Genomic DNA, 137,723 nt, shown 5'->3' with positions numbered 1-137,723 from the left:
GCGTTATAAAAATGGACCATGTTTGGAACGAACAAATTAGGGGGAATGTGAAGGTGGTACAAACGATAGAAAAGCTGAGGGGATCCAAGCTTCGGTGGTTGTGGCATGTAAAAAGAATATTGGAAGAATATATAGGAAACGGGGTGTTACATTTAGGCCTGGTCTACTTTACAAAGTTAGGTTGACGTAAGTTGCCTTGAATTGACCTATTTGTGCATGTGTCTATACTCAAATGCCTCCAACTGACATAAGTGCCCTGTTATGGCAACACAGTAAAACCACCACCTCAATGTGGAGCCATGGTCGACCTACTGGGGCAGGTATACACTGCGTGACCTGTGCTGACCCTAACAGTCCTCCTGCAGCTGTCCCACAATGCTTGACAGCAACTGCTCTGGGCACCATTATGAATTCCACTGCCCAGGGGTCACGGAGACTGGAAGCCACTCCCCCCCCCAGCTAAAGCCCCCCCCCCCATGCATTTTTGAAATGTCTTTTCCTGATTGTCCACCTTGGGGAGCACAGCTAGCAGCACTCCTTTGGTGTGTGCAACTTCCAACTGATCATGCTAGCTCCACGCACTAGGTGCGGTACAGTCTGGAATAGACAGGAGGTATTAGATCTCCTTCACCTGTGAGGAGAAGAGGCTGTGGAAGCACAGCTTTGGACCAGCCACAGAAATGTGGACACTTATGAACAGATTGCAGGCAAAGGAGCGTGACAGAGATCTGCAGCAGTGCAATGTGAAAGTGAAGGAATTGCACCAGTCACACCACAAGACCCAGGAACACAACAATCGATCTGGTGCTGAGGTGCAGACCTGCTGCTTTTACAAGTTGCATTTGCATGCCATACTTGGCAGAAACCCCACCAGCATCCTGCAGACAATTGTGGACTCGATACCTCAAAGGAGCCCAAGACAGAGACCCTTGCTGTCAACAGCAAGGAGATGGAAGAAGAGGAGGGAGATGCAGCAGGGGGCTCCAGCGGTACCACAAGCCAGGACCTGTTCAAGACTACACTACAGTCTAGCCAGTTCTGTCAGCCAAGCATGGATGAGCCCAATGAAGGGGAAGGGGCCTCGGGTATGTGTGTACATGTGTTTTTCCTTCCAATGATTAAATTTAAAGATGTTGCCTGGCCCATCCCCAAGCTACCAAGACATAGGTTTTGACTTTTCATTGTTTTATTCATATGAGGAGAGGTAGTGGTACAACAAACAGAGGTAGAGATCGCATCTGCTTTTCATTCCCCTGTTGGGTTGGGCAGCGGGTGAGGAGGTGAAGGGGAGCATGCGGAGCACTTTGTTTATGTTCATAGGGATGTTTCTTGTATCCTCTTGAGAAATTTGTATAAAACTTTCACGGAGGTACTCTGCAATCCTCTCCTAAAGGTTTCTAGGGATGGCTGTCTTTTCTTCCTTCGCAGTAGGACACTTTCCCACACTACTACGGGATGAATTTGGCTGGCACCATTGCAGTAAACAGGCTGGCAGCATTTGGGCATGAGCTGCTTTAGGATGCCAGTAGCAGCTATGCTCTCTTTGGCTCAGAACATTTGCCCACAGCTGTGAGAACTCCTGTGCCTGCTTGTTCCTGTCTTGCTCCTGCATTGGCCCCAGTCCTGCTCCTGCCTTGCCTCTCTCCAGGTAACCTGGTTCTGACTCTTGGCTCCAATTTCTGACCTCTGACATTGGTTCTGACTCTTGGCTCTAGTATTTGGTCTCTAACTCCAGTTCTGACCCTGGCCACCAACTCCTGGCTCTGGCTGTGACTCTGGCATCTGGCCTTTGACTCTGGCTCTCACCCTAGGCGTCAACTCCTGCTCTGACCATTAGGCCTGATTCCTGCTTTGACCACTAGGTATGGCCATCCACCTCCCTGTCTCTGACACACAGTACTTGTAAATGTACAGGGGACATCACATGACTCATGTTCAGGAACACACACACAGTCATATTTATAAGTGTACAGTAAGCACTACACAATTCCTCCCTGCACCCAAGCTCCAGAACCAGAGAACAGTCCAGCACAGAACACTCTGTGGCTAAGCATTAAGGTGCTCTTTCAAAGCCTCTCTCAACTGCACAGCTCCATGCTGAGCTCCTGTAATGGCCCTTGTGTCTGGCAGCCAGCTACTCCACCTCTAACCCTGGCAGCAGCTTTCCCCCCTTTACCTCACAGATATTATAGAATATCAGAGTTAAAAGGGACCTCAGGAGGTCATCTAGTCCAACCCCCTGCTCAAAGGAGGACCAATCCCCAGACAGATTTTTGCTCCAGATCCCTAAATGGCCCCCTCAAGGATTAAACTCACAACCCAAAGCCAATGCTCAAACCACTGAGGACACAACAGGCAGCTATAACCATTGGGATGTTTTTCACACTGAGATCCAATCCCGTGAGTAAACACCATCAGCATCCCTTTAGTCTACCAATTGCACATTCAGCAGTCATTCTGCACCTGCTGAGCTGGTAGTTGAATCTTTCCTTGTTGCTGTCAGTGTGGCCAGTGTATGGGTTCATGAGGCAGGGGACCACGGCATAGGCTGGGTGCCCCAGAATGACTATTTGCATTTCCACATTACCAGTGGTAAACTGCCAGTTGGGAAAGAACGTCCCTGCTTGTTGCTTTCTGAACAGTACTGTGTTCTTAAAGATGCAAGTGTCATGCACCTTTCCTGACCAGCCCCCACTGATATTGGTGAAGTACCCTTGGTAATCCACCAACTCTTGCATAACCATAGAAAAGTAGCCCTGTCTGTTGATGTACTCTCTGACAAGGTGGACTGGTGCTCAAATAGGGATATGCATGTGAGACCCAAGAACCTCTTAATGCCAACTGGCAAGAGAGTGCAGAAGGGTTACAGGGATCTTGTGAGTCTGGCATGCATATTCTACTTCGCCAAAAAGTGTCATGTAAGGTTTCAAATAAAAGCCAGTGTCAGATTGTTCACCAGTATAATTGCAATATGCATGCATGGATGTTGTGTGAGGAATTATGTAAACATACTGACAATTATGTTCTTAAGGGTCTGTGTCTATGGACTGGTCATGAGAAAAGGTGAAAAATAGGTTTTCGTCAGATATAAATGTTTATCTAGCTGTCTGTTTACATCTAAATTAAGTCTTGTGTAGTTCACAATGGTCTCCTCTCACCAGTTTGAACTGAATGTTAATGAAGGAGTGCAAAAACTTCAAAAGGAGAAAAATAACAGGAAGAAACAAACAGCAGGTGGGAGACCCTATCTTGGAGTGCAAATCAAAGGCTTGCTCTACTATATTTGGGGGACAAATAATACACCTTGTCGTCCTTCACCTAGGAAGTAAATGGGCAGAGAGTTTACTTAATGAAAGAGGGGTCAAAACCAGGCTTAGTTGAAAATGAGATGAATGCTTTAGGTGAGATGAATGTCTTTAGACAAGAGAGTAACTAGCTAGTTAAGTTTAGTCTCTAGAAACCGTGTTATGATTTTGTTTTATACATAACCATTTGTTTTTGATATTCTTACCCATTATCACTTGAATCTCTGTTCTTTAATAACAAACTTATTCTTGTTTTCCCTATAACTGTACCCAACTACTGGGGTGTGAAGCAAAGTGGTGGTCTTGAGTTGAATCTTACAAGTTGGTGTGTACTGTTCCTTTGGGAACAGCAGGCTTGGTAATGCTGTGTGTTCAGTGGATAAGGGGCTGGACACTACAGGGAATGCTCTGAGGATTCAGGGTTTGGTGTGTGGCTATCACTACCTGTACAGAGAGAGCAAGGCCTGGAATGCAGTGCTTGTACTGCTAGAGGCTGGTGGTTTCAGGGAGCTGATGCACAGCAGGCACAGACAGGACTTCCTCATGCTAAAGGCAGGTAGGTGGTGGTGAGATACCCCTGGGGAGAGTCACAGCATGCTGTCTATTGCATCACCACAAATCCATCCACTATGTCTTGCACATTGCTGAGAGACACAGTCCTGCATAGCAGGAGATGATTAATGGCCTGGCACACTTGCAAACCCACAGGAAGTGCTGCAGCTATGTGTCCTGTATCAGCAACGTCATGAACAGTGCAGAGCTCAGTGTGCTCCATGCTTCTCTCAGAGATGACAGACACCAAAAGGTGCTGAATGGGTTTGTGGGATTAAAAAAAATAAAAATAAACAAAACACAAAAATTATGGGACAGTGATGGCATTATGGGATGGAGAAAATTGCATGCTGGGAACTTGACTCCTAGCTCCCAGGGATCCCTGTGTGAGTCATTTCCATCTCACAATACATTGTGAAAAGTTCCTGAAAAGCATCGTGCTGGACGGCAGTGCGTGTATCACTGGGATACCTACCTCTGGTGCCCTGCAGACACAGGCTTTCCCGTTGAGTACCTGCAGTGTTAACGCAAGCAGTGATACACTGACTTTGGTGGATGTACAATAACCATTATTATTAGTAGTAAATTTTTCTCTTATGGTAGCAGCCAAAGGCCCCAGTCAGGATGGAAGCCTTGTTATGTTGGGTGTTGTATAAACACAGAGAAGAGACAATCCCTGCCCTGAAAGCCTTGCAATTTCATGACACTGAGGGTTTATCTACATGTAAAAGATGTGCCACTTCAACTATACCAGTATAGTGGGTGCAATTATTCCTGTATAAAAGGATTATACCAATATAGCTTATTCTTATACAGAAAGGGAATAATTATTCCACCATAAGGCACCTTTATCCATTGGCATGTACACTAGATACAACAATTTTGGTAAAAATTTGTAGTCCTAACTAAAAAGTTATACCAGTAAAACTTTTAAGGGTAGTCCCGGCAAAACAGATGAAGAACAGGGGAATGGAGATATAGCAGCATACAAGCAAATGAAATTGGTGAAGAATTGGCACAGTTTTGTTAGTTACAGGGTTTTAAGTTAATTAATTTTATTGGCCATACAAGTACAGAGGAAGGGAGTAGGAAAGGGTAGAAAGGGGAAGAAAAATAGTCACATCTTAGCTCTGCCTAGCTGTGGTCAGCAGGCTGGGGATTGTAGATATGATGGCAGAGTTGAGTCTTAAGGAGGGATTTGAGGAAAGATAAGGTAGTGGCTGATTGGATTTTATCAGAGCATCTTCCCCACATGCAATGGGCAGTGTGGGAGAAAGCACAGAGGTATTTAAGGGAAAAGCTGACCAATAGGTGGTAAAGGCTGGGGATTCTGGTGGAGTGGAGGTCGGGGGGGGGAGGTTAGCATCATGATACAGGCTGGATACTGGATACAGGCCTAATTTTGGGCTGCTTTCCAGTCTCTTCATGCTACTTGGGTGGCCTAAAGGGGACAAAATCCTGGCAGATTCCTCTGGCAGCAAAGGGCTAGCACCGTGCCCTTCTGCTTCTCCTAGTGTAGGAGCTTGCCAAGAGCAGGAAGATGTGTGGCCAGAACACTTTGCACTTTGGCTAATCTGGGATGCTTGATAGCTACATACAAAATTATTGACAGCTTCTGTAAATTAAAAAAAAAAACAGTAGGGGCCAACCTAGCTCCTAGCTACCTCTAGAATTCTAGAGGCATTAGTTTGATACCCTGTTTTCCTTAGATTGTGTCACACCAGAGACATGGCTCAGAATCAGAACCATAGTTCTTGATAGCTCCATGCATCTCATGGATGATATAGATCAGCTAACTTCCAGTCCTGTGCAGTAAGCATGCCTCCAGAGAGAAGTGGCTTTTGATATAAAAGAAATAAAGATTCTGAGATTACATTAGGTACCTTAGATATCTTACCAACTCACACTCTGTTTGTTTCAAAAGAGAGTTAACAGTCTTTTCTTCTTAACTCTCATGTTTTATCCCAGTTGTGGGTATGATTAGACCCCAATCCCAGATGAAACTCAAATTTCTTCCAAAATATTCACTGAAGTATGGCCCTTTATAAACCCTAGTCTACAGAACACTGAAGTTGATAAATACAGTAAACAATGGTGAAGACAACACATGGGAGAGAACTTGGGTAGGGAGCCAGTGTCTATGCTTGCATAAAACCAAATTTTTATAACTAAAATAATATATTTTAAAAGTCAGCTATTTCTCAAGAGAAAAACAAAACAAAAAGTAAAGAAAAAATAGAGCTTTGTGATTAAAGTACAAAATGAGAACATAACATGTCTGGGGTTTATTGCCAGCTTTCCCACAACTTCCGCTGTAACCTTGGGTAAGTCAGCTAATCTTTCTGTACAGAGAAACCAGGTGGGTGAGATAATATCTTTTATTGGACCAATTTCTGTTGGTGAGAAAGACAAGCTTAAGCTGGTGAAATAAAGGATATTACCTCACCCACCTGGTCTCTCTAATATCCTGGGACCGAGACGGCTCCAATAACAACATTTCTATACATCAGTTTTTCTTTATGTAAAATAGAAATAAGATTTAACTATTGCATAAGGGGGTGAAAAGGCTCAGCATGTTAATGTTGATAAAGTGCCTTGTAATCCTTCAAAAATGATGCTATACGAGTATAAAATATTATCATTAAAGGTAACTGTGGCGCTTGGGGTTTCACTCAGACCAGTGAGGGGTTGTGTTGCTGCCTGCCCTGTAACCCTGGGTGCTTCTGTGCTGTGCAGCTTTGGCCCAGAGCTCTGACAGCAGCATGCAGCTCACAGCACAATCGCCTCACCCTGGCTTCCACCAGCCTGGTTACTCCTTGCAGAATGACACCATCAGCCCCTCTTACTGGACCCTCACAGAACTTAATACATTTACTGCCTCCAAGCGGACAGAGCACACACACCAGCCTGATAGATTGGCTGAAGGCCCATTCTTCAGTTTAATACACAACTTTGAGATGGTTTTGTAATAAAATAAAAATAAATTTATTAACAAGGAACATAGGTTTCAGTGATTACACGTAGGCGTGAAAGAGATAGGAAAGGTTACAAGTAAAACAAACATGCTTTCTAAGGACTAAAACTTGATTCTAGCAAGTTACAATCTTTCCTGAGTAGTTTCCTTACTTACCTCAACTTATCATCAGTTTCCTTGCTTACCTCAAGTTATCCCCCTCCAGACTAGCAGACCCAAATTTCATAGGCTCAAAGGATCCTGTATCCGATCGTCCCTCCAATGATGGATGACAAAATGGCTTTTTGCCTCTGTTTTTATTGTCCCAAAGTTCATTGACCCTGTTTCAAGAGGCAGAAAGGCTTCCTGAGGGGTGCAATCTCCATCCCCTGTTAGATGGCTAAGGGGTCATCTTCCCTCATTTGCTTGCCTGATGGCTTTGTTTACCTTGCATGCAAATGTGCTTTTTATTGTCTTAGCTCACACCTTGCCTAATTTACATTGGAGACACAGTCAAGTCTGTGAAACAGCCTTTGTCTAAGACAGGCGAGGCTTAGGCACTGTCTGCCAAACACATTTTAAGAACAAATTTCCAGCACAGATCTGTTTCTTTATGCACCACCATACATAAATCACACAGTAATATTAATTACCAATATGTTACCAATTTGCATATGACACCTTACACAACACCTTCTAGACAGAGCTTATGACAAGAGTAGTTGGTGCAATGAGTGTGTCAGGCATGATATGAGTTATGGTTTGGTGGGCCCTCTGCCTGGGTCACAGCAACCGACAACAGATTGTAGCAACAAAATAGCATAGTCATAGATCTCCACAGACAGCTTTTCAGCATTAAGTGCCCATAATAAAATGGGCTGTACTGATAACCCTTTTAAAACTACTTGGCAGGAAGTGGACTTTTTTCCCCCCAGGAGATAAACTTAATTATTTGTAGCCAGTTTCCTACTAATAGCTATCCTTTGGAGTTATTTTTTGTTGGCTTTTGATCCTTTTACTGTAACTATATGGACTATCTGTATCAAAACAATCTCTAGGATTCTCCAGAACTGCTGTCTCCTTAATACGAAAACCAAACTAAGGAAAGATATTAATATAGTTATACTAGAAGGTGTTATACAAGTAGGTGTTAATGGCTGGATAGCCATCTGTTTTGGATGGTTTAGGCACAACAAATCATGAATTTTGGCAGGGGGTTAGACTATATGACCCCTGTGGTCCCTTCTAATCAGGGCCAGCTCCAGGGTTTTTGCCGCCCCAAGCAGCCACCCCCCCCCCCGCAAAACTAAAAACAAACAAACAAAAAAGCCGCGATCGTGATCTGCGGCACTTCGGCAGGAGGTCCTTCGCTCCGAGTGGGAGTGAGGGACCCACTGCTGAATTGCCGCCGAAGAGCCGGACATGCCGCCCCTCTCTGGTGTGGCCGCCCCAAGCACCTGCTTGGTAACCTGGTGCCTGGAGCCGGCCCTGCTTCTAATCCTACGATTCTAAGAATGGCTGCTGTCAAGTAGGTCTTTGATCTACAGACAATCACAAGCCCGGTTAAAGCCAATGATTGTGCTAAGCAACTTTCTTTCAGGCTCAGTGAAAGGAGCAATTAAGCCCTTCTGTGTAGTGAGATAGCTGGAAACTATAGAAACCATTGCCCAAGGCAAAGGGCTACATGGCAAGACCTGATCTGAAGCTAAACCATGTTGTTTCAGGGATTCCCTTACTGCAAACTCAGGGATTAGGGTATCAGTTGCAGCTGTGTGTATGTGCTTGGGGAAAAAGCATGCAGACAGAAGGAGAAGCACTTGTTCCACTGGAACTCTGCCTGTGGTTTGTTGAAAGTTTGTTGAACCCGACAGGTTTCTGTGAAACATTTCCGGTTCAGTGAATTGGCATTTTCATCCTCTGTTTCACTGGTAAATTCACAGCCATCTCTCCTCCCACTTCCTCATAAGACAAAATTGAAGAAGAATCTTAAACTTGGCAACTGAATTCTCTGCCGCGGACTGAGACCCCCTGAGAAGTGATCTCTTCTTTTCCATGAAGATATCCTGAAAACAAATACTGCAGGAGACTTTCTTTCCTCCAGCACAAAGTTTGTTTGGGAGTAAATAAACCAGTGACGACTTCTTTATTTGAGATGAGCCGTCAGTCTGTTAGGCAGTTTGGAATCTAGCACACATATGTGGGTTTAGGTTATGTAGCTGTGGGGAGGTGGCATACCTCAGCAAACCTTGGTGAGTTTCAGTTCCATCGTGAAATGTGAAATCAGTTGAGTTCTGCCTACTTACAGGGGATTTGCTATGAAGTTTTCACACAGGTCTTCGTCCTACAGCTATTGGAGATTTTCCTTTAACTAAACTAGCAGGGGCCTGGCTTTTTGTAGGAGAAATTCCTGCATTGCATTTTTGCTGATTACTGTGATAATCCCCTGTGCAGACACTGTGCAGAACTGTCGTTTAGGAGTTCGCTCGGTGCCTCATTGACACTATGCTATCGCATGGCAACATCTGTGAGTGACACTTTCTAACATCTCTGGTTGGCTAGGAGACTCTGTCTCCTTCTGGCAGATGGTGACCTTGCCTGAGTTATCCATTCCTTTGTCATCTTTCATCATTGCTATAGTACAGTATAGGTCTACTGTGAGCACGTCAAATGCGTCCTTCACTCTCTAGTCTCACTTCCCTTAGAATACTGAGTCTAGATCAGGGGTCGGCAATGTTTGGCACGCGGCTCGCCAGGGTAAGCACCCTGGTGGGCTGGGCCAGTTTTATTAACCTGCTGACGCAGCAGGTTCGGCCGTCCCGGGCCAATGGGGGCGGCAAGAAGCCGCAGCCAGCACATCGCTCGCCCGCGCCGCTTCCCGCTGCCCCCATTGGCCTGGGATGGCGAACTGCGGCCAGTGGGGGCCGCGATCGGCCAAACCTGCCGCGTCAGCAGGTAAATAAAACTGGCCCGGCCCGCCAGGGTGCTTACCCTGGCAAGCCGCGTGCCAAACGTTGCCAACTCCTGCATTATCTTATGCTCTTTCTCTGCATTTGTCTTTTGATGTCCCACTGCACCAGTACCGGGGGAAATGGCTATTTCTGATCTATTCCTAGTACATGCAGTTTTGAAAGCTGGATAATTATTAGGGCCAACATTTCCAATGAGGGTACAGTGGGTATGCCCACAAAAATACCTGCATCCCCACCAGGACTGCAAAAACCCTGCATTTGCACATGAAGGCCCCATTTCTACATTTGGTAGTGTGTGGGTAGACTGCTGTGTTCAGAGAGAGCCCAAGTGATTTCACAAAAGAGCACTTTTATCCTTGCATAGGAAGTGGCATGGACTCGAGTCAAGTTGTAGTTCAGACATAAATCTAATCAACTAGGAGTTCTTAACTTACTGAGTTTGATCCTCAAGACATGTCAGGTATTCTTAGCATTTGGGGGATGTGCCCTTTCTCTGCAAGGAGCACTTCAGAAGTCATTGTGCTGGTTCACCTTGGAAGAGCCCTGACTGAGAGATGTCACAAAGGATCCTGGAATACCACCGAGTAGTGGTTTGAATGCTGGGGGTGGGGTTCATGAGAGGCGAAAGGCTGAAAACACCTGTCAAAAGCACATCTTGAAAAGAAATCAGGCCTAGATCCTCCGAGATATTTGGACAGCTAACTCCAATGAAATCAATGGGAGTTAGGTTCCTAAATACCATTGAGGAGCTGGGCCTTGCTGCATCATTGCTGGTGCTGGCTTTTGAAAGGAACTTTGCTCCCAGTGTCGCAGAAGGCAGCTACAAAATGGGGGTTTGTTTCCTCTTTCACTTAGAACTATTTTTTTCTACACACCGTCCTACGTTTTGATGGGACACTGTCAGTGTTAGAAGCCTGTACTGCCGACAAACGCAGTTCTTTACCTGTGTCACTAAAACCTTACTAGCATAGCTAAACAAAAAGATTTTTAAAAAATCCAAATTTCACACTTTATGCTGTTTCATATTTTGCATTATCTCCACTTGGACAATGAAAAGCACTGAAGTCAGTTTCCCCTTCAGATTCTAAATCCTGCAATGTTTGCGTTGCAGACACTACAGCCGGAGTGCTTATTTGTTTTAAAAGTGGTTTCCACTGATATTCAAATATACGAATAATGGAAAGGTTTCTATTTGGGTTTGCATTTAATCAGAATCTGACCCAGAGATTAAGTCACTTCTCCAAAGCCACAGAGTCAGGTGCCCAACTCAGAACCCTGTTCTCTAGCCTCTAGAACATACTGTCTTAAAAAGCCATGAAATAGGTTTGTGATAGATGAAGGGTACATAGTGTCAATTTGTGCCATATTTTCTTACATAGGATATGTCTACACTGTACTCAAAGGTGTGATTGCAGACTGGGTAGGCCTAGCCACACTAGCTTTAATCTAGTTAGCATGCTAAAAATACCAATGAAGATGTAGCAATGCAGGCTTCAGCACAGGTTAGGAATGTGAGTGCGTATCCAGGGGGACCAGGTGGGCTTGGACAGCCTGCGCTGATGCCATGGTCTTCACTGCTGTTTTTATCCATGTTAGCTAGATTAAAGCTAGTGTGGGTATGCCTGCCCGAGCTGCAATCACACCTCTGATTGCAGTGTAGCCGTACCCATAAACAACAGCAAATAGAAAGTCAATATGATACAGATTTAACTGCAAACAACCATAGGAACTGAGGATGCACAGAATATTAGAGTAGCTTGACTATCATATAGGGGCAGTTGGATGATTGAGACTATTTTTCCATCTTTAATGAGAATCAGTTTTATAGTACTGTATTCTCACTGCAGGTGCAGAGACACCCATATCTTTTTAAAGATCCTGAGGCTTTTCTGGTCAATTGCAATGAAAACTTGCCACTGAGAACAATTCTTACAAAACCAATGGTATCCCTTCCCCTTTCACTCGATTGCCATACATATGTGTTGCATGGTTGTTCCACAGGTGGTATCTGCACATCTTTAGTCTTCACTTTACCTTGCCTTTCATTTGCTTTGTGAACTGTGTTTATCAGTCTGCAGAAGTGAGAAGGGAGAACTGAGCAGGCTCAGTGCAGCAGAAGCCTGGCTTATGCTTTTAGTATCCATTTCAGCATTGGGGATGATTCATAGATTCTAGGACTGGAAGGGACCTCGAGAGGTCATCGAGTCCAGTCCCCTGCCCGCATGGCAGGACCAAATACTGTCTAGACCATTCCTGATAGACATTTATCTAACCTACTCTTAAATATCTCCAGAGATGGAGATTCCACAACCTCCCTAGGCAATCTATTCCAGTGTTTAACCACCCTGACAGTTAGGAACTTTTTCCTAATGTCCAACCTAGACCTCCCTTGCTGCAGTTTAAACCCATTGCTTCTTGTTCTATCCTTAGAGGCTAAGGTGAACAAGTTTTCTCCCTCCTCCTTATGACACCCTTTTAAATACCTGAAAACTGCTATCATGTCCCCTCTCAGTCTTCTCTTTTCCAAACTAAACAAACCCAATTCTTTCAGCCTTCCTTCATAGGTCATGTTCTCAAGACCTTTAATCATTCTTGTTGCTCTTCTCTGGACCCTTTCCAATTTCTCCACATCTTTTTTGAAATGCGGTGCCCAGAACTGGACACAATACTCCAGCTGAGGCCTAACCAGAGCAGAGTAGAGCGGAAGAATGACTTCTTGTGTCTTGCTCACAACACACCTGTTAATACATCCCAGAATCATGTTTGCTTTTTTTGCAACAGCATCACACTGTTGACTCATATTTAGCTTGTGGTCCACTATAACCCCTAGATCCCTTTCTGCCGTACTCCTTCCTAGACAGTCTCTTCCCATTCTGTATGTGTGAAACTGATTTTTTCTTCCTAAGTGGAGCACTTTGCATTTGTCTATGTTAAACTTCATCCTGTTTAACTCAGACCATTTCTCCAATTTGTCCAGATTATTTTGAATTATGACCCTGTCCTCCAAAGCAGTTGCAATCTCTCCCAGTTTGGTATCATCCGCAAACTTAATAAGCGTACTTTCTATGCCAATATCTAAGTCGTTGATGAAGATATTGAACAGAACCGGTCCCAAAACAGACCCCTGCGGTACCCCACTCGTTATGCCTTTCCAGCAGGATTGGGAACCATTAATAACAACTCTCTGAGTACGGTTATCCAGCCAGTTATGCACCCACCTTATAGTAGCCCCATCTAAATTGTATTTGCCTAGTTTATCGATAAGAATATCATGCGAGACCGTATCAAATGCCTTACTAAAGTCTAGGTATACCACATCCACAGCTTCACCCTTATCCACAAGGCTCGTTATCCTATCAAAGAAAGCTATCAGATTGGTTTGACATGATTTGTTCTTTACAAATCCATGCTGGCTGTTCCCTATCACCTTACCTCCTTCCAAGTGTTTGCAGATGATTTCCTTAATTACTTGCTCCATTATCTTCCCTGGCACAGAAGTTAAACTAACTGGTCTGTAGTTTCCTGGGATGTTTTTATTTCCCTTTTTATAGATGGGCACTATATTTGCCCTTTTCCAGTCTTCTGGAATCTCTCCCATCTCCCATGATTTTCCAAAGATAATAGCTAGAGGCTCAGATACCTCCTCTATTAGCTCCTTGAGTATTCTAGGATGCACTTCATCAGGCCCTGGTGACTTGCAGGCATCTAACTTTTCTAAGTGATTTTTAACTTGTTCTTTTTTTATTTTATCTGCTAAACCTACCCCCTTCCCATTAGCATTCACTATGTTAGGCATTCCTTCAGACTTCTCGGTGAAGACCGAAACAAAGAAGTCATTAAGCATCTCTGCCATTTCCAAGTTTCCTGTTACTGTTTCTCCCTCTTCACTAAGCAGTGATTGAGGTGGTGGTGGTAGGGCCTCATATTTCCTGCACCAGCATTGCACTCTGACACTTTGCCATTGACTTCAGTGGGGCCAGGATATCACCCATCGTATCTAAGTTGTCTTTTTGATATTATTATTAGTAATTATTTGTGTTACTGTAGTGCCTAGAAGCCCAAGTCAAGGACTAGAACCCCATTGTGCCAGAAGCTGTAAAAACATGGGGAAAAGCCGGTCCCTGCCCCAAAATCATACAATCTAAGTATGGCACAACATTGTCATTTCATACAGACGTTCCTCTGCCGTAATCTCTTCTGAGTATACCAAATCATTTAGAAATTTCCTCTTTTCTACAAGAGGTCATTTTATTAGGAAGTGTAACTAAGAAACTTTCAGTGTAGTGTCTGTGGGTTATCATCTGAGCTGGTAGAATACTTACAGTAGTTTTTGAGGGAAAATTTGCTAAATTTTAACTTCCTTCAGTCTGCTAAAGAGCAGAAGTAAGGAAGGAAGTCGACTTGCATATACATTTCATATCGCTCACTTGACATAAGCCATGACTAAAGGAAAATTAAATTTTCCCAAGTAAGCATGATTTTGTACAAGTTGCATACGGAAAGCATGAGGAATCTAACAGCTCAGATTCAGTTCTCAATACAGGACATTTCTTGTCTCCAGACTAATGAAAAACCTTCAGTTTTGGGGGTATTCTTTTATATGCAGAGCTTTAGCCTTACAGCTGCTCAGTGCTAATGATATTTGGGCCACTGTAAGAGGTTCGCGCTGGGGCTCGACCCTCCTGGGCAGGAGGGGAGCCACACCGACTCACCACTGGTGGAACAACAACCAGTTAGTTCAGGGACTCAGGCCCTCGGGTGCAGGGGCTGAGCAAACAAACAATTAGTTCTGGGCTCAGGCCCTCAGCTGCAGGGGCTGAGCAAACAGACAGTTAGTCCTGAGGCCCAGGCCCTGGATCAGGGCGGGGCACAAACAGTCACGGCTCAGGCCCTTTGGGGCAGGGAAGTAGAAGCGGAGGGCATCGCAGGCCCATTTCACGGCGAGGGCCTCTTTTTCCACGACTGCGTAGTTCCTCTCTCGGGGGAATAGCTTCTGGCTGAGGTACAGCACGGGGTGGTCTTTTCCATCCACTTCTTGGGACAAGACCGCCCACAACCCCACCTCGGAGGCGTCGGTCTGAAGGATGAATCGGCGATTAAAGTCCGGGCTGTACAGAACCGGCTCCTGGCAGAGGCACTTCTGAAGCGTCCGGAAGGCGGCCTCACACTCCGGGGACCATTGCACCTGCCGGGGGCTGTCTTTAGTCAGGAGCCCCGTTAGGGGCGCGGCTATGGACGCCAACTGGGGGACGAACCGTTGATAATATCCAACGAAGCCCAGGAACTGCCGAACGTGTCATTTGGTCGTCGGGGTGGGACAGTCCACAAGGGCCTGGACCTTTCCCAGGAGGGGTTTGACGCACCCGCCCCCAACCGTATAGCCGAGGTAGGTGGTTTCTTGCCAGGCAATACGGCACTTTTTGGGGTTGGCGGTCAGACCCGCCTGTCGCAGGGACCTCAGGACCCCCGCGACCCGGGGCAGATGGTCTTCCCAGCAGCGGCTATAGATGACCACGTCGTCGAGGTAGGCGGCCGCATAGTCGTGATGGGACTGTAGGAGGTGATCCATCAGTTGCTGGAAGGTGGCAGGGGCCCCATGGAGACCAAACGGCATCCGAGTGAACTGGTATAGCCCAGTCGGGGTGGCAAAGGCGGTTTTCTCCTTCGAGGTCTCATCGAGGGGAATCTGCCAATAGCCCTTGCTGAGGTCGAGGGTGGTAATAAACTGGGCCTCCCCCAGGCGGCCCAGTAACTCGTCTACGCGGGGCATCGGGTAGGCGTCAAAGCGGCAGATGGCGTTTACCCTCCGGAAATCGATGCAGAAGTGGCGGGTGCCATCTGGCTTGGGCACCAGGACCACCGGGCTGCGCCACTCGCTCTGGGACGGCTCAATGACGCCCAGAGCCAGCATGGCCCTTACCTCCTCTTCGACCTCATCGCGCATCCGATACGGCAGGGGCCGGGTTGTCTCTCGGACCACTTTCCCGGGCTCGGTCTGGATCGAGTGCTTGACCAGGGTCTTGTAGCCCGGTACTGCCGTGAAGGTCTTTTTGAAGGCCTGCAGGAGACAGTTGGCCTGTTTGTGTTGTTCCTCGGTAAGCGATTCGCCTAGCAGGGGTGCTGGGGTGTCTGTCGAGGGCACACGGGGTCCCAGTTCCGGCTCGGGCGGGTACGGGTTAATTAAGAGGCCCTCCCGGTCACGCCACCGTTTCAGCAGGTTCACATGGTATCGTTGGGTCCCCTTGCGTTTATCCGGTTGCCGCACCTCGTAGGTGACAGGACCCACCTTGCGCACTACGTCGTAAGGTCCCTGCCAGCGGGCTAACAGTTTTGATTCACTGGATGGCAGGAAGAGTAGGACTCGGTCCCCGGGTTGAAACTCCCGGACTTGGGCCCCCTGGTTATAAGTCTGCTCCTGTCGCTCCTGCGCCGTCCTCAAATTCTCGCGTGCCAGGGCCCCGGCCTGGGTAAGGTACTCCTGCAACTGGAGGACGTATTTTAAGAGGCCCTGGGCTGGGGAGGCCGACTGTTCCCAGGTTTCTCGCATCAGATCCAAGAGGCCCCGCGGTCTCCGCCCATATAGCAGTTCGAACGGGGAAAATTTCATCGAGGTTTGCGGAACCTCTCGGACGGCTAACAGCAAAGGCGGAAGGAACTGGTCCCAGTGGCGGAGGTCCTCTGCTGGGAATTTCTGCAACATTCCCTTAAGAGTGCGGTTAAACCGCTCCACTAACCCGTCCGTCTGCGGGTGGTAGACTGAAGTGCGGAGTTGTTTGACGCCTAAGAGGGTACAGACCTGCCGTAACAGTCGGGAAGTAAAGTTCGTCCCCTGGTCAGTTAGGATTTCCCTAGGCAGCCCTACCCTCGCGAAGATCTTCATCAGCTCCCCCGCGATAGTCCGGGCGGTAATACTCCGCAGAGGGATGGCCTCCGGAAATCGGGAGGCATAGTCCACCAGGACCAAAATGTATTGAAAACCCGCAGCGCTTTTCGGGAGCGGGCCCACAAGGTCCATGGCGACCCATTCGAAGGGCGTCTCCATCAAAGGCATGGGGACCAGGGGCGCCTTGGGTATCCCTGGCGGAGCGACCAACTGACACTCCGGGCAGGAGGCGCAATACTCCTTCACCTCCTGGTAGACTCCCGGCCAGAAGAAGCACGCTAGGATCCGGGCGAGGGTCTTCTCCTGCCCCAGGTGCCCGGCGGCCGGCACATCATGGGCTAGTTTCATTATGGCCCGCCGGTGACCCAGGGGCACCAACAGTTGCATCTGTGGTTCCCGGGTGCGGGGGTCGCAGTCCACGCGGTAGAGCCGGTCTCGGCGCAGCTCGAAGTGGGGCCATTGGGTGGCTTGCTGGGGGTCCGTGATACTCCCGTCCACTGCCGCGAGCTGCTCGTAGAAGCAGCTGAGGGTAGGGTCTGCTCGCTGGTCCCGACAGAAGTCGGTGTCGAAGCGGGGTTGCAGGGCGGGCTCCGGCTGCCGCCCCGCCTCATCTGTGCCGTCTACCTTGGTCGCCGTGACCTGCTCGGTGGTCTCGGGTGAGGACCCCGGCCGGTCGGCCTCCAGGGCCGGCGTGGGATGGAGGACTTCCTCGAAGGCTGGCCAGTCCCGACCCAGGATCACGGGGTACGCGAGGTGGGGAGCTACACCGACCACCAGATTCCGGGTGACACCCGCGATCGTTAGGGGAACCCGGGCACTGGGGTAGGGTCGGACGTCCCCGTGGATACACTGTAAATGGATCAACCCCAGGCGTGTATCGGTCTGGGGTACCAGCTCCTTACGGACCAACGTCTGGCCACAGCCAGAGTCGATCAAAGCCTGGGTAGTCCGCCCCCCAACGGTTGCTGGGACTGTCAGCTTGGGATTCAGGGCTGGCCGGGCTCGATTGTGGCCCGCCCACACTTGTCCGTAACTACAATCCATCTCTGGACAGTCTCGCTGGAGGTGCCCCATCTTCCCACAGCCGAAACAGGGACCGAGTTCAGGCCGCCTGCTCCGGGGGCCCACTCGGCTCGGGCTCCGGGGGGGGGGCTCCGCCGGGCCCCGGGCCCGGGGCTGTTGGCCCTGTCCGAGGGGCTGATTCCGTGCTCCGGACTCGGGGCTCTGTGTGGGGGTCGGGTCTGCGGTCCGGGTGCCGAGGTTCGCTCGGGGTGCTCCCCTTCCTTTCACTGCGGGCTGGTTCGGGTCCGGCGTTAGGGCGTCGAAAGGTGGGGCCCACTGCACTTTCGGCGGCGAGGAAATCTTCCAGCAGTGAAACAGCCGCGGACAGCGTCGCCGGCCGGTGGCGGAGCACCCACGCCCGCCCTCGGGAGGGCAGGGAGTGGATGAACTGTTCCAGGACAACCTGTTCGGTCACCTCCTCCGCCGTCGGGGCATCCGGCTGTAACCACCGCTGGCAAGCCTCCTTTAAAGTCTGGGCCACCAACCTCGGCCTGGCCCCAGGAGGATAGGTCTGGCTCCGGAACCATTGACGAAAGGTCTTGGGGCTGACGTCCGGAGCGTCCAGTATTGCGGCTTTCAGTCGGTCGTAATCCCGGGCTTCCTCAGTCGCCAACCCGCGGTAGGCCATCTGGGCCGCCCCAGTCAAGTATGGGGCTAAGAGGGTAGCCCACTGGTCTCGGGCCCACCCGGCAACGAGGGCCACACGCTCAAAAGTGACCAAGAAGGCCTCAGGGTCATCGTCCGGGCCCATCTTGGTCAGTCGCAAGGGAGCAGCTAAATGTGGCATCCCCGCATTTTCCCCCGCTGACCCCACAGCGGGGCGAGGGAGCGTAACCAGCAGCTGCTGCAACTGGGTTCCCAATTGCTGCACCAACTGCTGCTGGTGCTCCAGCTGCGCCGCATGCTGCTCCTGCTGTAGCTGGCGGTGGGCGACATCTCGTTGCTGTTGCTGCTAGAGTTGAGCGGCCCGCTGTTGCTGCTGCTGCTGCTGCTGCAATTGGGCCGCCTGTTGCCGCTCCTGACTCTCCGCCAGCAGCTGGAACAACCGCTCCATGTCCATTTTCTCTTACTGCAAAACTGGGGGAGGGCAGTGGCCACTCCCCCTTCTAGCCCCTTCTCACAGGGGTCGGGGCTCGAGGATCCCCACTTCTGGTACCACGTGTAAGAGGTTCGCGCCGGGGCTCGACCCTCCTGGGCAGGAGGGGAGCCACACCGACTCACCACTGGTGGAACAACAACCAGTTAGTTCAGGGGCTCAGGCCCTCGGGTGCAGGGGCTGAGCAAACAAACAATTAGTTCTGGGCTCAGGCCCTCGGCTGCAGGGGCTGAGCAAACAGACAGTTAGTCCTGAGGCCCAGGCCCTGGATCAGGGCGGGGCACAAACAGTCAGAGCTCAGGCCCTTGGATGCAGGGGCTGAGCAACAATGCAACAGTTAGGTAGCTCAGGCCCTCTGGTGCAGGGGCTGAGCAACAATATCACAGTTAGGGAGCTCAGGCCCTCTGGTGCAGGGGCTGAGCAACGGTATAACAGTTGGGGTAAGCCCAGGCTCCTACACCTGAGTGTTGGGTGAGGGGGAAGCCTGCCATCCGTGAGCTGGGGTGGCAGGGGGGGACGCAGGCCCACCCACTCCACTGCGTCCCAGCCCGGGGCCCTAGCAGCGGCCGCTGCGGGTCAGTGGGGTGTCCTGACCGAAACACACTGACATTGGCTCACACGCGTCTGCAGCCTGACCGGGGTCGGCTACCCCCGGGCTGCTTCCTGGTTCCCCCTCAGGGCCTACCTCGTTGGTGCCGCCGGGTCCGGGCCAGTCCACCAGCATCGGTTCCTCTCGTCCAGGGCTTGGGGGCAGGTCCGGCAGCTCCTCGGGGAAATCCGGCCACTGGGGCTCCGGCGGCTCCTCTGGGTAACAACAGGGGCGGAGGGGCTCTGGGGGCTCCTCGCCTTCGTAGTTGGCGCGGGGCAGGTCCGACGGCTCCTCCCAATACCGGGTGCGGGGGGGGCTCCGGCGGCTCCTCCTCGTAGTGGGCTCGGGGGAGCTCCGGCCAGTTAGGGCAACGGTCTTGGGTCTCAGCGGTCTCCCGGCCGCGAGCTCCCGGCGGTACGTCCGCTCCCTGCGGTGGCCGGGCCCTGACTGAGCTCCAGCGGCCGGCCTTTATACTTCCTGTCCTGCCCCTTGACTTCCAGGGGACGGGAACAGGCGGCGGTGGCTCCGCCCACTCGGGTGCCTGCAAGGGTGCTCCCTCTTCTGGGCAGGAGGGGAGCCACACCGACTCACTACAGCCACTGAATCCCTAGGCATAAAATTGAGACTATCCCATTTTAATGTATTTTCAGTGACCACACAAGAGCTTTGTCCTTTAGCTCTCCAAATTTACGGTGAGGTATTATCTCAAACTTAAATGAGAGCTACATAAGGGGCTTTGAGATGCAAATTATTGTTGTCTTTTTAGTCCAAGGCTACATTCTGGGGTCGAAATGGGCTGGGTTTCATATCTGGCAAAGGAAGAGGGGATAATTTCCCAGATAGGGAAATATCTTGTCCAAATGAACAAGTTAAATGCATTCTCCTCTCCACCAGCAGCCATTAAAACACAGTCCTTTCCCTCTGCCCCCCATCAATAGAACTGCCTGAGGTTAGCTGAGCTCTAAGGGCTTGTCTTCACAGCACAGTCAGCTCAACGGAGCACACTGGTTACAGCACTCCAGCTAGCCTCGCTCTAGCGAAAGCGGCCATACTTCAGAACAACACTGAAGTTACACCGAGAGATTCGGTGAGCAGCATACAGTGACTAGACTCGCTGCTGCTGAGTAGTTGTAAGTCACGCTGTTGCATCCCCACTGCATTACTGACTGGAGCATCAGAATCATGGGAGCTTCAAACCCTCCCCCAGCCCCACTACGAGATAGCATTTAGTTGCATTTAAAGCACCACCTAAGTCGAGCTACAGATTTTTGTGTGTGAACAGGAGTCAAGTTAGGGATAACAGTTGAGTTATAACTTGAGCTCACTGTGCTGTGAAGATACACCCTAATTTAGCATACATACAGCCTTAGGCCTCACCGGTTCCCCACCTCCTCAATACATGCCATCTATCTATAGTACATATAATGTTCCTCTTTACCATAATATCTGAGCCCCTCACAAACTTGTCCTCAGAGCACCCCTGTGAGGCAGCGCAGTGCTATTATCCCTATTTTACAGATGGGAACTGAGGCCCGGACTAGCTAAGTGACTTGGCCCAAGGTCCCACGGCTGTGTTGGCGCATTAGTCATTCATCCCCCAAATCTGAAATCACTATTTAATGCTGCTCCGGAATTACCTTTTAAACAATAACAGAAATACTGCTTTGTTCAAGTGCACTGACACAAGTGTGAATAAACAGATAGTAGAGAGTCAAAGGAAGAAATCCCTTTTATGTTAAAAGGACACCCTCAGTTCAAACGTGGCCCAAAATGCAATAAGAGATCAGATTCTTGGGAGCATGAGGAGGGATCCACCTTTAGATTCCTCAGTTAATTTACAAGGGGCCAGATCCTGGACCCTGCTGCAGGCTATTTGAGGATTCCTTTGATTTATAGCAATTGCCAGTCAGCAAAGTGCCAGCACAGCTGGCTCTGTGTCATCCTCTTTTGGCCACACCACCTTAGGGGGTGCGTGCATTGTGTCCAGAGTGCTGCTGTTCTCTGGCAATCTGCAGCACCCAGAAAAGACATTTGGAAGATGTTGCAGCTGGGCTTAATTTAGCATAACCCTGAAGGTGCCCTAACTTGCACTGTGGGTTGAAACATCTTTGCTCCCTCCCCACCTTACTGGTCCTGCTTGGCCAGACCCAAGGATTGGGAGCTAGATCTTCTCCCTAACACATTACATTGGGAATTATGCACTCATTTAATTATGGGATGAAATCATGTTATTGCTTGGAAGTGGAAATGTCTGTCATCCTAACAAGCAGGTGAAGCATTAGGACACTGTAGTTTTAGGAAAATGGATAGAGAGTGCCAAAGACTGATTTACAGTTTGTTATGCCATTAAGCATCCTTTCTTTGAAGTAATAGAAGAGGAGATTTGTTATATATGATCTCCTTTAACTTTGAATATTTATGAAATGCTTAGGGTGAGAATGGTATGTCAAAAAGAAGAATAGCATATCTATAAGGACCTGCAGTTGTACTTGTGAGCAAAATAAGGAGTAACACGTTCAGATTTAGTTTTATATTTTTGGTATTTGTATAGTGAATAAGCATCTATGCTGAGTAAGTTGGTAGGGTTATAAAATATACTTGAAGGGAAGAGCTGAGATCTGTGACTGTGGGCTGGGAATGTGACAGTTTCTTGGAGACAGAAAGTTTACTTCATATTTCTGCAGTTTTGGAATGAGAGATGATTTTGGAAATTCTGACAACAGCCCAAGTGTCTCTGCAGGGCTGAATAACTAATTGCTAAGATCTTCAGTACCTTTTCTGAAAACAAAGCCTAGGAAATCCAATAGAACATTTGGTGTTCTCTCTTGAGCTAAATGCTAATAAGAATACTTGTACATAAGGCAATATCTATTACTGTAGATAATGGTCTGTTTCTTTTATTGTATGTTCAAGAAAATAACAATTATATGCTATTGGCCCCAACTTGAGGTTATGTAAAAATAAGCATTTACAAAATGTAATAAGATTGATAGAGAATTTCTTATGCATCTTTATATGTCATTGGAAAGGTTTAAACAAACATTCCCCCTCATTATTTGCAAATTAAACATTGTATCATCGTGCTAGAAAAATGTTTCGACTGGTGTGTTATGTCCCTTGGGGTGGGTGTGTCTGAGGGTAGGGAGAATCACAAAAGGCCATGAGGGGGATAACCAGGTGCTGAAAATTTTATTACAATCGAAACAAAGAAACTCTTACTTCCCCTATTCCCTGCACAATTTAACTCTTCAAGGTCAAGTATTCTCTGTCAAACTCTTGAAATATACACACACAAATTAATTATGCAGATTTAGCATAATCACTGATGCTTATACAGTTAATGTAAGGAGGTTACAACAATTTTGACTTCAAATAAGGGATTGCCAACCTGAAAAAGTTGGAGAAACGCTGTGGTAGAATGCAATACCCTAGCTATTAAATATCCATTCCACAGATGGGTATTGTACTTCCATTAGTATAAAGCATGTGCTCATATACTTGACTTTTAAAAAAATGTGGTAATCTATATTGAACCTGAAATTGTTATAGTATTAACAGCCTAATCTGGGTTAGTAATTCTTTAGGAGGGCTCTCTTTAAAGAGTATCATCCATAGGCAAATTGCTGTAGACTTAAGGCTTTTAATGAATGTTGCTTTGCTGAAGATGAAGCCATGTGGAGGATACAGTACACAGGTTTTGCTGTGGCCACATAACATGGAATGTTTTCACCAGTGCTCATTTTTGGAATTAGAGTTAAACCTTTCTAGACACAGTTCTGCACAGCCATGCATTTTCAATGTTGCTAGACAAGTGTCCAGCAGAATACAAACATCAGCTGAGTAAAACTTCAGTACAACCCTGTAAACTTATATTCTTAGGAGTTAGAGTTATTAAATAGCTTATATGCTACATGGGAACCATCACTGCTTCTCTGCGTTACCTCTTTCTCCATCATATACCTGATAATATAACTATTGGCCTTTAGGTAAAGAATTAGAATTATGACTAGCTTGGAGAATCTGTAAGGTTAATAAAAACAGGGGACCTTCAGCTTGTCTTTGTTCTTTCTATTTTGACAGTTAAACAAATGTTGTGGTTGCATGTCTGTGGGCTTCTATAAATTTGTCAAACAAGGTAGACAGTTTTCTAGTATAATCCTTCTGCATTCGATTTCCTTGATTTAAATTAACGACTAATTATTAGCTGGGCTACTGCATGTGAGAAATGAAATGGAGCATTTTACAGGCAATTCTTCTCGCTCTAAACATCAGTTTATTTAAAGGATGAGGTCGTCCTGAGATTACTCTGACAACACCAGCAATTCCAAACAATCTGAAAGCTTAACATTTTTCAGAGGGTTAGAACTAAACTGGAGGGGTATGCCAAGATCTGTTAGTATTCTGTAGGTTTCTCCAATCTTGTTTCCTACCTGAACAGTGTGGTGATCTGGCAAGATGATTAAAGCTGGCTAATTCATTTCTATCTCTGGCTATACCACACTGCAAAGGGCATCTTTGCATCACGTTATATTGTGTTGCTTCTTTGCCTTTTCATTTTGGAGCACCATATGTACTTGGTAACTGACTTTTGATGCTCATGTAGGAGGTAGTTTAAATGGTCTCAATGTAGTTTAGAAGAAAATCTTTATATGCCTTTAAAAACAGAGATGTCTTATGCCAAGAAAAGATTATGGCAGTACAGTAATCTCCACAAATGGAGCAACAGACAACACATTTCTCTAAAGTAGTTGAAAAAGTAATGTCCAGAGACCTCGCTTCCTCTTTCTCTCATGTGATACTGCGGCAGTTGAAATCAGCTGAGATGGGAGAGCTAAAAGTTCCCCTGTTTAAATGGGAGGGGTTGGCATCTGAAAGTTCAGTGAAGAGTCCTTGTCACCCAGTGCTCCTGGCTTTGCCTTGCACAGACTGCTCAGAGATCTTCTCTTATGTAGCTACCACCTTAGTGTTTTACTCAAACAACTTCTACATACTAGTGCAGTCACAATATTTTACAATGTTATCCAGTTTTACTACCCCTTCTCCAAAGGGGGGGAGGTGTGTCTACCCCAAGAATTCCCTTTTGCCAGGCCCTACTAACCCACCTGTCGACCCATCAGCCTACTCTCCTGTCCACCCCGCCCCCCCCCACATTCCCCAGTGTTCTTTTATCCAGTGTCCTTGTTAATGTGGAGTAGTAGTATTTTATGTTTGTATTTTGTATGATTTAGAATGAAGGATAAAGAATAATAAGATAATAATGTAGCATGTATTAAATGTATTGATGAATGATTTGACCATATCCTGCCAGACACCCTTTATGAATAGCAGAAAGGAATGGCCTAATGCGCCATTGGTAGAGATGCATCAGCTAGAATTTCTTTGTGTCTGAACTGATTTCAAGGCAGTAACAGACCTTTGAGGGTCACCACTTTGTTGTGGGCTTAGCATTTTAAAATAAGTAAAAGAATGCCATGATTGGTTTTTTTTGCATTGCAACTTGATGTTCCTGTCCAAAATATTCTGTGTAAATTAATTCTGTTTTGTGTGTGAATGAGGAATGTGTGTTACGAGATAAGTGTGAAGGCCATAGCTGAACCGGATGTGCTAGGGAGGAACTGGAGACAGACACAAAGGCGCCAGGAAGCTGCAACATGCCCCTATTGAAATGTCAGAGGAGGGCAGATTGATGACTCTAAAGATGAGACAGGCACCTATCAATGGGGACAAGATAGCTGTGATCAAAACCAGCCTGGGGTAACTCCCTGAGAGACTCGATGAAAGAACAAGATAAAGGATGAGAAGGACAATTTAAGAAAACAAGCACTCGTCAAACAACAATTGATTACAGCATGACGGTGCAAAACTCATTGGTCCCAGTGAAGGAAAATCACTATATAAACAGGGTGCCTTGCCATGAAACTTTGGGTTCGTCCTGCCAAGACTTCCCCAGAGCATCGTCGTGACCGACGGAACCCGGCTCCTACCTACCCGTGATCAACCTAGCAGGCCACTAGATTGATCTGGACTCTGGACTGGTAACTATAACATCGACTGGCAGGACAGTGTGTGTGTGTGTGGTGTGGTTGAATGCATATGCTAATTGATGTATCTTGAATAAATGCGGTGTATTGCCTTTTCCCCTGAAAAAGATCCTGTGAGCTTCTTATAAGCATAACAAATGTGCTAGTTAGCTCATTAGCTACCCAGCCCCAATCTGATCTGGTAATCATAGAATCAAAGACATGGAGGACTGGAAGGGACCTTGAGATAAGGTGACCATATGTCCCATTTTGGCTGGGACAGTCCCTTTTTAAGCCCTGTCCTGGCTGTCCTAGCTTTTTTGGCAAAAGGGGGCATTTATCCCATTTGCTCTTGCCAACTTGATCAGTTGGCAAGAGCAAATGGGACAAATGCCCACCTTTAGAGGAACGTGCAGGGAGAGGGTGAGTGGCGATGCCAGCCCCACACAGGGGGAGGGGAGGAGGGCTAGCCCCACGTGGTGTCTGCTTTTCTGTTTGGGAACAATGGTCACCCTACCTCAAGAGGTCATCTAGTCCAGTCCCCTGCACTCAAGGCAAGACTATGCAATAACTAGACCGTCCTTGACAGGTGTCTGTCTAACCTATTAAAAATCTCCAGTGACGGAGATTCCACATCCTCCCTAGGCCATTTGTTCCAGTGCTTAACCACCCTGTCAGTTAGAAAGGTTTCCTAATGTCCAACCTAAACCTCCCTTGCTGCAATTTAAGCCCATTACTTCTTGTCCTGTTCTCAGACGTTAAGGACAACAATTTTTCTCCCTCCTCCTTGTACTTTTATGTACTTGAAAACTTTTATCATGGCCCCTCTCAGTCTTCTGTTCTCCAGACTAAACAAACACATTTTTTTCAATCTTTCTTCATAGGTCATGTTTTCTAGACCTTTAATCATTTTTGTTGCTCTTCTCTGGACTTTCTCCAATTTGTCCAGATCTTTCCTGAAATGTGGCACCCAGAACAGGCCACAATACTTCAGCTGAGACCGTATCGGCACAGATCCTCCCCAGATCCCTTTCTGCTGTATTCCTTCCTATGCAGTCATTTTCCATTTTGTGTGTGTGCAACTGATTGTTCCTTCCTAAATGGAGTACTTTGCATTTGTCCTTATTGAGTTTAATCCTATTTATTTTAGACCATTTCTCCAGTTTGTCCAATCATTTTGAATTTTAATCCTATCCTCCAAAGCACTTGCTACCCCTCCTCCCCCAGCTTGGTATTATCTGCAAACTTTGTAAGTGAACTCTGTATGCCATTATCTAAATCATTGATGAAGATATGGAACAGAACCAGACCCAGAACTGATTCCTGCAGAACCCCACTCGTTATGCCCTTCCAGCTTGACTGTGAACCACTGATAACTACTCTCTGGGAACGGTTTTCCAACCAGTTATGCACCCACCTTATAGTAGCTCCATCTAGATTGAATTTCCCTAGTTTGTTTATGAGAAAGTCATGCGAGATAGTGTCAAAAGTCTTACTAAAAACCAAGATATACCACATCTAATACTTCCTCTCTATCCACAAGGCTTGTTATCCTGTCAAAGAAAGCTATCAGGTTGGTTTGACATGTTTTGTTCTTGACAAATCCATGCCGACTGTTACGACATATTATCTTCTAGGTGTTTGCAAATTGATTGCTTAATTATTTACTCCATTATCTTTCCAGGTATTGAAGATAAGCTGACTGATCCGTAATTCCCCGGGTAGCCCTTATTCCCTTTTAATAGATTGGCACTATATTTGCCTTTTTCCAGTCTTCTGGAATCTCTCCTGTCTTCCATGACTTTTTGAAGATAATCACTAATGGCTCAGATATCTCTTCAGTCAGCTTCTTGAGAAGTCTAGGATGTATTTCATCAGGCCCAGCTGACTTGAAGACATCTAACTTGTCTAAGTAATTTTTAATTTGTTCTTTCCCTATTTTAGCCTCTGATCCTAATTCACTTTCACTGGCATTCACTATGTTAGATGTCCAATCATTACTAACTTTTTTGGTGAAAACTGAAACAAAAAAGTCATTTAACACTTTTGCCATGTCCACATTTTTTGTTATTGTTTTCTCCCCTCATTGAGTAATGAGCCTATCCTGTCTGTGGTCTTCCTATTGCTTCTAATGTATTTGTAGAATGTTTTCTTGTTACCCTTTATGTCTCTAGTTAGTTCAATCTCATTTTGTGCCCTGGCCTTTCTAATTTTGTCCCTACATACTTATGTTGTTTATATTCATCCTCTGTAATTTCACCTAGTTTCCACTTTTTTGGGACTCTCTTTTGAGTATCAGATCATTGAAGATCTCCTGGTGAAGACAGGGTGATCTCTTGCCATACTTCCTATCTTTCCTACGCAGTAGGATAGCTGGGAACTTTCCTATGCAATGGGATAATCAGGAACTCCTCTCCTTAATCAGCCCCCTCGCCCAGCATAATTGATTAAACAGTGACCAGAATGCTAGTTCTGTTGCTTCCCAGCATTTTGTCACAGTCCTCCACTATACAATTTACTGCTTCCTGTGGTCTAAAGCTCAGGTTATCAACCTTTTTCTTTCTTAGCCCCACCCTCCCCCCAAACATGCTATAAAAACTCCATGGCCCACCTGTGTCACAACTGGTTTTCTGCATATAAAAACCAGGGCTGGCATTAGGGGATAGCAAGCTGGACAATTGCCTGGGGCCTCACGCCACAGAGACCCCTGCAAAGCTACATTGCTCAGGCTTCAGCCCCGAGTGGCGGGGCTCAGGGCTGTGGGCTTCAGCCCCATGCAAGGGGCTTCAGCTTTCTACCCTTGGCCTCAGCAAGTATAATGCTGGTCCTGCTTGGCAGCCCCCCTGAAACCTGTTCACGGTCCCCTAGAGGGCCCCAGACCCCTGGTTGAGAACCACTGGTCTAAAGAATGGCTTTAGATTTCTTATCCTCCAGGGATTGTTGCAAGACCTGTCTATTTTTCTGGGCCTTTCCTGGCTAGGCTGGGCTGTGAGTGTGGTGTTCAAAGTATTATTATTTTTTAATAAATATTGCACGGCTCCTTTTTATATACTGAAAAGTAAATAGTGAAAATAGATCTCTCTTCCTTTTAAATTACTGCTGCACGTAGGCACCAGTCAACAGAACTAAAAAACTGCTGCCATTGGAGACAACGTCAAACAAATCATGTCTATCAACAAGCTATCTCCCTCCAACCTCCTGAAATCAGGTTAGCTGAAGGAGTAGTGTGAAAGCAGGGAAAAAAGAGAGGGGCTACAACAGTGCGTAATAGTTCCGTGTGACTTTCTTCCTTGCTAGCTGTAGAAAGTTGACTCTTTCATAATGAGTACAGTGAATATTGCATGAATATTGCAGACACTTTTGTAACTATAGATTTGATGCAAAAGTGTTCCTGCAACAAAATGCCTTTCTTTAATGAAAATGTTTTTCTTACCTTCCTCCATTTTCTCAATATTTTGTCCATTAATATTTTAAAAAGAGACAAAGAAAAAAATTTCCAATAATACATTTGTATATTAAGCATACTATCATGTGATATGTTGAAGAAATATCAATTTCCTTTATTTTTTGTGTATTCTTTCTGAATTGGTTCTCTAAAAGATGCAAATTTATCCTATCCCTATAATAAAAACAAAAATTAGGGCAATGAATTTCGCCACCCAAATAACAAATTATGTTTTATACATAATATTCTCATTGCAATCCACTTTTGCCGAGGAAAAATTTGACATTTTGCAGAAATATAATACAGTATGTTCAGATAACTTTGCAGCACTTGAAGGATTTGTTTCTATTAAAGTAAGAGCAAACTATATGCCAAATATTATTTTTCTTAGCCCATGCAGCAACTATCCTCTTTTTATGTACACAGCAATATAGCCTAGCTGCTGACCATTTCTGAACTGACTATTAATTAAGGTATATGGTCTAGCAGATTCATGGAGGTGAGTTTCATATTTAACCCCATTTCCTGGAAAGTCTTTCCATTGACTTCAGTGATTTTGGATTAGGCTCAATGTGACTTGCTATAAGAACTAGGGGCAGATCCTTAAAGGGTGTAAACTGTCACAGCTCCATTGCCCCACTGTAAGCCTATGATGAAGTATGTCCCATAAGTAATTTCTCACATTTAAAACATACGGAAATTGTTTGCTACCATTTTATTAAAGTGGTACCTATCAAGAAAAACTTCATAATTTTAGTGTCATGTATAAATCAAATATAAAATATTATTCTACTCACTATTAGTCAGATTTTAAGCCAACCACCGAAACAAAATACAAAGATTTTCATACTAAAATCAGTTAAATCTCAAAGTTTTCTTGGAAAGGAAAAGTTTCCTTTGAAAACTATGCTGTGCTGTTCATAATTCTGATTAACTTTAATAATATTCAATAAAATAAAAATAAAGAATTATATATTTAATACTTACTTTACAAGAAGCACCATATTATAGTGCAATATAATTAGTGCCACAGGTTATAAATAAGTCATTAAAAATGAGTGGCTAAAAATTGCATCCCACTTCAGGACTCATTTATAATAATGTTTCTCAGAGTTGAAAAATAAATATGATTGACGAAATTCTCTTTAGACATTTTAAATCTGGAATTTTACCAAGTGCTTGCTGCTGCATTCTCAATATAAAGTCGTATTTAATTGTCTATTTGGGTATTTGTTTTCAGCCTGAATCAGGTATAAGACTGAACTTGATCCCTTTTCAAAAGCTGAAACTTTTTCTGCAATAGAAATCTCTTCTTGGGAGTCCTGAAGTTGCTCCTTTCTGTTGCTTGTCTCATTGCTACAGTTTTCAGATTCTTCTGAAATGACAGTTAACTTGTCAAAGGAGTGATCCTCTTCCGGCGAGCGTGGCGAAAGAAATTGTGAACTGTAGGAAGGCTTGCTCAAAAACTGGAAGAAAAGAGGGGAAATAAGAATCAAACTCTGCTTGTTCCTCTTTTCCAGCATCAGCATCAGTTAGTTTTCTCAGCAGTCTTTAAAGACCTTGCACTGGTGACTCACTGTCTTAGGCCTCATCTACACTAGAAAAGGTCTAGCTATGCTGGCAAACCCTCCTAGACACAGCTTATACTGGTAAAAGCGTGCTTTCATCTATATGGCTTATACCAGTTCCCCGAATGAAATATGCTATACCAGCAAAAGGACTTTTTTGCAAGTATAACTGCATCTGTGCTAGAGCTTTTGCTGGTATAACTTTGGTGTTGGGGATAGAGGCAAATAATCGCACCCCTGACCATAAGAGCTATGCCACCAAAAATTTTACGTGTAGACCACTTTAAAGTGTATCTGTTAATTTTTACTCGCTATTCAACATGCATTGGACAACCTCTCCTCCAATGTGACCTAATCAGATTCTCTTTAATCTTGCTATTGATACACAACAATGCTCATTCAAGAAGCAATGGGTACTCCAATGCACTGAAAGAATTCTCTCTGGATTAACACCACAGTAACAAAATATAGAAATGATTATTACCACTTTTAATATATCCTCGTAAAAAATTCTGACGGAATCTATTTCAAAACGAATCACATTAATTCTGAATTATTACTCACATGAGGGTTAAATGCAGTGCAGAGCCATACCAACATTTTTCCTTTAAGTAATTTTTTAACATTTGTGAGAACTGTACAATGATAACAAAAGAAAAATGTTGTCTGTCCTATTAACCTCTCTGGAGTTTCCAGCACAAATTTATTTGACTTTTAAATCATGGGCATAGTTGGGGGCTAAGAGGGGGGTGCTGCCCCCCAAAATTGTAAGCCTCAGGCAGGCGTGGAATCCCCCCGCCCTGCCCCATGCGTGGCCCCATTGGCCTGACTGGAGCTACCCCCCCACATATAGGCCTATATTTTAAATTCACATAATCTAGGCAACTACTATTTTGATGATCTCTCAAACTGTTGCTCAAACAGTTTGCAAAAACAAATACCATCTACAGAAATGTGGTTGATTAGAATAAAATAATTAAGACAAATAGAACTATTTACTGTGTGTATTAGGCTATTGTGACAGAATGTACCTGTGTTCATACCCTACACACTATTGTAATGATCTTTGTGCAAACTATGCCTTGTGAGGTATAATTTAAAAACTCATAGTTTGCTGATCAAAAATATCACAGCAAAATGCATGTAGCAACATTATATGTGAAGTTATAAACATAAGATGAGAGATCATGACTAAAATGTATGTTTTCCAGAGAAGTCTGAGGAGTGGCCAAACGAGTTCCTCAGAGACAAAGGGCAAGTAGACGCCTCAGTCAGGTGTAAACAAAGCTGATGGACCATTACTTGCTAAGTGGCCATTCTTTGGCAGGAAAGGGGACAGGAGCAAAAAAATCTACATCTTAGCAAAGAAACAACATGGAGTTCCCTTTCACGCAGACTACCTGTCTCCTTACTCCCAGCTGGAAATGCTTCTCAAAGGGGGGATAGGACTATAAAAAGAAGGGGCAGATACCCCAAATGGCCCCCTTCCTCTCCCTCTTTCTGACCATCGATTCACTGCACCAGGGGGGACAAAGGAAGCAGCCATTGAACTGGAGAAGGGTCCTGACCTAAGAGGTTTGCGCAAGAGAATTACTGAAAGCAGGTGATGAGAAAACCTTGCTTTGAATTTAAGAGTTAAGTTAGGCACCAGTTGCATTTTATCTTTATTTTTCTTGTAACCATTTCTGACTTTCATGCCTCATTACTTGTACTCACTTAAAATCTCTCTTTGTAGTTAACAAACTTGTTTTGTTTTATCTAATCCAGTGTGTTTAAACTGAAGTGTCTGGGGAACTCCATTTCGGGTAACAAGATGTGTGCATATCATTTCTAGTAATAAAATGATGGACTTTATATAAACTTGCATTGTCCAGGAGAGGGCTGGGCGGTACAGGACATACATTTCTGAGTGAGAATCTAATACTGGGGATATTTTGGGGTACCCTTCAGTATAGCCAAGGCTGGTAAGAGCCAAGGTGTGTCTGGCTGGCTGCAGCACACACACACACACACACAGCTGGGAGTGACTTTCATGCTGGCGGCTGTTTGTGAGCAGTCCAGGCTAGAGGCTACAGCCGCAAAGCACTATAAAGGGCACCCCAGGTTAGAAGGCAGGGGTCCTTAGTCTGTCTTGGATCCTGGGTATGTCACAGCTATGTGTACACTTAAACCACTGGAGAGGCACAGTTGCAGCTGTGCTGCTGTAGTGCTTCAGTGTAGACACTCACTAGTGACAGGAGGCGTTCTCTCATTGCTGTACTTAATCCACTTCCCGGAGAGGTGGTAGCGCTGTCTATGCTGGGGGTTAGGTTGGTCTCACTATGTCGCTCATGGGGTTGGATTTTTCACACCCCTGAGTGAGGTAGCTGGGTTGACCTAACTTTTTAACATAGACCTGCCCTAAGTATAGACATAGCCTAAACAATAGAAGTCTGAAGAGAGACTCAAACAATAGACCTTAGAGGTGTGTATTGCCCCGTTCAGCTCAGGGAGGTGTTAAATTAGATGTCCAGTAAAGATGATTTAAATGTCAACATTACTTTCTCAAGTAAAGGAGAGGGAGGGAGGATCACAGATCTATACAATTTAGTGTGAGTGATGTCTCATCTTGACGCCACAAGTGGGTGGGATTTGGGAGATATAACAATTCCTCTCCACACACACCCCAATCAAGAGGGAGCAAAACTCAAGAGTCCCTGTAGAGCTCAGAGTGAAACGAGCATATACTGAACACCTTTTCAATCTGGTCAGAACAACGGCTCATTTTAGCAATTCACATGGGCAGAGTTTATTTGGGTGTGATGCTTAGTAGAGTACCACCTCCTTTCCCCCCGCAATCTGACCCGTCTGCTACTCTCCCTTAATACTTTAGAGTTTCAGAGATCTCTGACACCTTCATATAAACAACAGAGCACTGAATGTTACTCATTTTTGTCAGGGAACATGACCAGCCTTCTGTTAAGCAGAGAGCGGTTTGAATGAGTTACACGGTATGAGAATCTGCATGAAAAAAAATGGAGGTTACACAGAATATTATGGATGTTAAGCAAATCATTTTACGTTATTGCTGCACTGTTCTTATGTCCTGCATTTTGACTTATTTAACCCTCAACTGGAGTTCTAAAATGAAACATTGGAGGTAGTTCTCAATGGTTCCCCTCCCCCAACCCCCAAAGTAAAATAAAATAATAATTACATGACCCCTCCCAAACTCTGAGTTTTAGGATGCATATTGTTATATTTTCCTACAAACATCTAGCACAATGAAAATTTTAAGGGTCTTCTCTTCACAAAATACATATCTAACCTCCTTTAACTTTAAGGGGCATTGTGTATATACTGAGGGGAGAAAAGATCACCTAAAATGGAAGTATGTATTTCTTCTAAATATTCATAGATTTCTTACACATACTTGCACTGAACATGGATATTTTCAGCTCACAAAGGGACAAGGCCCTCCTCCACATTGGGACACATATTCCATGTTAACTTGTTTTTAAAAATGAAGTGACCAGGGAGCAGATAAGGCAAAACGTGATTACAAACTTCTTAGAAACATAAAGCACTACTTAAACATGTTTCCTCCCTTCATTCTGGACACTCTAAATCAGTGGTTTTCAACTTGTGGTCTGTGGACCTCTGGGATTCTGCAGACTATGGCTAAGGGGACTGCAAAAGGTGACTCCAAAAATAAAGTTTCAGATCGCAAAAAAGGCATTCTGTTTTTCTGATCAATTGAAATTAGCTGAATATCCCCACCTTCAGTCAAAACCCAGAAGTGCTGTCGTTACCACCGAAGCCCAGTTTAGCACCCTTTCTCACGCTGTGTCAAATGCTGTGCCAAGCATGTGCAACATTTATAGCTGAATTCTGGACAGTCAGTTTTCAGTCTAAGACTTCTATGGTAGGGCTCTACAGACCACAGGTTGAATTTCCAAAGGGGTCTGCACCTTAATTCGAAATTTTTTAGGGGTCCGCAAATGAAAAAAGCTTGAAAACCACTGGTCTAAATGGTACTTGGCTGTAATATTAAACCAACCACAAGAGGCCAGCCTTGGGCTAAAATTTAGAATAAAATCCACATGGCTTCTGTTTTGCATTCTTAACAGTTCTGAATAGAATGTATTTACTTATTTATTGAATTTAGGAATCGGGGGGCTGGTTGAAGAAAACATGCAAAACAAAAACATCCAGTTTCTAAAGCACCCACATAATTGGTAAAACAAGGTTTTATATCATCACCATATGTGTAAATGACTAAAAAAAAAAACCTACAAAAGATGAGCCTGGGAGCTTAAATTCATAACTTTGCTAGACACTAAAAATCAGGGACTAGTAGAGAGACAGGATTTATGGTTTATTAAAATAATATATAACCCACTAACAACCCCTCCAACTGCCCTTCCTCCCTTCTTTCTTTCCCTCATCACTGGAGGCGGGTTAACAGGCCACTTCACCTTGAACAGTCCCTTGAAATATGTGTCAACTACTTACGCTAGACAATCTGTTCCACCTTGTATTTAGCTGTGACAGAGTATATTCCCCAGACCCGAAGAAAACCTCTGTGAAGCTCGAAAGCTTGTCTCTATCACCAACAGAAGTTGGTCCAATAAAAGATATTGCCTCACCCACCGTGTCTCAGTGATATGGCTGAGCTTTTGAATGCTTCCTTTACAGCATTCTGTTACAACATATCAGATGGGCAAGATTTCATCATTTACTAAAGAGTAACACCACTCTTACTCATGCTGAGCAGTGCCACAGAAATCAACAGAAACAGACGATGGAGTAAGGTACTCAGTTATGTCTATGCTAACATAATATATGCTGGCATAGCCCCCTAGATGCAGCATTCACTGACAAAAGGAGTTCTACCAGTATAAGAAAACCACATCTCCAAACAAGGTTAGTTATGCTGTTAGAAGCCCTGTTCTGTCAGCAGTTGCATTTACATGGGGGGAGGATTGTCAGCATAGCTATGTCACTATGGGATGTGGTTTTGTCAGTATAAATTTAAAGTGTAGCCCAGTCCCTATGCAGTGTGGGAGAAGGTTGTGGAATGAAGCCAACTGAATGCTGAATTGGCTCAAGTCACATTACGTCACTATTTACACTCACTTGAACTACTGCTCAGTTTGGTCCAAAGTCTTTGGCAGCAGATTAATCAACTTTTGCAGTTGATAAGGGTTTGAAATGACAGTCAACCACACAAGCAGTTTATAACAAGTGAACTAAAGTAACCAAAGGTGACATAGCTTAAACAGATCATACCATATAGCTGCTAAGACTCATATCTATTATTTTGCAACATATATACTGCACCTGGGTTCTTTTAGCCTGTGTGCCTAATAACCAGCATTACCCCATACATTCACTTCAGGCAAAACCCATGTAACACTAACACAGCTAGTTAACTATCCAGGTGCATGTGTAAGAATGAGGAACTGCTGTCAGAAGGTTCACATGCAAGCGTTGCAAGCTTTTTGGGAGTCTGAGAGACAAGAGGCTCTCCTGGAAGGCTTACTTAATTATTTTATGTAGAATCAGGGCCGGCTCCAGGTTTTTTGCCGTCCCAAGCAGCGCAAAAAAAAAAAAAAAAAAAAAAAAAAAAGCCGCGATCGTGATCTGCAGCTCTACCGCCGCCGCTTCAGTCTTCGGCGGCAGGTCCTTCCCTCCGAGAGGGAGTGAGGGACCCGCCACTGAATTGCTGCCGAAGAGCCGGACGTGCCGCCCCTCACCGTTAGCCGCCCCAAGCACCTGCTTGCTGGGCTGGTGCCGGCCCTGTGTAGAATACAAATAGACAAACCTCCTTCAGATGTTGTGGAAAAGAATACGTCGGGCAGAAGACATATCTGGCCTGTCGATATATATATGAAAAGATAAAGAAACAGGCAGGAACTGATACTAGAACAACCAACATTGATCCTACAAGAACAGTGAGAATTATCCACACTGGAGTTACACCTGCAAGAGACAAGAAGAGAAATTCTTCTTTATTAACCTGATTCTTCTTTATTATTATTTTGAATATACAATTTTCAGAATTTAATTCTCGTAAGTGAATAAAAAAAATTTCCTCCACTTTTTTGTATTAGCAACTATTTTGGTGAATGAACAAATACATATTTTTGTTCCCAAAAGGAAGAATATCTCAACTTTGTTTTTACTTCAACCACTCATGACATTCTCACTAGATAAGTTTGGCCATGATATGTAAACATTTACAGAAAGAAAAAAATTCTAGGTAAATGGGGGAAGGGGGAAAGCAGGGTAACAACATGTGAAGTTCCAGTATACTTATTCCTGGATGCTTCAAACCAGAGCACTGAATTCTGTTTCTCTCTAAAGGAAACATGAAATAATGGTAACAAAAATGACAACTAATTTGAAGGTGGGGGTAGTCCAAAATTCCTTAACTTCCAAAATATTGTGTCTTCTAAAAGCCTGGTTTCATGCACGGGATTGTCACAGCATGTGATACGAATAAAGATTCATCGAGGTATCACTTTAAAGCTGTCTATGATTGTTAAGCAGCTGCTTACTAATTAGTCTGGGACTGCACTTTTCCTTTTAAATGGAAACACAAAGCTCTCTTCTAAGAGGAGGCCACCTGACTGATGGTGGCTACTGCCACCATAAATAGCTATTCCATAGATAGCTATTGAGGTGGAGTGGTTGGAAATTGGAGTGTGCAGCCAGTTTCCACTGTCAGGTTAGTGCTATAAAAAATGAAAGACTGGAATACTGATTAGGCATTGCAGATGTTACATTGGAGAATTTTTTATGATTGGCACTTACTGGTATAGTTGCATAAAAATAAAATATTTAAACAAAGAAATTAGTTGTTTATATTGAGAGTTGATAATAATGGTAGCTTTGGATTGCACCAAGAGAAAAACACCTTGGGTAAAATCTTCCATTGACTTCAGTGGGACCAGGATTTCACTCCTTTGGAAGATGTACCTTGACTAATAAATTACATGCTTTTTGTAACCATGAAGAAAACTGATTATCTGGCATGCTTGCCAGATAAAGATTTTAAACATGAGAAGAGAAAAAGAAAGCATGACTGAGCTCTATCCATTTAAAAAAAAAAAAAATATTTCAACAATGTAATTCTGTTACAAAATGTAAACAGAATCAGACTTTGCAATGCAGGGCCAAATTCTACTCTCCGCTAGGCCTGTGGAAGCCAAAGGGTTCACAAACAAACATAAATTGGCTTATGGGTAGATGACGTTTACGCCTGTGCAGAAGGGCCAGCACAAGGCCTATGCACCACTTAAATTGCACTTAAATCTTGCTTTGAAGGGCTTTAGGGATGGACGTGCCTCATATGGGTTCTCTGCATGGGAGTACATTTAATCTGTTGTGTATCTTATTGTTTGTAGTTATAAGAGACTGAATTAAAGCTCTCCTTTTTTCTGGCATGAAGGTTTCAATTTTTTTTTGCAAATTAGAGATACACTTGGATATCACAATGAACAATACGGAAGTACCAAAACATTTCTGAAGGTTTACATGCATGCTTTTGTTTCTTTTACGTCAATCAATGAGTGTCTTACCGTGTTTCATAATTACTCAACATGTTTATAATGTACTGGTGCATTAGCTATTACCATTATCAGTTGTCCTATTACAGAACTCTTCACTCAGTTTTCCTGTTTTGTTCCATTCAGGAATAACTGCTTGAACTTGAAGGCAATATATTGTCCAAGGGTCCAAACCAGATAATATTTCTGAGTTATATTTAGTATCTGTGGTTATAACCTATATCAAAGAAGAATACAGAACATTCAAAAGCAAATTCAAGTTCCAATAAATTAACAAATTACAGCACTAGTTTCTAGTTAGAACTCCATTTAGTAGTCTTTGCATTTATAGCTGCACTATGGATTGGATTTACACAATATCTAGTTCCTGAAAAAGTGAAAGTTTAAAATATCAGCTGTTAAAACAGTTTTGTAGTTTTCTGTATTACTTACTTGACAAGAATCAAAGAAAAGTTTCCTTTTAAGAATTACTTAAAAAGGACACTACAAATATTAAAATTAATCAGCTGTCTTCAAATTCCTTTTTCTATTTTAGAACATCCTATTGATGGTGAAAATAATCACCTTCCAAAACAAGAGCTGTAACAGCATTGAAATCCTAGCTCCTAAGCTGGTTGACCCAACAACAGGAAGTGGGCTCTAAGTTTCTTGTGATCAGACTCCTTCCACTATGCCATAAAATAATTTTTCAAGAGACACACTGTAACAGAAAGAGGGACTCTAAAGCTATTATATAAATGTGCACAGAATTCTAAGTAGCAGTATTTTAAAAAAATCATGCAACTAACAAAACCAAACAAGTATTCACGCAACACGCTCTGTTTAGGGTTACATATGAAGACCACTCATACTTTAGCTAATGTAGAATGTGGCACACTGCCTACTTAAAACAGCTGATCAATGTAAGTACTTTGTGTGTGATTGTTCACAGCACAGACTTTTTATCTTCTTCTGGGTATGTTTAATGGTACTGGTGTTAAGAGTATAAATCCTTATATGGTTAAGGACAGGGCCAGCTCCAGGCACCAGCTGAGGAAGCTGGTGCTTGGGGCAGCAGATTGTTCAAGGCGGCATTCTACCCAATCCTAGGGCGGCACGGCCGCTTTTTTTTTTTTTTTGTTCCACTCCGGCCGCCCTGTAGGGGGCGGCGGCACGGAGAACCAGAGCGCCCTGCAGGGCAGTCCTCTTCCTTCCCTCCCCACCGACCGGAGCGGAGCCCTCGTGGTAGGCAGCAGGAGGCGGCGCAGCAGGAGGGGCTGCGTGGCAGCACCCCTGCTGTAGCCCTGGCCACCCCCTTCTCTCTCTCTCCCGCCCGCTCCCCTTCCCCCCCCCCAGCCGGTCCCCCTGCACCCGCGCTCCGGCCGCGCCACAGGTTTTTTTTTTTTTTTTTTTGCTTGGGGCGGCCAAAAAGCCAGAGCCGGCCCTGGTTAAGGAGGTGATACCCAAAGAGATTGCCTCTCTCCCTATGCAACGTCACACTAGGTGACATCAGCTAAAAGTGCTGTTACTTCTAGATGTGGCTTACAGTAAACTAGGACACATTTTTTTTTGTAGGTGGGTCTTAGGAGACTTGGCTGCTGTGAGGGAATAAATATACTTGAACAAACTATCCAAGTACTAAATTAAAAAAAAAAGATCTAATGAAATCTCATTGCCTGGCACTTCTTGGAAGCCTCTTTAATCACTGAGGGAATCTCCCAGGTTTGCACTCGAGTACTGGAATCAGAGTATTCTTCGTGAAATCTCTTTTTGGGTAACTTGCTTCCTTTGGCAGTTTGCCGAAGGTTGCTTGACCAGGTATGGACTCACTGACTTTCTCTACAGAATAACACTCTCTTTTCCCCCTCTTCCTCCATTATTCGTGAGCTGGGGCTAATAAGGTGTTAGGGATGAGAAGATTCCTTTATTTCTGGAACTGCATATTAAGTACTAGACTGGGAATTGTGAAGGATACCGAATATGAATCAGAATAATAGCTGCACCAAAGTCTTCATGTATAAAAATTTCCTGTGTTGTACAGAGATCTAGTATATTCCCATTGATATTGATAGAAATTTCTGTCTTTCTTGGATCAAAAGCAACATTCTATGACACTATAATTAACCTATTATTTATAACATTTTTTCCATGCATACAGTGTGGTGGAGTCTTTGGGGCTGTGGAACATGCCCACCTCTGGGACAGAATGTCTCTCTGGCTTAGCGGAGGGTGACCATAATGGAAGTGAAAGAGTAAATAGATTATGTCTGATGACAGGGAAGATGGTAGCAGGAGAAAGACTGACCCTATGGCAGCAGCCATGTTAAGCATCCAAAATCCAGTCTTTTTTCAAGCCAGTATTGTACAATAGATCATTCTAGCAAAACTGCTTGAATCACATATGATCTGGTTGCGGAGCAGCTATTCATCATATCCCTAGATATTACCTATGTAGACACTTCTAAGTTACATTTGTTTTTTTGTGCAGTGTGCATGGGTACTGTTGTGAGGACTGCAGTATATACCACTGAAAAAATAAAAACACTGATGCACAAAGGGAATAAACCCTCATAAGTTAATAACTATTTCTAACTATGGAAGGATAATTTATGCCTATTTAGTAGGTGGTTACTCATTCCCTCTGCCAGTTTGCTACTGAATGCAGGTTGTGACAATTATAAGTTGCTGATATCACTAACTTTCAGAGATCTTGGTTTTGCTTCAGCAATGTTATGTCTCAGAACATTATCAATATCATATTATACCTAGAAATGCCTGTTCAAAGCTGCAGCTGTAAAGCAGAGTTACGCAATAGTCAGTTGAGCAAATGTTACCTCTTCACTATGGCCTTTTTTCCAGTATAGCACCCTGTAAACCCAAGAGCCATAATATTTATTTAAAGGCCACACATGCGACTCTTGTACAGCGACAGGGCCTGTGAAATCTACATGCAAAGATCCGGATTCAGATTTCACTTTTACATCAGGTGGTCCAATGATTGCTAAATGAGAAGAGAGGAGAAAAAAAAAAATCACAAAAATACAATCTCTCAGAGTGATATTTTTATATGGCATACAGCACTACACCTAATCACTATCATCATCTTATTTACTTGAAGAAAACTCTTTCACCTCAAAGAATCGAGAATAAATAAACTCTTCATTCACAGATGTGTCATAAAGTGAATTTGTCTTTACACTTAAATAGACTATCTTCCATTGCTGTATACAGTATAATAGTAGCTGTGTTGGTCCCAACCACAGAAGTTGGTCCAAGAAAAGATATTACCTCACCCACTTGTCTCATTTAAATAGAAGACACTTTTGCTGTCTGTGCCTCCTCCACTCACTATAGGTCTACAGTACCCGCCTGAATCGGCGGGTAGAAATCGACCTCTCGGGGATCGAATTATCGCGTCTCGTCGGGACGCGACAATCGATCCCCGAATCGACGCTCTTACTCCACCAGCGGAGGTGGGAGTAAGCGCCGTCGACGGGAAGCCGCGGAGGTCGATTTTGCCACCGTCCTTACAGCGGGGTAAGTCGGCTGCGATAGGTCGAATTCAGCTACGCTATTCGCGTAGCTGAATTTGCGTATCTTAAATCGACCCCCCCCCTGTAGTGAAGACGTAGCCTAAGCCACCCTCAGTTCTGTCCCGCCAGTTGCTTTCACTAGTGGAAGAAGTAAGAACACTAAGGAACCCAATCCCAGGGCATCTTATTGCCTGCATTTCCTCACTGAGCTGCAGCTCAGAGATGTTGGACTTCGCTGAGGAAACTTTCTGGTGAAGTGTTTTTATTGCTCTCTGCACTGCAACTCATTTGAGGAACTGCAACTCTTGAATTGCTTCTGAATTTATTATTAATTCTTTTTTACATCAAAGGATACATTTTTATATTTTGAAACTGCCTCCTTTTACTGTATTTTTGTTCCACTAAATAACTTAGTTTAGTGAGTACTTTAGTCCTCAGTTAGGTTGTGTCTACAATGAACTCTTTCATAAACTCTCCCAGTGTTCCACCTGTACCACTGGATGGGTGCTTCTCATTTAAACCTGTACTCAGGTTGTAAAAATGCCGATGGTCAGTTTACTCTAGCACTCCAACCATTGCTACCAGTAGTGAAGTTACACCAGGGCTAGAGCATCAGTGGGAGATTTTAAGAAATAGCTCAATGTAGACAAGGCTTTGCAGTTTTCCAGAAATTCAAACTAGTTATAAAAACAGTTCTGGCTGTGGCAGCCTTGGTTACACGGTAGTTCCAACTGGTTTTAAACTGGTTTAAAGTTATGGAAAAATTTCCCCATTGGTGACTCTGATGTTCCTAGGCTGCACCTACACATTAGGTAATTTCCCAACAATTACAACTCTGTTGGTGGTAATGCTGGTGGAAACTGTAAGATACACATAGGATACACCTGGCTAGGTGCTCTGAGCAGGATTAAACAATACTGTGGTAAAAATGACACAGTGATTAAGAGTCCTATCTACATTGCAGATTTCACCAGTGCTGCCAGGTCTTCTCCCTCGATTAGTTTTATACAAGACTCTTTAGTCCAATTATAAATTGGCTTTTGAAGGTCAGTGTTGCTTAGAAGTTAACTCTTTCCTTGAAATGTGAATCAAAATCCTGTTTTCAATGCAATTCTTTATAAAACTCTGACTTGTTAATGGTTTTGTTCTCTGATATGGGGGATCATGCTAAGTACTACTGTTTCTTTTGGCTTTACCCTAACTCTCATAGTATTTGTTAAATACTTCAATTTTCTATGTTGTAGTACAGCTTTTCTGTTCGGCCAGTTTTAATTCTCTCCAGGTTAAGCTTTTGAAAAAAGACAAATCCCAAAAACGTGCTCTCATTTTCCAAATTTCTTTTTCTTCCTTAAGTATTATATTTGCACTAATGTATGCAACTAACCTTCCCCTTGTAACCATTTTCAGATTTCCTATAGAGTAACTGGTAATATGTCTTTTTGTCCTACTGTGAGGGATTTTTCTCAATGAATACTTTAAACTCATCAGTGCTTTGAAGTCTTTTTAAAAAAAGTCCTTCAAGAATTAGTGCATGGATATGGGAGTGAGTTTACAGAGAGATGTCCAAGTGAAGAGATCAAAGAGCAATGGCCACAACATCTTATGAATTTGGAATTTAATATGGAAAAATTATGTCATAAACCACTGTCCTGATATAAACAACAATTGCATTGAGAAAATGAGACTGGAAACTTAAACTCTGAAAACCAAGGACTAGAAAGGTTAAGCTTTAAGTAAATCCAAGCCAAGCCAGAGAAGAAGAGAAAACTAAGAATTGTTTCTAGAGGTAGAGAAACCAAAGAGGCCTCTTGCATAGCTTCCCATTGACATCTGTGCAGTGGAGAAATGGAAGTTTTGGGTAGTAGACAAAATTGTGCTTGCTAATGGATGAAATAATTTTGAGAATGCATTGACAAAGATCCTGCTCCCCACAAACTCAGACAACAGCATGCCGCCCAAGATCTCTGCTATAATTAAGTGTTGCAGTGCCAAGTTCCACCACCTTTCACACAAGACAGCAAACATCAAACATGGTACCTTCAAAATGATTTTTTTTTAATTGAAGAGTAAACTTTTCCCCCGTTGAAGATATCCAAATATAGGATGGGGGGGGAGGGGAGGAGGAGGGTTAATTCCCCCCCCCCCCCGCTTAGTGACAAGAAAGTAGCTGAACTGATTTAAATATGTAGGAAGTTAGAATCCTTGGATGTAAAGCACTCTTGCTCTAAAAATTTGTATGCAATATTTTTTTAGGGGGAAAAATATATATGTGTTCAAATCCCTCAAAAGATGTCTCAGAATGGAAGAAGAGAGTCAGTGATGACCTACATATACTTTTGATCTTACTACATTTTCTGTACTCCTGGGGGAATTCTGCATCACTTCATGTGCGCATAATTAATGAGCCATGCATATTTTTAATTTTTTTGCACAGAAAAAGGCTTCTGCCAGAAAGTTGCTGCACTTCTGCCTTTTGCCTACCAGAGGGAGCTGTGGCAACAGAACAAAGCAGCAGCTTCCAGCCAGTTAGGGAAAAGAAAGAGCCTGCCTTCTTCACAGCGCCTGTCAGGCCAGGACAGGAGATATGGGGAGACAGACAGCATGGGGCTGTTGGGGGGGTCAGATAGGGACTCGTAAGAGCTAGTGGGGGAAGACAGACTGGGGTAGGGACTGAATGGGAGTGGAGGCGCAGGGCCACAGGGGGAAGGGAGGTGCAGGGCCACATAGGGACAGGGGGTGGCTGGGTGGGGGAACAGAGACACATGGTGACAGGGAGAGGGGTGCAGAGCCACATGGGGATGGGAGGAGTGGGTGTCCAAGTGGGGGTGGAGGGACACATGGACAGGGGGTACGACGACACATGGGGGTGCAGGGAAACATGGGGACAAGGGCAGATGTGCCTGACTGAATGGGAGAGGCTAGGGATCAGCCAGGGTCTGCACGGGGGAAGCTCCCTAACAATCCCTCCCTGCCCCCCCCAAAAAATCTGTTCCATACTTTTCCCACCCATACCCAACAGCCCTCCAAGTTCACACCCAGGCTCCTTCCCAGCAATTACTTCCCTCTCCCTCAGCTCCTCCATTACCTCTGACTCCCCCAAGCCTTTGCACTGCTACTGAGGGGTGCAGGAAATACATTTCTGTATTGTAGTTTAAATGAATTATTACTCAGAGTTCTGTATTAATATGCCTAGTAAGGAATCTATTTGCCAAAAAACATTTCCTGAATCTTTTTTGTTGTCTATATTGTTACAGACATACTTGCTGACAGGTATTTTGAAATAAATGACCAAAAATAATTGAAACTTCCGTTATTCTGACAAATAAAATATGCAAAATTTTGCAGAATTTGAAAATATTGTAAGCAGAATGTTTAATTTTTTTGGAGCAGATTTCCCCCAGGAGTATTTCTGAGAGCAACTCTCCTCTTCCCAAAAAGTATACCAAATAGGACTTGGATATTTCATACTTTACTTAAAATAATTTGTAAATTTAAAACAATCTGTATTTTAATATCGCTACTTATTCAGATTAATTGCAATTTTATTTAATTAACAGTTCGCTATTAGTGGGCAAAAGTTTCCCGTGTAGGGGAAGCCTTACTGTCATCGATTGGCTTAAAGATGATGTTCACCCAGTCTGACTTTTCGTTTTCTGATTCAGCCCTGACTCGCAAGGTGTAGTTTCCATATACAGGCAGAGAAGAGAAGTCACACTCCGTGATGACAATGTTCACACACACATTCCTGTTAAAAATACTACTGTATGGGAGGCAAAAGAATTGCATCTGAGTCATATATTAGGAACAGAAAATATCCTTCATTTCAGTGAAGCAGGTAAGTGGCAGTACTCACTCACCATGTATTAACATTGCTAATTACCACTCAGGCAAAACTCATTAGCTGAATAAAATAAGAACATTGATATATCTATCACACATACTTATATATAGGTATTAGACACTCGTAACATCTATTAGGATAGTCTATTATTACTTTATGATAAAGGTAGAGATTAAGGTGACCATTCAGCAAAAAGCACACTGTTGCTCTGACTTGGCACCTGCAAATCCTGATTGAGCAGACAGAAAATGCCTGATACCACAGCCAAGTTCAACTATGCCTGAATTTTCAGTTTAATTCTCACCTTTCTACAAATGGTCCTTTGGATAGGCCTTACACTATCCTAATCTTTCATTATATGCCCAGGTCTTGAATGGGTACTAGCTAATATGTGGAATGTTACGTCTGTTTTGTACTTAGAGCCCACCCTGGAATAGGAGCTTGCTAGCCTGGCAGTTTGGGGGTCCCACACATCCCTCGTACCTTCCCCCCACTGACTGACATAGCAGACACGCTTACTTTATGTTCTACATCATTTTAGAGGCCCTTTCTCAGCAGGCACCTGACTGTCTGCCATTCCCCCTCCCTAAGGTCCTACTCTTTCTTTGCCAAGAAATGAACCTTTTGACTCATCGGAGTAATTTGATGTCTGGGCTTTGTTCAGCTACTGAAGCAGCCAGGGATCTAATACTAGACTAGGGGAGTTCTCAAGCCTTCTTTAGAGTGCTCCCCACAAAATCCTTCCCCTCCCAGACAAAGACCAATCTGGAGGGAAAAAATGGGAAAAATTCCTGACAAAATGAGGCCTCAGAGTAAGCTGCTGAGAACCTCTGCTTTTGAGCACAGAGGCAGCAGACAGGGGAACATTCTTGCTGCACTTCACTAGCCATGTCTGTAGAGGGCCCTGACAAACAGATTGCTCTGGGGAAAAAGTGGAACCTGTTGCCTGCATTAGAAAATGGAAAACGTGGGAGAATGCATTAGTACTAAGCCTGTTGAAGTAATAGTTTCCTATGACAGAGAATGTAAATGTACATGTAGCTGACTGATTACAGTTAAGATTACACTGTGTTTCCCACTCCAGATGAATATGTGACAAACTAATGAATATTAAAAACTATAAAACATGCCCTTTAATAGGTATCTAGCTCAGGAGAAGGTCTTATGTGCATAAGCCAAAAGAAAGAGACAGTCCACATCTGGAAAAAAAAAGTCACAAGAACACAATACTATAAACTAAGTTTATCTAAGACATCTTGCAAAGGTAAATACACAACGCTCCTAGACCTACCTTATATACTCGACTGTATAAGTAATATTTTCTTTGTGAAAAGTAGGTGGATCCCACTGTAGAGTGCTTTTCAAGTTAACTGAATTAATTGTTACATTTTTTGGTTCCGGCACTATTCCAAATGCTGAAAAACAAACAAACCACTGTAATATATGTTCTTCCAATGACTAAAGTAACAAATAACCCTTTTTGAAAACTGGAAAAGAGACCAGAAGTATTGCTGGAATATACACATACTGTACTGCTAACTAGTAGTTTCTGTGACTACTGAGTTATAATAATCATTTTGATTCTTTACAGATGAGTCAGAAATTATACCAGCCAAGCCAGCTACAAAGCATGGCTCTTACTGTTGTGCTTCAGAGCCGATTTCATTTTAAGCCACAAGAGAGAAACCAAATAATGTGTATGCTCTTTAAGAAGAAGAAAAAAAAAACTAATTAGCAATTTTATGTGCATATTTTAGATGTAAAGATGCATGAAACTAATGTGTGAGAAGTACACTCCATGCACCTGCACAAGACAGAAACTAAATTTTAACACAGGAACTCCATTTCAAGTACAGAGTTTACTTCCTCAAATGTGACCTCTTCCTGTACCCATAAAATTTCAGTCAGAATGTCCATTAAATTGAAGAGAATGTCACTTATGTACATAATTTGGATCTAGAATTTTTGATTTAAAGAAATTCTGGCATTTCACTTTCCTCCTTGTCAAATAAGCTTGTAAGGTGAAATCCTGGCCTAATTAAAGTCAATGGAAGAAGTCCCATTGACATCAGTGACAACAGGATTTCATCTATGGCCATCAAGATGTTTCCTGATCTGCTACATACACCTCTACCCCGATATAACGTGACCCGATATAACACGAATTCAGATATAATGCGGTAAAGCAGTGCTCTGGGGGGGCGGGGCTGCGCACTCCGGTGGATCAAAGCAAGTTTGATATAACGCGGTTTCACCTATAACACGGTAAGATTTTTTGGCTCCTGAGGACAGCGTTCTATCGAGGTAGAGGTGTACTGAGGATATGTTTATGCTATGGAGACTATACTGGCATTGCTATACTGGCGTAGACCCATATTGCAGATGCAGTCCACGCCAACAGAAGGAGTTTTTCTGTCAGTGTAGGAACACCACCTCCTTGGAAGACGTTAGCTGTGTTCATGGAAGCAGTCTTCCATTGACGTAGTTGTGTCTATACTGGGGGGTTTGTTAGCTATGTTGGTCAGGGGTGTGGATTTTCACACCCCTGAACAATGTAGCTATGCCAACATAACTTTTCAATGTAGACCAAGATGAAGCTACTGTAAATGGACCAAGTTCAAAACTCTGTCTCTCTGTCCCAGGTTAGCACTGCTGTAGAGGTGTTATGCTCAACCACTGGAAATAGGAAGGTATGGACTCCCATACACTCTGCAACATCCTCTGTGGCCAACTCAAGAGTGCCACTGACTGGCTCCAAATGAAGTCACATCTAGTCCCCTATGGGGCCATCTACACTAGGGCCTTGTTGAACTAGGACATTGGTTACTAATTTTTCAGCAATGGTGCAGCTGCACCAGTGCTTCCAAAGGGCATAAGGTCCAGTATAGACAATTGTTTTTCACCCTATTTCATTTTCAGAGCTCTACACCATTGCTGAAAAACTGGAAAGGAATGTCCAATTTCCTAGTGCAGAAAATAATCGGTTGCAGACAACATGAGGTAACATTGTTTTGGCAAAGCAGCCTTCTGGCTGGCTCAAGCAGCTTCCATTATATCTCATTTTCTCCAAAGGGGCTACACAACTCTCCACACTCACAATTTCAACACAACATAAATAAAAGTGACCTGGAAAGGGAAGTGGATTTGTGCCCCTTTTCATTTCTTTATGATGTATAAAGAGGTGTGTAAGATTTTTGTTTAAAAAAAGTTCTGCTTGGTGCTTTCCCCACCTCTCCTAAAAATCAGATCTGGTCTGTCTGACTGGTGAACTAATTAAAAAACAACATCAAAGGAGGCAAGAGCCTCAGCTCTCTGCAATTCAGAAGAGCAGGGATTTTAGATTATTTGAAGTTTTAATTTTTATCATCTATTTGACTCCACTACACAATGAGCCCTTCGTTAAAATTTCATCACCCCACACCTTCAACTAAGATGGGAGAGCTCATAATAAGCATCTTCACAAATGTCCTCCAGCAAAACCATAAAAGGAAAAACTTGACAAGCTTGTTATTTGCAATGTAAAAACAAATAGGAAACAAATTGATAACACTTAATTTTATTTGTAAAATAAAATGGTCCTCCCAAACTATCCCCAAAGTTTCAGGCTCAGATCCATTTAAAAAGAAATTCCTTTTCAGATCACTTTTAAGACTTTATACGATAGTCTTTTGCTATAAGCGCAGGGCCAGAATTTCAGCTGTTGTAAATTGCGGTAGATCTATCTGGCCATAGTATAAATATTGTTTTAAAATATTTATTGTTCAAATTTCATTTAAAATATAAATATCAGCTTCAGTACTTTCTCCTCACTGCTATTTTCTTCAGTTGCTGCATGGAATCTTGGGTGTTTCAGTTATACAGACATATTCCCCCTACACAAATCATATGGTCGTTGGCTGATTGATGCACTTAGATCTGTAGGGGTGGGCAAACAACAGCCTGTGAGCCATGTCCAGCCCATCAGACCTTTAAATATGGCCCTTGAGCTCCTGCTAGGGAGCGGGGTCAGGAGTTTGTCTCACTCTGCGCGTGCTGTGGCTTCGCGCAACTCCCAGAAGCAGCGGCATGTCCCTCCTCCGGCTCCTATGCGTAGGGGCAGCCAGGGGGCTCCACACGCTGCCCCCACCCCAAGCGCCGGCAGCCAATGGGAGCTTCAGGTGTGGTGCCTGCGGATGGGGCAGCACACAGAGCCACCTGGCCACACCTCCACATAGGAGCTAGAGGGGAGACGTGCCGCTGCTTCCGGGAGCTGCTTAAGGTAAGCCCTGCCCGGAGCCCCCTCCTGCACTCCTAACCCCTCAACCCCAGCCTGGAGTCCCCTACCCCGCACCCTTAACCCCTCACTTCTGGCCTCACCCTGGAACCCGCACCCCCAGCCCAGAGCTCCTCCCACACCCCAACCCACTGTCCCCTCCCATATTCTAAACCCCTCTGCTCCAAACCCAGCCCCCTCCTACACCCCAAACCCCTCATCCCTGGCACCACCCCAGAGCCCACACCTCCAGCCGGAGCCCTCACCCCCTCCCACAACCCAACCCCCAATTTTGTGAGCATTCATGGCCCGCCATACAATTTCCATACCCAGATGTGGCCCTCAGGCCAGAAAGTTTGCCCACCCCTGATCTGGAGGGTCAAATTCTCCTTGTTTATAGTCTTTTGATTTCAATAGAATTATACCCATGCAACTGAGAGGAAAATCTGACTCTTAATATTTAATTAATACCAAAGATCAGCCAAAGACCATTCTCTTTCCCTAATCATACATCTTGTAAACAAGATATTAGAGTGCAGCAATATTTAAACTCTAGAGTAAATGTACACTAGACTGATATTTTGAAAATGAAAAGGTTCTGAATTGGCCAAGTGGCCCCAGCACAAGGGTTTTAAAGATAGGGATTTCTCAGATCTGGGCCTTTGGGAAGTCCTGAGAATCAAGCAATTCAGCCGAGTACTGGGGAGGTCAGGAATGAAAACAACTTTACACTTAATTGCAAGAATCAGTCAACTCCTGATCCCGCTGCAATAGCGGATGCATACAACATAGGCATGATTTTTTTTTTCTGAGCATTGCCTGCTTTTTTCAATTGGTAGCACTGAGCAGAGGGCCGGGGGTATGGCAGGAGTAAGCAAGGCATGATAAGTAATTCTTCCACTCTATTGAGTGCTGATAAGGCCTCAGCTGGAGTAATGGGTCCAGTTCTGGGCGCCACATTTCAGGAAAGTGGACAAATTGGAGAAAGTCCGGAGGAGAGCAACAAAAATGATTAAAAGTCTAGAAAACATGACCTATGAAGAAACATTGAAAAAAACTGGGTTTAGTCTGGAAAAGAGAAGACTGAGGGGGGACCTGATAACAGTTTTCAAATACATAAAAGGTTGTTATAAAGAGGAGGCAGGCCAGGGGCCCATGGCCCCATCACTTTTAAAAGTGGGAGGCTATGCCCTCCCCCTTTTTACTGGCCATAAGGACGAACATTGGGGGGGAGGGAAAGAGAGGTGGATAGGAGCGAGTAGAGGGCAGGTTCTTAGGAGGATGAGGTGGTGTGGGGGCGGAGCCATGGTTCGGGCACTGGTGGCCCCCTACTTTTAGGGAGCTTCCGCCACTCCTGGGAGGAGAGTGAAAAACTGTTCTTCTTACCCTCTGAGGACAGGAGAAGCAGCAATGGGCTTAAATTGCAGCAAGGGCAGTTTAAGTTGGACATTAGGAAAAACTTCCTGTCAAGGTGGTTAAGCCCTGGAATAAATTGCCTAGGGAGGTTGTGGAATCATTAGAGCAGGTTAGACAAACACCTGTCAGGAATGGTCTAGTTCAGGGGTTGGCAACCTATGGCACGCGTGCCAAAGCACGTGAGCCGATTTTTAATGGCACGCCGCCGCCGCCGCTGGCCCCGCTCAGCCGATGCTGAGCAGGGCCGCTGGCCGGGACCCGGCAGGCAGCAGCGTGCCATTAACAATCCTGCCTGGCCCAGCCCGTTCTTCTCCGCCCCCCGTCTACCGCTCTCTCTGGCGGGGGCAGGGGGCAGAAGCAAGCTTGGTCCTGCTGGCTGCTGCTGTACAGCAGGCTCCGCCGGCAGCCAAGCTTCCCCCTCCCCCGCCTCTTCCCCCAGCATGCTGCGTCATGCCCCGCCTCCTCTCCCTCCCCGCCGCCGATGGCCTTTGTGAGGGAGGGGAGAAGAGGAGCCCCAGCGCCCTCGCTGCTCAGACCGGGAAGGAGGCAGAGAAGAGGCAGGAGCGGGGTCTTGGGGAAGGGGGTGGAATCAGGGCGTATCCCTCCAGCCCCCGGCCGTGAGCCGCTCAGGGCAGGGGGCTGGGAGCACCCCCCGATCCCAGCCCACCCCCCAGCCCTCTGCCCTGACCCCTGCACCCCCCTCACACCCCAGCCCTGACTCTGGCACTCTCCACACATACCCAGCCCCCCACACCCCATGCCCTGACTCCTGCACCCCCTCACATACCCACCCCCCCACACCCCATATCCTGACTCCTGCACCCCCTCACACGCCCCCAGCCCTCGGCCCTGACTCCTCCACCCTCCTTACACACTCCCTGCCCTGACTCCTGCACTCCCCACACATACCCAGCCCCCCCACACCCACTCCCCTGACTCTTGCACCCCCCCACATCCCCACCCCCCACCTTGAGCACCAAACAGGAGCTCCTGCATCCCCCACACACATTCCCACCTGCACCCCTCGCACCAAATGGGAGCTGCCCAGGTAAGCGCTCCACACCCAAACTTCCTGCCCCAACCCTGAGCCCCCTCCCTCTTTCTAGCTCCTGGCCAGACCCTACACCCCAACCCCCAGCCTGCTCCTTCACCCCCAGCCCTGTCCTCAGTGCACCCTCACCCTGGGGCTCTGCAGCCCGCCTTCCCCTTGGCCCCACGCTGGGGCTAGAAGCTCTCTGGGGGAGGGCCCGGCTCTGCTCTACGTGCGCCCAGGGCTCCAGCGCCACGGCTAGTTCCCCGGCCGAGCCACTGGGGGGAGGCGCCGTCGCCTGCGCACTGGGGGCTCCCTTGGGAAAGGGGCGCTGACGGGGAAAGTGTTGGAGCCCCGCTGTGGTACACGTGGCCTCGGACCCGCGGGGAAGTAGCCAAGCGACCCTCTACCGCCACCCGGCAGGAGCGGCCCCGGCACTCACCCGAGTGACTCGACCAGAGAAGGCAGCCGGCCACCAGCGCCAGGAAACGCCGGACCATGGCCAGGGGCTCGGGGTCCCTCTGGCTGCCCGCGGGGTGCGGCAGGAGCGCCCGTCTGGCTGCTGCCCAACGGAGGCCCCCAGCTCGCCGCTCCACAGTACTTTACCAGCCCGGCACCTGGTCCCGCCTCCGCACTGGGCGAGCCCTCTGCGACAGTCCCCAGCCCGGCCCTCCTCTCCTTCCTGCAGGTGAACTCCGTCCCCTGTGCGGCGCGCCAGGAGGAAACGCGCCGCCCGCTGCGCTCGCAAACGCCCCCGCAGTAGCCGGGCCCTGCGCCTTGCAGAGCAGAAGCAGCGGGGCTCAATGGGGCAAGGCGAAAGCTCCGGGGGGCGGAGGCGTTTGGTGGCAGCTCCCTGTATCCCGCTGGGGGCTGGAGGAGGACAAACCAATGCCTCGCCATCTCCGGGCGGACTGAGCGCCCAGGCCCTGGGAGGGAGAAACCCAGCGCCGAGATCATTCGAGTCCCCCGACTGGGTGTAAATCGATCTTTTTGGCTCTCCCCTCGTTTTCCACCCACGAGCTCGTTCTCCTGGTGTGAATTTCTTGTCCTACCTTCTTCTTGTATTGTAGCAAAGGTGGCGGGCGGGAGTTTACAAGAAAAAGGCGCTGCTTAGTACTGCAGCTTCGTAACTTTTACTGTACCACTTTGTAACTATCAAAGAGAAACGATCCCTTCTTCCATGTATCTACCCCTGGAACAAATCATGCCGGGGCAAAAGCCGTTGGTTGCTAATAAAAGGGGAAATATAATTCTCTTTATGAATATAGTATATTTTTTCTGGGACCATCTGTCCTCTTTGGGATATTTATATATATTTACTATAATGACAATCTTACCTACTGCACATACATATTAAAAATCTCTTAACAATCATACATTTGTAGCTATTCCCAATGGATCAGACCCTGTTTAGATACAGAGCATCTTCAGCTGCCATTGAAATCAATAGAGTTAACAGTGCTCAGCACATACACCAGTATACATCTAGATCAGTGATTCTCAAGCAGGGGTACGTGTACCCATAGGGGTACACAGAGGTCTTCCAAAGGCTATATCAACTCATCTAGATAATTTGCCTAGTTTTACAACAAGCTAAATAAAAAGCACTAGCAAAACTGGTACAAACTAAAATTTCATACAGACAATGACTTGTTTATACTCAGGGCCGGCTCCAGGCACCAGCTTAACAAGCAGGTGGTTGGGGCGGCCAAGGGAGAGGGGCGGCACCTGCGGCAATTCGGGGGCGGCAGGTCCCTCACTCCCTCTAGGAGCGAAGGACCTGCTGCTGAACTGCCGCCGCCGATCGCGGCTTTTTTTTTTTTTTTTCCCAATTGCCGCCGCCGATCGCGATTGCGGCTTTTTTTTTTTTTTTGCTTGGGGCAGCAGAAATGCTGGAGCTGGCCCTGTTTATACTGCTCTATATACTACATACAATATTTATATTTCAATTGATTTATTTTATAATTATATGGTAAAAATGAGAACATATGCAATGTTTCAGTAATAGTGGGCTGTGACACTTTTTTGTATTTTTATGCCTGATTTTGTAAGCAAGTAGTTGTTAAGTGAGGTGAAACTTGGGGGTATGCAAGACAAATCAGACTCCTGAAAGGGGCACAGTAGTCTGGAAAGATTGAGAACTACTGATCTAGATACTCCCCATCACTACAGTACCTAAGTGCCTTGCAAACTTTAGTTCATCTTCACAGCACCCAGCGATCTAGAGAAATATTATCCCCACTTGACAGAGGAGGAACAGAAGTACTGTACAGGGACATTAAGGGCCTGATTAGATGTAAGTAGTCCCATGACTTCAGTCTTCTCAGGCCAGGTCTACACTACACATATACTTTGGTATAACTACATCACTCTGAGGTGTGAAACCTATGTCAGCTGGAGAGATTCTTACAGTAGGACAATAGAACCAATTGCATCAGGAAGTTGTGGAAGCTCCTTTGCTGGAGGTTTTCAAAAGGAGGCTGGATCTATCATAGAATATCAGGGTTGGAAGGAACCTCAGGAGGTCATCTAGTCCAACCCTCTGCTCAAAGCAGGACCAACACCAACTAAATCATCCCAGCCAGGGCTTTGTCAGGCCGGGCCTTAAAAACCTCTAAGGATGGAGATTCCACCACCTCCCTAGGTAACCCATTCCAGTGCTTCACCACCCTCCTAGTGAAATAGTGTTTCCTAATATCCAACCTAGACCTCCCCCACTGCAACTTGAGACATTGCTCCTTGTTCTGTCATCTGCCACCACTGAGAACAGCCGAGCTCCATCCTCTTTGGAACCCCCCTTCAGGTAGTTGAAGGCTGCTATCAAATCCCCCCTCACTCTTCTCTTCTGCAGACTAAACAAGCCAAGTTCCCTCAGCCTCTCCTTGGAAGTCATGTGCCCCAGCCCCCTGATCATTTTTGTTGCCCTCCGCTGGACTCTCTCCAATTTGTCCACATCCTTTCTGTAGTGGGAGGCCCAAAACTGGACGCAATACTCCAGATATGGCCTCACCGTTGCCGAATAGAGGGGAATAATCACTTTCCTCGATCTGCTGGCAGTGCTCCTACTAATGCAGCCCAATATGCTGTTGGCCATCTTGGCAACAAGGGCACACTGCTCACTCATATCCAGCTTCTCATCCACTGTAATCCCCAGGTTCTTTTCTGCAGAACTGCTGCTTAGCCAGTTGGTCCCCAGCCTGTAGCAGTGCATGGGATTCTACTGTCCTAAGTGCAGGACTCTGCACTTGTCCTTGTTGAACCTCATCAGATTTCTTTTGGCCTGATCTGTCTTGGCTGGTTTAGACACAACAAATTCTGCATCTTGGCAGGGGGATAGACTACATGACTCTTGCGGTCCCTTCTCACCCTATGATTCTATGAAAGGGGGAAGGTTGGGAGAGATTCATGAAATCTCCATGCCTGGTGTCAGTACACAGGAGAGAGAAAGTCAGCTAAATGAAGATAAAACAGGAGATAATGGAACACCACTAGGCAACAGTATGGACAGCAAGGAGAAACAAAATACAAATATTGATTGGCATAGGAGGCAGGTAGGTGTTACACTTAGGGTATATCTACACTGCAGGCTTCTTTTGGCAGCGTGTAGAGTACATACTTGGGTAGCGCCCCCCTCCCAGCACAAGTATAAACAGGACTGTAGAGAGTAAGGCATGGCATAGGAGAGTAAAGTCATGCCTGAAGGGTGTGGATATGTTCCTGAATTAGGGTGACCAGACAGCAAGTGTGAAAAATCGGGACAGGGAGTGGGGGGTAATAGGAGCCAATATAAGAAAAAGACCCAAAAATTGGGACTGTCCCTATAAAATCGGGACATCTGGTCACCCTAACCTGAATACATGCCCTATATGGCTCTCTACTCACCCAAACCATGCCTTCCGTGGACACTGCTATTTGTAGTAGTGTAGTGTCCTGCTGCTGGAGCCTTTTCTCTCCTCAGGAAAAGACTCCAGCAGCAGGGAAAGGCTCTGGAAGGGGCAAGGCAGCAGGGAAAAGTTCCACCAGCTCCTCTGTTGCTGAAGCCTTTCCCTGATACAGGGAAAGACTGGCAGTGGGGAAAAGCTCTGGAAGGGGCGAGGCAGCGGGGAAAGGCTTAGCTTCCTTTGCCGTCTCCTCCCGTCTAAAGCCTTTCTTTGCCACAGTGAAAGGCTCCAGCAGCAGGGAGCTGCTGAAGCTTTTCTCCGCTGTCTCCCTCTTCCTGAGCCTTTCACTGACACACGTAGTTGCGCTCTGCAGTGTGGACAGGGTATGCCTTTCAATGCGGCATGTAACTACATGCACACTACACGTCACCTCCAGTGGTGTGTAGTGTAGATGTAGCCCCATTGAAAAGACTTCATCCAGTCTGGCTAGAAAACTGGGTGAGATGCAAGAAAAACAACTGAAATGCTTGTAAATGGATGCAAAGGGTCTGGACAATAAAATGGAGGAACTGGAACTACTGGTGCCAGAGGTCAAACCAGATATAGGGATAACAGAAACGTGGATTAGCTCTCATGACTGGAATCAGGGCCGGCTCCAGGGTTTTGGCCACCCCAAGCAGCCCCCCCCGCCCCCCAAAGAAAGCCGTGATCGCGATCTGCGGCGGCAATTCGGCGGACGGTCCTTCACTCCCGCTGGGAGTGAAGAACCTCCCGCCGAATTGCCGCCGAATAGCTGGACCTGCCGCCCCTCTCCGGAGTGGCTGCCCCAAGCACCTGCTTGCCAAGCTGGTACCTGGAGCCGGCCCTGACTGGAATACAGGTATTGAAGGGTATGTGCTGTTTAGGAGAGATAGGAATAACAGTAAAGGTGGTGTGGTAGTGTAGTACATCAATGAAGCAGCAAACTGAAAAGAAATACAAAGTGATACTATGGGCAAGAGAGAATCTGCTTGAGTCAAAATAACTTTGCGGAAGGATTGTAAAAGAGGTTCTGTTGGGATAATGTTAGGGGTCTACTGTAGACCCCCAGGGTCAGTCTCGGATATGGATAGTGATCTCGTTAGTATTATTAGAAAAATAAATACCACCCGGAATTGTGTCATAATAGGAGACTAGCTTCCTGGATTTCGATAGCAGAATAAATGTTACTAATACTGGTAGGCCCCCTTATTCCTGTATGTGATAGATGACAGTTTTCTTCCTCAAATTGTTACTGAACCAACAAGAAGTGATGCAATTTTAGACTTGGCTTTTGTTAGCAGTGCAGACATCCTAGAAGAGCTGGTCATAGGAAATAACCTTGAGTTGAGCCATCACCAGCTGATTCAGTTTAAATTAAATGGGAGGATTATCAAAACCAGGTCATCAACTATGATTTTTTATTTCAAATGGGCAGATTTGGGGAAATTAAGGGAACTAGTTAAAGAAATGAGCTGGACTGCAGAGCAAAAGGACTTAAATGTGGAGGAGGCTTGGAATTTCTTCATATCAACAATACAAAATTATCTGAAATTTGCATCCCAAGAAAGGGGAAAAAACATGTAGAGAAAGGCTCCAGCCCCAGCTGAATGAATAACCATTTCAAAAAGATTATTAGGAGTAAGCAGAGAGCCTATAGGGACTGGAAAAAGGGGTTGATTAGCAAAGAAAGCTACATTATGGAGGTTAGAAAATGTAGAAATAAAGTGAGAATTGCTAAAAGTCTAGCTGAATTAGCTCTTGCCCAAGAAATTAAAATAAATAATGGGAGTTTTGTTAGTTATATAAAAAGAGAATAAGGAAGGATGAGGTTGGGCTGTTAGGCTGCATGGATGAGGAGGAGTTTAAAGATAATCCATGTATGCTTGGGTTCGTAGAGAATTCCCCTGCCTGTGCCTTAAAGGCTGCTAGGTCCACCGGGTTAAAAGGCACATGGGTGTAAACCTGCATAGTAGTGGCCTGATTCCTATCTGAGCCATGTCTGGACACCACGGTCTCAGTGATCAACGGATAAAATTCCACCGAGGGGGCAATTTCTGGGACCTGAGACACCTTGTCTTTATATGGTGGGGGTGTGATAGCTGAAGGGGACACCTGACCTGCCATTACAGCTGGGGGGGGGGGGGGGGGGTTCTGGGGACTAACAGTAGCTACTACCGAACCTGTCTGAGTCAAATTACACTTTTGCAAAATATCTGACCTATCTCTTAGCAACATAAACAACTGTACATACATATGTTCATTCCATTTACCCGTTCGCTGACAAAACAGATGCAATTGAAGGATCATGTTATAATTAAGTGATCCTTCCGGTGGCCACCTTTCCTGGTCCTCTAGCTGATATTGAGGCCAGTCTACTGTACAGAACCTTTTTAATCTACTTTTAGTTATTGGATTTGTGCCAAACACTTTCCAATTTGCTAGAATGCATTCTAAGGGTGTACACCTTGCCCTGCCTGCAGTACTCTGTCCCTGCCCCATTCTCTAGGGAGACACTGGGCGTCCCCAGGTCAAAACAGGTAGACACTGGGCATCCCCAGATCAAAACAGGTAAAGTCCCCACTGGACTGTTCCTACCTTATCCACGGGACCGGTTCCCCACCGTCGCCCGCAGCTGCTTCTCCACTGCTCAAGCGCGTTGCACCGTTGTGCCCTCCGGGGTCGACCAAACCACGTCTCCGCCGAGGCCCCTGGTAAAGTCACCGGTGCGCGCTGGGCGTCGGTCGTCGCCGCAATCTGTCGACCTCCGAGAGGGGTCCAGGCAAGGCTAAATTTCAGCCTCGAGCCCACCCAGGGATGCCAAGACTGTTGCCGGCACAGAGGCCCGAGGACAGCAACAGCGGGGTTTGTTGCCCGGTGTGCTTCGCGCCAATAAACACACTGGCGTGGAGAAGCAAACAAAGTTTATTTGGGATTCCAAAGCGGTGCTAGGAGACAGGCATGTCTCAGATCAAGCACACTATTATAAGCAGTTTTTTTTTTTATACATTTTTGCAGCTAAGCCTTACCCCCCCTCCCCCTTTCCCTTCCTTCCTCCCCCTCTACCCCTCCCTTTCCTGGTAACAGTTACTAAGCAAATAACAATTACATTTAAGCAGTTAAGTCATTTTTGGCAGCTATAAGCCTAGCTTGTTAGTAACTTCTTTAAACTGTTATCTTGTCCTTTTTCCCTTTGAACTGTTATTTTCCCTTCAGCCAGAAACATGCAGGCCTCATTATTACCGCTTGATACCGGTGTGAGCAGGGGGTTGCACACAGATAACTGGTTGCTTACATATTTCAATTGCACCTGGCTTTTGAGGTTGATTAGAGTTTAAACATGGAAGAAGTTTGGTTCATATAGGCCTAGTGCAGGAAGGCTTCATTGACACATTGTGGCCTTCCACCCTCCCGAGTTACCTAGGGTTATCCCTAGTGACACCAACAATTGGATACATTCCATCCCAGAATACTGAAAGAACTGGCACACGAGATTGCTAGTTCAATAGCAATGATTTTTAATAAATCTATCTATTCAGGGGTAGTACCATATGACTGGAGAATAGCTTATGTCATACCTATACTTTAAAAAGGAAAAAAAGTGATCCAGGTAATTACAAACTTGTTAGTCTGACCTTAGTAGTATGCAAGGCTTTAGAACAAATTATAAAGGAAAAAATAATTAAATTCATGGAGGTAAATGGTAAAAGGGATGTAATGTAACATGGATTTACCAAAGGTAGATCACACTAAACTAACTTGATTTCCTCTGAGAAAATAACTGATTTTATAGATAAGGGAAGTGCAGTAGATCTAATATACTTGGACTTCAAGAAAGTGTTTGAGATGGTAGCATATAGGTAATTAGTTAAATTAGGGAAGATGGGGGATCAGTACAAGAACTGTAAGGTGAATAAAGGAATGGGCCAATGGGGAAAAGACAATGGGTTGTGCAGAAGCGTGAATTATCAGACTGAGGGGAAGTTACTTGTGGAGTTGCTCAAGGATGGGTCTTGGGACCAATCTTATTTGATATTTTTATTAATGACCTTGGCACAAAAAGCAGCAGAGGGCTAATGAAATGTGCTGATGATACAAAGTTGGGAGGCATTGTCAGTATAGAGGAGGATTGGACTTGCTGGGGTCTGGAAGGATTCCCCCAGCCCCCCGCAATGTATTCTGTTTTGTTTTTAAAATCTCCTTCCTCTGAAGCATCAGGAGTGGCCATGACTGGAGATGGGACATTGGATAGGGAGGGTCCAGACTCTGAGGTGCCACTGACCATTCTCTCTCTCAGGTGCTTGGCTGTCTGGTTCTTACTCATATGCTCAGGGTCTAACTGATCACCCAACATATATGGGGCCAGGAAGGAATTTCCCCCCAAGTCAAATTGGCAATGAACCCGGGGGATTTTTACTTTCTTCTGCAGCGTGTGGGTGCAGGTCACTTGCCAAGATTATCTAGCTATATCTCACTTAATCATTTCCCTGCCATTGCAGGGCCTTGGGCACTGGTGCACCTTGGTACCTCCTATTCTCTGCCCGTGGCACATAATAGTCTAGTCTCCTGTGGCAGGTTGTAATTCTTTGTTCTAATTTTGGTTGTTGGGTTTAGTGTGTGGGTGCCTGGTGGCGTTGATGGCCTGTGATATACAGGAGGTCGGATGAGATGATCTGGTGGTCCCTTCTGGCCTTAAACTCTATGACTGTAATTATTGGTATTTTATTATGATGACAAAAATTCATTATGTAACTGTAGGCATGGAGATTAGTGTACAAATGGAATAATTGCATGAATTGAAATAGACAAACACAGGACAAATCACAAAGTTCAGATTCAGCCCCTTTTTAATCAAAACTCTCAGGGAAATCAATGGGAGTTTTTACCTGAACAAGGGGCTAAGTAAAAGTTATGGATTTCAGGATTCGGTCCACAATGAATAGACTGAAGGATCCAACACCATGAGTATGATGATTTTGCATTCATACTTTCATAATCAATGCTCATTTAAGTGAAAATACATTTGTCAGTTGGGAATGCCAGTCCTTTATCAGAGGTGGATCAGTGCATTTTTTCTGGTTTGTGCATCATCTTCAGTAATAAAAGTTTCTGCAGGCCAAATTCTGCCTTCAGTTACATCTGTATAGTCTCATTGTCCTCAGTTATGGACTGGATTGCACAGGAGTAGGGTTGTACAGGTGTAAGTAAAGACATACTTTGAAGACATCATTGAACAGATGGCCTTATCAATTGAGTTAATATAAGAATTGCCATACTGGGTCAGATCAATGGTCCTTCTAGCCCAGGATCCTGTCTTCCGAAGTGTCCAATGCTAGGTGCTTCATAGGGAATAAACAGACCAGGGCAATTATTAATCCATCCCCTCTTATCCAGTCCCCGTATTTGCCAGCCAGAGGCTTTGGAACATCCAGAGCATGAGGTTGCATCCCTGACCATCTTGGCTAACAGCCATTAATGGACCTATCCTCCATGAGCTTATCTAATTCTTTTTTGAACCCAGTTATAGTTTTGGCCTTCACAACATCCCCTGGCAATGAGTTCCACAGGTTGCTGTGCGTTGTGTGAAGAAATACTGCCTTACATTTGTTTTAAATCTGCTGCCTATTAATTTCATTGGGTGATCCCTGGTTCTTGTGTTAACTAGGTGACCAGACAGCAAGTGTAAGAAATCGGGACAGGGGGTGGGGGGTAATAGGTGCCTATATAAGAAAAAGCCCCCAAAATCAGGACTGTCCCTATAACATTGGGATATCTGGTCACCCTAGTGTTAACTGAATAGGTAAATAACACTTCCTTATTCACTTTCTCCACGCCATTTGTGATTTTATAGACCTCTAGCCTACCTCTCCTTAGCTGTCTCTTTTCCAAACTGAACAGTCTGTCTTTTTAATCTCTCCTCATATGGAAGCTGTTCCATACCCTAAATCATTTTTGTTGCCCTTCTCTCTACTTTCTTCATTTCTAATACAGTAACTCCTCACTTAACGTCATCCCGGTTAACGTTGTTTCGTTGTTACATTGCTGATCAATTAGAGAACATGCTAGTTTATAACGTTGTTTGGCAGCCGCCTGCTTTGTCCACTGCTTGCAGAAAGAGAAACCCATTGGAGCTAGCTGGTGGAGGGCTTGGAACCAGGGTGGACCGGCAGCCCCCCATCAGCTCCCCTAAGTTCCCTGTGTGGCAGCCACCCAGCAGGCTATCAATTGCCGGGCAGTTCAGTTGTCCCTCCCCCCATTGCCATGTGCTGCTCCTGCCATCTGCTTTGGAGCTGCTCCCGGGAGCCTTCTGCTTGCTGTGCGGGGGGGGGGGGGGGGAGGGGATGGATGTGGGGGGATGAAGGGGGCTAATGTCAAGGTGTCCCCCTCCCCTCCCCCATCTCCACAGAGCGGGGAGGGGGGGGAACATGACAGGGCTCAAGATGGAGGGAGCTTTCGGGCAGCAGCAGCTGTCTCAACTTGCTGATCTACTTAGGGCTTGTCTACACTTACATTTTATAGTGCTCTAACTTGCTGGCTCAGGGGTATGAAAAATCACCCCCCTGAGCGCAGCAAGTCTGGAGGTGGATTACCAGGAGCACTGAGAGAGCTCTCTCCCAGCACTCATGCGTGACCACACTCACAGTTCAAAGCGCTGCTGGGGGAGCATTCCCACGGCAGCGCTTTGAAGTTTCCAGTGTAGACATACCCTTAGAGTGGGGTCAGTGTACCTAAAGGGGCAATGCGTCTCTCTCTCTCTCTCTCACAGGGTGTGTCTCTGTCTCTCTCTGCCATGCTGTCTCCCCTCCCTCCATTCCTGCTGCCTTGTAGAGTGTGAGGCTACATTAACAACATGTTAACCCTTGAGGGCTCAGCCGAGTACTAGTTCATTATTTAGCAGTAAGGCATTCCCTGGGAAATATCCCACCTTCTTCCACCCACTGACTTCACCACCTCAACCAAGCTTCTCAATCATCATTGCTGTGTACAGTATTAAATTGTTTGTTTAAAATTTATACTGCGTGTGTGTATAAAAAATATTTCCCTGGAACCGAACCCCCCCATTTATGTTAATTCTTATGGGGAAATTGGATTAGCTCAACATCGTTTTGCTTAAAGTAGCATTTTTCAGGAACATAACTACATACCCCCACCCTCCCTCCCCCCGCTCAGCCCCAGGCCCTGCCCCCACTCCACCCATTCCCCCAAGGCCCCACTCCCGCCCCACCTCTTCCCATCTCTGCTCCACCCCTACCCCTCCTCTTCCTGCCCCCTCCCCCGAGCGCACCCCATCCCTGCTCCTCCCCCTTCCTCCCAGTGCCTCCTGCATGCCGGGTAACAGCTGTTTCCCAGCATGCAAGAGGTGATGGGAGGGAGGGGAGGAGATGAGATGATCAGTGGGGCTGATGGACCCCCAGGGGTCTGCAGACCCCAGTTTGAGAAACGCTGCTCTATCATATACATCACCTATTGCTAAAGCACGCATGTGGTTAAACATCTGCCAGCAATTCTATTCTGAAATATCCAAACCCAGTACCAGTTCAGTGTTCCTGCTTGGTTCAGTTGCTTGGTATTGTTATGGACCAATTCTCTCTCTTGACCAAGCTATTCCTAGGCCTACTTTACTTATGCTAACTCGCTTAAGCCAATGTCTTACAGGACACAGGCCTGTAGGTTCCTTGCGTTACATAAAAGGCTAAGCTAGCTCTATGGGCTACAGTTTACTGTCTTTTAACCAGTTACTGATCCATCAGAGGACCTTCCCTCTCATCCCAAGACTGGCTGGCAATGGTTGCCAAGGGACCATAGTCATAACTGGAGCACAGTGCACATGGCCATAGCACCTCCTTGTCTCCTATGCCAGAGCCAGATTGGAACAGAATGTCAGCTCTACATCAGCTAAAAGCTTCCCTATGCTGAGGAAATTCTCATCTGCTAAGAGCTGGTGGCTTTCCAGTGGCACAAAGGGGCCAGAATGAAACACAGAATCTGACTCAAATAGTTTATCTTCATTCTTAAACCTATCCCCAAGATTAGATGGAGCATATATGTACTATCACTAAATATTCCAGAGCAATAGTTACACATTTTCAAAAACTTTATTTTAAAAAGGCATTTACAACACCTCAAAAATATAATGTGGTAGCTGATAATTTTACAAAAAATGTAAAAAATATATATACAAAGTAATAAGGTAATTAAAATAAAATAAAAAAACCCACAAAGACATCCACTTCCATTACCAGTTAGGAATGACCAGTTGCATTAATTTAGCAGCTTGAACTGTGCTCATAAAATATTGTGTGTTTCCTGGTTTCATTACATACTTTCTGGCCATACAGTTTTTTGGTTATGTCATTACAAAAAGGAATATTTCCATGCAGCATCATACATTGCATTAGAAGTTCATACTTTAACTTCTGATAGAGATTTTATATCTATGGTACAAGTCTAAATATGTCTACGCCCGGCTAATGAGGCAGCTCATGGTGTCCGACACCATCAGGTGGTCCAGAGACATTTATACGGAACACATCACAGGACACTGTCAACACCACATTGAGTAACCGAGACCGCCGACCAGGGAAATAACCCACTTCCCTCCCTGACGGACCCAGGGACGCACCCCACCCATGTACTTATCCGCTACACCGATACTGACTTTGACTCCTTATTCATTCCATGGGTGGCGTACCTTAGCCCACCTATCCACTGACACTTTAAAACCCTTGCACCCCAATCTGGGTCTATGCAGGTTATGTGATATATATGTACCTTTTCATCCTTGCAAACGATACCTGTAAGCCCCCATAACCCAAGCCTGACCCCAGATGTACAGTACCTTGCCTCTTAACTCATGTATATTTCATTTTAAACATTCACTTTAATAACATTTTTATTTCTTAATACCTTATACCAGTGGTCCCCAACCTTTCCGTGTGGCAGGCGACGGACGACTAGCCGCCGAGGAGCGTGGCTGCTTGTCCGGCGGCCAGTAGGCGGGTGCACATAGATGCCCCAGCAGGTGCTATGGCGCCCGCGGGCACCGCATTGGGGACCACTGCCTTATACTATTTTGAACTGCTTTAATCATCAAGTGAAATCCTGGCTCCAATGAAACATATGGCAAAAGTCCCATTGACGAAGGCCATACATACGTATAAGTCGACCTAACTTATGTCGGCATACAGCTGTCGCAATAATTACACTGCTTGTGCGTGTCCACACTTTGCTCCTTGGGTTGTAGTGCGCATCCTCACCAGGAACACTTGTATCAATTGTACTGTAAGTGTGGGGCATTTTAAAATGGCTCCTGAAAGCCAGTAATAGTCAGCATAAGCAATGCAGAGTCTACAGTGACTCTGTGTTAACCTAACTATATCAATCTTGAGCCACACGTGGAGGTGGAGTTATTAAGTCGGCTTAGCAACGCAATTACATCGGTGGGAGAGAAATGTAAGTCTAGACACTTCCATAGCTAGGTCGATGTAAGCTGCCTTGTGTCAACATAACTCTGTAGTGTAGACCAGACCTTAAATGGAACCAACATTTCACCTTCAGTGTTTTGCAATGAAATATGCTTTGTGGAAAAATAATAATGCCTTATTTTATACTTCATACTTTTAAAAGAGAGTGCACTTTCTGGATCTGAACCCACCAAATGTGCTATGACCATCTACTAGTTGGCTGGTCCCTGTTTCACTATAGATTGAAGTAAATGCTGAATTTGTTTAAACATTATCAATATAGGAGATACAGTTCAGGAACAATGTCAGTTTTCATTCTTTTCCCATAGTTTTCACTTGATCAGCTTTCTCTGCATAATCAGCTTCTGTGTACGATTAATTCATTTACAGGAATGCAGCATTACTCTATTGTTTGCAATGGTTAAAACATATTGCAAAGTAACCCCCCATATAGAGCAGGCCTTCCAGAGACTGCTTGTGGAGATTACTTTGTGGTGAGACCACCCATATGGTAACATCATTATTTCTGTTTCTCATGGTGAATTTTTGGTAAAGGCTTACTACTTATTAACACTTAAAGCAGACTTGTCTGTGGACCACAACGTGTGAGAATTCACAAAGTTTAATAACTGGCATATACTGTTGATACATATATTTACCTTCAGATCTGTACTTCGCTTTTATGTGTGTGAAATACAGCTAGTATTGTACACTAAACGCTTGTCTGCACAACGGGTTTAGTTTGTTCTCAGCTGATGCGTACCAGTTGGTGCCCAATACATAACTTGCTCTAACAGCATGCATATGGGACAGTTGTGCCTTCTTTCAATTTGCATCATTTCGTACACATGGTGGAGGCTTTGTGCGTACTAAGCGTGTGGCATTTTGGGTGAGTATCTGATAGTCCTTTGCTTTGCTGTTGAGCTGTGTGCATTCTGGGATTTCTCTCGCTGCACACTGTGAAATGCATTGCAGAAACCAGTGGAATTCTGGGACTTGAGGTAAAATTCAGAATTCCATGATTTTGCTCCATCTACCCTGATTCGATTCTTCTCTATCAGGGAAGGCTAGCACCATTTTTGAACTGCTGTTGGCCAGCATGGAGGCAACAATGATCCACACCACAATTCTGGCAACTATGAGTATACGCAGAGGCTGTCTGGACTTTATTTGAGCTCAGAGTGCTGGGTGGCTTTGGCCTCCAATCAACAAGCAGCTGCTGTGGCTACCCAGCAGCAGTAGCAGAGGAACGAGCAGGACATCGAGCAACTGCTACTGAACTCTTCCTGGAGCAGCTTCACTTGGTGCTGTGCCATTTCTGGCTCAGGAAACCAGCACTGATTGGTGGGGCAGGATTGTTCTGAGGATCTGGGATGACCAGCGGTGGCAACAGAATTTCAGAAGAGTGAAGGCAATCTTTTCCGAGATCTGTGCTGAACTAGCTGCAGTGCCACCATACCAACATGTAAAGTCCCATAACCCACTGAGAAATGGGTTTCCATCACCATCTGGAAGCTGGCCACCCCAACTGTTACTGGTCCATAGCCAACCAATTTGATGTGGGGCGATCGACTATTGGAGGCATTGTCACGCAGGTGTGTGCTGGCATGCAGAAGGTACTGTTGCACCAGGTTATAAATCTTGGTAATGCTCAGATTATTGATGGCTATGCATGTAAGGGTTTCCTGAATTGTACTGGGGCAACTGATGGGGCCCACATGCCTGTCATTTGACCCCACAAAGCAGTGTGGGACAGATGTTGGAGGAGTGCTAAAGTAGCACATAGCAACATTGTGCAGACATGAGCGATAGTCTGCACTAACTCAATTTTCACTGAACTTAGTACACTTTGATGGAGGACTCCAGAATTTGCACCAAGTTAAGAGTTAGGGTTTGCCTCATGTGTACATAGGTATTTTCAATCTGCACTAACTTGAGTTAGACTGGACTAAACCCCTTGTGTAGAGAAGCCCTAAGCTACCAAAACACTGTTCATTAATACATGAGTCCTGCATGCTTTTATAACGTACAGGCATATATTTAGAATGTAAAAAATGCAGAGTTCATCAGAAGCTGAATTGTATGTTCAAACCAGAAAGAGATACTCTGAAACATGACCAATTGTTTATTCATGTTTTATAAAGTGGTTCTTGCTTTCACCAATTCATCTCCTTATGTATTCAGAATCTGATGCATCACTTTCATCCGAGACACTAGGTTTTTGCCATTCGTGTGAGATGTTATGACAAACTGGCTTCTTAACATCTACTGTGTTAGGAAAAAATTTTGATTCAAGTGCATCAGAAGCACTAGAATCTTGCAAGTCAACTGCATCCTTTTGGTGGGAGATTAATGTTGCAGAATCATCCCAGGTCTTGTCAGGGTCTCCCAGCAACACAGTATTTAAGTTTATGTTAAAGCAAGCACTGTTACTTAACTCAGAAGTTGAGGAACTGTTTACTTCAGATGAAGGATGAAAGAACACTCTACTTGTGCTTTCATTTTCTCTAATGACAGTTTGATGCTCTTCAGAATTTTCTGTGTCAGAATTCAGAAGTTCAGTTGCTTGACTGCTACTCTCTGCAGATGTACAGTCTATAGTCTGGTGCAGGAAGGTGTTTGATTTGGCATGGGAACTTGGAACTCTGCCCAAGATGACATGTCTGGTATATTCACCAGAATTTTCACTATCACTTTCGCTATCATCATCATAACAGTATTCCCACTCCTTTTTTTTCACCTCCTTATACATGACTTGTACAGAGCACACATTTTCAGGATCAGGTTCGTGCACTGAGCAATGTAATTTATTTGTGGTTTCCTAAAAAAACAAAACAAAACAAAACCACACACACAAAAATTACACACAGGTAAGAGTATAAGAAAGTAATCTTGTTATTTACTTTAACAACTGCCTCACCACTTTGCACTTATACTAGTACACAGGCGAAAGTGTTCAGAAGTCAATGGATCACCCCAATATAAATGTTTTGGCATTATCTTTCAAAGCTCTGAGAATCCAGAAGTCTTCCCCCTCCTGCACTCAAAAAAGAATGGCATCCTGCTCCAAAACAGAAACACAGAGAACTGGATAGACTCTGCAATTGCGTATTCGTTCCAAATAAGATCAGAAATGACCTTATGCTTTTCGCCAAAGAAAACCCCAGATGGAAGGCACTGTGTTTTCAAGATGTACTTTTTGTGGGATTTTCTCTGTTGAAGAGTGTCAAATATATTTTGTGGCAAGGTTTTGAAGAACAAGGAAAAGGGGAGGGAAAAGAAAAGTTTCCAGCTCTCTTTGCAGAGACAAATTTCCAGGACTGAAAGCTCATCTTTGAAAAGAAAATGGGTTCAGCGGGTAGTCCTGAAACTCTTCAGTACACTGCTTAACTAATGCTTTATATTTCCTTCTTGGAAGCTAAGGATCAACTTTTAAAGCCCTTTTAATATTTGCCACCTGTACAAAATCTTATATGTATGTATAATATCCTAGCTGTATGAATTCTGTAAAAGACATTTTCTCTCATAACAAACCCGAGAAAGATTGTTTTAGTCAAAATATGTGAGACAATGTACAATGTATTTCACCAATTAAATTTCCTTTTTTCTACTAGTCTCACCATTAATCCTCAATCATGGATTTTGTCTTCATCTGTACAGTGACTGGAGAGTTACTTTAAAGTCTATGCAGGGGATGTTGGCCCTGCCTACCTGGCCAACCACCAGAAGAGTTATTCTAAACCAGGGGTGGGCAAACTTTTTGGGCCGAGGGCCACATCTGGGTGGGAAAATAGTATGCAGGACCGGGGCAGGGGGTTGGGGTGCGGAAAGGAGTGTGGGGTGTGGGAAGGGGTGCAGTGTGCAGGAAGGGGCTCAGGGCAAGGGATTGGGGCAGAGGAGGGGTGCAGGGTGTATGAGGGGGCTCAGAGAAGGGGGTTGAGGTGCAGGAGGGGTGTGGAGTGCAGGAGGCGGCTCAGGGCAGGGGTGCAAGTGGGGTGCGAACTGCGAGAGGGGGCTCAGGGCACGGGGTTGGGGTGCAGGAGGGGTGCAGGGTGCGGCAGGAGGCTCAGGGCAGGGGTTTGGGGTGCACAGGGGTGCACAGGGGTGCAGGATGCAGTAGGGAGCTCAGGGCAGGGAGTTGGGGTGCAGGAGGGGTGCGAGGTGCAGGCAGGGGGCTTAGGGCAGGGAGTTGGGGGGCGGGGTACAGGAGGGGTTCGGGCTCCAGCCCCGCTTACCTCAAGCGGCTCTGGGGTGGCAGTGGCGCACACTGGGGCCAGGGCAGGCTCCCTGCACACCTGTCTTGGCCCTGGCCCTGTGCCACTCCAGGAAGTGCTGCGGCCCCTGGGGGAGGGAGGGCAGAGGGCTCTGGGTGCACTGCCCTTGCCGTGCCTCCAGGTACCTCCCCCGAAGCTCCCATTGGCCGCGGTTCCCAGTTCCCGGCCAATGGGAGCTGCAGGGGGCGGTACCTGGAGGCAAGGGCAACGCATGGAGCCCTCTGCCCCCCTGCCCGAGGGCTGCAGGGACGTGGTGCCGGCGGCGCCGTGCATCGGATGCAAAGCCCTGAGGGGCTGGATCTGGCCCGCAGGCCGTAGTTTTCCCACCCCTGTTCTAAACCTATAAGTACTTAAGTGTTTTCCAGCTTTGACACTTGGTAGTTAATGACAGATTTTGTCATACGTTTGTAGTTGGCTATGAGAAAACATAGCAATTCTAGAATACTCACATGCTAATTTCCTTTCTTCTAGTGAAATTTCCATTCCATTCTCTAGCATAAACTCTCCCCTAATCCTCACTGATATAAGAATACACTAATAAATGATGAAAGAGAGACTGAGGGGATAAGAGAGAAATCCTGAATCCTGTGGCATATCTATTTTGGAACCACTAGTTAGAGCACACTCCTGGGGATGATTGCAGATCCAGTTTATAACATCTGATATACGAGGAATCTGAAGGCCAGACTTCTTCTATGTATATCTATTTCAGCAAAGATGTTCTTTGCTTGGGAGCCTGCTGATGACATTGTAGAGCAAGTTCAGGTTTCCTCAGGAATGACGTACCCTGAAGACTTGTATGCTTCCTCAAAGCAACATCTTATCCACCTGGCCAAAGAAGCCCTTCATGACTTGTCTCCTTCACACCCTGGGTGTAATGACTAAGTAAAATACTGGGCTCTTATTCAGTGTGTGATAGATCAATTGTAAGAGCTCTTTTCCACATTTCATCCAGAGTTTTGTCTTTTCTTATGAAGGTGCTGAATTTTTAGCGCTTCTTGGTCTCCTGTCCTCTTGTGGACAATAAAAAATATGAAGAACAGCTCTGGGAATTTTTCTGCTGTTGGCCCTCCAGAATGACAAGGGAAGAGATCTCCTGCATAATTAGCATGTGTCTTTCCTGACTTCTGAACTTTGGGGACTGGGACATCATAGGTTGGTATGAAATTCTAGGGCATTTACTTCCCCTCTCTGTGTCTGTTTTTCCTCCACATCTTTGTGTACCTTGTCTATTTAGAGTGTAAGATCTTCAAGGTGTCCATAGATTTTAAATTGTGACTTCATGCCATAAAGGCTCTAGCCAACCCAGCAGAAAATAGAGCCACTTTCAGGGCAGCTGATGATTCAAACTCTTTTCTCAGGAAGCGCTCTGCCTCTGGTAACAGGGTTTCTCTCTCTCTCTCTCTCTCTCTCTCTCTCTCTCTCTCTCACACACACACACACACACACTCTCTCTCTCTCTCTCCACCTGAGACAATACCTACATTCTTTGGCAATGAAGCCACCTCAGCTTCAATTCTCAGAATCTTTGTGTTCCTGGATCTTATCAAGAGCTAAGGCTTGCCTGCTTAGCTGCTCGCCTTTGTCTGGCAATGCCCATTCAAATCTTACCATATCCTTGAAAGAAGTAAAAGTGCAAAGCATGTCTAATTTGACTTTGCAGGGCAGATAGTTGCCAGGGGACAGTTTGTTTCATCTTCTCAGAAACAGGTTTAGCTGGCTGTTTGTAAATGGCATTTTCTCATTTTTCTTCTCAAGGCTTCAAACTCTTCTTTCAAGAAAACAATGTACAGACTACAGTCTACTTTAGCACAGATAATTCACCGTTCTCTGTGTAAGAGGAACTTGAGGAATCAGACAGAGAAGCTCTGTGCTTTTTAGGCTGCCCCTTGGGCTCCCTGAATTTCTTGGGCTTCTTAGATTTTGTCGTCCCCCCCCCCCTTTCTGTGCTTTTTTAGCAGGGGCCTCCCAAGTCTCACACTCAAACTTCTCTTCTACCTTGCATCTAGAGGATTTCAGTCTGTCTGGGGAAAGCTTTTGATACCATCTCCCACAGTATTCTTGCCAGCAAGTTAAAGAAGTATGGGCTGGATGAATGGACTATAAGGTGGATAGAAAGCTGGCTAGATCATTGGGCTCAACGGGTAGTGATCAATGGCTCCATGTCTAGTTGGCAGCCGGTATCAAGTGGAGTGCCCCAAGGGTCAGTCCTGGGGCTGGTTTTGTTCAATATCTTCATTAATGATCTGGAGGATGGCGTGGATTGCACCCTCCGCAAGTTTGCAGATGACACTAAACTGGGAGGAGTGGTAGATATGCTGGAGGGTAGGGATAGGATACAGAGGGACTTAGACAAATTAGAGGATTGGGCCGAAATAAATCTGATGAGGTTCAACAAGGACAAGTGCAGAGTCCTGCACTTAGGACGGAAGAATCCTATGCACTGCTACAGACTAGGGACCGAGTGGCTAGGTAGCAGTTCTGCAGAAAAGGACCTAGGGGTTACAGTGGATGAGAAGCTGGATATGAGTCAACAGTGTGCTCTTGTTGCCAAGAAGGCTAACGGCATTTTGGGCTGTATAAGTAGGGGCATTGCCAGCAGATCGAGGAACGTGATCATTCCCCTTTATTCGACATTGGTGAGGCCTCATCTGGAGTACTGTGTCCAGTTTTGGGCCCCACACTACAAGAAGGATGTGGAAAAATTGGAGATAGTCCAGCGGAGGGCAACAAAAATGATCAGGGGGCTGGGGCACATGACTTACAAGGAGAGGCTGAGGGAACTTGGCTGGTTTAGTCTGCAGAAGAGAAGAATGAGGGGGGATTTGATAGCTGCTTTCAACTATCTGAAAGGGGGTTCCAAAGAGGATGGATCTAGACTGTTCTCAGTGGTAGCAGATAACAGAACAAGGAGTAATGGTCTCAAGTTGCAGTGGGGGAGGTTTAGGTTGGATATTAGGGAAAACTTTGTCACTAGGAGGGTGGTGAAGCACTGGAATGGGTTACCTAGGGAGGTGGTGGAATCTCCTTCCTTAGACGTTTTTAAGGTCAGGCTTGACAAATCCCTGGCTGGGATAATTTAGTTGTGGATTGGTCCTGCTTTGAGCAGGGGGTTGGACTAGATGATCTTCTGAGGTCCCTTCCAACCCTGATATTCTATGATTCTATGAAAGAACCTCAGGGGAGAGCATGTTGGAGCATGATCTGTGGAGGAAGGGAAAACCCCAGCCAAGAGAGGTCACAGTACCCATTTCAGAAGTGGGCAAGGGATGTTAGCATTCTGATTCACAAGGAAGTAGAGCCTTAAAGTGACCCAAAGCACTGCTCATTGCGCCTTTCCTAGGAGAAGGAAATCAGAAATAATGGGCAAATATTTGTTGCTTAACTTTTATCTAATGAACAATATATCTTGCTACTTGCTGTATAAACATTATGAGCCCTTCCCTCTCCCCCACCAGGTAAATTAAATATGAAAAAGACATACCAAAACTTTTGGCCACGGTTTACTTTTTAAGCAAATGAAACCTGCTTTATACAGTCCTAGTAGGAAGATGCCTATTATCAATGAAACAAGTCCACCATTTAGGATTGGAATTATACCATAACCTGCAAATGGAAAAAAAAAAACATACTGAGTAAAACCCAATAGATGCAGGAGAGATTTCCAATTTATCTTATTTCATATTACACACTTATTTAAGATTGAAATGACAACTCTGCATCACTGAAAACAATTAAAGGGCTATTTGTACAGCCAGCAGGATTAGCCAAAGATATCAGGTACCTCATATGTCATTTATAGGTCCAACCAAATGTCTATCAAAAGATGCTTTCTCTCTTACTGGGATATTTACCAGTTTCCCTTTTCTGAAAATACTATTAAAAACTAAAAAACAACCATACTGACAACCTGACCCCCTCCCTCACCAAACTTTAAAATATGTGATACCTGCTTGAATGTTGGACCTGGTGATTATACATTTCAAGGCCGAAGGGATGGAATGAAGGTTTAAGGATGCAGCCACAGCAACAGACACACAATAATTTGTATTTGAACGCAAGCTTCCAACAACATAGGTAAAGCTTTCTTCAGAGGTTTCATTCTTAATAGGAATCTGCCATGAAAACAATATCTTATTGAAACCTGTTTGTCTAAACAGAGTTGTTAAACACTGATTAAAAAAAAACGTGCATATAATAGCTATTTTAATATCCCATTGTGAAGCTGTACAGTAGCAAGTACAACTGAGTTGTATAGTTGGGGGTGAGGGTAGAGTGGGGAGGAAGCATAGCACTTTTTCAGTTTTTGAGAGAAGGAAAACAGTTACTAGAGCTCAAGGACTGACCCTACACTTCTGTCCACTGGATTCAATTTATTAAAAGGGTATCATTACAGATAACTCAATCTTACAAGTTCTACATTAGCAAGAAGATGGTGCACCATAAAACGGCACTTTTGCTGTTCAGTAGAAAAGCTAGCAGTCTTGTATCTACATTCCTTTTCTCTTTCTTCAAATGTATCTGTCTTCACAGTGGATTATTAAAGACTTTTAGAAGAGTCCCCTTCAATGGTTTTGATTATTATTGTTCATTACATCTGATCTCAGAAGCTTAGCTGAATTGGGTTGGGTCAGTTCTTAGATAGGGGGCCTAGATGCTGCAGAAAACAGTGAATTGAATCACTCATATTTTGGTGATTAGACACCACTGTGACAGGCACTGTGGAAATACTTCTTGCACTTCTCTCTAAGTCAGTAATGAACCCAGCCCACATTTTCATCTGGAGAGAATTCTTATTCAATGTCTGTCCCAATCTGTTGTCATGTAATACTGAACAAATGTGTGACCGAATGCACCCCTGTAGTCACACCCTACACACCATAGTAATAATCTTTGTATGAAATATGCCTTGTAAGATATCATTTGAAAACTAATAACTGGCTTGTCAATCACATCAAGGTGAAATGTGAACAACAACATTATATGTAAAGTTATAAAGATAAGTAGAAATTAGATCTGAAATGTGTTTACCAGAAAAGTCTGGGTAAACCAGTTTCTCAAAGACAAAGGACAAGCTAATGCCTCTAGTCAGGAGGCATCAAAGTTCATGGGCAATCACCTACCAAGTGGCCATTCTTTGGCAAGGAAGGGGGAGCATGAACAAACAAATCTGCATCTTAGCAAACAACAGACTCCTTGTCTCTGTCCTCACAGTGAGAATGAACATTATCGAGGGGTAACCTTCAGGAAAATGCATTTCAGAAGGCGACTGAACTATAAAAGTGAGGGGCAAAAACACTCCAAGTTCTCTCTCCCTATCCCTCTCTCTCTTTCACCTAAGACGACAAAAGAAACAACCTTTGGACTCTTGGAGAAGATCCTGGTCTGAGAATTTGGTCAGCAATGTTACTGGAAACATGTGGCAAGAGACTTCACCTTGAACCAAATCAAGATTGTTAAGTTTTAGTACTAGGAAGCATTTTATCTTCATTTCTCTTGTATCATTTGTGAATTTAATGCCTTGTACTCACTTAAACCCCATTTCCTTGTAGTTAAATAAACTTGTTTTATTCTTTAATCAAAAGTAATCCATTGTTGTGAACCATGTGTGTAGCTCCATTTAGGGTAGCAGACTGTTGTATATTTATCCCCTTAGAGGGGCAATGGACCTAATAGAGCTGGACTGTCCAGGAGAGGGCCAGATAGTACAGAACACAGGTTTTGGGGGAAAATCCAGGACTAGGAGTGTGTTGGAGTCACCCTGCAAGTGGTCACCAAGGCTGGTGGAAGCGAGTGTGAGACTGATGTGTCACTGGCAGGCTACAGCTAGACACAGATACTCAGGGTGTTACCCGCATGCTGCAAAGCTGTTTCTGAGCAGCCCAAGTGGAAGATACAGCAGCAAAGCATTGTGTGGCACCCAGGATTGCAGGGCAAGGGTGACACTGCCCCACATTGGTCTTGATTACACCCTAGAATGTCATAAACCTTCAAGATTCATTTTAGAGGCAACTTCATTTTTGAGGCGGGAGAAGTGATCTCCTTATACAGTTCACTCTGGGATCCTTCAGGATGAAAGTGACAATGTAAATATGTTCTTTACTTTTCAAGTGAGTTGAAGGAACGGCACACTACAATTTAAAATTGGGATAGGGGAGCTCCTAGAGGGAAAAAAAGGCACTTTTGATATTCACTAGCACTGAGTTTACTTTTCTTATCAATACTATGTGATACCATAAGACCTGACATACCAGAACAAACCAATGGTCTACCTAATCAGCTATTTTGTCTCTAGCAGTAGCCAATATCAGATGCTTCAAAGGAATGAAGAGAATCCCCTACACTGCACTTACTGGTGAATACTTTATCACTGGAGGGTGGAATGAAGGGCAGAAGGATTTCCTCCTGTACCCAAATCATCAGTTCATGCCTCAAGAAGGCTCATATTTATCCTAAGTAGTGTAAACCACTGACAATAGTCTTATTCATATAAAGAGCTAGGATAAGATACGACAGAGCTCATCTTCAGCAAGCTTCCTTACTGCTCAAGCCAATTTATATTTTATGCTTTGTACGTTTTTCTTTAAATCTTAAAAAACTACAAGTTACTTACCTTTTCCTTTCTATCAAATGATTCCACTGTTATCGTATAAGCAAGTTTTTGATATATAGCAATTAAAGAACTTTCTTTTAAATATGTGGCTGGAAGTTTTACTGTCACATTTATGCAGGCTGGACAAGCCGTAAGATTAACTGCTGGTGGACCCAAGCATGCTGTTTAAAGAAAAAGAAAACAAACCCCCAAAATATAACTACATTTATACATTTAACATCAGTTAGACAAGCTGTAAAAATCAAGTAAATTCCCATGTGTCAGATGATTGACTAATTAGTTGCCCAACAGGGCTTGAAATGATCAAAGATTAGGGGAAAATTGTTCCTCCAATTTTTTTAGCAGAGGGAATAAAAACAGAGTAAAACCTAAAACAATCCAAAAACTACCATGGGAGAAAAGGGGATTGGGGAGGAGGGTGGGAAGAGAGGGGAGTTGAGCCAAAACAGCAGCATCCCTTGTTTCTCCAGCCCCACAGAAGCCCTTCTGTGTGAATTCTGTGCAACTGAGGCTATGTTTGTTTGGCTTGGAAGCGAGTACAGGCTGATGGGGAAGGGGTGAACATTGTTTTCAGTGGCAGGATCTTCTAGTTAAACACTTGAAATACCCATATGAATTAATCCCTGCGGGTGGCCCCTCCACACACAAATACCCCTTGGAAGGTAGACAAAGGGACTAACTGTTGGCTGGGAACCACTGGCCGCAGAGCTCCAAAGGGAGATGCACTCTTGCAGGTGACTGTGAGGCAGGACCTGAGGAATACCATCCTGAGCCTGGCTTCTGCATGAATACTTTTGCCCTCAAAACAATGCCTGGAGATCCTGTTTCTCAGAACGCCCAGGGGTTTGGAGAGCCATGAGCTCTGACAATTCCCTGACTTTAAAAACTATGCAGACATTTTCTCCACTGCACAACATAGCAGAATCTCCAAAACCTGAAGGTCAAAAGTTTTGCACTTCACTGATCCTTCTGCAAGTGCTGTGTTTTGATCTAATTAGTTATTGTCTACACAGAGCTTTGAAAAATCTAAAACATGCTATGTAAGTGCTAACTACTTGTCTGGTTCATTATTGTAATCATATAGGTAAAACAAACAAACATTTTAAAGAGGTGGCGTTCTGACCTTGCTCCAAACAGGAGCATGCACACACTTAATACCGTCCAAATCTTACTCCCCACCCCTTCCCTGTGGTTTGCCTGTTGTTTAATTTATACAAAACAACAATAAACCTCAACCTAAGCTTTCACCTGAACGTGATTGTTCCCATGGTTTTTGACTGCAAGAGTCATCTGTCTCTGCCTCAAATCTTTCTGCCAAGGAGAGAGAGGCTCCAACCCTTCCTATTTTATGGGTAGGAGTAAATCAGATGCTTTAGGGTAATGGATCAGAACAGCCCTGCATTTCTACTCAGGGTCATCTCGGTTTAAATATGCACCAGGAAAAGAAAAGAAAAGAAATAGATAAGTTGCCCTTGTTAAAACATTTACCATTTGAGCTTGGCTCTTCAGTAAACTGATAATACTTTTCTGCAACTTTACAAAACAGCGAACATAGAGATGGCATGGGAAAGATGCTAGCACACCCTCATCCATGAAAACGTATCCATAAATGCGAAACAGCTGGAGAACACTGTTACAGAGTAATATTTTTATTTTTCTGATACATATGTATGAAAAATAGGTGTTTGGAACAATGAAGTCTGAATACAAGGTACAATTTACCATTTCCAATTTTTTAGAACAATCTCATTGTAAGGCACTATGTTGATGAGTCAGCTGAGGAAAAGTGTTACATTATTTTCAAGTTTAGGGTTCTCTGCTTCATCAGATAAATGGGCATTGATGTTTGGACAGAAGAGGACAGGAACAAGGGTGTGTGTGGGGAAAGCTATACAAGTCAACTCAAGTTGCAATAAGGGCTACACTATTCCCTGAAGGCCTGCAAATTTGAGATGGAAAATAGCTTAACCATTATATTTAAAACTAATGGAGAAACTTCCATTCATGAAAATGTTATCCTGGCTCGACAGCATTACAATTAAAGTATTTCAGAGTCTTTGATTTGAGTTGATACTATTTCTGTAACCTTGTACCTAACATGAGGTACAGTAGTCTCTGTGTTCAGTTTAACCACTTGCTCCCCAATATAAATGGTCCTTATTTCAGGAGAGGAAAAAAAGAAATTAGTGTGGCGATATTGTTAATAGGACTCCAGGGAGAAGCAGCCTCTAGTAGTATTAGGCAATCATTGCTAATGAGCATCTGGTGTTTATGTGAGACATACCAAAGGGGGTAGGGGGAAATCAAGGTGACAGCTAGAATGGAAACAGATATTCCTCCACCCCTCACCTTTTGTTTTTGCCTGCTCAACACTTAACCAATTAATTATCTTCAAAAAAGTAGATTATGCAATTTATAAAGGTAGTAATTTTTTTAAATTTCTACTTTCAAATGCCCTAAATGATGCTACCACCTTTATAAAAGTCTGTAATAAAAACACATAAAAGAAATTGATTCTTATATCTGCACAGTGGAAGGAAATCTATTCCAACATTTGCTTTTTCCTTCAAAACCGTTGCTTGTTTCTATTCATAAGAACTATTCAAGCCATGTATTATGTATAGATAGCTTTCCATTTATTATAAAACATTATATGTACACTAGATGATAGGTTAGCTCAAAACATAAAATAGTATATCACCAACTAAATTACTTTGGAGTTACTTATAGTACCATTAGTAAAACACTGGTTATGTATAGCTGAGAATAAAAACAAGACAATGAACAAATGCAGATAAAATAGAATAGTAAGCGAAAACTTACTGGAGCTATATGGAGAGAATTCAAAAATAGATGAATTTAATTCTCCATGTTTTGTGATTCTCTGAACCATTGCTATGTAGGTAGAAGTATATTCTTCATACTCCTTTGTCAAGTTACAGAATAGGTGTGTGGTATTTGAACATTCTTTAGCCATTTTCCATTCCTTTTCTGATCCACTTTAAGTAGAAAGAAAAAAAAAATCAGTGTTGTTCAAAGGATCTTCTGATTTGTGACTGTACCTCTGGAGAGTAACATGAAAACTCAGAGATGCACTGGATGAAGCGATCACTGCTCTCACCTTAAACAGTGTCAAAAATAATCAAAACGACAAAGACTAGTAAAATCCGTATGGTTTATTTACAGTGTACCTACATGGGGAGTGGAAGAAAGGTACATGTTTGACAAAGAAACCTGAAAAAACAAAATCTCAGACCACAACAAACCAGAATGATTAAGGGATAAAAACAAAAATGATATACAAGAAGTGTCAGTCATAAGCTTTGCACAGGATCTCCCACTCACCTCGGCAACATAAAATAAACTTCCTGAAGAGGGACCCCACTTGCTCCTCTTCTCAAAAGGCTACCCCAATCTGCTTAATCTGTTTTAGGATCATATTGGCTCCATTCCTGGTCCATATAGGTTATGTACACACTAATTTCTTCTCAATATAACCCTACCCAAAATCAAAACACAACCACGACAAAATCTGGAAACTAACAATGTTTGCAGCCCCTCACATTTTTCACTCTGCTTGTAGGTCATACTCCGCTTCTCCTGAACCCTTCATCTTCTCTATTTAAAATGTTAACTCATTGGGGCAAGGACTCTCTTATTATGTGTTTTCACACTGCATTGCACAATAGGGCTCCAATCGGAGATGGGTCCGTACATGCTACTGTATTACAAATAATAAATAGAATGCGGGAGAATCCTTTTTACTTAAATGTGACCTGCAAAGGATTATTTAAAAAAAATAGTTTAACCCAGAAAGTTGTTTGCATGTCTCAAGACAGCCTGAGACAGAACAGCATTTGACATATAACATTGAGCACCCAGATGGGATCCCATTTCAGGTTCCTCTTCCAATGTCTCGAGTTCTGTAATGATGACACAGATCATATTTCTGTTATGACAAAAATAGTAGGAAGCCACACTGCATTATGGAACATCAAAGGTAAGCAGCATTTAAAACATGACATGGTATGTTCTTGAAAAGTTTAATTTATTTTATATTCTTAAGGTTATAAAATTGTTCTTTTAAAAAATGTGGATGTCTTTTTTTTTTTTTTAATACCATTTAGGTAACCTCTTATTGGCAGTGTCTGTTGGCTTGCCAAATTTCCTGGTACCTGTTATGGCACAGAATGAGGCATTCTGGAGTGGGGTGGGAGAACAGGAACTGAACAGTGTTACACTGGGAAAAGGGAGAGTTTGGAGTGAAATCCAAAAAGGAAAACAAAAAAATAGTTTAACTGTATTTATTTTTATTTATAGTTATCTAACCTTTGTTCGGTGTTGTTATATGCCCAGTGTCCCAGATTATGTGGGGCACTCAGCACATATGTTATCACCAGTTTGAAAAATATTTGATTTAAAGCTCAGTGTGCTCTGCACACATGCACTATCAAATATAGTATGGCTCAGCCCCAGTCAGCCAATCCATCACACTTCCAAAGGGCTCGTGGCCCAATCTCTCAGTTAAGGTACAGTACTTTGCACTGATGAAAGAATAAGAACAGAATGTAACAGAAATTATCAACAAAAGCGGAAGTTATCATTCCTTTGATAAATACAGGTTTCTTCCATGTACAAATTTGCTCTAGGAATTAATGTGTACTTGTTTAAAATTGTTCACATAGCTACTCATATCTTAAAACCTAATTCTTTCCCTTGTATCCGATGAATGGCAAATTTCAGAAAATCTATTTGGAAAACAAAATAGTCAATACAATATTTTGACTACTAAGTAAGAAAAAGTACAAATTCATGTACAGTATGAAAGGAAACAAACCTGAGACCTATGTATTTCACATTATAGTATGTTGGCATAGTTGTATTACTTCCTGGTTCCCATAATAAAATGTGCTGGAAATTCTGAGAGTCCATTGTTAACTTCTGAGGTGGATTTATCACAGATGCTTCTAGATTAAAAGAAAAAGTTGCTAAGATTAAGAAGCATTCGAAAAGGACAGCAAATGCAATACCATTATACATGGTAATTCTACTCACCAATTAGTTAAATATCAGCCCCCAAAAAGATAAGAAAACTACAAGATTGAAGATGAAGTCATTTTAAATTGCACATTCATTGCATTGGAGGCACAAGTGCATGGGACTGTCCTGCAGGATATTATCCATATAGCTTTCTTACATGGAAATGCACAATGAAGTCAAAAGGATGCCGGATGGAAGTATACACATCTTTTGAGCTATTTCAAGGATTGTGCTTAAAATACAATAAAAATTCTTACCTGGCAAGCTGAACAAAGTAGTGGTCAAAATGCTGAGGTACACTGGAAATGAAAACATGTGTATATATATTTATTCATTAGAGAAATGGTACATGTGTGTTCTACAGTATTTGTCAATGATAAATTAGAGTTCTTATTCATTTACTATTAGTGATACTAATCTTGTTCTCTATCTCTATCATCATTTTCCTTTCAGATTATACCATTTTTTTCTTGATGAAACTGCACTTGAATTATTTCCTTTCTGTATCAAATGCTTTTCCATTACTATCCTTAAGGAGGTGATCAGCGATAGCTCAGGTGTTTCTAAATTGCATATCATTGTGATATTTAAGCACTATATAATAATTAAAGACAGCCCCAGTAAATGGAAATGTTCTCACAGCCTCCCTTGTCCCCAGTATGTATGTATGTGTGGGTGCTTTTTTCTTACTCTTCCCCCCATCTTGCCATCTTCTTTCTCTCCTCCAATCTTCCAGAATGTGGGATGGCATTTTCCTGGATCATTCAGATCCATGTACACTGTCACTCAGGCTCACTTTGATCTCCCCTGGTAAGGTATTACTTAGCCAGGTTCCTGCTGCTGAAAATACTCTGCTCCACAGACCCAACAATCTTAGCTTGGGTCACCCTAGTTGAAAAGTTCTTTTAGAGCACTGTCATGGAGGGTTGTGAATGGATAATTGGTTTTTGAGGTAGCTCAGACCCCAACCTATTAAGTACCTGGCAAGTCAGTGCCCAGGCCTTAAAAATTCTATCTGGAAAGGGATATGGAGCCAGTAGTACTTGAGGAATATTGGTGTGATATGTTCACATGTGCCTTGGTGGCTACATGTCAGGAGTGTGGACTTCTGAAATATTGTAGCTTGTTAGCAGTTGCAACATGTAATTCACTGCTTTCATTTACCTTAATCCCTATCTCCTTCTTTCCAAACTAAAATCTCAACTGTCTCTCTGGCATCTCCTTGTGGATGTTTAGCTGTTAGTAGAGCCCTGCGTGGATAAAAATTTATTTCTGCGGATGCGGATACTCACAGATATAAATCAGTATCCGCGGAACCGCAGGGCTGTCCCGGGAACCGCAGTGGCGAAAGGAGCAGAACGTGGGGCCGCCGCTCCCAGGAGCCAGTGGCCCAGGCCGGCAGCTCCTCCAGCGTGGCTGTACCACCCGCTGCTCCGTTCCCAGCCCTGCCCCCATCCCTTCCATGCAGCTGTCTGCATTTCCTGTCTGGGGGCGTGCGTGCCGCTTGAACACAAGAGCGAGACCAGGGACAGCTGCTGGTGAGCCTGGTGCCCACCCCAGTGGGCAGGGCTGGAGGGTGGTACAGCTGCACTGGGGCGCTGGCTCCTGGGAGCGGTGGCCTCACGTTCTGCTCCTTTCGCCGCTGCGGGTTCTGGGGAGAGCCGTGTGGTTCTGCAGATACAGGTTTATATCCGCGGATCTAAATTTGTATGCGTGCAGGGCTCTAGCTGTTAGCTGAAGCTCAACATGGCTGAAACTGAGCTCTGAATCTTTCCACAAAAGCCATCCACGCTCCCTCCTTCCTCGATCACTGTGGACACCACCAGCATCTTGCCTGTCAGCCAGGCCTATTACCTGGGCATCATCTTCAATTCGGACCTCTCTCTAGGTACCCATGTCCCAGCTATGTCTAAATTTTGCAGATCCTTTCTGCAAAACATCTCTAAAATATGCCCTTTCCTTTCATCCACACAGCTAAAACCCTCATCTAGAGTCTCATCATTTAGTGTCTCAACTGCTGCAACATCCTTTACTCTGGCCTCGACAAAACGCAGTCTTGCCCCACTCATATCCACTCAGAATGCTGCTGCAAATATCATTCCCTTAGCCCATTGCTTTGACCACATTACCCCTCTCTGGCTCCCTCTTCTTTATCGCATCAAATGTACGTTGCTTGTATTCACTTTCAAAGACCTTCATGGTCTATCCCCACCCTCCTTACCATCTCTCATTTATATTCAGATGTCAACCCCCACCTTCAACTGGCCAATAATGCCAGCCTCCACTGCCCACTTGTTAAATTTTCAAACAAGCACCTTTGTACCTTCTCCCATCCTGACCCTCACACTTGGGAAGAGCTCCCCATAAACACCCACAAAGTTACCTCATCGTCCTCCTTCAAATCTTTCCTTAAAACTCTCATTTACCGTGATGCCTCCAAAAAATCAACAAGTAGGCCACTGTTGCACTGATACCACTACCTATCATGCTGACCAACATTGGCTCTTTTTTTTTTTTTTTTTAATACTCCTGCTTGTTGGTATCTACCTGTTATACTTCCTATCTTATACTTCATTTGTAAGATCTTTGGGGCTTGGACAACCTTTTTATTTTGTTTGTACAGCACCTAGAACAATGGGGTTCTGGTCCAGGGCTAAGGCTCCTAGATGCTACAATAAATAATAATATAACCATTTTAAGCTTTTAACAAAAGTCACAGCATGGAAGATTTTGAAAGGATGAAAGGAGTCTTAGGACAAAACTTAAAATACATGACCACTGAATGGAGGACTGTAAATTAAGGCAAACCCACCTTAAATCAAAGTGGGTTCAAGATTCTAGTGGGACATCAGCCCAGGTTAAGAAGGAGGTTAATAAGCTTGGGCACATTGGAAGGAATTATCCAGCATTGATATAAGTTAGTAACATTTTTGTATTAATTGTCTGAATATTCTATTAGGGAAAGTAATTCTTGTTTTAATTTAAAAGTGTCAGTCTATGAGAGGAGGGATATACAACTTAGCAGTGAAATAAACTACATGATCACAATGAAGACAAATGAGATACAAAATAAAGTGAAATGTCCCCAGAGGTCTAAAAATATTTTCTGAAATAGCAAATTACTTGCTACAATTGAAAAGACAAACTTTTAACTCAATCATGCATGCTTATAATGCTACATGTAATACAGTATAACATTTGATTGTACATGGAGAAAGACTTCCAGTCTAATTATTTCCTGGAAATACCCCCTAATTGCTCTTATTATAGTATAAATGAAGTGTCCTAATTACTGAAATTAAACAATAAGATACCAGTGTAGAATCCTTGAAACTGCAGACAAATGTATTTATAGACATTTCTGTGATGTTCTTCACTATCGTAACTAAATGCCTCGCACATAATAAATTTATTCTCCCAGTATCCTTGGGAACTGACGCACACAGAGATTAAGCAATTTGCTCAAAATCACACAGTAAATCGGTGGTGGTGCCCAACAGAAACCTTTTCTCTTGAGTTCCAGTCTGTGACTTAACCACAAGACATCCTTCCTGTCACACTCTTGCCTCCTCACTATGACTGCACAACAAAAATCCACAATAGAACGGTGGTTAAAGAGAGTAGAAAGTCAAGAGAACTAGAACAATTTATTTCCTGCATTAGATTATCAACTATTTTATAAAGTTTGGTCAAGTGGGATGAATAGTAAAACACTGCTTTAAAAATAAATAATTGCTATCACTTTTATAATATGTAGAGTAACATATAAGTTAAGATTTTAAGCTTTTGGGGGCAGGAACTCTCTCTTCCCATAGATGTAGCAGCTAGTATATTTTGGGTGCTTCCACTACACAAATAAAATAATATTACTACTGCCTTGTTAGGATACTGATACAGCTTCCAACGAAATAAATAGAAAGTTTTCAAGTGACTTCAGTGGGAGTTGGATGAGGCCCTACCACTTCTGTAAGAAGATAAACACTATTGTTGATAAAAGTTATCTTTAATTTAAAAAATAGTAACTAAAACTACAGCTATAAAACGTATCAATTTTGTAGAAGGTTTAGTCTCTGTCCTCAACAGTTAATATTTTTTTAAAGTGTAACTTCTTTGGCAAGCACAATGGTTGAAATTCCTATTCTGGAGAATTCACATTGCCCTCAACAACCGAGTTTCCTTACATCAACAGAAACTTGGCAAGCCTTAACATGAAATCATATTTGTCAGCAATATAATAAGATTCCAGGAATGTAAATCTATGTGTCACTATGAAACCTAAAACGTCTGCTGAGCCAATGTGAAGCGATGCAAGCAGCCACAAGAATGGTAGAGGATTCTTTTTGTTCAGAATATCACCAGGCTAAACCATCACTGGGTTTTGCCGTCTTTTACCATCCAATTATTAAGTTTTCAGCTAGTCTGACTTTACAAATTATACAGTGTGGTGTACAGATACTGTAAATTAAACTTGTGCGGTATACCTGTATTCTACAGCTAATTTGCATTCAGCAATTTCATTAGTTGTATGAGGGAGACTGCACCACTGGTGGATTAGTTGGCCCAACCGCCATACCTGTGCACCAACCGCCATCCACACAAGTCAATACAAATCTCCCAGCACAGTTCCCTAGACGCCAACCAACACAATTACCCTGTGACGGGGTACACCAGACCCTCTGAGGCCCCCTGCTAGAGACCTCGAGGCCCTGCCATACCCCACCCCAAAAAAGGGCAGTGGAGAGGGTCCTCCAAGCTGTCTAGAGTGGCTGTGTGGGACACAGCCAATCAGGGCCCAGCAGCCTAGTATAAGAAGAGCTGCAGGGCCATAGGGAGTTCAGTTCCTTGCAGGAGCTGAAGGAGTATGGATGGTGTGTGGCTGGTTGACAGAGGTACAGGACCTCGGATGAGGTAGTGCTGCCAGAAGCCAGGGAGAGCGAGAAGGAGCCTTGAGCTGGTTGTGGGGACTCCATCAGGACAAGGCCCTGAGGTAAGGGTGAAGATGGCACAGGGCCACGGGGAAGTGGCCCGGGAATTAGAGCAGCAGCATGACTTAGATAAAGGGACACAGCGACAGCTGCTATCTACAGTGTCCCTGGGCTGGGACCCGGAGTAGTAAGTGGGCCTGGGTCCGCCCGCCCATTAGCCACTGGGAGAAGTGGCCTGGACAGTGAGGCACCCCAGAGGGGGAACTGAACTATAGTGGCCCAGATGGAGAGCTGTAGCCAAGAAGCCCCAAGAGGGTGAAGACATTGTTTCCAGAGGAGGGACAATCGGAGAGAGAGAGGAGTGAGTGTGCAGGCACGCACATGGCCAAGGGGGCGCTCAGAAGAGATAAGTGCACCCCGTTACATACCCATATAACAAGGATGCACAATAATGCCAAACACACCGACCCCCCTCACAACAGCATGTGCCCCTCATTCACCACACACACAAATCAACACAAATATCCCAGCACAACACCCTCCAGACACAATGCCACAAGTAGAACACACAATGACATCAAATATCACTCTGAAGCTTAGAACATCTGTTGAGTTAGTGTGAAGTGATCAAAACAGCTATAATCATGGATGAGAGCTCTTTCTGTTTAGGTCATCACAAGGTTTAGTCATTACTGTTGCTGACCAACAACAGCCATTTTGGACCTTTTTTAAAAAACAAAACAAAACACCCCCACAGCTTTACAAATTACACCTGTGCAACAGTGCCAGCTTTCAGCTACTACTTTCCTTTATAGAGTGCTCTTTCTTCAGTATGATTGAGGTCCTGCATAGATACAAAGTTGTACCACTTCAACTATACTGGTACAGTTGAAGTAGTACAACCTGCTAATGTGGATGCAGTTACACTGGTATAAAAGTGCTTATTCACGTACTGGAAGAGGAATAAGCTATTGTGGTAGAAGACACTTTTATACCAGTATAACTGCATTCATACAGGGGATTGTACCAGCAAAGCTATTTCAATATTATTTTTTAAAATCACACCCTTAACCAAAATAGTGATATTGGTAAACAATGTGTGTGTGTGTGTAGTTCTGGCCTCAGATAGCAAAAGAAACAACAAACTGGAAGACGCTATATCCTGATTTAGATTAGAGGAGGAGGAATGAGAATGCAAAGGGATATGATCTGCAAGTTAAACGGGGAATCTTCAGGACGAATAAATTCACCGCTTATTCTGTTGCTTTTTCGACAGAGTTAAATGAATCTGCCAAAGCAGTTTCCTGTTAAAATGGCAGATGAGCCAGATTTTTTAGTTGTATAATGTTAGGGTATTAACCCTGCTGGACTCTGATAAATTCCAATGATTTTAAATCATACAGCAATAGTGTACAAAAGTTTAGGACAGGAAATGAAAAATCCTCTATCCATCTGAAAGTACAGGGGAATTTAGGGATGCAGAATGCAACAAGTTCTTCCAGAGCACCCCTCTTCTTATAAAAAATGCCATTGAATCTTTACTGACCACTAGCATGATCAGCACTGCTATTTCTTTGTACTGTATACACAATTAAGTAACTTACCAAGTTGACAAAAACTCAGTGGTCCAATCAGTACTGCCATCATGATTTAGAAGCACATCTTATTGATTGTGAAGTACTCATTTTACTTCTGGATCTGCAATTATACCAAGCAAAATCAACTTCAGCATAATTACTGGATGATTGATATAAAAGCACAACAGGGCTTCTGTAGTAAGAGGTGATATCACACCTTTAATGTCGTGTGAGAACTGGGATGAAACAGTATCTTTAACATGAGATAAGCAGGGTTTGTAGTGTTTCAAATAAACATAGGCAAACATTTGTTTAAAGAAGAAGTATTTTCATTAAGGGTTTATATGAAAATGGTGTGACAGACTGACAATATTCTGAATGAACTTTATCAAATTAAGTTGAACATCTTTGGGGTTCATTGTATTAAAAACACAATTCTGTCTGTGTTATTGTGGACCTGTATGTTTGTACCTTCTCTTGGAGACTGACTAATCTCTGGAAGCTTTTACAAACTTCAAAGGACTTTTTGGAACAATACCTGTGAACTGGATATCTTAGGAAGTACCTGGGGAATGCAAATGACCCACTTCCAATTCTCCATTTTCAAACTACACCGTGGGGAGAAAAACCCAGTGTCTACTAATTCCAAAAGTTGCCATTAATGAGATTCTGGAAGTAGTCACTCCACAGGGATTGAAACCATGCTTATTGCATCACAATTACTCTGGGCTGGTCAAGTGTAAAGGATGGACATCACCAGGATGCCAAAGTAGTTGCAGTGTGGCAAACTGAAATTGGGCAACTGCCTACAAAGTGACCAAAAGAAATGCTTCAAGGACACATTGAAGCGTAATTTGAAACAATGCAACATTAATGCTTAGAGACATCAGAAACAGATAGATCACTCTGGCAAGCAGCAGTCAATGATGGGGATACCCAATTTGAGATTAACTGCTGTAGGGATTTTGAGGCACAGAGGCTGAGCTGTAAACAGCAGCAGACTCAGGAGACACAGATTGTAATCCCTTCCTCGGTATCGCACTACGTATGCAATTCATGCAGAAAGGACTGCCACTCTTTCCTTGGCCTTTTTAGCCACAATTGTACCCAGAAGACATAAAATAGCTGCTGGAGTCATCTTCGGCTATGAAGGACAACAACAACAGAAGTTAACTCTGGTAAGCTAATTAGCATGTGTGTGGGTTCTTTTATTGTTTTAAATGTTTTCTCGGTAATGTTTTTTACTGAGAATAAAGTAGGCTGTAGCAATTACCCTGTTAACGGTATCTGAAGAGAAAGCAAGCAGGTTCTGTTTGGGCAGCCGGCCTCTGCCGAGGATAACACAATGTAGGCAGGAAATGATGCAGCCTGGAAATACCCCAGTTAGACGGGAGAGGAACACATTTCCATCCAAGTGGGGGAACTGCTGGGGAACTGGGACCCTAGAGTGGGTGCCCTTGCTGGAACACTGAGGGGAAATACAGGTGCAGATGCCCTGAACTGTGACAGATGGCAGTTGGGAGCACTATGCCACTAGATCCAACATAAAAAAGGTGAACATTAAAAATGGTTTGACTGTATGTGAAATGCTATTAAAATCTGTGGTTATAACAATGAATGTTTCTGGAAAGATGTGGAACATGAGGGGAAATTCAAGATGCACAAAATTATAAACTCTATTATATTGCTCTTGGCCATAGATGTAATTATTCTACCATCTTAATACTGGTAAAATAATACTTGCAGGATGTAGCCTTAAGTTCCAAACAGTGCACTAAGTTCCATTTTTGCAACCTAATTGCTTTCAATGAACAGCTATAAATGAGGGCATAATTTGTGCTGAAGAATCATTATTTCTGGTGAGAATGCTTGAGCCAGAAACAACCATTTTACTTTCATGTCTCGGGGAAGTTTACAAGTTAGACAGTTAGAAAAAACAACTTTCTACTTTTTAGAAATCCTAGAAATGTAGGGCTGGAAGGAACCTGGAGAGGCTATCAAATCCATCCCCCCGTGCTGAGGCAGGATTAAGTATACCTAGGCCATTCCTTACAGGTACTCAAATATTTATCTATCCTGTTCTTATAAACCTCCAAGAATGGGGATTATACAGCTCCCCCATGTATCCTGTTCCAGGAAATAACCATCCTTACTGTTAGAAAGTTTTTCCTAATATCTAACCTAAATCTCCCTTACTGCAAATAAAGGCAATTACTTCTTGTCCTACCTTTGTTGGACAAACAGAACAATTGATCAATCAAACTGTACAATTTATAACCATCTTTCCCATATTTAAAGAAATATTTCCCCCCGTCCTCAGCCTTCTTTGGATTAAGCATGTCCAATACGTTCAACCTTTCCTCATAGGTCATGTTTTCTAAACCTCTTATTTGTGTTGCTCTCCTCTGACTTTTTCTAATTTGTTCATGACTTTCTTAAAGTATGTGCACCCAGAACTGGGCACAGTACTCTAGCTGAGGCGTCACCTGTGCCAAGTAGCACAGGACAATTACTTCCCGTGTCTTACAAATGACATTCCTGTTAATACATCCTAGAATGATATATGCCCTTTTTGCCACAGCATCACACTGCTGACTCATGCAATGTGTGCTCCATTATAACCCTTTTCTGCCATACTGCTGTCTAGCCAGTTATTTCCTATTTTACATTTGATTTCTTTCTTCCTAAGTATAGTACTATGCACTTGTCTTTACTAATTTCAGACCAATTCATCAAGATAATTATTAATTCTAATCTTGTCCTCCAAAGTGCTTGCAACCCCTCCCAGGTTGGTGTAATCTGCAAATGTTATAATCCACTCCATTATCCAAGTCATTAAGGAAAATATTTAACAGCAATGAGCAAACTTCATACAGATGCCACTGAAAGACAATAAATGGAACCTCACAATGCTATTTTTACAGTCACTTTAAAGAGCAGAAGTACACTTTAGTAGCATGTCATTTAAGGATCCAATCCTTCAAAGGTATCTATCTATCTATTCAAAATGGGCTTCCCAAGGCAGCCTCTTTGCAGTAGGGTTACCATTCGTCCGGATTCCCCCGGACATGTCCGGCTTTTTGAGCTAAAAATAGCGTCCGGGGGGAATTTGTAAATGTCCAGACTTCTCCCCCCCCATGCAGCGCGTGCGCGGCTAACAGGGCAGCCGGCCGGATGGTGCCACTTACATGGGGCTCCGACAGCCAGAGAGAGCCCCTCCTCCTCTCCCCTGCAGCAGAGATCACTCCCTCCCTACATTCGCAGATCGCCTCCGGCAGTCTGGAGCTCCTCCCCCGCTCCCCAGCGTGCCGGGACGAACGGCTCAGGCCCTTCCTGAGCAAGCTCACAGAGACATTAGGCGAAGGCCAACAACAAGGGAGCCAGGGGGTCGGAGAAGGGGCAGGGAGGTTCTGGAGGGGGCAGTCAAGAGACGGGGGGGGGGGGTCGGGAGTTCGGGGGGGCTTTCTGGGGGTGGGGGTGTGGATAAGGTTTTGGGCAGTCAGGGTACAGGTAGGGGGTAGGGTGCTGGGGGGCATTTGGGGGGGTCTTAGGAGGGGGCAGTTAGGGGACAAGGAACAGGGAGGCTTAGGTAGGGGGTGGGGTTCTGGAGGGCAGTTAGGAGCAGGGGTCCCAGGAGGGGGCAGTCAGGGGACAAAGAGTGGGGGGAGGGGTGTTTGGGAGTTCTGGGGGGGGGGCTGTCAGGGGGCAGGGAGCAGAGGGGTTTAGATGGGTCGGGAGTTCTGGGGGGGGGGCTGTCAGGGGGTGGGGAGTGGTTGGATGGGGCGTGGGAGTCCCAGGGGTCTGTCTGGGGGTGGGGGTGTGGATAAGGGTTGGGGCAGTCAGGGTACAGGTAGGGGGTAGAGTCCTAGGGAGCCAGTTAGGATGGGGGCAGGGGTCCCAGGAGGGGGCAGTCAGGGGACAAGAGGCAGGGAGGCTTAGGTAGGGGGTTCTGAGGGGGGGAGTGGGAGGGGCAGGGGCGGGGCTAGGGCAGGATGGGGCGGGGCTAGGGCTGGGCTCCTCCCGTCCTCTTTTTTGCTTGCTGAAATATGGTAACCCTACTTTGCAGGATCTTGCCCCAAGGCCCTGATCCTGCAAACATTTATGCACATGTTTATCTGTACTTACGAGTAGTCCACTGAAGTCGGTGAAAATACTCGTGTGCAAAGTCAAGCATAAATGTAAACATTTTTAGAACCAGTGCCTAAACCAGCAATGGAATATTTGTTTTGAAAAGTGATGGAAAACTCTTCAACAGAAAGCTTAAGGCTAAGACATGATCAGCTACTGAATGAAACCATTTTTCAAGTTTGCACAACATCTGCATTACTGTAAATGTCATAATAATTTCCAAAACATGGATATATTTCTTTTAATCCTAATCCTTACAATAAATCACAAGATACAAGCAAAGCACTGAATATTTAGTACTATGCAAAGTAGATGTATTAGTTACCTTTAGGATTCTGCTCTAAATATTATGCTGAATAACCAAAGTAACAGGCATGTCCATACAGTCAGGCATATGATACAATGAATAATAAATTTACCTTTAAAATGATACAGGTTTGAAATCAAGTTACATGTTAACAAGATTCAGTACTTTGTGATTAAGCAGTACAGCTTGTGGGAAAATTTTCAACTAAATATTTTTTCATCAGAATTAGCATATTCAGCAAAATCTAAATGTTCTATGAAGATGTGTCTTGATGAAATTCTGACAGAAACCAGGCAGATTTCCTGCCAGCCTGCCCACCTCCTGGGTTGCTAGGACTCTGGGCAGGTTGGGGAGCATCAGAAACATTTTGAAAAGGTCAAAACAAAATGCCTTTTCAATGTTTCTGAAACAAAACTTTTTTGGATCTCAATTTTGTGGAGAACTTTGAAATTTTGGTTTTGTTCCATGTCAGAATGAAACCAGATTTTGAAATTTCAAAATCCTCCTTAACTGAATTACTGTTCCCTAACCACCAGTATTAAGCAGCCATGTTGAGGTGTGTTGAAACTTTTTAATCCAGGGAACTAAATTAAACACACACACACACATATACATATTTCTGTACCTGCAAGGTCTAAATACACATACAAACAACCCTGTAGGAAAGGAAGAAAAAGGAATGAAAATGGGAATATCAAAGAATGAAAAAGGAGCCTTTAGCAGACAGAAGAAACACTACAAGGAACACATTACACAACATTTAATATAAATGAAAGGGATTAAACATTAAATAAAATATTACACATAATACAGAGGTAAACATCAGTACAATGCTGCATCCGTGACATCATCCAAATTTATATCACTGTAAATGCTATAGTCTACAGTGATACACTACACTCCAACAGGTTAGTACTGTACAAAGAGGAGATAAATGCAAGTGTTAAGATAAATTCTTACTTTCTAGAGTCCCTCCCTGACATTGACAGGTCATCTTAAACACATAAACAAACAGGCATACCCCAAGCATTAACAGAAGGTAGTTTCACCATCCCTATAACACATGTATTTCCAAGTATTAATGAAACAGTAGCAACCTAAGAAAAGTCAACTCAATTCATTCAGTTGTTTGGATGTAATGTCTCTTATAAATAGTCGGCGCTTAGCAGCAGCAGAAAACACTGCTTATGGAATTATAGTGCATATTAATTATAATCTGTGATGTAGCATAAGGGATTACATATGGATAAATCTGTCCTTCTGAAGTTATACATCAACCTGGAAAAATTCTTACTTGAAAGGAATTTTATCTGCCCTTTTGTAAAATGGGAGAAATTCAAATCTGAAAAGACTAGTTACAGCATTTAATGCTCACCTACTTCACAGTTCATGAACTCAAATGGTCATCTTTTCAACATTTTATTTCTTTCTCTAGCGCTTTCTAAATATTTTTTGTTACAGAAAAGAAAAACTCAGAAGCACAATAGCAATCCCTATGACAATATAAATTCCTCTTACAAAGAGGCAAAGGCTTGCAGGTACATAAATGTTCTTAAAATGCATATAAACTTTTAAATGTTATAATTAAAAAAAAATGCCCACAACCACCACCAAATACTAGAAACTTTAAAAATTGCATCTGTTGAGAAAGCCACTGACTTACATTCAAATAACAATTCTGCCCCACTAGAATTGCAACCACATTATATTCTCTGAATGGAGTCAAAGTATTGCAGTGTTACCTTTCTATAATTAAGCTTAAGGAAGAATATTTGTTGATTTGGATCTCTTTCAGGGAGATAAATCAATTGCAGGGAAAACTGCAATCTGTCACAGATGACTTCATTTATGGATCATTTTTACAGTTCTCCATCTAAAACATCTGGCGGTGACTTGTGTGTGTTAAAATAAGCTGAAAAGAGGTCTACAGGCCATTGCTGTGGACATCTTTACATCTAAAAATATAATGGGAAGAGGCAAAATACCATAATCTATTGGTTTCTTCAAGTCTGATTTAGCCACACATTTATGGGCATAAAACTTTTTTTGAGAAATTGCTATAAAAATGCAAGTTAACTTTGAAATTAAGCTTTGGTTAGTTTTAATGAAATTTGTAGTTTTGGGATAAGGAATTTGTCAATTACCAATCCTTAATGATTTCCCTTTCAACTTCTAATACTTGAAAGAACAGAGCACATGTCCCTTTTGAAAAGGGTTTCCCTATGTCCACAATGACAGAATGCAAACTTGGGGGTTTGGATCTGTATATGGATACTGAAATTCCAATGGAAAGAATGGTGAAATAAGTTTTCCACAGCCTCACTTCTCCAATGGCACTGCAACCATTGCATTCACATGTTCTGATGACTAGTCTATGTAATGGAATACTGACAGTTATGTCCAGAACTGTGGAATGTTGCCTCAGGCTATATCTACACTCAAAATGTGACACAGCTGCAGCTATGCTGCTGTAGCATGTCAGTGTAGACACTCACTACCAGCAACAGGAGGGATTCTCTGTTGCTATAGTCAATCCACCTCACTGAGAGACAGTAGCTAGGTCATCGGAAGAATTCCTCCATCAACCTTGCTCTGTGTACACCGGGGTTAGCTCGGCTTAAAACTACATCGCTCAGGGGTGTGGATTTTTCAGTCTGAGTAATGTAGATGGGTTGACCTAACTTCTTAGTGAAAATGAGGCCTCAGGCTTCACTGGAAAAGAACTAAGGGGATGGTTCTTGCTTCAGTGAAAATCAGTGTCCTACTTGAGAATTCAAACTCAACTCTGAATTTCCTGGGTTTCTAATACTGGCTGTTTTCAACTTTAACAATCTTGAATGGTAATATATGTTCAAAACATTGATATGTGTCTGTAATATTTCAGGCCAAACAACCATGAACAGGAGTAGGATAGCTGGACCATAAATTAAGTGAACAGTAACAACATCACCCTTTTAACTGACTATTCTCACTTAAAGATATCCAGAGGAACAAAGATTTGCCTGCTGCAAACCTACTGAAAAGTCCCATTCCTCTAAACCTCTGCAGGCCTTCAAGATCAGTACATGGATAGGAAGGGGGTTCCCCTCCAATTGGCCTCCTAATGTCTACAGGACTGGGGCTCTCTTGCAGAAAGGGAAAGTTGGGTGGGAATATGCCTGGGAAGAGGCTTGGAGGATCAGTAGAATCCGGGGAAAAGTCTCTGTCCACATTCTGCTGCCCATCTCCCAAGAAGAGAGTCTTGAACCGTTGTCACGTTCCACCCAGCTATCTTGTATTGCTCCTTAGTCCCCACAAAAGGGGTTCCAGTGAGTGAACATTCCCTTACCTGTTGCCTTTGACTCCTCCAAAACTTGGGCTTTAGTGTAGATGTAGCCTATGTCAGCATAACTTATGTCACTCAGGGGTGTGAATAAATCACCCCCCCGAGCAACATAACTTGCACCGACATAAGCGCTCATGTGTCCAGCGCTATGTCGGCGGGAGAGCTTCTCCCACCGATGTAGTGAATGGCAGAAGCTTTTTTATTATGCCGAAGGGGGAGCTCTCTCCCATCAGCATAACATGTCTTTGTCAGAGGCGCTGCAGCAATGCAGTTGCATCGGTACAGCTGCACTACTGCAGCGCATTATGTTAGACATGGCTTTAGTAAGCTCTCCAGCCCCCTGACAACCTCCCTATCCCTGTGAGCCTCATGAGGCCTGGTCCACCTTGGGCCCTTAAGAGGCTCATCATTTCCTCAACTCCCATGAGTCTTAGATTGCTTGGCCACTCCTCCCCACAACAGTTCATTACTTTAGTGACCCACAACCTCTATTAGCTCATCAGCCCCTTGGCAAATAGTCAAAGGTTAAACAAACTTATTAAGGCCCATGGGCCACATGGGCTAGCCTCCATGAGCCTAAAGGCTGGGCTACACGAGAAATTTAGATTAATCCAGCTATGTTGCTCAGGGTAGAGGTGTGAAAAATCCACACCCTTGAGTGATATAGTTAAACTGACCTAAGTGCTCGTGTAGACTGTGCTAGGTTGAGGAAAGAATTCTTCCATCGACCTAACTACTGCTTTGTGTGGAGCTGGATTAACTACAGTGAGGGAAGAACCCCTCCCATCTGCATAGGTCCTGTCTACACTTGAACCACTACAACAGTGCAGCTGCGCCGCTGTGGTGTTTCGAGTGCAGACAAGCCTTAAGGCTCCCAGGGACATAGGGGGGTGAGGGGTGGGAGCAGGGTATCCTCAGTATTTCTCCTAATGTTCGCAGGGGCTTCTCCTCCAGTGTGGTAGACCTCAGGAGAGCAAGCAAGGAGAGAAGGTAAAATGACCTACTTGCCTCCGCTCTTCAATCTCTCCTGCTTGTCACAGTTCTGTCCCCCAGAAGATCTAAGGTCTGCAACAGAGCAGAGGAAAACCCCAGACATCCCTGCTCCACCCACACCTCGAACCTGAGCAGGCTCTGTGCCAGTGTTTTCCCCAGGAATTGAAATTGGGGGTGGGGAAGTGTTCAAAATATGGGGCAGGGGTGAGGACCAATGAGGGGCGAGATCGTTAGGGCAAAGGTGGGTTGTATTGCACCATAGTAAAAACTGAAAAATGTTTCACAACCATTTTATTAGATTTAACTCATGTTTTTAAATCATCATACAAATTAAAATTGGCTACACAAGCCTACTATGAAGCACTAAATCTACATCCTTCTTGGTTTCTTCTTGTAATTTTGCACAAGTCTGTTAATGAACTTCTCGAATGCACTGCATTCATTTTTGGTGGCTTCTTATGTGTCCAATTCTTCCAGTCTTTCATGATATGCTCATAATCAAGCAGAAGGTGATTTCTTTCAGAACACAAAATTCTATTCAATGAGGAAAAAGAATGCTCAACTGTAGCTGTTGTGACTGGGACTAGAAAGAGATGAATTCCTACTTCTTTCATCCCAGGAAACATAGCACAAAAATTGGGTCGAACCACTAGCTAGATGAACAACTAGAAGACGTTGAAGTCAAATCTTCATTCGTTCATCGTATGATATTCCACTCTGTGTTTAAACTCTCTATTCTGTCGTGATCATATGGCAGCCCCATTGCAGGTAGCGCCTCACTCCACTCAACTGTCGGTGTTCTATAAGACAGGCATCTGTAAAAGCTATGTAGAGGTTGATAGAATCCAGAAGTTGCTGTTGTAGAGATGTAAGAATCAAGTCTGTGTACTTTACTTTTTCAGGTGGCTTAACAAACACTTCTTGTCCTCTTCATTTAAGGAGTCAATAGAAGTGCCCTAATTAGTCAACTTCTGAACGGAAGTCTTTGCTTCTTCCAGTATGTTTTCAATGGATATCTCTCTGATTGATCCAAGTGTAGCTTCCATTTCTGGACAGGGATCTACTACTGTTGTAGCTGATGCCCGGATGGCATTGTTTAATGACCCAAGTGGTTTCAACAGTAGACTTATTAGAGAGAAGGGCGATTGTCTTCTCTGAATTTAGTAGCAAAAGCAGTCCACCAGCCTCACTACTTAGATTTGTCCCATCTCGGTAGATACTTTCCAAAGTCAATAACAATGGTTGCAGTAATTTTAAGACAACAGCCAAGGATCACTCATGAGAAAGCCAGCGGGTTTTCCCAGGTTGGACTAATTTGAACTTCAGTCCCAGTGTATCTTCTATATTTTCCAAGACGTTCAGTTCTTTTGGACTCTTGCCGAAAAAAGAGTATAATGAAGACATTAAGTTTATAGCTTTTCAAATGCCTTTGAAGATTCTGCAGCTCATACTAGTGCTAGTTGGAGTAGATGGCCTCTGCAGTGTGTATTGGAGAGATTAGGGTTGCACTTTTCTCTGAGCAAAGCTTGTACTCCACTATGTCTTCCAGAGAAGTTTGCAGCTCCATCAAATGCACAAGCAGCCATCTCTTTAGGGTTCAATTTACAAGCATTTAACTCTTCTAAGACTCTTCTATAACCTGAACATCTAGAAATTAATCTACTGGCCTATCACTGCAATCAAGATAATTTATGCAGTGACTTAATACTTGACACCCATTTCATTCATCTGCCACGTATGCACATTTTCTGAATGGGTTTTCAATGGCTGAGTCTTTCACTGTTGCACTGCATGCTTCTAACCAGTCAGTTGAATTTATTGCAGAAAGATAGTGAGCATTTGCTGGTCTGGGTCAGAAGCAGTGTCCAACTTCAGGATTAACAAATGACAATGCACTTAACATTGGCCTCCAGTTTGTAGTGTGTGGTATCTGTTGCTTAAAGAGAAAGTATGATGTGACAGCCATGTTTGTTTGAATAAACTGTGTTGTGGCTCCAGCATTTTTAACAGCCTGGTTAAGTACTTCTAAAATTGGCTTTGACAATGACTGGCTTATAAGGTTTTCTGCATGTTGATGCAGTCGAGAGGATTGGTGTTTTGCAGCCTTTTCACATAGTTTGTCAGCATTGGCTTTGCTGATCGGTCTGGCAAACCAAGCTCCTCCACTTTTACTATATAAATCCGTGGCATGCTCACATCTTGAATACTGCATGCAGTTCTGGTCGCCCCATCTCAAAAAAGATATATTGGAGGTGGAAAAGGTACAGAGAAGGGCAACTAAAATGATTAGGGGTATGGAACACTTCTATATGAGGAGAGATTAAGAAGACTGGGACTTTTCAGCTTGGAAAAGAGAGGACTAAGAGAGGATATGATAGAGGGCTATAAAATCTTGACTGGTGTGGAGAAAGTGAATAAGCTCCTTCACATAACACAAGAACTAGGGGTCACCCAATGAAATTAATAGGCAGCAGGTTTAAAACAAACAAAAGAACAACATACAGTCAACCTGTGGAACTTTTTGCTAGGGGATGTTGTGAAGGCCAAAACTATAAAAGGGTTCAAAAAAGAAGTAGATAAGTTCATGGAGGATATTTCTATCAATGGCTATTAGCCAGGGTGGGCAGGGATGCCATACCATGCTCTGAGAGCCTCTGCTTGCCAGAAGTTGGGAGTCGATGACAGGGGATGGATCACTCAATAATTGCTCTGTTTTGTTAATTCCCTTTGAAGCACCTGACATTGGCCACTGTTGGAAGACAAGGTACTGGGCTAGATGGACCATTGGTCTGACCGAATATGGCCATTCTTATGTAAAAATTAATTAAAATATAATAATGTTTAGTCCAGAAACTCCCCAAGATAATGACCTCTCAAGATAGCAACAATCTGAGATAATGATCCTGGCAAATAATGCGTTTTAAAACTCTTGGCCTACTAGGAAATGTATATTTATATAAGTTTCTCAGTCACAAATCTAGTATTCTGGAGCAAAGTCACTAAAAATAGTACAACAAACAAATGTTCAACATGCCCCTCCCTTCTCCCTCTACCGCCCCCCCCCACTCATAGTTGTTGTCCTTGGTCAGTGAAGATCCAGAGTTCAGAGGTGCTTTCTCATGAGTTCACTTCCCACCCTGGGAGGTGCAGATAAGACACCTTGCTTGTTCCTCCAGTTGCTTGCCACTCGCGCCGGCAGCTGTTGTTTGTCATGCCACTATTCACTCCACCACCCCATTGCCGATGGCCCTGTGCCATCAACTTCTGCTGCCACCTGCCACTGTGACCTCTGTGAGTCGGTCTCTTGAGGTTCCACCCAGCTCTCAGTGATTTCAGCTCTCAGTGGGGGAACCTCACAGTGAGTGCAGGCTGGGCTGTCTTTTCCACAGAAATACTGTCCCACAGCAGGTCTAAGCACTTAGACCTGATTATTACTGATTTCAGCTTTAGTGCTCACTTAACAAAAGACTCTCTCTGGCACCTAATAAGTTCTATCTTTAAATAGGGGAGAGGGGCAAGTCAAATAGTGCCTGTTATTCTTAGGTACAGCCCTCACCACCAAGCAAAATCCCTGTCTCTCCCTCTTCCCCCCATATCCTCCCCCACCACTCTCCGGGGATCTGCCATCCAAACCCCTTGCTTATCAAGTGCAGTTCAGTTGAGGGTGATCAGTACTTAATTTATAATGAAAGAGGTGCCGGAGCTCAAGCAAGTTCATTACTTTCATAACTGATGTGGCAAGCCCAGAGGTCCCAGGGCTATGAACTGCCAAGCCTAAAGATGTCGGGGCTCAGCCCTGGCAAAATTAAGCATTGAGGGTGAACCCCTCAATCAGGACAGGCTAAGTTTAGTTCTGCTGCCCTTTACTCATACAATAAGGATAACATTTCATGACCCCCACATTCAATACTAAAGTGATTTGTAACCCACCACCAGCCAAAATGGGCCACTTGGGCAACACAGCTCTGTCTGCTGGATACCTAGACAGAGTAGGTGAGTCATGTAAATACAGTCTGGTCCTGAAGCCTCTCCACCCACCAGTGGCTCATCACTAGCTGTCAGGGAGAGCTCATTCAGACCTACCTTACAAATCATAATTTGAAATTATAAGGTTGGCCAACATTGCAGAAACGAATGTGCCAACATTGTCAGAAAAATCAACAGCTGTATGAGGAAGCTGGTCTTTGTTCATACTTTTCAACCCTATTATACTTTTTCAGGTACAAGCATTGTATCATACGCTGCATGTGCTTTTAAAAGTGTGTATTAATATTTCAATTTCAATTCAAATTTCCAAATAATGACTACATTGGCAACACTGCGATGTAACTAGTTGACCACTTGGGGGGCGGGGGGTGTACGGAAATCTCTGCTCGGTGCCAGGCCCACCAATCACTCCCAGCCGTAAGACCCCAGCCAGCCCCTCTCCCGCGTCTCTGGTTGGAAACAGGGGCCTTTTCCTAGCGACCCCCCGCCGTTCCAGAGCCTGGCGCTACCCCGCGCGGGGCGGCCACAACCCCGGGGCAGCAAGCGGCGCGCTCGGGGGCCCCAGCTGCAGCCTCCGGCCCAGGGCCCCAGCCCCGCTGCCAGCCGAGCGCGGCAGGGGGCGGCAGCACACGCCCGGGGCTGGAGGAGGAGCCCGCAGCCGGGGCTGGGAGACAAGGGGACCGGCCCCTACCCTGGCGGGAAATCCGCTCGCCTGCTTCCCCAGCGCCCCCTGTACCTGGCAGCAGCGCGGTCCTGCTAGGAGCCGGGGGCCCCGGCAGCTTTTCATGGCGACACGGGACTGGGGCGAAAGCGAAAGCGCCTGGGCGGGATCTGCATCGCCGGGGGGGAGACGGGGGCGGGGCGGAGCTCCAGGCATCTGCACATCCCAACCCCGGGCCAGGGGCGAGTCTCTCGGGCAGGGCTGCGCTGCCTTGGGCCTGCTGGCTGGGCTCCCCTAGATGCTGCTGCGGAGCCACTCGCTTCCCCGAGAAGAGCGAGAACCGTGACCGGTGCGTGAGCCTGCGGGGGGAGCCAGCCCCGCATATGCCACAGCCCCTTCCCCCCCATAACCGCATATGCTGGCAGCCCCCTGCCAGTCCACCACTACCCCCCAACACTCCCCTAGAGATCCTCTGACCACCCACCACAACCCGCCTCATAGATCCCTACAGCCCCCGACCACAAACCACCCCCAGCAGCCCCTACAAATCCTCTAATCAGACACCACAACTTGCCCAACATCCCCATACACACCCAATGACACCATCCAGCCCCATACACCTTTCACTCCCCCCAAACCCTTGCCACTCAGCTATTAGCATCCCCCAACCCTCTGCACACCCACCACACTCTTCACCACACACCCCACCACACTCAGCGCCCCCTCACACACATAGCCCCACCTCAGATCTCCCCTACTACTGCACTTCACTCTGCTTCCCCATTATGTAGCCAGACTCTCAGCTGCACTGTCAATACTTGGTGTATTTCTCAGAAACACAGTATCAATATTTAGTATAACTGGAATTCTCAGGGCATGCAGCATAACTTGGCTTAGCTACTGATGTTGCATCTTTCTTTGTTTATGATGAGGAAGTACTGTTCTGTTTGATCCCTAGTCCCTCACCTCTCTTTTCAACTCATATATGCCTAAAACAGGAGGTTTGTCTCAGGCCTGGTCTACACTATGACTTTAATTCGGATTTAGCAGCGTTAAATCGAATTAACCCTGCACCCGTCCACACAACTAAGGCCTGGTCTACACTACGAGTTTAGGTCGACTTTAGCTGCGTTAAGTCGACTTAAGCCTGGACACGTTTACACGACGAAGCCCTTTCTTTCGACTTAAAGGGCCCTTTAAACCGGTTTCTTTACACCACCTCGACGAGGGGATTAGCGATAAAATCGGCCTTATGGGGGTCGGAATTGGGTAGTGAGGACGGAATTCGACATTAGTGGCCTCCGGGAGCTATCCCACAGTGCTTCATTGTGACCGCTCTGGACAGCACTCTCATCTCAGATGCACTGGCCAGGTAGACAGGAAAAGCCCCGCGAACGTTTGAATTTCATTTCCTGTTTGCTCAGCGTGGAGAGCACAGGTGACCATGCAGAGCTCATCAGCACAGGTAACCGTGATGGAGTCCCAGTCCCAGTCTCAGGATCGCAAAAGAGCTCCAGCCTGGACCGAACGGGAGGTACGGGATCTGATCGCCATCTGGGGAGATGAAGCAGTGCTGGCCGAACTCCGAAACAGTAAAAGAAATGGCAAAACATTAGAAAAGATCTCCAAGGCCATGAAGGACAGAGGCCATAACAGGGACGCACAGCAGTGCCGCGTGAAAATTAAGGAGCTAAGGCAAGCCTACCACAAAGCCAGAGACACAAACGGAAGGTCCGGGGCTGAGCCGCAAACATGCCGCTACTACGAGGAGCTGCATGCCATTCTAGGGGGTGCAGCCACCAGTAGCCCAAGCGTGTGCTATGAGTCCCTCACTGGAGACAGGGAAGCGGGTTCGGCGGACGAGGAAGATGAGGATGGAGAGAACATCATAGATAGCTCACAGCAGCAAGGAAGCGGAGAAACCAGTTTCCCCAACAGCCAGGATATGTTTGTCACCCTGGACCTGGAACCAGTAACCCCCGAACTCACCCAAGACCCTGTGGGCACACAGGGGACCTCTGGTGAGTGTACCTTTGTAAATATTACACATGGTTTAAAAACAAGCGTGTTTAATGATTAATGATTAATTTGCCCTGGCAATCGCGGCCAGTACAGCTACTGGAAAAGTCTGTTAACGTGTATGGGGATGGAGCGGAAATCCTCCAGGGACATCTCCAGAAAGCTCTCCTTCATGTACTCCCAAAGCCTTTGCAAAAGGTTTCTGGGGAGGGCTGCCTTATCCCGTCCGCCATGGTAGGACACTTTACCACGCCAGGCCAGTAGCACGTAGTCTGGAATCATTGCATAACAAAGCATGGCAGCGTATGGTCCCGGTGTTTGCTGGCATGCAGACAACATCCATTCCTTATCGCTCTTTGTTATCCTCAGGAGAGTGATATCATTCACGGTCACCTGGTTGAAATGGGGCGATTTTATTAAGGGGACATTCAGAGGTGCCCCTTCCTGCTCTGCTGAACAGAAATATTCCCCGCTGTTAACCACGCGGTGGGGGGGAGGGGTGAAGTGACCATCCCAGAGAATTGGGTGTGTGGGGGAGGGGAGTTAGTTGGGTTTGTGCTGCATGTTAAACCTGAAACCGCAGCCCCTCCTTTTACATTGCAAACCCATTTTAAATGGCCAACCCAACGGGTGCTTGGTATGGTTAATGAGAGCAGTACTGTTTTAAACCATCCCCACTTGTTAACAAGGTTAAAAAAGCCAAAAGACTGTGTCTTACCATGGCTGCCTACAAGCTGAAATCTGTGGCCTGGCACTGCGTGAGTGATCTCTCACACCAAACCGGCAGGCCCTCAATATAAGAGTAAAAATGCGACCTTGTAACGAAAGCACATGTGCTGTGTGATGTGAACAGCAAAATCTAACGTGAAAGAGTGTACCCATTGTTCTCCAAAATGTATCTTTTTTAAACAACTCTCCCTTCTCCTCCACCAGCTGCAAATGTTTCACCTTCACAGAGGCTAGTGAATATTCGAAGAAGGAAGCGAAGGACGCGTGACGAAATGTTCACTGAACTACAGACTGCCTCCAACGCTGACAGAGCACAGCAGAATGCGTGGAGGCAGTCAATGACTGATTTTAAAAAAGCCCAATATGAGCGAGAGGAGAGGTGGCGTGCTGAATCGCGGGCTGAAGAGGAGAAATCGCGTGCTCAAGAGGAGAAGTTGCGTGCTGAAACGCGGGCTGAAGAGCAGAAGTGGCGTCAACTTGTACTCATAAAGCAAGAGTCGATGCTCCGGCTGCTGGAGCATCAAAGTGATATGCTCCTGCGTATGGTTGAGCTGCAGGAAAGGCAGCAGGAGCAGAGACCGCCGCTACAGCCCCTCTGTAACCAACAGCATGAGCAGAGACCGCCGCTACAGCCCCTCTGTAACCAACAGCAGGAGCAGAGACCGCCGCTACAGCCCCTCTGTAACCAACAGCAGGAGCAGAGACCGCCGCTACAGCCCCTCTGTAACCACCAGCCCTCCTCTCCAAGTCCCATTGCCTCCTCACCCAGACGCCCAAGAACACGGTGGGGGGGCCTCCGGCCACCCAATCACTCCACCCTAGATGATTTCCACAGCAATAAGTTTTAAAGTTTTAAAGTGCAGTGTGTCCTTTTCCTTCCCTCCTCCCCCACCCATCCCGGGCTACCTTTGCAATTATCCCCCTAGTTGTGTGCTCAATTAATAAAGAATGCATGAATGTGAAGTAACAATGACTTTATTGCCTCTGCAAGTGGTGCTTGAAGAGGGGAGGGTAGGGGAGGTTGGGGTGCTTGGTTTACAGGGTAGTAGAGTTAACCGGGTGCGTGGGGGGGGGCTGCGATTTCATCAAGGAGAAACAAACAGAAGTTTCACACCAAATCCTGCCCAGTCACAAAACTAGTTTTCAAAGCCTCTCTGATGCGCACCGCGCCCTGCTGTGCTGCTCTAACCGACCTGGTGTCTGGCTGCGCGTAATCAGCGGCCAGGCGATTTGCCTCTACCTCCCACCCCGCCATAAATGTCTCCCCCTTACTCTCACAGATATTGTGGAGCGCACAGCAAGTAGCAATAACAATGGGGATATTCTTTTCGCTGAGGTCACAGCGAGTCAGTAAGCTGCGCCAGCGCGCTTTTAAGCGCCCAAATGCACATTCCACCACCATTTGGCACTTGCTCAGCCTGTAGTTGAACAGGTCCTGACTCCTGTCCAGGCTGCCTGTGTATGGCTTCATGAGCCATGGCATTAAGGGGTAGGCTGGGTCCCCAAGGATCACGATAGGCATTTCAACATCCCCAACGGTTATTTTCTGGTCCGGGAAGAAAGTCCCTTCCTCCAGCTTTCGAAACAGAAGAGAGTGCCTGAAGACGCGAGCATCATGTACCCTTCCCGGCCAGCCCACGTTGATGTCGGTGAAACGTCCCTTGTGATCCACCAGGGCTTGCAGCAGCATTGAAAAGTACCCCTTGCGGTTTATGTACTCGGTGGCTTGGTGCGCCGGTGCCAAGATAGGGATATGGGTTCCGTCTATCGCCCCACCACAGTTTGGGAATCCCATTGCAGCAAAGCCATCCACTATGTCCTGCACGTTTCCCAGAGTCACTACCCTTGATATCACCAGGCCTCTCATTGCCCTGGCAACTTGGATCACAGCAGCCCCCACAGTAGATTTGCCCACTCCAAATTGATTCCCGACTGACCGGTAGCTGTCTGGCGTTGCAAGCTTCCACAGGGCTATTGCCACTCGCTTCTCAACTGTGAGGGCTGCTCTCATCTTGGTATTCTGGCGCTTCAGGGCAGGGGAAAGCAAGTCACAAAGTTCCATGAAAGTGCCCTTACGCATGCGAAAGTTTCGCAGCCACTGGGAATCGTCCCAGACCTGCAACACGATGCGGTCCCACCAGTCTGTGCTTGTTTCCCGGGCCCAGAATCGGCGTTCCATGGCATGAACCTGCCCCAGTAACACCATGATTTCCACATTGCTGGGGCCTGTGCCTTGTGAGAGGTCCATGTCAATTTCCTCATCACTATCGTCGCCGCGCTGCAATCGCCTCCTCCTCCTCAGCTGGTCCTCCTGGTTTTGCTTTGGCATGTCCAGGCTCTGCATATACTCCAGGACAATGCGCGTGGTGTTCATAGTGCTCATAATTGCCACGGTGATCTGAGCGGGCTCCATGATCCCAGTGCTAGCTATGGCGTCTGGTCTGAAAAAAGGCGCGAAACTAGTATCTAAAGACCAGGGGAAGAAGGGAGGGAGGGAGGGAGGGAGGGAGGGGCGGGCGACTGACGACATGGCGTACAGGTACAGGGAATTAAAATCAAGAAAGGTGGCTGTGCATCAGGGAGAAATACAAACAACTGTCACACAGAATGCCCCCCCACCCCAGAGATTGAACTCCTAAGCCTGGGTTTAGCGGGCCGTTGATTTGACGGAGGGAGGGGGGAAGGAAATGAATAAAACACAAATCTATTTTTTACATCTTAAGACGACAGTGCAGCATGACTGATAGCCCTCGGCATTTTCTGGGTGCTTGGCAGCCAATACTTGGCAGCAAATAGTATACTACGACTGGTAACCATCATTGTCCAACGAGGACGGTTAAAGGCAAGGGGTTGCTGCTGTGTAGCAATGTAGCCCCACGTGTGCCAGCCACATGTCTGCCAGCACCCAGATCGCCCTCGGCCTTTTCTGGGTGCTTAGCAGACAATACTTGGCAGCAAATAGTATACTACGACTGGTAACCATCATTGTCCAACGAGGACGGTTAAAGGCAAGGGGTTGCTGCTGTACAGTAGCCAGAAGGATCGGTAAAGGCGCTCAGGCTACAATAATCTATGAGCATTTCAGGCAACCTCTAAATTTACTTGCTTTCAGACCTGAGGAAAGCTCTTCTTTCAGATCTGCTGAGCACCCAGATTGCCCTCGGCCTCTTCTGGATGCTCAGCAGACAATACTGACAGGACGGTTAGCAGTCGTAATAAACCATCTACTGCCAAAAGGCAAGGGGCTGGTGCAATGCAGCCCTACGGCTGCCAGCCCCACAGCTACCAGCATCCCGAGCGCCGATGAAGGCTACTACTCATGCTGCACCGTCTACCGCCAAAAGGCAGTAATCTGCTGCTGCTGTTTAGCAATGCAGTCCCACGTTTGCCGGCACCCGGAAGACATATGGTGACGGTGAGCTGAGCTGAGCGGGCTCCATGCTTGGCGTGGTATGTTGTCTGCACAGGTAACCCAGGTAAAAAGGCGCGAATCTATTGTCTGCCGTTGCTGTGACGGCGGGGGAGGTGCGTGACGCAATGTACCCAGAACCCCCCGTGGCACTGCTTTGCATCATTCGGGCATTGCGATCTCAACCCATAATTCCAATGGGCGCCGGAGACTCCGGGAACTGTGGGATAGGTACCCATAGGCACCCATAGTGCAATGCGCCGGAAGTCGACGCTAGCCTCGGTACTGTGGACGCGGTCCGCCGACTTCATGCACTTAGAGCATTTTATGTGGGGACACACACAGTCGGCTGCATAAAACCGGCTTCTATAAATCCGGCTTCTATAAATCCGACCTAATTTTGTAGTGTAGACAAGCCCTAAGCCATTTATTTCAAAATAAAGGGCTGTTAAAATCGATTTCTGTACTCCACCCCGACGAGCGGAGTAGCGCCAAATCGATATTGTCATTTCGAACTAGGGTTAGTGTGGCCGCAATTCGATGTTATTGGCCTCCGGGAGCTATCCCACAGTGCACCATTGTGACCGCTCTGGACAGCAATCTGAACTCGGATGCACTGGCCAGGTAGACAGGAAAAGCCCCGCGAACATTTGAATTTTATTTCCTGTTTGCCCAGCATGGAGAGCACAGGTGACCACAGATAGCTCATCAGCACAGGTAACCATGCAGGCCAATAATCGAAAAAGAGCACCAGCATGGACCGTATGGGAGGTACTGGATCTGATCGCTATATGGGGAGAGGATTCAGTGCTAGCAGAACTTCGTTCGAAAAGATGAAATGCCAAAACTTTTGAAAAAATCTCCAAGGGCATGATGGAGAGAGGCCACAATAGGGACTCAGATCAGTGCTGCGTGAAAGTCAAGGAGCTCAGACAAGCCTATCAAAAAACAAAGGAGGCAAACGGTCGCTCCGGGTCAGAGCCGCAGACATGCCGCTTCTACGCCGAGCTGCATGCAATTCTAGGGGGGGCCACCACCACTACCCCACCTCTGACCGTGGATTCCGAGGCGGGGGTAATCTCATCAGCCACACCTGAGGATTCTGCGGACGGGGAAGAGGAGGAGGAGGAGGACGAGCTTGCATAGAGCACACAGCACTCCGTTCTCCCCAACAGCCAGGATCTTTTTCTCAGCCTGACTGAAGTACCCTCCCAAGCCAGTATCCAAGACCATGACCCAATGGAAGGGACCTCAGGTGAGTTTACCTTTTAAAATATAAAACTTGTTTTAAAAGCAAGCATTTTTTAATGATTACTTTGCCCTGAGGACTTGGGATGCATTCGCGGCCAGTACAGCTACTGGAAAAGTCTGTTAACGTGTCTGGGGATGGAGCGGAAATCCTCCAGGGACATCTCCATGAAGCTCTCCTGGAGGTACTCCAAAAGCCTTGCCACAAGGTTTCTGGGCAGTGCAGCCTTATTCCGTCCTCCATGGTAGGACACTTGACCACGCCATGCTAGTAGCAAGTAATCTGGTATCATTGCATGACAAAGCCTGGCAGCGTATGGTCCCGGTGTTTGCTGGCATTCAAGCAACATCCGTTCTTTATCTCGCTGTGTAATCCAGAGGAGAGTGATATCGCTCATGGTAACCTGGTTGAAATACGGGAATTTAATTAAGGGGACAGAGGTGGCCGTTCCTACTGGGCTGTTTGCTTGTGGCTGAAAAGAAATCCTTCCCTGCAGTTAGCCAAGCGCGGGGGGGGGGGAGGGAGTTGGCCCTGAGCTTTTCGCGTTTGGCTAGCAGGGATCTTCCCTGATACCAGCCACGCGGTGGGGGGAGGGGTAAAGCGATCATCCCAGAGAATTCATGGCGGGGTGGGGGGTGTTAGTTTGGTTCCTGCAGGGATCTTCCCTGATACCAGCCACGTGGTGGGGGGAGGGATAAAGTGATCATCCAGAGAATTGGATCGGGTGGGGGTTAGTTTGTTTTCTGCTGCTGAAGTTTAACAGGAAAACCGCAGCACTCAACGGGCTTTGCTTGGTATGTGGGAAAGGAGGGCGCAGAAGCTGAAAGACAATGGCTTACCATGGCTGCATGCAAGCCGAATTCTGTTGCCCGGATCTGCGTCTGTGATCTCTAGCAGCAAAGCCACAGGCACTCAATATTAAGAGGCAAAATGCAACCTTGCACAGAAATCACATGTGCTATGTAATGTGAATAGTGTTGGTCACCATGAAAGAGTATAAGCATTGTTCTGTAAAATGTATCTTTTTAAAGAATTCTCTCCTTTTTTCCCTCCCTCCAGCAGCTGCAAATTTTTCAAGCCTCCCTCCTCCGTCCCGAAGGCTATCTCAGATAAGGCGTTGGAAAAAGAAGACGCGAGACGAGATGTTCGCGGAAATCATGGAATCCACCCGCAGTGAAAGAGCTCATCTGAATGAGTGGAAGGACACGGTTTCAAAGTATAGGAAAGATGCCAGTGAACGTGAAGACATGAGGGACCAACGTGAGGACATGAGGGACCAACGTGAGGAGAGGAGAGACGCTCGAGATGAGAGGTGGCGGCAGGAAGATCAGAGGAGGCAGGATGCAACGCTGGGGCTGCTGCGTGAGCAAACAGACATGCTCCGGCGTCTGGTGGAGCTTCAGGAACGGCAGCAGGATAACAGAGTGCCGCTACAGCCCCTGTATAATCCCCCTCCCCCATCACCATGTTCCACAGCCTCCTCACCCAGACGTGTAAGAACGCGGGGGGGGGGAGGGGGAGGCTCCGTGCACCCTCCCATTCCACCCCAGTGGACAGCCCAAGCAAAAGGCTGTCATTTTTTTAACCTTTTTTTAGTGGCCTTTTCCTTCCCACCGATCCTCCTCCCAAACCCCAGCTGGGTTCTCTCCCTCTTTTTATAATCAATTAATAAAGAATAAATGATTTTTAAACGACAGTGACTTTATTTCCTTTGAAAGCAAGCTGTGATCGAAGGGGGAGGGTGGGTTCCTTACAGAGAATGAGTCAATAAAGGGGGCGGGTTTTTATCAAGGAGAAACAAACAGAAATTTCACACTGTAGCCTGGCCAGTCATGAAACTGGTTTTCAAAGCTTCTCTGATGTGCAGCGCTTCCTGGTGTGCTCTTCTAATCGCCCTGGTGTCTGGCTGTGCGTAATCAGCAGCCAGGCGATTTGCCTCAGCCTCCCACCCCGCCATAAAGGTCTCCCACTTACTTTCACAGAGATTGTGGAGCACACAGCAAGCAGCAATAACAATGGCGATATTGGTTTGGCTGAGGTCTGAGCGAGTCAGTAACGATCGCCAGCGACCTTTTAAACGTCCAAATGCACATTCTACCATCATTCTGCACTTGCTCAGCCTGTAGTTGAACAGCTCCTGACTCCTGTCCAGGCTGCCTGTGTATGGCTTCATGAGCCATGGCATCAAGGGGCAGGCTGGGTCCCCAAGAATAACTATTGGCATTTCAACATCCCCAACGGTTATTTTCTGGTCCGGGAAGTAAGTCCCTTGCTGCAGCCACTTAAACAGAGTAGTGTTCCTGAAGACGCGAGCATCATGAACCCTTCCCGGCCAGCCCACGTTGATGTTGGTGAAACGTCCCTTGTGATCCACCAGTGCTTGCAGCACCATTGAAAAGTACCCCTTGTGGTTTATGTACTGGGTACCCTGGTCCTCCGGTGCCAAGATAGGGATATGGGTTCCATCTATTGCCCCACCACAGTTAGGGAATCCCATTGCAGCAAAGCCATCCACTATGACCTGCACATTTCCAAGAGTCACTACCTTTCGTAACAGCAGCTCAGTGATTGCTTTGGCTACTTGCATCACAGCAGCCCCCACAGTAGATTTGCCCACTCCAAATTGATTCCCGACTGACCGGTAGCTGTCTGGCGTTGCAAGCTTCCACAGGGCTATCGCCACTCGCTTCTCAACTGTGAGGGCGGCTCTCATCTTGGTATTCTGGCGCTTTAGGGCAGGGGACAGCAAGTCACAAAGTTCCATGAAAGTGCCCTTACGCATGCGAAAGTTTCGCAGCCACTGGGAATCGTCCCACACCTGCAACACTATGCGGTCCCACCAGTCTGTGCTTGTTTCCCGGGCCCAGAATTGGCGTTCCACGGATAGAACCTGCCCCATTAACAACATGATCTCCAAAGCACCGGGGCCCGCGGCTTGAGAGAATTCTGTGTCCTTGTCCATGTCCATGTCCTCATCACTCTTGTCGCTGCGCTGCCGTTGCCGCCTCCTCCTTGCCTCGTTTTTCTGGTCCTGGTTCAGCCTAAACTGCACGAGAATGCGCGAGGTGTTTACAATGTTCATGACTGCTGTCTTGAGCTGAGCGGGCTCCATGCTTGCCGTGGTATGGCGTCTGCACTGTTCACCCAGGAAAAAGGCGCAAAACGGTTGTCTGCCGTTGCTTCCCTGGAGAGGGGGGAGGATGTACCCAGAACCACCCATGACAATGTTTTTGGCCCCATCAGGCATTGGGATCTCAACCCAGAATTCCAATGGGCGGAGGAAACTGCGGGAACTATGGGATAGCTATGGGATAGCTACCCACAGTGCAACGCTCCGGAAATCGACGCTAGCCCCGGTACATGGACGCACACCGCCGAATTAATGTGCTTAGTGTGGCCGCATACATTCGACTTTATACAATCTGTTTCCAAAATTCGAATTATATAAATTCGGATTAATCCCGTAGTGTAGACATACCCTCAGACTAAGGCCTGGTCTACACCCAGTTTTTTTACTGGTGTAACTATTGGTTAGGGGCATGATTTTGACTGAAATAATTATATAACTCCCACTTTGGATGCAGTTATATTGATATAAAGGAACCTTTCCATAGGGGTATAGCTGTACTTGTATAAGTACCTTTATAACGGGGTAGGCAACCTATGGCATGGGTGCCAGAGGCGGCACGCGAGCTGATTTTCAGTGGCACTCATGCTGCCTGCGTCCTGGCCACCGGTCCGGGGAGCTCTGCATTTTAATTTAATTTTAAATTAAGCTTCTTAAACATTTTAAAAACCTTATTTACTTTACATACAACAATAGTTTAGTTATATATTATAGACTTATAGAAAGAGGCCTTCTAAAAATGTTAACATGTATTACTGGCACGCGAAACCTTAAATTAGAGTGAATAAATGAAGACTCGGCACACCACTTCTGAAAGTTTGCCGACCCCTGCTTTATATTGATAAAACTGAGTCAACACTGGGAGGTCGGAGGTTGTATCACCTTAACTACACTGGTACATTTAAAACAGTACAGCTCATGTGTTTAGACAGGCCGGAAAGTGGGGGGGGGGGGGATTTTATGGGAGCTCTTTGCCAAAAATATTAGGTGCTCATAATTCTCTGTTGTTTTTAATGGTGGAAGGAATACTATGGTAAAGGGAGCTATGCTTTGGGGGCTTTTGGAAGGGCTTTTGATTGTGCTGGAAGGGTCTGTGGTCTCTCTATTTTTTTTATTTTATTTTTGGTAGGGAAGGAAGCTGTTGGTTTATCTTTCCAGATATTATTGTATGAAACCAGTATCATAAGCCACAATCGGGAACTTTGTCATTAACATAGGACCCATTCCAGTAGTATTATTTTACTTGTAAGTAAATTTGGTGCTTATCATTGTAATGTTTGAGTGCCTCACGAGCATTAATAAATTAAGCCTCACAGTACCCCTGTGAGGTAAGACAATATCCTACCTTTTTTACATATGGTGAACCTGAGGTACGGCGCATTTAAGGGAAATCTCAAGAATTTTCTGATTCCTAGTCCTGTGTCCTAATCACAAGACTGACATGTTTTAACTAACATGACAGTAAATACTACTTTTCCCTTAGTGGGGAAAAGGCTATATTTAAAAACATTTTAACTGGTTGTGGTTAACCCTAAGGTGCTCCTTAGATCAGGCATCAGTGTAGGAGGAGATCCTAAGTTTAACCGTAACTAGTTAACATTTTTAAACATGACCATCCTTGCCCACACTAAAGGCAAAGTAATGTTTAACATCAGGTTAGTTAAAATAGATACCACTTCGGAACAGCGGGAGAATATCTGGAGGAAGGCCAACATTTCATCTATTTGTGTAGCCATTAATGAAAATTTAGACAAAGTATATTAGTCAATGGTAACTCACTCTATTTAAGCTCAGGAAAATATATAAAAAAGGGAGTCATAAATGCTGGAGAGGATGTGGAAGAACAGGGACCTTTCTGCAGAAAACACCCCCAAGAACTAAGGACCATTTCATACCTCAATGTTTGCCACTCCAAGTCACTTTTTTTTTTTTTTTACTTTGCCTTCTCTAACAAACACATGGTAATAGCTACTTTTATACTGAAACAAACACACCCCACACTCCCTACCAAAACATGATACTCCACTGCACATGCTTCTGCCTTTTGGGAGAGGATGAGAGAACTAACACCACATGACAGATGTGTAGTCATGTTGCTTAATGCACTACTGGAAGATGTGCAGATTCTATGGTGATGAGCATGGTGTCACGTTATTGATTTGAACTGGGACCATATAGAACACTGTCGCAACCAAAGTCCTGTAGTGGCACCAAATCTTGTATAAAGGGGGTCAAACGAGGTGTCTAAGACAAGGTTATGGTTGGCTGGTTATGATTATGCTGTCTATATGTGTGTAGCAATTTTGTAGTTGAAGTTATGAATATTGGCTCTATACTGTCTGTATTTCAAACTTATGTTATGCTTCTGGGAGACATCCCAGACAAGTTGGTGTTAGCTCTGCCTAGCCTGCTTGATGGCCCATTAAGGACCATCAGCTATACAATTGACCCATTGAGAGAAGGCAGATAAGCCTTGTAACTCAGCAAAGTATGCAGGGACTTGCCCATGTGACTGCAGACTCCAATTTGCTGTAATTTTCCACAGTAAGAACAAAGAGGTGTTTTTACACCTGGAAAAGACTATAAAAGGCTGCTGCCTCATCTCCATCTTGTCTTCAATCCTGCTTCTTACCTCTGGAGGGACTTTGCTACGAATGGAAACTCTACACAAAGGACTGATGACCCATCCCAGCTGTGGTTGTACTCCAGAGACTTGATTTTGAACCTGCAGTTTATTCTATCACTGCTACAAGCCTGAACCAAGAACTTTGCCATTACTGTATGTAATTGATTCCATTTAACGAATTCTAGCTCTCATCTATATCTTTTTCCTTTTATGAATAAACCTTTAGATTTTAGATTCTAAAGGATTGGCAACAGCGTGATTTTGTGGGTAAGATCTGATTTGTATATTGACCTGGGTCTGGGGCTTGGTCTTTTGGGATCGAGAGAACCTTTTTTTTCCTTTTACTGGGGTATTGGTTTTCATAACCATTTGTCCCCATAACGAGTGGCACTGGTGGTGATACTGGGAAACTGGAGTGTCTAAGGGAATTGCTTGCGTGACTTGTGGTTAGCCAGTGGGGTGAAACCAAAGTCCTCTTTGTCTGGCTGGTTTGGTTTGCCTTAGAGGTGGAAAAACCCCAGCCTAGGGCTGTAACTGCCCTGTTTAAGCAATTTATCCTGAATTGGCACTCTCAGGTGGGTCCCGCCAGAACCAGCATCGTTACACATGGTATAAGAACCTATATAGAATAGAATATGCTGGGAATGCCCCCAAGATAATAGTATTATGCAGAAAAATAACGAGTTAAAGTTAGGCTACTCACAGAACTGATAGTGGTTCTAATAGGTTACAGTCCAAATGAGGTTATTAACTACAGGAAGGACCCTTAGATACAAGTCATAATTACTATTGGCAACCAGCTGTATGATAGCTCAGAGTGTGTGTGTGTGTGTGTGTGTGTGTGTGTGTGCGCACACGTGTTTTTAAAGTGACAGATCCTCCAACATTAGTGGCATGGGGAAATAAAGTATGAAAAATACTTTCAATCGGGAAAAAAAAAACAGAAGACTTATAAGAATCGAGTAGATTTTTCTAATACAAGGTTATTTTTGGAATTTGAACAAAATAAATGCATAGATAAGAGTTTGACCAAACACAAATTAGTCTTTAAAGTTAATACAACTTACAAATAAGATTTCTTAATATTTGTATGGAAAGTTAATGTATGTTTATAATAAAATAGTTTATTTGTAAAGTATTAGCTGGTGTGTTTTCTAACATGATGTATTTCCCTAGTAAGACCTCAAGCCCTAACTGCTGACATCCACAAGGTTTATCAATACAGTACCACTCTGGTGCAACTTTTGCAGCTTTTCCATCTAGAACATAACTGTAACTGGATGTTGGTTTAATCTGTTCTCAGGCTACTTGAAGTGGCCGAGAATAGTTCTCTGGTGGTTACATAGGCAGATCAAATGGTTACAAAGGCTGTGAGCATAAACTGAAAGCACGTCTTTCAAACGAAGACAGTTTTAGTTTTGAGTCACCATACTGTTCTGTGTTGGTGTCACTGGCTCCTGGTATGGTCTTTTGAGGGGTCTCTGCTGCTCCTGCCTGGCCCTACTTAGTTTGTCCTCTGTCAGGGCAGTTCTTGGACCCTTATCGCTAATTAAGTCTAGCAGTCTGCTTTAGTCTGTTGGCAGTGTTTATCAAGGCATTCTGGTTTGAGGGTATCGCCACTTTGCTGTCCTAGGCCTTTCTGCTTTCTCTTCCTTTTCTGTGCTCTCTCCTTTATAGTGGGCCGTGTTTCCTCTATTGGCTGCAGCTGTGGGTGCCTGCCTCCATGATTGGCAGCTCTGGCAGCTGCATGGGGTTGTGGTCAAGCTGCTTGCTTATAAACAGGAGCGGCTCTCCTACCCCTTCTGTCTATGCTCATTATGGGGTTCATGTAGCCTTCTCCACAAGGCCAAGGCCCAGCCTTAGCTGGTATAGGCTACTTCCCTGGACAGAAAATTGATAAACTTGCAATGCAAGTTCCTGTCCGGTGTTGTATATGAAAGTTGTATGGTTGTAGTGACAGCTACCATCTCCTGATCCTTGGGTTTGTCGCTTTCATCGCATTTGGACAGCTCAGGTGTATGATCAGTAACTAGCATGAACTTTTTTCCTAGGAGGTAGTTCCACAGGCTCTCTATTGCTCTTTTGGCAGCCAAACACTCTTTTTCTATCACTGAGTATATTTTCTCATGGGGGGAGGGTTTCTGGCTGATATATGCTATCCAGTGTTCTTCTCCATTTATGTATTGATAAAGGATCGCCCCTAGTCCTACCTCCAATGCACCTGTTTGTAATACAAATTCATTTTTGAAGTTTGACCTATACAGCACTGGGTGCCTGTAACTCTTCACAGTCTGCTTTGGACTTAACTATCTTGAATAATTTTGTATCAGCTGCAAATTTTGCCACTTCACTGTTCACTCCCTTTTCCAAATCATTAATGAGCATGTTACACAGCACTGGTCCCAGCACATTTCCTTGGGGGATGCAACATCTCTCCATTATGAATACAGACCATTTATTCCTACCCTTTGTTTCCTATATTTTAACCAGTTACTGATTCATGAGAAGACCTCTCCTGTTATCCCATGACTACTTAGTTTCCTTAAGAGCCATTGGTGAAGGATCCTGTCAAAGGCTTTTTGAAAATCTGAGTACATTATATCAATTGGATCACACTTATCCACATGCTTGTTGACACTCTCAGACAGTTGTAATAGATTGGTGAGGCATGTCTTCCCTTTACAAAAGCTGTGTTGACTCTTCCCCAACATATCACATTCATCTGTGTGTCTGATAATTCTGTTCTTTACTATAGTTTCTACCAATTTTCCTGGTATTGAAGGTAGGCTTACTGGCCTATAACAGCTAGCATTGCCTCTGGATCCCTTTCCAAAAATCAGTGTTACATAAGCTGCCTTCCGGTCATCTGGTTCAGAGGCTGATTTCAGCGATAGGTTACATACCACAGTTAGTAGTTCTGCAATTTCATATTTGAGTTCCTTCAGAACTCTTGGGTGAATACTATCTAGTCCTGGTGACCTATTACTCTTTAATATATCAATTTGTTCTAAAACCTCTTCTATTAACACATCAGTGTGGGGAACAGTACTTCATACTTGTCACTAAAAAAGAATAGCTCAGATGTGGTTATCTCCCCCACATCCTCTGCAGTGAAGACTGATGTAAAGAATTTGTTTTGCTTTTCTGCAATGGCCTTCTCTTCCTTGAGTGCTCCTTTAGCACCTTGGCCATCTAGTAGCCCCAATGCCTGTTTGGCAGGTTTCCTGCTTCTGATGTACTTAAAAAAAAATTCTTACTGTTGCAATTTGAGAAGCAACTTGCTAAAGATGCAAAAACTTTCTTGACCTGCTTTACTATACTTTTATACTTAACCTGCCAGAGTTTGTGCTCTTTCCTATTATCCTCACTAGGCTTTGACTTGCAAATTTTAAGAGGTGCCTTTTTGTCTTTAATGGCTTTCATTACTTTGCTTTTTAGCCATGGTGACATTCTTTTGGTCCTCATATTCATTTCTGATTTGGGGTATACATTTAGTCTGAGCCTCTACTATGGTGTTTTTAAATAGTCCCCATGCTGCTTGCAAGCAGTTAGCCCTTGTGACAGCTCCTTTTAATTTTTATCTAACAAGCTCCCTAATTTTTGTGTAGTTCCCCTTTTCAAAGTTAAATGCTACCGTGATGGGGTTTTTGGTATTGTCTCCCCTACACAGATGTTAATTTAATTACATTATGGTCTCTACTACCGAGCGGCTCAGCTATATTCATACTTGCACCAGAGCCTGTGCGCCACTTAGGACTACATCAATAATTGTCTTCCGTTTATTGGGGTTTCTTTATTCTGTCAGTTACTTTTCATGGGAGAAGGACTTGGTGCCTTTCTAACTGCGATAAGCCCTCAGACTCCTCCCCCCACAGCCAAACTCTCACTGCAGCCAGATTCTCCTTACCTGGGCAGGTTCACTCAGGCCTGGTCTATGCTAGAGGGTAAGGACAACGTAAACTGCCTGGCGTTGACCTAGCTGTGGAGGTGTCTTCACTTAAATTTGGCTCCCACCAACTGAAGTGCCTCTCTATGCTGATCACACCACCTCCCCGAGTGGTGTAGAGTCATGGTCAATGTAAATAGGACGCTGCATTGGCAGTGTAGACACTGCATTGCTTATGTCGACTCTTACTAGCTTTCAGGAGCTGTCCCACAATGCCCCTCACTGACAATACAATTGATACAAGCGCTCCTGGTGAGGTTGTGCACCGCCGACACAAGGATCCAAGTTTGTACACACACAAGCAATTTAATGACTGTGGTGGTTGGATGCCAATGCCAATGTAAGTTAGGTCGACATCGTTTTGTAGTGTAGACTTGGCCTCAGTTGCTATGCTCCCTCTGTTTGAGAAGGGGCTCTCACAGGAGGCCTCTAGGTTTATACTTAGGCCACAACCCCCTCCACCTCCTATTGATTACTTAGATTCTAGCCTCTACAGGCTATCCCTTTGATCAAGGAGTATCACTAATGAGTGACTGACTCAGCTGCCACTGTGCCTAGCACAGAGGTTCTCAAACTTTTGTACTGGTGATCCTTTTCACACAGCAAGCCTCTGAGTGCGACCCCCCCTTATAGATTTAAAACACTTTTAAATATATTTAACACTATTATAAATGTTGGAGGCAAAGTGGGGTTTGGGGTGGAGGCTGACAGCTTGTGACCCCTCATGTAATAACCTTGCAACCCCCTCAGGGGTCCCGACCCCCAGTTTGAGAACCCCTGGCCTAGCACTTCCTAGGGGGCTATGATGAGTTACCAGTGCAGCCTCCCTGACCACATTTGGAAGTTAAGGTTTAGATTGGGGGGTATGCCTACACTTAAAACATTACAGTGGCACAGTGCCGCTGTAGTGCTTCAGCGTAGACACTACCTATGCTGATGGGAGGGCTTCTTCCATTGGTGCAGGTAATCGACCTCCCTGAGAGGTGGTAGTTAGGTCAACAGAATAATTCTTCTGTCTACATTGCAGGTTAACTTGGTATAGCTATGTCTCTCAGGGGTGTGGATTTTTCACAACCCTGAGGAATATAGCTATGCCAATGTAAGTTTCTAGCATAGACCAGCCTTGGGTAAACCTTTAGTTTTTAAACTAAGGCCTGGTCTACATTACAGAGTTAGGTCAACGTAAGGAAGCTAATGTAAGTTGCTCACTACACCGATTTATTACCTCCACCTCTGTGAGAGGGGTAGCACTTAAGTCGATGTAGTTAGGTTGATGCAGTGTCAGTGTGCTCATTGCTTACATCGCCTGTTGCCACCCTGGGGGCTGACAGCTGGAGCCCTGCCACCCCGGGGCTGGACATGAAGAGACAATTTAATTATTGTCATGGCTGTAGGTCGACCTAACTTAAGTTGACTTAATTTTGTAGTGTAGACATGCCCATAGATTTCAAAATGCTCCACCTTTAGAATGCTAAGCCCTTACAAACTAGATTTTAAACTACAATTTTAAAATAAAATTTTAAAATGCTTGGCCTATAAAATGCTAAGCCCCTACAAATTAGAGGTTTAAAGTATTTACACTGCTAAGCCGTCCAAATTCATTTTTAGGAAGTTTAACATTTAGGAAGTTAAGCTCACACTAGAAAACTAATAAAACAATGGAAATGAAAAATAAAAGCTGAATAATAAGGGCACTTACCTGTCCTCACTGCAGCCAAACTCTCCTTACATGGGCAGCTCCCATAACATCCTTCTTGTGAATTGACTCAATAGTAATAAATTAGAGATAAGCACATCCTCCAAACTGAAATACCAGTACCACTCCCTGTAGCAACTGGATTTTCTTTAGAGGTCTATCATCAAAGTACTGATTCAGACCATTTGTGTTTAGATGACAGAGATGACAAGATCACAGCTTGATGTGATAATGGTTGTAGGCTTCACAACGAACAACCAGGTTTCTGTTACTGTTATTTATAAATCCTATGCATAACAGTCAAGTCATACATTTGACTGACTAAGTAGCTAGTGCATGCTTCTTTTGTTGCAGATATTTGTCTGTAACATAACCACACTTTCACAGTATCAGTCATGCTTCACAACATGGTTTGTGGTTTCGTTGTTGCCTCTGTATTGAGATCAGGTTAATATATCAAACTGCAAGATCTGAAAATTAGATTAAAAGCATTTTAATTTTTCTCTGAACAGATGCGTACATTTACTGCAGGGGTGGGCAAACTTTTTGGCCTGAGGACCACATCTGGGAATAGAAATTGTATGGCGGGCCGTGAATGCTCACAAAATTGGGGTTGGGGTGTGGGAGGGGGTGAGGGCTCTGGGGTGGGGCTGGGGATGAAGAGTTTGGGGTGTAGGAGGGTGCTCTGGGCTGGGACTGAGGGGTTCGGAGGGTGGGAGGGGGATCAGGGCTGAGGCACGGGCTTGGGGTGTGGGGAGAGGCTCAGGGGTGCAGGCTCCAAGCGGCACTTACCTCAAATGGCCCCCAGAAGCAGTGGCATGTCTCTTCTCTGGCTCCTATGCAGAGGCACGGCCAGGCGGCTCTGCACACTGCCCCATCTGCAGGCACCGCCCCTGCAGCTCCCATTGGAGCGCTGGAAGGGCCATTGAAGCACATAGGATCCAGAGCGGGGTCATGCCATCGCTTCTGGGAGCCGCGTGGAGCGGCCCCCGACCCTGCGCCTTGGCTGGAGCACTGGAGCGGGGTCGAGCCGCGTGGTGCGGCCCCCAACCCAGCGCCCAGCTGGAGTGCCGGAGCGGGACAAAGCCAGACCCCGCTCCCCAGCAGGAGCTCGCGGCCGGCTTAAAACGGCTCGCGGGCTGGATCCGGCTCATGGGGCGTAGTTTGCCCACCCCTGGTTTACTGTATATTAGATACTGGAGATATGTTCATATAATATATATGGATATTTTCCTAATTTCTACATCTTCCTGTCTTATGGCCTAAATAAAGGTACATTTACTTGAGACTGTGGTGAGCTTTTCTTTGTTTAATTTTTTGTAAAAGCCTAATTAGTGCTTATGAAAGGTGTACGATGACAGTATCTGAGACTGAAATCTTCTGTTTATTCGGGGTCTAATCCAAGGTTGATCATGGTCAATGGCAGTTTTTCCAGTGACTTCAAGAAACAATGATAACAAGTGTGGTGTTCAGTGATCACTCAGCACTAGGGAGTCTGACGCAGATCAGCTTCATTCAGTGTTTGAGGGTATGTCTACACTGCAATTATAAACCCATGGCTGGTCCGTGCCAACTGACTCAGGCTCACGGGGTTCAGGCAAAGGGTCTGTTCAACTGTGGTGAAGACATTCAGGAGCTCGCAGTGTCTTAGAGCCCAGGCTCCAGCCTAAGCCCGAATGTCTACATCACACGTAAACACCCCTTATCTTGAGCCGTGCAAGCCTGAGTCAGCTAGCCTGGGCCAGCCATGGGTTTTTAATTGCAGTGTAGACATACTGTGAGTTCTAAATTGCTGTGCATAACAATAACAAGAGTTTCACAGCACCCTGCCCAGACCCTTTATCTAGGAAACTCAGCCCATAAAGGCAAAGACTCCAATATCACAGCAAGGGCATGAGCACTGTAAGCTTGCAAGGGCATGAGCACTGTAAGCTTGCGCACACCACCAATGTGATGTTATGTCTACACTATTAAGCCTATGGCGGCATTGCCTCCTGGAGCAGATGCAGTGTACACCAACAGAAGGAGGAGTTCTGCTTTTATGAAAACCCCTCCTCCCTAAATGACGTTAGTTGTTCTGACAGAGGCCCCCCATGTCGGTATAGCTGAGTCTATGCTGGGGGTTTTGTGGACATATCTATGTCACTAGGGGTGTGATTTTATCACAACCCTGACCGACCTAGCCATGCCAGCATAAGTTTTAAGTGTACACCAGGCCTGTGTCAACTTTGAGCTAAAGAGATCCTCCTCTAAGTGCAAGAGGATAGTTCAGTCTCCACAATCGCACAATACTTTATCATCTTAATGACATAACCAAAAATCACAAATTATGATGTGGACAGCTGTTTCATTAAAAAGTGAACCAAGACCACTAACTCACTTTACATAGATCACTGAACAACTTTCGGAAGACACTGAATTTTGGTCACTATTGACCAGTAATGTAGAACAGAGTGGGTTATGTGGCCTATTTCATGAGCCAAGTCAGATTTTCTGAAATTACACAGGCACTGTACTTGTATTAGGATATGTCAGCGATCGGCAACCTTTGGCATGCAGCCCACCAGAGTAAGCCCCCTGGCAGGTTTGGCCGATCGCAGCTCTCACTGGCCACGGTTTGCCGCTCCAGGCCAATGGGGCTGCGGGAAGCGGCGCAGGCTGAGGGATGTGCTGACAGCCTCTCCCCGCAGCCCCCATTGGCCTGGAGCAGTGAACCTTGGCCAATGGGAGCTGCGATCAGCTGAACCTGCGGACGCGGCAGGTAAACAAACCGGCCCGGCACGCCAGGGGGCTTACCCTGGTGGGCCGCGTGCCAAAGGTTGCCGATCCCTGGGATATGTCTACACTAGCAATGCTATGCAGCAGCACAGCACTATAGCACAGCACAGCACTATAGCAACAGAAGGGGTTCTTCTGTCATTGTCGTAAATCCACCTCTGAGAGGTGGTAGACATGCCCTTAGCTACACTGCATAATTATGTCAACCTAAAGGCTTGGCTACACTTGCGAGGTAGAGTGCATTAAAGCAGCCCCGGGCGCCCGAACTCATGACGCATCCACACTGGCAAGGCACGTAGAGCGCCCGGACTCCACGGCTGGAGCGCTCCTGGTAATCCATTTCCACAAGAAGCATAGAGCTTGCTGCACCCTGGCTGGAGCGCAGCGGCGCCAGTGTGGACGCCCTGGTCTATTAATGTGTTCTGATCGGCCTCCAAAAGTGTCCCACAATGCCTGTTCTAGCTGCTCTGGTCATCACTTTGAACTCTACTGCCCTTCCCTCAGGTGACCAACCGTCAGACGCGCCCTTTAAATTCTCTGGGAATTTTGAAAATCCCCTTCCTGTTTGCTTATCCAGGCGTGGAGTGCTCTCAGCGCATCTTTCCAGGTGACCATGCCGCCATGCACCAGGCGATCCCCAGTATGGAGCAATGGTGAGGTGCTGGACCTCATCAGTGTTTAAGAATGGGGGGAAGCTGTCCAGTCCCAGCTGTGCTCCAGCCATAGGAATTACGATACCTTCGGGCAGATATCAAGGGACATGATGGAAAGGGGCCATGACCAGGATGCACTGCAGAGCAGGGTTAAAGTGAAGGAGCTGCGGAATGCCTATCGCAAAGCTCACGAGGCAAACCGCTGCTCTGGTGCTGCCCCTGCAACCTGCCATTTCTACAAAGAGCTGGACGTGATACTTGGGGGCGACCCCACCTCCACTCCGAAGACCACTACGGACACTTCAGAGCCCAATTCAACAAGGCAGGAGGAGGAGGAGGAAAGCGGGAGCGAGGGTGCTGTGGACGAGGGAGACAGCCCAGCATCCCTAGATACATGTAGCCAGGAGCTGTTCTCAAGCCAGGAGGAAGGTAGCCAGTCGCGGCGGCCGGTGCTTGGGGAAGGACAAACACCAGAGGAGGTGCCCGGTAATTGGCTTTTATTTTGGGAAGGAAGTTGTTCAGTGCGGGCTCTTGGGGCGAGGCGGGTTAGGGCTGCATGCATGCCTAGATGCGGAATAGGGCGTTGATGTGCTCTCTCACATCGCGGTAATTGGCCTCAGCGGTCTCTTCAAAGGTCTCATGCAGAAGCTGGGCAATCCGCTTGCGCAGGTTCCTTGGCAGAGCTACTGTGCTCCTTGTCCCAGTAAGGCTAATATGTCTGCGCCACTGTGCCGTTACGGGCGGCAGGACCATTGCTGCACACAGGCAAGCTGCGAATGGGCCAGGGTGGAAACCACATTGTAGTAGAAGACCCTCCCTTGCTTCCCAGGTCACCTTCAGCAGTGAGATATCTTCCAGGACAAACTCATCCTATGGAAAATATGGGGACAGTGTTCAGTACAGGGGTCCCCTACAGCTGTTGGCTCTCCCCAAGCCACAGAACCCCAGAGGACAGTATGGCCGTGAAATAATCAGTCCCCCTTGCCCCTGTGCTTACTCACCATTTTGGGGCTCCTGTGGGTTATGTGCGCTCGCTTTGGGATGTGCAATTTTTGCTATTGTGTAGACTATGCTTGTCTTTATGTACAGCTGAATCATTGCTCTGTCTGGTGTGACCAATGCTCCCTCTGTTAAGTGTTGCATTTTGGCTTTACAGATGCAACTTTGAGATCCCATCCATCCTTGTTATCAATGGCCAAAAGACTTCAAAGAATTAGGAAGCGGCCACGTAGAAGCAGAGGTGAAAGTAAGCCGATCCGGTCCGGTACGGCATACCGGCAAGAGCCCGTACGCCGTGCCGGACTGGACCGGCTTCTCTGGCGATAATTTAAAGGGCCCAGGGTTCCAGCCACTGCGGGAAGCCTCGGGCCCTTTAAAGCGCTGCCCGAGCCCCGCTGCCGGAGCTCTGGCAGGGATTTAAAGGGCCCAGGGCTCCCCGCAGTGGCCGGAGCTTCGGGCCCTTTAAATCACCGCTGGAGCCCTGCCGCCGCTACCCTGCAGTGACAGGAGCACCGGGCCCTTTAAATCCCCACTCGAGCTCTGCCACCCCGGGGTAGTGGCAGCAGGGCTCCCGTGGTGATTTAAAGAGGCCGGAGCTCCGCGGTGGCAGGAGCCCCGGGCTCTTTAATTCGCCCCTGAGCCGAGGGCTCCGAGCCGCCTCGGCAGCTGGTAGCTCCGGGGTGATTTAAAGGCCCTGGGGCTCCCAGCCACAGCCAGAGCCCCAGGGCCTTTAAATCTTGAAAGGCCCCGCCTCTTCCGGTTGAGGCCACGCTCCCGCTCAGGACTCTGGCGTACCGGTAAGTCCTTTAAGTTACTTTCACCCCTGCGTAGAAGCAAAGAGGACATGCTGCATGAAGTAATGCAGCAGTCCCTTAATGAAGAGTGGCAGGAGAGTGAAAGGAGGGTCCGCCAGCAGAACGTGGATCGCCGGCACCAAAGCACAGAGCGGCCGCTAAGCATCATGGAGCACTAAGCATCATGGAGCACCAAGCAGACTCGATACAGGCGCTCGTACAATGCAGGCAGAGCACTTCTGCGCCTGCCCGCCCCCTCCCCCCCCTTCAGCCCTTGTCCCTCCTCACTGTCAGTTTGTAGTTTAAAGAGTAACTCAACTGCCATTCGTGACATGCTCGCAAGACCCATCAGCATATTCCTCAGCACTTCGGGATCCATTCCCGCAGACCGAAAGGGGATGTTGAAAGATGGAGCCAAATGTGGACGGAAGCACAGGGATTGCTGGGATGCAGAGCGATGCATCACGGGGCATTGGGACAGGACCCAGAATGCCCTGTCCATCCCCTTCCCACAAGCCACAGCACCATAATGAGAAGAGGTGCTCTGTGGGATAGCTGCCCATAATGCACTGCTCCCAATGCCGCTGCAAGTGCCGCAAATGTGGCCACATCAGTGTGCTTGCACCTGACAGTGTGAACACACTGCAGCACTTTCCCTAATGCGGTCTCCGAGGGCTGGTTTAACTCACAGCACTCTACATCTGCAAGTGTAGCCATGCCCTAAGTTACATCAGCCACCGCAGTAATTAAATTGCTTTTGTTGTCCACACTACACTCCTTGTGCTGGTGGTGTGCATCCTCACCAGGAGTGCTTGTACCGACTGTACTGTCAGCGCAGGACACCGATGCAGCTGCGCCGCTGTAGCACGTCTGGTGAAGACGCTCTCAGCTGACGGAGAGAGCTCTCCTGTTGCCTTAACTCCACCTCCATGAGAGGCAGTAGCTATGTTGGTAGGACATGGGTGGTGGGTATAATAGGCCAGGAGAGACTAAGCCTCCCCTGGTGCAGCTGCTGCCAACCCACTGCCGGACACCTGGGCTGTGGTGGCCCTGCCTCTTCCGCTTCCTGCTCCCTTCCCTGAGGCCCCCCACCTTCCGCTCCCTGTTGCTCCGTCCCTTCCCTGAGGCTCCCCCGCCTGCTGCGGCTGCCTGGTGAGTGTTCCTTCTCTCCTCCACTCCACCCCCACCTCTCCGGAGGCCCCTGCTTGCCGTGTCCCTCCTCACCACCTCCCTCCCCTGTAGGGTGGGGGAGTGAGGTGGGAAGTGGTGAGCCAATGGTGGGTGGGAGGGGGTCTGGCGGGGAGTGAAGAAGCGAGCGGCGGGCAGGGGAATGAGGAGGTGAGTGGCAGGCAGGGGAGTGAGGGGGGGGTCTCGCAGTGGGCGGGGGGTCTGGAGGGAGAGTGAGGAGGGACACAGCAAGCAGCGGGGGAGGGGGGAGCCTTGCGACAGGCAGGGAGGTGAGGAGGTATGCGGCCAGTGGCAGGTAGGGGGGTGTCTTGCTGTGGGGGAGGGGTGAGAAAGGATGTGGTGAGCAGCATGGGGGGAGGCTGAGCGGGTAGGGGGTGGGGTCTGGGGTGGAGTGGGGCGGGGCCGAGGGCAGAAGAGGCGGGACAGGGAGCTAGCCTCCCCTAGGGGAAGTTTCACCCACCACCAATGTGGCAGGAGAAGCTGTTCCACTAGGGTGACCAGATGAGAGGAAGAAAATATCGGGACACATGGGGTGGGGAGGTGTCCGCCGGCGGAGAAAAAAAAGCCAAGTGCTGCCGGTGGAGCAAAAAAAACCAACAAAAAACAGTGGAGCAAAATATCGGGACAAATTGCGTCCTGACCAAAGATAGGTCGGGACGTGGGACAAACACCTAAATATCGGGACGTCTGGTCACCCTATGTTCCACTGACAGTCTACACGGTGGGGTTAAAGTTGGTATAACTATGTCGATCAGGGGTGTGGATTTTTCATATCTCTGAGCAATGTATCTAGGTCAGCCTAAGTTTTCTGTGTAGACCAGGCCTTGGAGACATTCTACACCATCTGTTTGAGAGACAAAGGCGTTAAGTAACATCTTGCCCCTCTTTCCCCTAAATTTGAATTGGCTGTGAATGTATCTACAATTATAAGAGTATAAACAGAAGAAATAGAATCTCAAAGCATGGGTTCCCATTATGAATTACAGCAGGATGACTATTTGTTTTCTTGTTTTATCTTTTCCTAACTGTTTAGGGCTTGATCATGTATATCTTGTACATCCACTGAAGTCAGAGGGAGTTTTGACTATGCAAGGAATACAGGTTCACAACCCAGAATAAGATTCTCCATCAAAAACTCTGTGAATTCTTTTTACATTGAGGAAGGGCTCCCTCTGCAGTATGTTATGTAAAAATGAAAAACTACCCCTAGAAATGATTTTTTAAAAAAGAACAAGAAAAAGAAATGTAATAGGGAATCTGGTCACTATCAAGCACTGACATTGTTCTCTGAAGGGGTTAGGGGAGCAGATTGCACAGACTTAAACACCCTAATATCACATACAATTGTTTTATACATTCTTTCTTGAGAAATTCTTATCTAAAGTTACACAATAGCTGCAAAAGAACAGCTGGGTCAAAGTGAACGGAAGTATGATCAAAATGACACTGGGAGGAAGAGGAAACATTCTGAGGAAGTAGCTAAGACACTGCTCTTTTCTTCCATTGAAGGCATCTGCCCTCCATTCATCAAAACGGTGCTTATTCTCAGGATTTCGCTAGACTCATCTCTTGGCACGTGGGAGATAATCCAGGACTCACCAATTCAAAGCGGCACCAGACCCTGCCAGAACAACAGATCCAAAACCTGTACACGTATTTCTACTTCTATGATGATCAATACTCCTGACAGCACACTTTTCAAGCTTCCAGGGTCCTACACATGCCTTTCACAGCATCCAGTGCATCAAATGCCCCAACAAAAACTATGTGGGTAAAACCAGACTATCACTACACTCTCGAAAGAACTCACACAGAAAAATGATAAAAGACAAAAACATCACATCACCCGGGGTGAACACTTTTCACAAAGCAATCACTCCATATCTGCTCTTTCAGTACTTGTCCTCAAGAGAAACCTGCATAACACCTTCAAGCCATGAGCCTGGGAACTTTAATTCATAACGCTGCTAGACACCAAAAATCATGGACTTAACAAGGACTCTGGTTTTATGGCTCATTACAACAAGTTGTAGCACTCCACACTGCCTGCTACCCGTACTCCACACTGCCCACTTCAAGCCCTTTATGCATAACAATCTAACCCCCAGTTGCCCACTTCACTTCAAGGGACCACCTCCAAGCTGAGTTACCCCTTCTGCTTAACAATCTGTCCCAACTCAAACACTCTGCTTCCTTCCCCAGACCTGAAGAAGAGCTCTGTGTAACTCGAAAGTTTGTACCTTCCACCAACAGAAGTTGGTCCAATAGAAGACATTTACCCCACTTACCTTGTCTCTCATATCCTGGGACCAACACAGCTACAATACTGCAATGAGCAAAAGCATGAAATACATATAAACATACAACATATACATATAAACAAATCAACTTACAATAAAATGGTTAATATGAAATTAATCTAATTAATTATCAGGTAAATTAAATCATATCAAATAGACCAACAATTCCTTATAAGATGTATCTAACACTTTGGAAGGCAGCATTCTTGACTAGCTAACAGTCCCAAAGTAACAGGGCATTATCAACCTCAATGCTAATCAATATAGTTATGGAGGGTGATAAATTGTTTTCCTTGTCCACTGAGGACAGGACAAGAGGTAATGGGTTTAAATTGTAGGAAGGGAGATGTAGGTTGGACATTAGGAAAAACTTCTTAACCGCAAAGGTAGTTAAGCACGGGAACAAATTACCTAGGGAGATTGTGGAATCTCTGTCATTGGAGGTTTTTAAGAACAGGTTAGAGTTAGACAAACACCTGTCAGGGATGATCTAGATAAAACTTAGTCCTGCCTCAGTATAGGGGATTGGATGACCTATTGAGGTCCCTTCTAGTCCTACATTTTTGATCCTATATTCCAGCCAAATAGCTGATACAGGGAGTGTTGAATCACTCCCAGGTTGAAACTAATGTTGAGATTACACCTCTGAGACTAATTAAAGCAGCCTGTCCAAATTATTGGTGGTTAGGTAAGAGCCAGTTCTCCCCATTCCACCAACATGAAACATTCCATTACAATTCTAGATGACACAGCTTGTTATATTTAATATTTAAATGACAAAGTTAGGGTAAAACGCCATGATTTCTCAGGATTAAGCATACAGTCCTAACCTATGAAAAGTGTGTGTTTGTGATCTTTTAGACAGCAAGGTTGGTTAACCTGACTCAAAAATCATTTAAAAAATGAAAAGTAGCAAAAAGTTGGAACTAAAATAATAGGAAACCACTAATCATGCTGTGGTGCTGGCAGACCAGGTGCTCATGCTCACGTTAAGGCCCATAGGCCTCACTGAACAGTGACAAATGCATAGCTGGAAACCAGTCTGACTCAGCTATGTGTTAGTATTGTTCAAAAAGGTATTAGATTTCTAGAGATGTGTTTAGCGTGTGGACTTTATGAAATGCTTGTGAGTTGCTGCATGTATTAATTTCACTTGTACTCTCTGTAACCCATGCTGGAAGGTAACACTTAAGTGTTTGCTTTGTAACTATAAAAGGGTTTTCTATGAAACTGGAAACCCCCCACAGTCAGAATAGAAGCATTACCAAGTGTGAAATACTAGTTTACCACAAAAGGTGTCATCTCCTGCCCAACAAAAGAAGGCCCGTAGACACCAGATGAACCATTGTGGAACACCAGCGGAGAAAAGACTTTTTTGATTGCTTCCCCCACTCCCAGGAAGAGGGGACTTGCACAAACCCTCTTCCCATCACAGTTTGAAGTCTAGGGGAAGGAAATAAAAATCCCTGACCAAAAGGATCTGTATCACTGTGCTGCTTGAAATTTGGAGAGGGCAATATTTCTAAGCTTAAGCAGGGGATGCCCAAGTTGCTTAGCTTGGATTAGCCCTTAAAGGACACGTAGCGCTTGCATATTACAGCAGCTTCTGTTACCTTTTGAAACCTTAACTCATTTGTGTCTATGTTTACCTGCTTTAACCTTGTAAATAACTTGCATTTCTTTTCCCTACTTGATACATCTTTAGTTAGTTTATTACAGGATTGCCAACAAGTGTTGTCTTTGGTGAGAGATCTAACATACAACTGACCTGGGGTAAGTGACTGGTCCTTTGGGAGGGGGAGTATTGTGATTTTTGATGTAAGGGACCATCTGTCATAAAGGCAGGCTTGCCTGTTAGGCAAGATAGACTAGAGTGCCCAAAGGGACTGTCTGTGACTCCATGTTAAGGCTGCTATAGTGCTTGAGGAGTTCACACTTGATTGGTGGAATCTAATTGTAGGACAGCACCCACATTTGTGAATCACTCCAGGCAGCCTGACTCATGCATCACCTCAGTCAGGCACAGAGGGACAATTCCTGTTCTGTAGTCAGCTGCTTATAACTTCTCCTTTTGTATTTTGGTACTCAGTGACTCAACTCTGAAGAGCATTTTTGATACACAAAATCTAGGTGAAAGGTTAGATTTTTAACTCTGTCAGAGTAAAAAGCTTTCCCTCCTAAAACCACAATTTTGAAGTTCAGTTTTTATGTGCACTCTTATCTGACTCACAAGGGTGGAAGCAAAACAGTGTCAGCCTAAATCAGTTGAAATCCAGGCAGCTCGATTTTGCACTATCTGAAGATTCTGGAGGCTCTTCAGAGGTCACCCTAATCCTCTGACATAGCATCTGCAAAGTCTAGAAAAACAAAAGTATTGCAAGTGGTGGGCAGCCTTGTGGAGGCATCCATTGCTGTAGTATCTAAAGGCTAGAGCTCCAAAGAGACTTAGGCATTGCAACAACTAACTTTTAGGTGCCTTGTGACTCCACATCTCTGACTTAGGCACCTAGAGTCCCTATACAATGCATGGGGAGAGTTAGGTGCCTAAGAGTGTGATCCACAGAAGCCAGTATACTGAGTCACCTAAACTAACCAGTAGGAAATGCTGAGAAGAGATGTATGGCCTAAGCCAGGGGTGGGCAAACTTTTTGGCCCGAGGGCCACATCTCAGTGGGGAAATTGCATGCAGGGCCATGAATGTAGGACTAGGGTATGAGGTTGGGGTGTGAGAGGGAGTGCGGAGTGTGGGAGGGGGTGAAGTGTGCAGGAAGGGGCTCAGGGCAAGGGGTTGGGGTGCAGGAAGGGGCTCAGGGCAAGGGGTTGGGGTTCAGGAAAAGTGCAGGGTGTGGCAGGGGATCAGGGCAGGGGGTTAGGGGGCAGGAGGGGATGCGGAGTGCAGCAGGGGGCTCAGGCAGGGGGTTGGGAGCTATGGGCAGGGGGTTGGGGTGTGGAGTGCAGGAGGGGTGCGGGGTGCGGGCTCCGGCCCGTCTTACCTGGAGCAGCTCCGGGGTGGCAGGGGCGCACAGCGGGGCTCAGGCAGGCTGCCTGCCTGCCCTGGCCCTGCGCCGCTCCCGGCAGCAACCGGCACCAGGTTCCTGCAGCCCTTGGGGGAGGGGCAGAGGGCTCTGCATGCTGCCCTTGCCTGGGGTACCTCCCCCGAAGCTCCCATTGGCTGCAGTTCCCCGTTCCCGCCAATGGTCGCTGTGGGGGTGGTGTGAGGGCAGCACACGGAGCCCTCTGGCCCCCCACACTCCAGGGGCTGTGGTGCTGGCCACTTCTGGGAGTGGCGCAGGGCTGGCAATCCCACGGGCTAGATCCAAAGGCCTGACGGGCCAGATCTGGCCCACGGGCCGTAGTTTGCCTACCCCTGGCCTAAGCTCTATCCCTCAGAAAGAATTTAGCACTTATCTCCACATGAGATTCGTAGCTGCAGGGCCAGCCCTAACCAGATGGGGCCCCAGGCCAGGAGCATCTTTGGTGCCCCCCTTCCATTTGTTAAACTTTTGAATACCTTATTTTTATTGTATTTGTAGCCTATTTCATTACTTTGATGCATGTTTTGCGTGCATGATTTATCCCTGCCATATAAGATGATAAATTGGCACACTAGGATCTGTAAATTTGTATTATTCATGCTATATGTAAGCAAATTAAAAAAAAAAGTTTACTCTAGGCTTATAGAGACTTTTTCATTTTAAGAATAACTGAAATGTACTAACATCAAGAAATTGATCTGTGCACCAACATTGGGTGGACCAGTATTAAATAGTGTTACAGTAGGTGACAGCCTTAGAATGTTAACCCTAGTCTGGTAGTTCACAACAAAACAAGTTTCAGAGTAGCAGCCTTGTTAGTCTATATCCGCAAAAAGAACAGGAGTACTTGTGGCACCTTAGAGACTAACAAATGTATTTGAGCATAAGCTTTCGTGGGCTAAAACCCACTTCATCGGATGCATGCAGTGGAAAATACAGTAGGATCATCTACCAATACATCTGCCAATGTGGTATATGCCATCATGTGCCAGCTATGCCCCTCTGCCATGTACATTGGCCAAACCGGACAGTCTCTACGTAAAAGAATAAATGGACACAAATCAGATGTCAAGAATTATAACATTCAAAAATCAGTTGGAGAAGACTTCAATCTCCCTGATCACTCGATTACAGAACGAAAAGTCGCAATATTACAACTAAAAAACTTCAAAAACAGACTCCAACAAGAGACTGTTGAATTGGAATTAATTTGCAAATTGGACACCATTAAGTTAGGCTTGAATAAAGACTGGGAGTGGATGGGTCATTACACAAAGTAAAACTATTTCCCCATGTTTATTTCCCCCCCCTACGGTTCCTCACACCTTCTTGTCAACTGCTGGAAATGGGCCATTTTGATTACCACTACAAAAAGGTTTTTTTTCTCTCCTGCTGGTAATAGCTCACCTTAACTGATCACTCTCATTATAGTGTGTATGGTAACACCCATTGTTTCATGTTCTCTGTGTATATATATATCTTCCTACTGTATTTTCCACTGCATGCATCCGATGAAGTGGGTTTTAGCCCACGAAAGCTTATGCTCAAATAAATTTGTTAGTCTCTAAGGTGCCACAAGTACTCCTGTTCTTACAACAAAACAAGGTTCACAATATCACAGCTGGGCTCACTTCACTTCAGTTCATTCTTATATCTCACTGACTGACTGGCAATGCCCTGCCCCTTATATACCCGCAAGGCCATGGCTGGCAACATTCTAGGAGGTTTCAGGAAAATGTAGTTCTCAGAAAGTCTGGAAGGTTCCATGAGATTCTACAAAGGGCCAGAACATTCTAGGAGGTTAGTGAAAAATGAATCCACATACGGAATACCTGAAACATTTTACTTCAAACATTCTATTTTTCCTTATGTCATTAACAACAAAAACAGCACCCCGAGCTTGGCGCCCCTCAAGCCTGGCACCCTAGGTGGTTGCTTGGGTCGCCTTCCCCTAAATCCGACCCTGCATGGCTGCGTACCTTCTCCTGGAATTAGGTGCTTAAGTCCTTTCTCACACAAAATTCTGGATGAGGAGGAACCCTCACTTATAACTTTTAGCCCAGTGGTCAGAGAACTCACCCAGGATATGTATACACAATTAAATATGCATTGGAGCAGGGACTGGAACCGAGTCTCCTACAGCCCTCATGAGTGCCCCACCCACTGGGCTGTGGAGTCATGCTTACTCTTTTTGTTCCAATTAATATTTAAATCTTTATACAAAGTGGAACAGCTTCAACAGGGGAGATTGAGGGAGCCCCACTTGAGAATACCCCATTGTCTATTAATTAGGATACTCACCTGGGAGCCAGGGGACTCAAGTTCAAATGCTTTCTCCACATTAGAGAAGGGAGAATTGAACCTAGGTCGTCCATATCTTGGGTAAAAACACTAACCACTGGGTTAAAGGTTTTAGGGGGACAATTCACCAGTCCTGCTTCCTCCTTTGACTGTTTTGTGTGGGGTTATGCATGCTCTGAAAATGTTTAGTGGATAGGGTCTTCTCGGGTGAGTTAGGTGTGTGTGTGTGGGGGGGTGCACCTAGTGTGGGGAGCCTGCTGGGGTTTAAGCATGAGATTGGTGCCAGGGTGTCTAGACTGAAATGGCAATGAGCATGCTTGTTGGCGGATTTTTAGGCACCTAGGTGACTTTCACAGTGGAAATATGGGCACCTACAGAGTTAGCCAGCAGCTGAATGGGAGTTTTGAAGATCTCAGTGGCACCTAAATGTTGGATTCAGGCACCTAAAGGGGCTGTTAGGTAGTCAGGGCCGGCTCTAGGCACCAGCGCTCCAAGCATGTGCTTGGGGCGGCACTTTCCAAAGGGAGGCACTCTGGCTCCTTTTTTTTTTTGCTTTTTGTTGCAAAAAGCCGGGAGCCGGCCCTGAATGGAGGTGAGCTGCGGCGGTGGGGGGCACGGGGAGGGCCGCAGGAAGTAAGCCTGGGGAGGGGGGGCAGAAGAACCGCCCCCCACCACCGCAGCTCACCTCCGCTCCGCCTGCTCCCCTGAGCGTGCCGCCGCCGCTCCGCTTCTGTCCCCTCTCTCCCAGGCTTGCCGCGCGAATCAGTTGTTTCCTCCTGTCAGTGTCAATACTGATTCAGGTGAACTAGTGGTTGCATTAATGGGAAATTTTTTGTAACATTCTCTGGTGTTGATACAGGCTTGTAACTTTTCCACTACCCCCTGAGGAAAAGGTAAAGATTAAATAAAATGTCTCCCTTACAATACACTGACACTCTTGTGTCTCTTTTAACTGTGAAAGTTGTTTTCATGCCAACTCATTCAAATATTCCTGAGCATCACCATCACTATTGTCCGTAAACTCCGGCAGTTCTCAGAGCCAGATTCTCTACTACTGGAAATTAGGATTGCTCTGATGAAGCCAGTCTTGATTTATAAAAGCTGAGGATCTGGCCCTGCTTCTTTAGGCTGTGGTGTCTTAGCGAGAAAACTAGCTACAGAACTGCTGTTTTATTGAAGTGCATTGCTGGTCCTTTACTGGTCAAACAATACTTGTTTGCCTCATCTATTGATTCCAAATGATACAGAGAAATAAATAAATACTATGTTGGCAGTAGAAACCATTTTATTGTATTTATATATGTAGAAGCATCCAAATAATTCCAGTGATTTTTCCTAAAATACTCTGGATTTGCCCTGGTATATGAGTGAAGAATACAGCACTACTTAGAATGTGATGACAATATGAATATATATACAAGCTTGTTTACTCTTTACACAAGTCTATCTATATTACATTTCATCTCTATTTATGTTTTTCTGTTTGTATTCTCTTTTGAGCCCAATTCTATAGACCATACTTGTGGAATCATTCATATGAGTAAGGGCCAATGGATTAGGCCCATTTTTTGTTCAATTATGTAAAATCAAACAATATAAACAATTTTAAAACATTGTCTATGTTTTGTGGTTGGGTCAAAGGGGAATAACAACACGTAGTGTTTGGGGAAGTAATTTCCAAATGCCTTCTATTTGAGAAATTAGTATGTAATAAAAATATTTTTGTGGCCTGAAGGTGATGCTGTTGCTCTAGGAAAAAAGATATCAGAGAAGAAACATTTACTGAGCATCCTTTGAAAGTCACAAAAATTACTTGGACTATAAATTTGACACACACTTATTTATGCTGTTGGAGATAGTTAAATAAGGTTCTCCATTTCTAATCCATGATCATTTTAGAGTACTGAGACTTTTCTTATCAAGGTTCAATATGTACTATATTAAAACTTCCTGCTTATTACGCATTGCCTGGAAAGACATGATTAGGACAAAATCAATCACTCTTTAATTATTCAGGCAGAACTTTTACTTTCTCCTGCTGTTTCTGGATAGGTAGTTTGGCAGCCTAATCTCCATTCCTGGTCTCAGATATCTTCTGAGGGGTCACCGGCTGCCTCGCTCCCCACTTCTTGTAGTCTTCAGGGGCCCACCGGCTAGATTCTATGCCGCAAATTCCAGGAAGGTTATGCTTGGTGGCAGAAAACTTGCCCCACCCCCCTCCTGCAGTGGAGTCCAGGAAAGGTCCCTACTGGCATTGGGGATGGGGCCTGGGATGCCCTAGATTCTTTGTGTGGTAACTAGAGAAACTGTTGGTCATCTGTGGAGCGTGGGGGAATCTAGGCCCAAGGAGAAGTTAGGCCGAGTCAGCAAGATCTTTTACTGCCTTGTTGCTGCATAGGGTGACCAGATAGCAAGTGTGAAAAATTGGTACGGGGGTGGGGGTGGGGAGTGGGGGTAATAGGCACCTATAAGACAAAGCCCCAAATATTGGGACTGTCCCTATAAAATCAGGACATCTGGTCACCCTATGGCTGTGGATGGATGAGCCTTGCTGGTGCGTACACAGATACACTTTGGAGGGTCAGGGTAACAAGCAACCCCTAAAGTACAAGTGAACCAAAGAGGTCTGAAGCACCTCAGAGCCAGGACTGGGGCTTTTGGGCATTACCACCATACAAACAATAAAAACCAACACATGTAAGATGGTGAAATTCGCATTAATTAGGACTGGTGGGTTTCAAGTAGCACAACGAAGGACTGTAGCTACACTTTCAATGATCCATTAGGTCTTTTCCATCTCTAACATCTATGAGCATGTAGCAAGAGGCAAGGGAGTTATGGGTCCCACCCATGTTTGTCTCTCTTGTCCTCCTATTGCATCCTGTTTGTCATTTAGATTGTGAGCTCTTTGGGGCAAGGACTGTTCTTGGTTATAGGTGTGTACAGTGCCTAGCACAACAGAGCCCTGATCCCTGATAGAGATTCCTAGGTACTACTGCAATACAAATGATAAACAATAATATTTCAACACCGCCTATGCTAGAGATCTTGATTGCCCTTCTGTAAACGTTGCTACCTTAAATAAGCTCTGGCATGCTCTCAGGAGATGTGGCAGAGGCCATACTCTGAATCTTTGCATGACATGATCTGCAAAATTTAATTCAGATCCCAAAGGGTGGAAGTGTTATATAGAAAATCACAATTGGGGAGGGTGAGATTCTTCTTTATCTCCTGGAGGGATACATGGAGATGGGGTGGAGAGGCAGATGGAGCTCTAACTCACTCCCTCAGACAGGCCCAGCGAGTCAGAGAATAAAGCACCACCAAACTTGGGTGAGAGGTTTTTGTTTGGGATGGGATGGGGGTTCAGGGCAATGCCTGAGTCAGAGTCTGAATTAATCCTTCAGTTAAGACATACCTATGTGGTCAGGTTTCCAAATGAGTGCAGCACATTGGATGTTGAGCTCTGGAGAAAACCTGGCTATAATTGTCACATTGGGAGCTACTGGGTGCTGAACTCTTGAAAATCTGGCCTCAGTTGTGGAGGTGGAATGCTTGAAAATCTGACCCTAAGCTCATTTGAAAATCTGGCTAAAGGTTTATAATGCATCTGTAAACAGCAGCAAATATAAAAT

The 137,723-nt window shown here is 45.3% G+C and overlaps 2 protein-coding genes across 2 annotated transcripts; both read right to left on the bottom strand.

Annotated features, from left to right (window-relative positions):
* Positions 1 to 30,110: 30,110 nt before the first annotated feature.
* Positions 30,111 to 52,546, bottom strand: IL10RB (interleukin 10 receptor subunit beta). Its single transcript, XM_065416167.1, is given in 8 exon segments — positions 30,111 to 30,130; positions 30,133 to 30,340; positions 36,249 to 36,406; positions 38,062 to 38,212; positions 40,809 to 40,975; positions 45,110 to 45,267; positions 46,640 to 46,763; positions 52,489 to 52,546. Coding segments are annotated over 8 exon segments (1,044 nt in total).
* A 14,975-nt stretch (positions 52,547 to 67,521) lies between these two features.
* Positions 67,522 to 101,399, bottom strand: IFNAR2 (interferon alpha and beta receptor subunit 2). Its single transcript, XM_065416200.1, has 9 exons — positions 101,315 to 101,399; positions 87,866 to 87,959; positions 81,594 to 81,635; positions 81,134 to 81,263; positions 79,120 to 79,295; positions 76,297 to 76,457; positions 73,633 to 73,798; positions 73,168 to 73,289; positions 67,522 to 68,230 (listed from the first exon to the last, which is right to left on the bottom strand). Exons 2-9 carry the CDS (start codon positions 87,906 to 87,908, stop codon positions 67,574 to 67,576), a joined length of 1,497 nt encoding a protein of 498 aa, XP_065272272.1. The 5' UTR covers positions 87,909 to 87,959; positions 101,315 to 101,399; the 3' UTR covers positions 67,522 to 67,573.
* Positions 101,400 to 137,723: the final 36,324 nt, after the last annotated feature.

The sequence above is a fragment of the Emys orbicularis genome, chromosome 1, assembly GCF_028017835.1.
Source record: "Emys orbicularis isolate rEmyOrb1 chromosome 1, rEmyOrb1.hap1, whole genome shotgun sequence".
In the NCBI taxonomy this organism is placed as follows: Eukaryota; Metazoa; Chordata; order Testudines; family Emydidae; genus Emys; species Emys orbicularis.
The sequence above is the reverse complement of the archived record's forward strand: the minus strand, read 5'-3'. Positions and strand labels throughout refer to the sequence as shown.

Excerpts from the sequence above, each read along its gene's own strand:
- IFNAR2 (XM_065416200.1), bottom strand. The coding sequence starts at position 87,908 with ATGATGGCAGTACTGATTGGACCACTGAGTTTTTGTCAACTTG. Across the intron at positions 79,296-81,133 it reads GTGAAATACATAGGTCTCAG|TGGATCAGAAAAGGAATGGA; the intron begins GTTTGTTTCCTT and ends TTCTACTTAAAG. Across the intron at positions 73,290-73,632 it reads CAGGTCCAACATTCAAGCAG|GTTATGGTATAATTCCAATC; the intron begins GTATCACATATT and ends TTCCATTTGCAG.